Below are 144,179 nucleotides of genomic sequence, written 5' to 3'. Positions count from 1 at the left end.
AAAACAGGTTACAAAACACTATGGCAAAAACAATTCCTTAAATAGATAAATCTATGACTAAAAAGACATATAACAAAATGTTAATCATTGTATTCTCTGGATGATGAGATTATCAGTTATTTTGTTTCATTCTGATCTTTGTCTTCCAGATTTATTTTTTGCACTGAAAATGTTTTTAATTTAGAATTAGGCAAAAACACTAACAACAAACCCCACAGAGAAACAGCGTGGTCGCCTGTGACGATTAATTTTATGTGTGAACTTGACTGGCCACGGGGTGCCCAGATTAAATTACCTCTAGGCGTGTCTATGAGGGTGTTTCCAAAAGAGATTAGCCTTTGAATTGGTGGACTCAATAAAGCAGATTACCCTACCCAATGTGAGTGGGCATCAATCAACCAATGCCTTGAGGGCATGAATAGAAGAAAAAGCAGGAAAAAGAGGAATTTGTTCCTTTTCCTGACTGATTGATGTTGCTCGGACATCTCACTCATCTCTCTGGCTCTTGGACTGGGATTTACACCATTGACTCCCCTGGTTCTCACACCTTCAGACTTGGACTGAATTACACCATCAGACTAGCAGCTTTCCTAGGTCTCCAGTTTGCAGACAGAAGATTATAGGATTTCTCAACCTCCATGACTGTGTGAGCCAATTCCTCATAATAAATACATATGACTATGCTTATACTATATATATATATATATATATAGTATATATATAGTATATATATATATCGCTGAGATATGTCATATATACATGTGTGTGTATATCATTATTTACTGGCCTGTTTCTCTGGAGAACCTTGGTTAATACACCTATAAAGCTATAAAGCAATATAAACATCAGAAGAGCATGAATTCCTATGCTTTTAATTTAACAAAAAAGGTTAAAGTTTGGTTAGTAAGCTAAAACAAGTAATCCAGCTATTTAACATCACTCAAATAAATATCTAGATAGGTGGCTCCATTTTTCACTTGAAAATAGTTGGCCTGGTTTTGCATGAGCACAGGCTGATCCGTAGGTCCAGAATGTGTCTGAGTACCACTGACAGTGTGATTAGATCCATGCATGAAACGGAACATTCCGAACAGCTGAGGCTTTCCTCATCAGCCTGCTCTGCCTAAGAGATCACATAAATCATTTCACCAAAATGAAAGCAGCAGCCATTCTCAGCAGTCCTCTGCCACCCACCAGGGGAGCCAGGGAGGTGATAACTCAGTTACCAAGTGAGTAGTAACCAACCTGGAACTTGAAAAATCAAATCTCTGGGTCTGGAAAAGAATGAAACAGTAACACATAGCTTGGAATCAACAGGAAAGTTTGCATTTCATCAATCCTACAGCTGTGGGAGATACGCCTTTTGTGCTGCTCACAGTTTCTTCTGTATTAGGTGAAGTTTATAGTCAGAGAGATAAATTCTACAAATTGTACCTTCTACTTAACTTCGCTTCCCTTGTGCTAGTTCACAAACATTGTTTCTCACTTGCCTACTGCTATGACCTCCTCATATATCTCCTCCTATCATATCTCTAATCCAGAGGTGCCAAAGTGAGGCCCACATACCCCAGGGGCTGTGAAGCAGCCTGCTATACAGAAAGAGATACTAGGTCTTCTATTTATATTTACTTTTATCCCCAAATTTAATGAACATAAAATACGAAATAATGCACTTCTTCATACGTACTAGGAAGGTAAGACTAGCACCTTTCTTGTAGAGCAGCTGTGAGCATTAGTTAACCGAGAACAGGGCCTGGAAAGAAAGTGAGTCTGAATGAGGACTGGCTGTAATCATTCAAAGCTGAGTTAATGCCAGAGCCTCTGCTGCAGGAGCATTTCCAGTGACACGGTAATTATCCTGAGGGAAGAGGGCACTCCACCTGACAGAGTTGACAGCGAGCGGCCTTTCAACATTTTGCCTCACAAAGCTATGGAAATAAGTTCTGATGATATTATTCAGTTTTAATCAAACTGGCCATCAATGAATGGTGATAAAAGTATTTCTGCACCAAAAAAAGAAAAAGAGAGAGCAAGAAAGAAAACAGTAAATTGAGGATCACATTAGTCAAGCCCAGAGAAGAAAATTGCAGCACTGATGTACTTAACCAGCCCCTTTCTGAGGCAGAGACATGACGAACTAATCATATCTAATGTGCTTATGCAATGTTCCCCCAGTAGTAATATGGTGACTTAAAAAGTCTTACCCACACATTTAAAAACCTAAAAAATATATTTGCTCACTTATTAAGAATTTTTACAAATAGTATCAGTGTATATAGAGCTGTTATTAAAATTTTTAAATCCTACATCTTTTCATTAATGAGTAATGAGTGCCTGATATCAGGAAAACGAAAATTTCCTAGCCAAATTTTAATACAGATATTTTCATAATTGAAGGACAAGATTTAAAGTGAACAAATACCACTTTGTAAAGTATATGACTGTCTAAATTATGCTGTACATCTGAAACTAATATGAAATAATATTGAATGTAAATGAATTGAAAAAAAAGTAAATTTTAAAAGTGAATAAATTTCATGAAAAGTGAATGAAATCATGAAAATTGAATGACTAAATCACAGCATCAAACAAACCGAATTTAGACCAGCACTTCATAATGCTCTATTGCAAAATATAAACTACAGGTGTTTTGTTTGTTATGTTTTTAAATTTTATTGATTTTAGAGAGAGAGGAAGAAAAAAAGAGAGAGAAACATTGATTTGCTGTCCTCTTACTTATGCATTCATTAGTTGACTCCTATATATCCCCTGACCCGGGATCAAACTCACAACCTTGACATATGGGAATGACACTCTAACCAACTGAGCTACTCCGTCAGGGATCCAGGGTAGTTGTTTTTTAAAAGAAATATATTTAATCACATTGTTCTCAATATAAACATACATAAATTATACACAGGAGTAAAATTTTATCACTATCTTAATTTTATATTAGGAAGCAAAAGTATTTTACTGTTAATGGTAAAATAAATTTTTTAAAATTAATAGTGGAATCTATTTCATGCCTCTTTTTTGTATAATTTTATAATATACATAATTTTAGTGCAATAATGCTTTAAATATAATTTGTAAACAATAAATATGTAGTGGGTTCATGAGCAATCAAAAAAGCTGAGGAAATAAATACTGCTCTAGTCTTTAATTCTCACAGCTGCTAAAGTTATTCTCTTAATACACACTTGAATCCTGCCTTATGCTTCCTTAAAAATCTGTTAATGGCTCCCTATGGCCTAATGAACAAAATACAAACTCCTTAGCAAAATACATGAGTGACCGGGTCAAACATTTTCAGCCTAATATCTATCTGGCCTTTCCTCCTTTCTCAGACATGATTAATTCACCATATTTGCATAGCACTTGACCTGTAACTACAGGATAGCACTCATTTTACTCTGCAGTATTATAAGAAGTTTCTGTGGAACAGAACATAGAAACAGTGGACAGAGTCAGGAGGCCTCTGGTTGCACACAGCTCGACTGTTGCATAATCACAAGACTAACTTGATGCTTTATCTATCTGAGCTTCAATTCGTCATCTTTAGAATGGAGATAATAAAAGACTGTTGGAAAATGATATACATACATTTTCTAGTTAAGTTGTTGGTCTTCAGCAGTCATTCAATAAATACTAGTTGAATCAATACACCAATGACTAAATGACTTATTTTGAGAAATGGACTTTTATGTAGAATTTGACCCAAAGTGAATTACTTTACATCATTTATATAGATCTCTAAGGGACTCAGTAATTCTGATTAATGAAATACACAAATTAATATAGAGGCTATGTGTTACAAGGGAAAAAACTAATTTTCAAAAATGTAAATGTAACAAATTCGTAACATTTGTAAATTCATTTAATCACCTTTAATTATTTCCAAGACACATTCAATTTTTGTTGCCATTTAACATCTATAGCATTTGATTTGGTTTGGTTTCTGACTCCTTTATTTCATAGTTAAGAGAAATAGTCTCTGTTTGGTTTTCAAAAATATTTACCACTTCTCACCACTTACTCAAGAAAAGGGGTGTTTGGGTGTTAGGTGGCCTAGAAACTTCAATCTAGTATAGGACTTCTCTCTCAAACTCTTCAACATGTGGCAGAAGTCACTATTGGTAAAGTTAATCTTAGACCCTTCCTATGAAATTTAGTTAACCAAGCAGTTACGATAAAACCAAGCAATTACAATAAGCATAATTAAATATTTTTACAAAGTATGTGACCACATAGCCTGATGGATGGTGTAAAGCTCTGGGAATTGATCAGCTATTTCACTTGAGCGTCTTGGAACCAAAAAGAGCAATGAAAGGGAGTTGATTTTGATATAAATCAGTGTCATTTTTCTCTTCACTCTACACATTCAGAGCAGAAAGCAATTTTTAACCACACAACTCTTCCAAAATGCACACATATGTAGAAATAAGGAAAAACACCCAATGAGCATATAAGTAATTGAATCAAACTTGGCTGGGCTCAGTTGATGACTAAAAACAATATTTATGACATGCCAGGAAGGCATCTATTCATATATATTTACATATTAAATAAATGTAGTGTGATCCATATTTTGAGTAAAATAAAATATGAACATATGTCTGTAAATATTCCAGAGACATTTCTCTAGGTGTATTTCATGGATGTGTTTCTCAGAGTGTCAGAGAAATTCATGTGTGGTTGGGGTCAATGTGAAGGGAAAAGCAATAGCCCAGTCCCTAGAGAATACTGAATGGTTTTAATGCCTCTGCTTGAATCCAAGCCAGGAATATACTGAAATACTCTGGCTGAAAGCATTATTAATAAAATTATTTACTCTGAAATTCTTTCTTGTTTCTAAAAATGCTGTAAGACTCTGGGGAGTTCACTGCTGAATTTTACTAGCATGCTTCAGACCTGAGAGCATTCACATTTAGTTATCCACAAAGCAAAACGAAGACAAATCCAGAAACTCATGAATTCTGGAAACAGAGAAAAAAGATGTGGAGAAAGGAAAGAATACAATGAACCTCTAACATCATTTACAGACTTTAACTTTCACCTTTTATTTCAGTAGGTGGATAGAAGATCCCTTGACCACAGATTGAAGATGACCTGTAAGAACCTTAGCTCTTAAGGTAAATAAGACTTTTTTTTAAATCACAAAACAAATCTGAGGAAAACATTTTGACATGTTTCAAACGCACTTAACCTTTTCTAATTTTAAATTTCCAAATGACTTAGAGCCTGCTCGTACTGGAAACTAACTTTGGAAAAACCAAGTTATATTTCTAAGAGCTATATACTAAAATATTTATTGATGAAATGATATGTTGTCTGGGTTTTTGAAAAGACATGTAATGAAATTCCCTGCCTTGCCCACCACCCACAAAACTACCCTTAAATGAATGATTAACTTAATGAACAGTTAAAATTTTTCCTAAAATGTATATGGCTTTAAATATCAAGGTGAATATATCATGAAACTTATTTTAAACTATTAAACTCACTTTCTGTGAACCCAATTGTTAATCATTTGATAAGTCTATCAGAACAAGTTTGGTGTATTGGAATGCATCAGGTGAAGTGACAGTAAGGACATTATTTAGCATATCCCACATTGAAATAATTTATGAAACTGAAAATAGTATTTTTCCAAGAGTTCATTTTTACTTCTAAAATATATGCTAGGGACATACTTAAAACTGTACAAAGTCTATGGAACAAGATTTCTTATGCTTTAGAGTTATATACTAAAATATTTACTGATGAAACGATTTGTTGTCTGGGATTATCTTCAAAGTAATTCAGAGATGGCAGTTAAAATTGGATTAGGTTGTCCGGCCGGCGAGGCTCAGCAGTTGAGCATCGACCTAGGATCCAGGAGATCTCGGTTCGATTCCCGGTCAGGGCACATGCCTGCGTTGTGGGCTCGATCCCCAGCAGGGAGCGTGCAGGAGGCAGCCGATCAATGACTGTCATCACTGATGTTTCTATCTCTCTCTCTCTCTCCCTTACTCTCTCTAAAATCAATAAAGATTTTTTTAATTGGATTAGGTTATAGAAGAAACAAGATTGATTATGGGTTAATAAATATTGAACTGGGGTAATAGGTACATGTGGGTGCATTACACTATTGTCTCAATTTGAAATGTTATACAATAATTTTTAAAATATTATGCAGACATTAAATACTGTTTGTTGAAGAAAAAGAATGGAAATAAGATAAATATCCATCACTAGAAAAGAGAACTCATTATAAAAATATATTACAACCTTATATAGTATACAGCTCCTTTGAATAAGAGTATATCTGTTTGAGCTGATATGACAATATTATAAAATAAAATAGAAGGTGCCTTAGTGAATATAATATGTTCTTTTTTGTGGAAAAAGTAGAAATGGTGATATGTATCTGTATCAACAGATAGTTAAGTAGATTAGTTTTCTAATGCTGCTAAATTAAATTGCCCCAAACCTAGTAGCTTAAAACAACTTAAATTTATTCTTGATATCAGACATTCAAAATCAGTCATTCTGTGCTAAAATCAAGATATGCACATAACAGGGGCTACCTGGAAGACCTGATAAGCTCAATAACTGAAAGTAATCACACAAGATATTCTGATCATAAAAATTCCTAACTGAGAAGCTTATGATGGGAAGTCATGTCCTAAGACCTATGTGACAGAGTAATCTTTACTTTGAACAATGCCTACCCATGTTGTTGTGCATCTAGGATAATATACTTGATACAGCAGAATGATCCCTTCTCCAGATCTCCAAAGATAAACACCCTGGTGCTGGGGCAAGATGATGCCAACACTCCTCATTATCTTTTTCCCACATACCTCTGAAAGCCAAGTATGTTCATTGTTGACTATCCTGCACCCAGCAATGCAAAAGAAATATATATCTATCCAATTTTACTTTGGAATATTAGTTTTTATCTAATCCTAGGGATTTTCCCACCTTTCTTTCTCCTGCTTCCTTAATCTATCACCAATAAGTTTCATGTAACCTTCTTTACATCTCCTTCTATTCTAATGAATAAAATAAATTGTAAAACTGCTATTTCTTGGAGTATATGCTCAGTCTTTTGAGATATTGCTACTGGATCTGGCCTTCAGCATTTGGCTCAGATAAACTCTTTAAACTCTTTCCTTTAGGTTTAGAATGTTTCATCAACAAAGGTGTGGATGGGTTACATGTCTTTTGTATGTTCTAAGGAGAATCCATTCCCTTGTTTTTTCCTGCTTCCAAAGACCCCTTGCATTTCTTGGCTCCTGGCCCCCTCCACCCTCTATAAAGCTGGCAGCAAAGCACCTTCAAATGCTTCTCTAACTCTGACACACTTGCCTCCCTCTTATAACATAAGGACCCTTATGATTACATTAAGCACACCCAGATAATTGAGAATAATAGCCCTATCTCACAATGGTTAAATTAATCATATTAACCCACAAAGTCCCTTTTTCCATGTAAGGAAGCATATTCAAAGATTTCAGATATGAGGATGTGAATATCTTTGGGATACGGGCATTATTCTGCCTATCATATATACAGGGTGGGGCAAGAGTAGGTTTACAGTTGTTTGTATGGAAAATAATACAATAATTAATAAGTACTAATATAAGAATAAGCTCTGTGCTTCGCATACTCACAACTGTAAACCTACTTTTGCCCACCTTGTATAGATATATGGTGGTCTGAGATAGGAATGTGATTATTTACTGTATATTATTTTGCATTTTGAATCTTTCCTATGTGTGCATATTCTAAAGCATTATGTTTAAAAGGTCACCAAAAGAACTGATCATTTTAGACAACATTTTAGGAAAATATAATGGTACCTGTGAAAGAAAATCAAGAGTAAAAGGTTATAGCTTTTTTAAAAAATGACTTTGATACAAAGAAGACCCTTGTGAGGTTGAACATTAATTTTAAATATCCCTTTTGTTCTGACTTTTTGGTAGCCTTTGTCTCCATTTATTTTAAGAAGACTACCATCTGTTTAAGCCTGAATGTATATTTAGGAAATATAGCCATAAATTTAGAAATAATGACCAAGAGGTTAGGATATATTTGTTCACTAGATTATTAATTAAACTTTAATTCATTCAAATAAGCATATTATTCTTGGAAATATCCAAAAAGGAAAAGTTGGGTAACAATAGTAAGGAGTTTATTATGGCCTGTGCCAGATACCACCTTCACTCTCAGGTATCACAAAGTGGCAGGTACAGTAGTCTAGGAGAGAAGAAACGTGTTCTTATATGTGGTTAAGAGAACACAAGTTGCACAGTAGCTACTCTGTGTCATGAAGATGGGTAACATACGTGGAAGCTGTCAGGACAGTTGAGGAAAGAAGTTTAAAGGCTCAAAAGCATAGAGAGAAGGGTCAGAACCAAGCTTAAATGGGAATGAGCAGTAATGGATGGACAGACAGCAATGCTAATATGTGGCACAAGCACAAACTTGGTTTGCTAAGTCTTAACAGAAAATTAACCAGAAATCATAAACTTTATTTTCTTTCCTTTAGTTCTTAGTAACTTTGTTTTTTACAATAACCTAGAAATTGCAACAACCAAATCTTTTTCATTGTTTCACTCCCATTCCGCTAGATATTAAATGTTGCAATGAAAGCATCAGTTTTAAAGGTTGCTCTATTTCTGTTTTTGATCAGTAACATTCCGCACAGCAGGCCTCAGGAAACATAAAATGAGATGTTCAGATGTTCTAATTCTTATGAAGGAATTAATAAGAAGGCCATGAAAAGGTGGTAGCTTAGATACCAGATTCATGAATGGACAATGTAATGTCTATTTGCGAGACACATATCTCAGTTGCAATTCTTTCCACTAACTCCATTCTTAAATCTTACTAAAACATAGCCCAGGTTTTTAAAATTTATTAATGCATCACTATCAAGTTTGTACTTATGACAATTTTATAATTTATCCCATTTGTAGTAATAAATCATATTTACATTTTTTAAAAAATGATTTTATAATATAGCATATACATAAATCTAAGTATTCAATTGACAATATTTTTATATTAACTGTTTTATCCTATAAAATATATATGGGCAGATGGGGTGTTTCTTGGTGGCACATAGTTATTCTTAATTGCTACACTGTCTTCCCATGCCATAATAGAAAATTCAAACTATAAGGGATTTTATCCTAGAGAAGGAAATGGAAGACAAGATTTTGAGTCCTTGTTTGGCAAGAACATGCCAGCACTATATATATATTTTGTTTGTTTGTTTGTTTGTTTGTAATGTATCTTCATTGATTTCAGAAAGAAGAAGGGAGATGGATATAGAGAGATAGAAACATCAGTGATGAGAGTCATCATTGATCAGCTGCCTCCTGCACGCCCCCAAATGGGGATCGAGCCCGCAACCCAGGCATGTGCCCTGACCGGGAATCAAACCAAGATCTCCTGGATCCTAGGCCTATGCTCAACTGCTGAGCCACGCCTGGCAGGGCTATATATATATTTTTTATGTATGTCATTCAATCCTCATGAAAAACTTATGAGGCTGGTGTCATCCTCAATTTACAGATTAGCAATACAAAAGACAGGAATTAACTACTTTGTTTAAGGGCACTCAGCTGGCGATTTAAATTCACTCAACAGATTCCAAATCCACATACCCCATGCCCCCTGCATAGCATTAATCATTCCCATAGTACTTTCCTCTGGAACTAGAAATACCTCTGCTAGGAATTTAATTTTGATCATTTATTCAAGATTAAAGCACATGCACGAACCTATACAGGTAGGCTTCAATAACATTCTGGTCTATTAAAATTTAGAATCTTAGTCACCTTTAAAGTTTTTACTAATAAAAAGACTAGGAAGACAGTAACAGTTATTCAATCCTGGTATCACTTTGATACATTTCAACTATAAGCACGATTTAAATTACATCTAGAGTGAGAATGATATAGCATATGACAATCTAAACATAGACTAAAATTTGACAGCAGATGGCTAAGGTTGAAAAGTAAGTAGACTGATGTATTTGCTCAAGAATTTCATGGTTTAAGGGGCAGAAACTTCTGACTTCCACCAGATAAACATGCATTTGGTCAAGTCCCTCTTATCTCTACAGAGGCTATTTGAGCTTATTCCTCCTATTTGTGTGGGAGATTCTCAGCCAACCAAGAGCAACACACACCCCATTTCCCCTAAGGAGTATCATCTTAAGATGATTCACAGCGTACTAAACACTTGTTTCAATTAACACTTCATTGCTATTTTGTTTTAATGATTAGCTTTTACTGCTTCCTTTCCTATTGGTTTCTTATAGACTTCGAGACACCTTGCACTCAAAACCTGCTGAGACAGGCAGGCTGGGAAAACCACAGGCATTTCCCACAACCGCGACGCCCAGAGTGCAGCGCATTTTATAGCTGAGATCCGAGCTGGAGGGCCTAATGTGTCTGCTGGCAAACAGGACGCAGTAGTCGACCCGCTTTCATCCCTTCTCTCCTGGCCCCAGCCACGCTGCGGAATTCCAAAAGTGTCTCATAACACTATTCAATCCTAAATCAGTCTTCATAAATCTCTTTCATAGCTTCATCTACTTTCATCGGTAATTTGCGATTGCCCTTTCAAAACCTTTTGACAAATTTCTTTCCTCATAGCTGTCCTTGTACAGCAATTTTCACTGACGATGGGATGAAGTTATTGAACCTCTGAATGCCAGCCCTTCTACCACGTTGTGTCATTATAGTTATAAACTCATCTTCCCAGCACACATTCTCTTTAGGCAGGCATAAAAAATGAAGGTTTCCAAGTCGTATTTATAAGTTGTATGGGAAAGTGATATGGATGTCATTATTTGAGCTGTATTTTTGTCAGCTTTCCGCAAAAATTAGGGTCTGCTTTACATTTGGAAAAGGTAGTCAATTTATTAATTAATCATACTAGCCAATTTGTGAATAACAGTAGATAAAGTAGAGTAAGAACTGGGGAGAATTCACTTTCAAAGCATTACCTAATAATTAGGGAGGGGCTGTTTATCACTGATTGTCATCACCCAGGCAGCCAGAAAGGTTCTGAGCCATCCCTGCAGATGCTCTTGTTAAAGAGATATAGGAGAGGGGGAAATAAAGTGAGAAGAGGCTCCTCGTCTACCTCCCCATCAATCCAGCCCCAAGGCTTGGTTCTCCGCACCATCAGTGTGAATTCGTGCTAATCAGCTTTACTTCTCAAATTCTCACATTGAGAATAAAGCTCGATAATAGAGGATGACAGAGAGTTGACTTTTATTTTGTTTTAAATTCACTTTGGACTAACTCTCACTTTTCCTCTTCATCTTATGTTGATGCCACAAGTCATGATACTTTGGTCTTTTGGGTGATTATAATGATAACAAATGTTAATATTAAACTTTTCTATATAAATACTTTATTATTTATTTGAGCCTCACAGTAACCCAGTTGAAATTTTAATCATCACCCTTTTATAGATCTGATGAACCAAAGCTTATAGAAGGTAGGTGTCCAAAAGAAAGTTACTCAACTATTAAGTATATAGTCAACTCAAGTCCATTTTTTTATTGTTTCAAAGCTCTCTGCTGCTTCCATAATGTCATCCTAGCTTTCTTTGATGGGAAAGGGTGAGCCACTCAGGGAGGTCCTTCTTGACCACAGAACCAGTTTTGTTTCTGAATGTGAATCTCTATTTCAAGTATACCTACTTTATTATTATATTGATGTTATTTGACATCATACAAACGAGGACATACAGTTCTCTGTGCACCAGAATGTTAAATTCTGTTTTAACATTTATCTTTTCTAGAGAATACATACAAATAAAATAAAATCTTTTTAAAAATTACATGAAGATAGGAATATAAAAATTTCAGTTTTTGCTTTGTGACAGTACATGTTAGTGTATGTCAGATATCTTTCTGATCCAAAGACTAGTGCCCCATTCACTACAAACTGAGGAACTACCAACATAATTAGCAAATAAAATACACATCCAATAGGACTTCTAAAAAATATGCTATAATATAATGCAGCACTTTGAATTTTAACAGAGTAGCCAAAGATGAAAGCAAACAGAGCAAGGGAAACAAAGGAGAAAATAAACAACTGGGACTACATCAAAATAAAAAGCTTCTTCACAGCAAAAGAAACCATCAACGAAGTGCAAAGAGAGCCCACTGTATGGGAGAACATATTTGCCTATGACACATCCGATAAGGGGTTAATATCCAAAACATATAAGCAACTCATACAACTTAACAAAAGGAAGGCAAACAATTCAATTAAAAAATGGGCAAAGGACCTAAATAAACATTTCTCCAAAGAGGACGTACAGATGGCTCAAAGTCACTAATCATCAGAGAGATGCAAATTAAAACCACAATGAGGTATCACTTCACCGTCAGAATGGCTCCATCAACAAATCAACAAACAATAAGTGCTGGCGAGGGTGTGGAGAAAGGGGAACCCTGGTACACTGCTGGTGGGAATGCAGACTGGTGCAGCCACTGTGGAAAACAGTACGGAATTTCCCCCCAAAATTAAAAATGGAACTGCCATTTGACCCAGTGATCCCACTTCTAGGAATATATCCTAAGAAACCCAAAACACCAATCAGATAGGACAAATGCACCCCTATGTTCATAGCAGCACAGTTTACAATAGCTAAGGTCTGGAAACAGCCCAAGTGCCCATCAGTAGATGAGTGGATAAAAAGCTGGGGCACATTCACACCATGGAATACTATGCAGCTGTGAGAGAGAGGAATCTCTTGCCCTTTGGGACAGCATAGATAGACCGGGAGAGTATCATGCTAAGCAAAATAAGCCAGTCAGAGAAAGACAAGTGTCACATGATCTCACTTATATGTGTAATCTAATGAACAAAATAAACTGATGAACAAAACAGATCCAGAGACATTGAAACATGCTACAAACAGATGTATCTCAGAAGGAAGAAGGGAAGGGTGGGAAGAGATTAATCAAAGAACTCATAGACATATATGGACAAACGATAGTGTGGGGAATGCCTGAGGTGAGGGTGGGAGTGGAGTGAAGGGGGCCAATGGTGGGGGGGGAAAAGAGACATCTGTAATACTTTCAACAATAAAACTTAAACCTATTTTTTTTTAAAAGCAAATAGTATGTCAGTCTCATAATCGTCACCTACCTTTCCTTATACAAAGACCATTCTTATAAAGTGTTTGCTAAAAGTCATCTCACTTTCCTCAGATATGCCCACCAGATCTAATTAAACAGGAAATTTAATTTCAAATAAATAAATAAAATGTGCCTGGTTCAATAGATCTTAAATATGGTAATAATATTTTACTATATGCTAATGTCATTAACTAATGTTGATTTTTTGAAAATCTTTTCAAAATGTTTAAATAACCTGCCTATGGATCAGAGAGTTAAGTTTTCCTATGCCTGTAGTATCTACGACAAAGTCTGCTATATTTGTTTTGAAGACAACTAACTTCTGAGGAGAATAAATATAGCAGAAAAACAGCTTAATTTTCTCAAAGAACTTAGATACCACACTTGGACTTGTTCCCTGAGACATTAGGAAAACTTCACATAAAGGCCAAGAGAAGAATTTGGAACTTAATTGTGACACTTTCATAAAATTTTGCTGACTCAAAACCAACATAAAAATTTATACTTTAGAAGACACAGCAAGGACTATGGCACTGTGGCATTGTTAAGAAAATGGAACAAACATTTATTGAACACATAAACAGATGCTCAAAATTAGTACAAATATTCGCAACCGTAACAGATGGGGTTGTCCCAATGCCAAAGAAATTGAAGAGCTTTCCATTGGTCTTATAAATTGTTAATGGCGGAACGCTAATTAACACATAGGTCTAACAAATATAAAGTCTGTGCACTTTTTACTGAGTCCTTTTAGCCATCATCCTAACACTGTTTTCCTAAAATATTAAGTGTATTACACTCTGCAAGTAAAAACAAACCATTTCCACAAAGACAAGAGTTTTTTTAGCGGGCTCCTCTTTCCTCTTGCAGCCCTGTGGCTGCCACCACCTCCACACCCTACCCTTCCCTTCCTATTGCCCACTGACATCATGAGCATAGTGACTCTTTTAAATATGGTCTCAGTTTATTATTAGATTTCCAGATCCAATAAAATTTCCCCTCCGGCACCTTAGCCCATTAAAAATTTGCTCAAGCTAAGTGACAGTTGAATGGTGGACAATTTACGTACCCCAGCAGCCCAAATAGTTATAACCAGAAATTCTTTTGGAGAAAGGGCAGAGCTATTTCGGCCTCTCCTTCACAAACAAAGGTATCCTGAGTACAAAAGCTATGAGGCAGGATCTATGTTATTAGCTTTCCCAGTATACTATTTTCCAAAGGCATTACTGGATCATAGTCATGTTGGAGGGTAAGTGGTTTTTTTATTTTTCTGTTTCTCTCTAGAAAGGCAAGGTGGAGTCACACGTATCTGGGTATAAATCCCAACATCAGGTCTTATCAGCCAGGTGATGGTGACAGGTATTATCTCTGTCTCTGTCTCTCTCTCTCTCTCTCTCTGAATATTGTACTATTTTATTTTCATTTATGGAATGATGATAAGACCACCTACGTTGGGTTGAAGTTTAAGCAAGGTCATGTATGTAAATCTCTTAGTACAATACCTGGTCCATAGAAAATGTTCAGAAAATGTCCAGTCTTCATATCTGAGTTTGTAAGTAAATATTCTGCCATTCACAGACAAAATGTGGTGTATTTACCTATTTTCCTGATGCTTATCCTACACATTTCAGGGCATTCATGTTAAATGATTAGTTTAACTTTAGGAGTGAATAACAATGTTATTTCCCATAGACCAAGATAATTAAATTAAAGTGCAGTAGTGGAAAAATGAAAAGACAGAGGTCTGGGAAAGAAGACAATACAGAATTGTGCAGATGGAAGTGATGTGATTAATAGTATTGGCAATCAAAATGACCTGAGCAGTTACAGAACCAATAGAGTCTCCTGCCTGAGCAAATATCCTCTAACTGAAAGACTTGTGTATTTGCCGATGATGTTAAGCGACGATGGATTTCAAAATTGATTGAAGACCTTAAAAACAGAGTAATCAATCAATTGCAGTTATTTTACTGTGGGACTTTACATATGAACCATAACAAAAAAATCCATGTTTGGTTATAATATAATTAAAAATGCTAGGAGACATCCATGCCCTTTACCCAAGACACAGCAAGATTGCAAGAGTAACCATCAGCACACGTACATCAGCATGGATACAGTAAATGAAGCGTCGTATGCGATGAACTGTAAATGCCATCCCTCAGAATATGCTTTGCCATTTTTCTGGTCTCTAATAATGGAAATTAGTGAAGTAATTAAATCTGTAAGTTTTTCTCAGTGAGTTTTACAAATTCAGGAAGAGGGGAAAAATTATCCCTCCTGCATGATAACTAGAAAACAAATCTTCCTAGCGCCAATGGGTGCCAGTGGGCACCATGATGTTCTGGGTCACGGCAATGCCCACAGAGCACCCACAGGTGAAACATCATGAAGCCCCACCACATCTGCATGTGATGAATCCACACAGCCCTGGGTTTCACATTCTAGAAAGTGGTGATATTTCTGGTTGCCAACAACTTTCTTCTTCATGTTCAAAGATCAGATTAAGTGAACTAATCTGGGGCTTCTTTGGAAATACCTAGGCCAAGGGAAGAACAATTAAGCCTTTAGTCTGAAAACCAGGCATCTGCCATGGCTCTAATAACTGTGCTGTGATTACCTCTACAGCACAGAGTATGGTATTGCCAGAAACATGAGCCAAGGTAATGGTGCCAGAGCCTGGTTTAAGCTTCAGTTACCTCATTCATCCACCCTTCGCAAACCTTCCCCTTGGCAAATTCGGGTAAGTGGAATTGGCATCAAGCGTTACTTTAGGCAAATCTATGAAGCTTATATAGTTTGACTGCAAACACCCTCAACTCTCTTTCCATCATCATCTTTTACTCCTATTTTCCATACACCCCTGCAGAGCATTAACACCCCTTCTGATGCCTTTTCTATGTACCCCCCAAAAATCTAACTCTCCTGGGTTTCATTCTGTAAGCAATGGGGTAAATTGGTTTAATCAACACCTTGTTTCTAAGCACCATGTTCTGAGCCCCTGGAGGCACTAGGAACACCACACTGTTAAGACCTCACATCTACTCTAAATGGCTAACAGTTAGTTGGGAGGAAAAGGTAGACATAAAAACATTGACGAACCACAGGCGATATTAAAGTGTTAATGTGAGGTATGCCCCATGTATGAAAGGACTTAGAGAAGTAAGAGATCAGCATGAGAATGTGGCTACACTGATTTTTGGAGGAGGCGGGACTAGAATTGAACTTTGGAGCATGAAGAGAAAAATGTGATATGTGGAGAAAGCAATGCAGATGCTAAACAATTTAATCATGATAAAAACAAAATAGAAACCAGTGAACTTTTTAAAAGATTTTTTAAAATTGATTTTTAGAGAGAGAAGAAAAGAGAGGGAGAGAAAGAGAGGTATCAATGCGAGAGTGGAACATTCCTCCTGCATGCCCCATACTGGGGATTGAGCCCTCAACCCGGGCATGTGCCCTGATCAGGAATTGAACCAGCAGCCTTTAGGTTCATGGGATGACTCCCAACCAACTGAGCCACACTGGCCAGGGCAATGCTAGTGAATTTGATACCATCATGCTTAACAAAAATGTAACTTTTTATTGAAGTTTTTTTTTTTTTTTAATATATCTTTATTGATTTCAGAGAGAGGAAAGGAGAGGGAGGGAGAGAGGTAGAAACATCAATGATGAGAGAGTCATTGATCAAGCCCACAACCGCGCATGTACCCTGACCGGGAATCGAACCCTGATCTCCTGGATCCTAGGTCAACGCTCAACCACTGAGCCACACCCGGCTGGGCTGAAGTTTCACTTCTTCAGCTCACACAGACACTAAATGGCTAGTACAATATTTGGGGGGTAAAGGCCTTGGAAATCCTTGAATTCATACTTTGTTTAAGTTTGTCTGAACACCCCCACCCCTGCCAAGCACACATGGACAAGCCTTGGACAGCTCCTAAACCAGAACCAGCTTTGGAATTACTCACCTGGACCCCACAGAAGTCAGCAAGTCTCTTTAGGATCAGGTGTGGATCTAATCCTATCGCTTTTGTTAATTTACCAAAATAGAGTCTTTCTCTCTTAATCAACACACACACACACACATACACACACATGGTTTTGTTTTGTATGTTTTGTTAAAAATCATGTCCTAAGTTTTTGGACTGGGTCAAAAACAAAAACAAAGACCTTAGAACAAATGACATTTTTACCTGCAGAAATATTAATGCCTTGCTATGCACTAACCATGTTTCTATGACAGTAAAACAATGAGTTGAAAAGTGAAACTTTTAGTCAAAATATATTGTGGCAGTAGGCATAAAAAAAATTAAAAATCCAGTTGCTTTCCTGAATTCAGAGTCAGTTCAGAAGTTGGTTTATTTTGAAGCTGAATTTGATCAAATGGGTATGTGTGTGAAAATTCTTTTTATGTGAAACTACTTACAGGACTAAAGGGCAGATTCATAATGGGGAACTTGGTAAAAAGCAGATTCTGATTCAGTAGGTCTGGGTGGGGCCTGAGAGTCTTGGTCTCTAACAAGCCTCCAGGTGCTGTGTCCACTGCTGGTTCTTAAGCCACAGCCAGCACAGCAAGGCTATAGAATATGGGTCATAGTTTTAAATCTTTTATAGTGATGTTCACTTTGCATGCTGTTTTATATTTCAAAGTGGATAGGCTTTACAATTATAAAATTAAAACAAAACCAAATATTTTTGTCAAAGTACACCTCCCTCGAAACATTTCTACTGCAGTCAGTGTGTGCAGGAAGCAGAGAGATCCCCTAAATAACATAACAGCAGAATGGAGATGACCTGCAGGTGCCTTTAGGCTCAATACAGTTCAATTCCGTTCTCCTGCTGAACCCTTCAGAAAGTACTAAAGTAAATACTGTAAAAGATTTCATTGCTGTCTCCCACTAGAAAGTAAGTTCCATGAGGACAGAAATGTTCTTGTTTGTGACGTTTTCCCCAGCACAGGAAACACAGCTTGGTATATTGTAGGCATTGAATGTTTGTTGAATGGGTGATTGAATTAAGAAATGGAAGGCAAAATAATATAATGCTTTCGTTCCACTAAAACTTCTTCCATGCTAGTAATTTTTAGTCCAGCCTTTCTTTATAAGATTGTATTTAAATCCACTCTTTCCAATAATATCATCTTCAGTGGAGGCAGCTCAGGTTCCTTCAAGGACTGAAAAATCAGTGACTTGCTCTCCACAGAACCATAAGGCAAAGTGAAAATTAAAACATAGTCTGGAGTCTGTTTTTCCATGAATATGTCAGTATACTGTGTGTCCTGAGCCAGACACACAGCTCAATTTTCCTAACATTTCTTAATTCAATTATATTATAAAAGAGAAAAAGCAGGTAAAAGCAACTTTAATTTATCATGGAATTCAGGATTCAGGCACATCTAATATTGAATGCAACTGTTTTGCCTATGTTTCTCCTACTATCTACCATTTGTCATGGTTAGTGTTAACAGTGGGAGAATACAATAGTTTTACCACTTGAAAAAAAAAAAAAGCAGACTTTTAAATAACTCTTTCTATCAAATCATGTTTACAGAAAGAGTCTAAAATCAATGAAGTTAAAGTCAAATCTTAATCCATTCTTAATAGCCAACAAATTCTATTTACCAAGAATAGTACTTGCCAAAGAGAAATTAAGAGGACAGGGACAAGCTTAAATTTGTCTTTGTACTTTTTACAGTACCAGTTTCATCACAAGAAAAACTTCACCACATCTCAGTCTATTATTTCTCTGAAATTTTAGAAACAAAGTTTGGGTGCTTGTGGCTTTTCATGATTGCAAGCACGTTGCCTTTTCCCCGTCAGTTGGCTGCAACATGTCCCGCAGTGGTATGAAAAGGGACACTCTATCCTGGTACAAGACAATCCAGTGTGCACCCCGTCTGGCTTAGTTCAAGCTTCATTAAAGATCTTATCGCATTTGGCCCTATCATTCCTTCATTATATGAAAACACAAAGTGCTTTGTACTAAATTTCTTTTTTCTTTTTGCCACAACTCTAACCCAACAATAAACCCATTTTCCCACTTTGAAATATTTAGCCAACTTTAAAGAGTTGTTTTTCATTTCTCTTCATTCCATATTTCTGGTTAGCAGGAAGGAGCTTTGAAAACTCCTTCCAAAGGCCATATCTGACCTAGGAGGCAGCAGGAATGAAACATACAGAATGGTATCAATTCTTCTTCTATCTCCTCTGTGATTGGTACAGCTGATATTGGTCAAAGCGGCAAAGCACCTTGGTGAAGAGCGTGAGCTATGAGACAGATCTGAAGCTCTTCGGTTCAAGCCGCCAAGCAGTGTCTGCCTTTGGGTTACCTTGTCATCCTCTCCTCCCAACCTCGGCCTCCTCTCGCTTTAAGGGGAGAGAGGCAGGAAAATGAACATCAGGGGGCTGCTGCGAGATAAAATGTGAGGGCACCCACAGAGCACTCAGCTCCGTGCTGGCATGCGATGGGAATAAGCACCCGATAAATATTAGCTAATTTCAGCAGAATAGTAGGAACATGAGAATTCTATACAAATGAGTCAGACCAGCAAAGCCGCCATAAAATATTAAACAGCACATCAAGCCGGTAAGCGTTGATAAGTGAAAGGTTAGTGCTACTTGTTAGCATAAAGCTCTGCTGTGAAAACCATTATTGTCTTATTTAAAAGAAAGATGGCTTGCCTAAGAACACTGGCTTCCGTATGTGTTAAAATCACAATTCCCTTTTCAAGGGAGAAATGCATCTTGACGTAGGCACCTATAATCTATTTATAATGCTGACATCTAGCTGCCTGTGTTTCTTTTGTGCTCAAAATGTTGAGGAGTCTCGTTGGTTGGTTGGTTGTGAGCAGCCACCAGGCTCAGCGAGAGAGTCGCTCCAGGGCCTGCTTCCTAAGCAGACAGTGAATTGGATTTGGGTAGGTGCCATGGTTGACTATGATGAAAAAACTCCAAGACTACTGCACTACATATAATCTGCATGACTGCTCCCACAGAACCCTGGATAAACCAATAAGACCATATATCTGAGAAGCTTACCCTGCATCTTACCACTGACAGCCCATCTACCCGTTCCTCTGATTGTTCATACAGTAAATATACTCAGCACAATCATACTGATTATCTGATAATTAACTATTCACCTGGACAGACATTGATTTAAAGGTTCAGTGTGATAAGGCCAATCAGATGTTAGGAGAAACTCCTATTCAAAGTTCTTTGTCATAATGCGGAGGAAATAACCTGGTCACTTCATTCATTGACTAGGAAACTGAGAGCCAGAGGTGAGAAGTCACCAGTTCAAGGTCACGCAGCTAGTTAGTGGCATAGCTGGGATGATACCATGGTTTCCTGGTTTCTAGCCTCAGAGAACTATGCTCCCCACCTGACACCACATCCTCTATATATCAAGTAAAACATATCTATTTTTTCTTATTAAGTAAAATACATACTATTTTAGTGACTGCTTAGCCACTCATCAAGGCTTCACATCACTAGTCCAGGAACGGAAACTTGAAATTACCATTTGGTCCCATTAGCAGTCCAAGTACACACCGCCTTCCCAGAGGCTAATAAGAAAACTTTCTTTCTTCCATCTGCTGCTTGTAGACTAGTCAGTGCAGTGAAGCATTCCTAGGAAAGCCCTAGAGCCACAGACTTCTCCTCCCTTTCTTTTCCTTGCAGCATCAGCAATTAGGAAGGCACAAAACAGAAATAAACTAACAAAATCCCACCCAGCAAGCCTCCAATGGGCAGCATTTACTGTTTCCCTGCTCTTGGCTGCTTAGTGGTACTTGGCATTACCTGACTCTTAATGGCACCTTTCTTTATATTTTGTACAGAAAAACCAAGCTTGCTCTCAATTGTTTGTTTGGCTTTCTGTTCTGGATAAAACAATATATTTTAAAAGGGTCTGTGCTCTTAGCTTAACATTATTCTTTTAAGAGCATTTCAACCTGGATGCAGAGCCCAAATATGGGAAGGTATGTGCACAGATGATTTCCCGAGTACAGATCAGTACATCCTTTTAAGGGAACTCCTTCAGATCAGCAATTCTCCGAGCAATATGCAACTGCGGGGCTGTGACTTCTACCCAGGCTGCTAAGGAACAAGTGTCTTTGCAGTGATGCAGGAAGCTGAGGAGGAAGCTCCGGCTAAATGTGTTTGGTGACTCATACCCATTTGCTCCCCAGCTCACTTGCAGTTTGCTCATTAGCATCAGTGCTGGGTGCTAATGGATACTCAGTAGGAAGTAATTTTTCTTTGTAAATGTCTGGTGAAAAATGGAAATGAAAACCCTGTGAGGGCTCTCTTCCTGATAAAGCTTTCCAAGGCCCACAGAGATTGTTTCCGGAGGTCTGGTTACCAGGTTCAGTTGTAAATTTGGTGTTCTTAGGACTGGTTATCTTTCTCCTAAGATAGGCTTTCAGTCACAAAAACATAGTATGAAAAATAAGGATAGCTAAGTCAGAGGTTGTATTTATTCCTATTGTCTGTTTGTTTCTTGTAAATTATTAGAGGCAAATTTTTCACTACCACACATTCCTTATGTATCCAAGCACCCAGTGGTGTATTCGTCAATGTTTGACAACTCTCTCTGGGGAGAAAAAAACAAAAGCCCTATTTCCACTGTTTCCTGAGTTCCGTAGTGTAAATACTCTCGCTGTGGATAATTTCAAGCTATAACATGAGTCACCGAATGTGGGAGGAAGAAAAACCACAAACACGCAGCACTCTTGGGAGCTGATCAGCACCAGCGCCCGCACCACAGGCCCTCCAAACGCACATCGGGGCCCATCTCCATAAGGAACGAAAAATCATCATCCTTTCTCATAGCGGTCCCCCCAAAAAACGAAGTATGATTCTACTTGGCTAAAGGCCACATGTATATATATTTATATAATTTTTTCAAGTCTCTCTATTTTTACTCTCACTCCTGACTCATTCAGCTCTCTTGGGTCCCTCTGGTTGTCCTTGGAATAATAGGTAATAGGTAATAGAAATGGTCCTTTCACTGAAGATAAAAACTGGGGTGTCCTCTGATATTAGGAAGGTTTGTTAAAATTGTTTTTTACACAATAAGATTATAGCACCATGGCACAAAACTAATGACACACTAACCACACTAACCATATGGAGTAGCTTACTGCCTTCCATTACAAGCTCTTTTACATTTTTGGGGTTTTTTACCTAAATGTTTAATGCTTTTGGTGGTGATTATTTGTATGGAAGTTATAAAAGGAGATTAGATATAGATAGATGAGATAGAGATAGAGATAGATGATGATAAAGAGATGATAGAGATAGAGAGATATGTAGATGTAGACATATAAGCATAGACACAGATAATTGTTATATGTAAATAATACTGGGAATATGTAGAGACCCTATGTCTTTAACTTTGAAAAGTGAAGTGAAACTATTGCTACTTAAATGAATAAAATCTAATACCTGATCAATTTAATGTCACAGTGTAGATCTATTGTGAAAACCAGATGAGCTGAAGTTAAAATATTATCAAAATATTCTATGTGAAAACTCTAGAATGTATAGGATTTTTTTTTCAAGTGTACAATTCTATTACACATCGGACGTACACTGGTACCTCGGTTTTCAAAAGTTTCAGAACTCTGTATTCCGCAACGGATTACATTCGAAAACCGAGGTATCAGTGTATATTGTATTCTGTGTTCACCACCCCAAGTCAAGTCTTCTATCACCATTTATCTCCCCTTTACCTCTCCACACTCTCCTTTCCCTCTGGTAATCTCTGTACTATTGTTTTTGCCTAAGAGTTGTTATTGTTATTGTTTTCATTGTTTTGCTTAATCCCTTCACCTTTTTCACCAGCCCCAAAATCCCACTCATCTCTGACAGCTGTCAGTCTGTTCTCTGTCTCTATGAGTCTGTATCTATTTTGGTTGTTAGTTTATTTTGTTCGCTACATTTCACATATGAGTGAGATCATGTGGTACTTGTCTTTCTCTGACTGGCTTATTTCGCTTAATTTAACACTCTCCAGGTCCATCCATGGTGTTGCAAAGGATAAGATTTACCCCCCACTTTTTTTTTTTTTTTTTTTTTTTTTTTTTTTTTACAAACAAGTAGTATTCCATTGTGTAAATGTACCACAGCTTTTTTTACTCACCCATCTGCTGATGGGCACTTGGGCTGCTTCCATAGGATTTTTAAGACAAAAGGCAACCAAGAAAAAAGATTGTGAGTCAGTCTGGCAGTATGTTCCTCCAGGGCTAGAATAGTGGGCTAGAGCATGGGCCTTGGAGGCAGACTGCTGGGTCTGAAGGCTGACTCTCCCACTCCCTAGCTGCATGATCATGGGCAAGTTGTTCATCCTCTCGGTGCTATAGTTTCCTCCACTGATAAGTAGTAATAATAATAATACCAAACTAACTGGGTTTATAAGGATTAAATCTGTCAATACTCAAAATGTCTACAAAGGCATTTTATAAATAACACATAAGTGTTTGCTAAATAAATGTAGAAAGAATTATCAAAGACTAAAAAATAAAATGGATTTTGGATCTAATCTAAACCTTTCAAGGGTGCTGATTTATAGAAGAAAGTGTGATTTAGTCTAATAAATTACATGGCCACTCAATATCGATCCTGCTCCCCGTCCACGCAAATTAATGCTAATGCAGCACACAGGATTGGAAGTAAAACATTTAACAGTCTAGGTAGAAGCTACCTTTTCCCATTGCAATCAACCTAGAGAAATGTCTTAATTGTGAACATTCGGGTAGTGTAAAGCATACCGTTTTGATTATGACAAAGACGCTCAGGAAACATGAAACATCCCCACCTCTACAGTGTTTAACAGCAGAGGCAGGGGTGGAGGGAGAGCGTGGATTAAGCTCTAAGGAGTTCTGAGGTATTACTAGTCATTCCTGAAATGTCACTGTAAGCCTTTCATGGAGCTCTGATTCACAGCTCCTGTCAGATATCAGAGTCCTTGAGTTGGATTTAAGTCAAGCACTCTTTCTCCTCTGTGGTCCCGAGGCAATGATAATGAAGTGCTTAAGTGTTACTATTGCACAGTGATGTGATGAAAGAAGAGACAGGACTATGTCTTCCCTGCTGTTTGACCTTCCTAATCCTCACCTGCCCTCTTCTGGGCTTTTTCCTAATCTCCTCATACTGTAGACCTTCCCCCAAGTTTCAAGTCTGCCTTGACTCAATCAAATAATGGACCTTGTCTCTACCAAGTTCCACAGCAGCCTGTTCACGACAATCTAAAAATATATACATTGCTAATGCTTCAATCAGAATTTCCTTCCCAATCACACATTTTAGGAGGCCCCTTGTGGAAACATATTCTCGTAATGATTCTAACCATGGGCATTTCAAGCATGCAGCAGACTAACAAAAGGAATAGTGGGAATCATTTTGGGCAAGGAGGCAATTCCAAAGAAAATATGTTTTCCAATTTCCTCTTGAACCACACTACATAAGTGGTCACTTTCTCTAATTGGCAGAATTTTCTCCCATATTAAGAGTCCCAAAAGTATAAAACATTTCCTGAAGTTAATATGGTTTTACTGTTTATTTAGATTTTTCACATTTATAAGATTTAAATACATATTTTTTCAATTTATTTGCTTCTTATTTTTTAATATCTAATAGGTCAAATGAAAATGAGATAGCTGACTCTTAAGCCACATTGGATAACAAAACAGAACTTATGCAAAACAGCTAGGAAATAGATACTTCTTACATCCTTTAGAGAGATGTATTTTTAAATGTAATAATAATTATGTCATACAAGCACCATTTCTATGATCATGGCAAACTCACTTTAGCATGAAATAGTAATAACCACAAAATAGGAAGTAGTCATTATTTGAGCACCCTATATGCATCCTCAATCTCACATATGTCATCTCCCAACAACCAAAGGATGTTACACTTTCGCAGATAATATTGGTATTGTCTACCCATTATCTATTCCCAGCATTTTTCTTGATAGCAGAACTAGGATTTTATTCAACATGTTCAGTAAAAATAGAATGTGCAAACCGGATCCAGCAATACATTAAAAAGGATTATACCACATGATCAAGTGGGCTTTATTCCTGGGGTATAAGGGTGGCGCAGTATCCCCAAATCAATAAACGTGATACACCACAGAAAAAATGAAAGATAAAAATCTCATGATCATATAAATAGATGTAGAAAAAGCATTTGATAAAATCTAGCACCTTTATAATAAAAATTCTCAGTAGGAAAAAAGTGAACATACCTTAGTATAATAAAGGCCATATGTGACAAACTCAAAGCAAACATCATACTCAATGGGCAAAACCTGAAAGTGTTCTCCTTAAGACTGGGAACAAGACATGGATGTCCACACACAACACTCTCATTCAACACAGTACTGGAAGTCTTAGCCACAGCAATCAGACAAGAAGAAGAAATAAAAGGCATCCAAATTGGAAAGGAGGAAGTAAAACTGTCACTATTTGCAGAAGACATGATACTGCATATAGAGAACACTGAAGATTCTACCAAACAGCTACTAGTACTGATAAATGAATTCAGAAAAGTAGCAGGATACAAAATAAATATCCAGAAATCAGTTGCACTTTTATACACCAATAATGAACTATCAAAAAAGAAAACAATCCCATTTACAATTGCATAAAAAAAAACACCTACAAATAAATTTAACCAAGGATGTAAAAGATCTGTATTCAGAAAATTATAAGACACTGAAGAAATTGAGGAAGATACAAATGAATGGAAGCATCATTAAAATGTCCATACTACCCAAAGCAATCTATAGATTCAATGAGATTCCTATCAAGATACCAGTTATGTATTTCATAGCCATAACAATCTTGAAAAAGAAGAACAAAGTTGGAGGAACCAGGCTACCTAATATTAAATTACACTACAAGACCACAGTAATCAAACAGAATGGCACTGGCATAAAAACAGACATATAGGTCAATGGAACAGAATAGAGAGGCCAGAAATAAAACCCATGACTTTGTGGTCCATTAATATTTGACAAAGAAGGCAAGAATGTACAATGGTGTAAAGATAATCTATTCAATAAATGCTGTAGGGAAAATCAGATAGATATGGGCAAAACAGTGAAATTAAACCACCTTCTTACACCATACATAAGAATAAACTCAAAATGGATTAAAGACTTAATGTTAGATTCAAGACCATACAAATCCTAGAAGAAAACAGGCCGTAAAATCTCAGACATTTCTCATAACAATATTTTTTCTGATAACAAAAGCAAAAATAAAGAAATGAGACTTGATCAAATTAAAAAGTTTTTGCACAGAAAAGGAAACCGTCAATAAAATGAAAATACAACCCACTGAATGGGAGAACATACTCGCCAATGACACATCTGATAAGGGGTTAATATCCAAAATTTATTTAAAAACTTATAAAACTCAACACCAAAAAGATAAACAATACAATTTAAAAATGGGCAAAGGACCTGAATAAACACTTCTCCAAAAAGGAGATACAGATACCTAATAGACTATACAAAGATTCTCAACAGTCACTAATTATCAGAAAAATGCAAATTAAATTCACAATGAGAAATCACCTCACACCTGTCAGAATGGCTATCATCAATAAATCAACAAGAAATAAGTGTTGATGAGGCTGTGGGGAAAAGGAAACCTTCTTGCACTGTTGGTGGGAATGCAGACTGGTGCAGCCACTGTGGAAGACAGTATGGAGTTACCTCAAAACATTAAAAATGGAGCTGCCTTGTGACCCAGTGATTCCACTTCTGGGAATATATCTGAAGAAACTTAAAACACTAATTTGAAAGACTATATGCACCTGTATGTTCATTGGAGTGTTATTTACAATAGCCAAGATTTGGAAGCAACCCAAACGTCCATCATTAGATGAGTGGATAAAAAAGCTGTGGTACATTTACACGTTGGAATACTACTCAGCCATAAAAAAGAAGGAAATCTTACCCTTTGCAATAGCATGGATGGACCTGTAGAGTATTATGCTAAGTGAAATAAGCCAGTTAGAGAAAGACAAATACCATATGACTTCACTTATATGTGGAATCTAATGAACGAAATAAACTATAAAACAAAACAGAAAGAGACTCACAGATAAAGAGAACAGACTGACAGCTGTCAGAGGGGAGGGGAGTTTGGAGGGGTTGGTGCAAAAGGTGAAGGAATTAAGCACACACACAAAGAAACTCATAGACACAGACAACAGTAGGTAATTCCCAGAGGGAAAAGGGATTGAGGGAAGGTAAAATAGGGTAAAAAGGGAATAAATGGTGATGGAAGGAGACTTGACTTTGGTTGGAGAACTCACAATACAATACACAGATAATATATGATAGAATTGTATACCTGAAACCTACATAATTTTATTAACTAATGTTACCCCAATAAATTCAATTAAAAAAAGAAAACAGTAAGCAGAAAAGCCAAATTCACAGAGCTCCAAGATTTGCACTTAGCTTTCTTTGATGCAGAGTCGATGCTCTTTCCACTCTTCCATGCTGATTTTATAGACATAGACATTCCATGTTAGCTCTGGAAAGTACCTTATGGATGATACACCATAAATTCTCATTTTAATTATGAGTCACCTGAAGCCCATAACAGTTAGATGATCTGTCCTCCTAAAATATGATCAAGAATGAAATAGAACAATACAGTCTCTCTCCACTAAATATACTCAGAAATAATTGGTATAAAGCAGATGGAAAATTAACTTGAAGCCAAAATCATATGCCTTTGATTTAAGAAAAAGAAAGTGAGATTAAGAATCCTGAAGAACACAAGAAAAAAAATACAAGTTCATTACAACCGATTGTGTTGGCAATGATGAGGTGTGATGTTACATGAAGCCGACTTGGTATCACAGAGAGGATCTGAGGATTTCCAGGAAACAGAAAAGCTGTAACAGAGGCACAGCCTCTGAATGACCCAAGGATGGGTTTTGCCAGGAAGGCCCTGTGATGAGTTTCACTTGTATATTCTCACACCAGGCAAAGCCAAACACAAATTAGCTTCTAAAATGAAAAAAGTCAGAATTTACAACGTATCTTTTTAATGTCTGCAGTCCAAGGTCCCTTTCTTCCTTCACAACCATATCGCTATAAATATCCTGTGTGGAAAAAGCAAGTTGTTAGGTAATGTACAGAATAATATACATGCATATGCATGCATTCATGCACACATGCGCATGCATAGGGGCAGACACAGGGGAAAAAGTGAAAAGTGATACATCAAAATGTCAGGAGTGGTTACAGCTGGAAAGTAGGATTGTGACTGATTTTTTAATATGTCTCATTGCTTTATCTGTATTTTCTAAATTTCTACACTGAATATGTACAGCATTTATAATAGAAAAGTAAATGAAAACATTTAAAAATCTATTTGATGACTACATGGTACTATAGTTATAACACAAAAGGACAAATAGACCTTGGGAGTTTTAAATATATTTTCATGTTAAATATCAATCTAATTCTTTTTTTTTTTTTCTCTTCTGCTGCCACCTGGACAATCTATTGCAATGCCCATCTCCTTCCCTGTGCCATCCTGCAGCTAGCACCTAGTACCCACCCCTTTCCTGATCCCCAGGCCCAGTGCCTGTCTGGGCCAGCACCTCCAATTCTGATGCCTGCTCTTTGATGCCCAGGCCCCTGCCAGGGTCCTGCCCAGACACGCCTGACCTAGGACAGAGTCCATGGAGAAGAAAGCTGGAAATTTGAGACCTCAGACCAAGCTCTGCCCCTAACGTTGACCTCTGGGCATGCAACTTCACTCCTTTCCTAAGCCTCCCTTGAAAAATGGACACCCAACCCCTCTCCTGCCTTCAACATAAACATGTGGCCAGGTACACAGATACCCTCGTGTCCCATATGGGTCCTAGAGTCTGCCCTCTGGAGCCTCACTGCCTGGTTCTGAGTCCTCAGCGCTTCTAGCTGCATGACCATGGGCAAGTTCAACCTGCCTCTGTTTTTGCATCTGACAGTGGGGCAATTGTAGTACCTGTCTCAGATCTCATTGTATACATTAAACGGTATAGAGAGGATTCATATAACACATTTAGAATTGAGTCTGGTGAGTAATCAGCGCTAATCATCAGCTCCCAGAAGGCTGTAAGTTCAGACCCACTTGGGTCTGATTCCACTGTGCTGGATAGACCACCAAAGAGTGATGAGGGCTTGTCAGTAGCTCACATCTGGCCCAGGGAGAGAGACAAGGGCTCCGTCTGCTCTGTTCCAGTTGAGAGCCCAGGACTGTGAAATTTTTAAAGTAGTTAATGCATCGTGGACACTCACTCATCATCCTTAAAAATGTTCACAGATTCAGGGTAGAGCTTTTGTATTTTAAGTGCTAAGCGCATCTTCTCCTCCAGCCCCCAAGGTTGGCACCCAGTGGCTTTACTGCTCAATTGCACCTTGCCACCTGCTACCCTCACCATAAATAGTCAGGAGGAAGGTGGGAGGGGGAGAGAGAATGGAGTGAGAAGGGTAAGGCCTAAGGGGCAAGTTAGCTCCAGCCCAGATCTTGGAGTTGACAAGTTGGACTAGTGGCCTCCCTCCTTTCCTCCCTGCCTCCCTCCCTCCCTGCCTCCCTCCCTCCCTCCCTCCCTCCCTCCCTCTCAGGCATTCCTGTCACTGGGAGCAGCAGGGTGGGTCAATCTAATTCTTACAATAAACTAATACATAAGATGTTCCAATAAAATGATTCAAAATCAGTTATATTATATTTGTTCACTACTATTTTCGATAATATAAGAAGTAAAAAATGTATCAGATGTGGTAACAGATTCTTTCTTTAAAAATAAGATCATTATTATTTTGTTTAATTTTCCAAGACTGGAGTAAATTATAACCATATGTTATATTTGAACATGTAAATGTGCACCAAAAATTTTTAAATTTTTTAAGTTAAAAAAAATCCATTCTCACTTAAAAGCTGGTTTAGCTCATCAGAGTAATAATTGAGCATTAAAATTATTATTATTGTTGTTGTTAATCCTCAACTAAGGATATTTTTTCCATTGATTCTAAAAAGAGTGGAAGGGAAGGGGGAGGAGGAGAGAGAGAAAAACATCTGTGTGAGGGAGCCACATCAATCGTTTGCTCTCACTCTCGCCCTGATTGGAGCGGGGAACCTGCAACCCAGCTATGTGCCCTTGGCCAGAAATCAAACCTGTGACCTTCAGTGAGCAGGCAACGATCGAACCACTGAGTCACGCCAGCCAGGGCGAGCATTAAAATTATTTACTGACAGTTGTTTGTTTTAGAAAAATGCCTTTGAATTAATAATCTCTAATCTTATGTTGGGGACAAAGTAATGATGGCATATCCAAAAAAGAATTTTGTCTCAAAATATTAAAAGAAACATTTCATATAACTAGCTTTGAATGTTATTATTTAAATGAAAAAAAATCAAATTCGATTCATAGAATCGCAGATTCAGAAATATTTTATTTTCAACAAAGTGGCATAAAATATAAGGAAAAGACAATAACTTAAACTTTTAAAAACTTTTGACTAAAGGAAAAATATGCTATCATAGACATCTGTCGTTTTGTATTGTCCAGTTGTCCTCCTATTTGAGGGAATCCCAAACTAACTAAAGAATCCAAAAGCATAAGATATTCCCTTTCTCAACTCCTGGGCATGACAAGTCAGACACTCAAGCTTGGAACTTCGCTATAGGTGACTCATAGCCTTAACCCAGTCTGCATTATTTGTGGTGCTTAATGTTGAACTGAAATTCCTGTGCCATGACAATGAATTTCCCTGGGGAGCAGGTCACAGAGGGGACAGCAGTAAGTGGTCATTAGTGATGGCATCAGTATTGGCATCACAGACAAGCTACTCCTATGGCCACATTCTTGGCTAGTTCTGTGTCCATTGGTTCCTGCCCATTTTCCAAGTCTAATTCTTTAGGGTCCCCAGAGATTTTCTGTACTCAACAAATATTTTTCTCCTTTTAAGAAAATGCTCATGCGTTTCAACTGGCCTGCTCAAGACTGAACAGCTGACCATGAGATATATATGACCATATAACCCAAATTGGATTAGGTTTGGCAAAAGCCTTTGCATAGGGTAAAAGGGGATATAAGTAATAAACAAACAAACGAACAAAAAAAGTATATACTGATTGCGGCAGTGGAATTTGGTAACTATTTGTCATTTTTGAAAGCCCAGCAAGCAGTGCATTTTCCATCTGTTGTCAATCCTAAAACAAATGGCAATCGAGGCTTCAGTCACCAATCTGGAAGCTAAGGAGGCTTTTTTCAGATCTCAGACAACCAGCACATAGGCTCAGCCAATCAGGTGCTTCCAGCTAGGACTTGGAATATGGAGGTCATGACCTAAAGCCTCAGAAAAAGTTACAGATTACTCATAAGTTTGGCCCAATCGAAAGTATGTCCACAGGACAGCAAGTATCCAGGAACAGCCGAGTTGAGTCATGGCAGCCAGTCTTCAATGTAACAGCACAGTGGTGGTGTGCTGAGCATTTCTGTGGAATGATCTTGGGTGCTACTGGGCTCCCTTGGTGCCTGCCAGTTTTCTAAGCCTGGTGCCCCAGTGCCCCTTGCTTTCATGAGCTATCCCGTTTACTTCCAACATAATTCCTTTTCCATCTTAGATAGCTGTTTCAGTTGCAACCAAATACACTAATTGTTAAAGAGCCAAAGACCCCAAACTCCAAAACCCAGGGTGTATATTTTCCGTAAATGTTAACTTAATGGGTATTAGAGGCAACATAAAATATTGTTGAGTTATGGTTTTGCAGTCAGACAGCCCAGGGTTGGAATCTCTTCTTACCCTTGCTAGATGTACGCCCTTATGTGAGTTGCTTAATTTTGCTGTACCTTCCTTCCCTAATCTATAAAATGATAATACTGCCTCTGGTGTCTTAGATAAGAAACCACATGTCACATAGATATTGTAAGGCCCTGAATGTTACATATGTCTCCTCCATTTTCTCTCCTAATCAGTGACCTTTTTCTTAACTTATCCAATGCTTATTCTTTACTTTTTGTCAGATCACTTACTCTTTACCTTTAGTGTGTTTTCCCTCATTCTATTCCTTCTACCTGTGGTGCTCTTCCCTCCTCTCATCCCTTGGTTAACCCTTATTCAATCTCTCTCAGAGAAATGTTCCCTTCTTACTAACATTTCCTGATTTCCCCAGATCAGGTCAAATCTATCTACTTAATGATTAATCTATAGCACTGAATTCTTCTGATGCATAGAGCTTCATTATTTTTTCATTTGCCCAGCCGGGCATGGCTGAGCAGCTGAGTGTTGACCTAGGATCCAGGAGATCATGGTTTGATTCGCAGTCAGGGCACATGCCCGGGTTGTGGGCTCCATTCCCAGTTGGGGGCGTGCAGGAGGCAGCCGATCAATGACTCTCTCATCATTGATGTTTCTATCTCTCTCTCCCTCTCCCTTCCTCTCTAAAGTCAATGAAGATATATATTTTTAATTATTTTTTCACTTAATAGGACCTTAATATATGCCAAACACTGTTCTGGAAGTATAACAATCAACAAAGATCTTGGTTTCCACATATCACACATTTTAGAGGGTATTGGGCCATGAATAAGTAAGCTTCACCCAGAAATAAATAATATTAAAAAATTTAAAGTGAAATGAGATTTAGAGTAAACAAATCGTCAGTTGGACTAGTCAGCAAATGCTTATTTTAGAAGGGACCTTTGAGCTGAGACATGAATAACAGAGAAAGATAAAGGAAGTTGTAAAGGAAAAACATTTCAGGAAAAGAGAATTAAAAATTACAAAGACGCTAAGGCAGGAATGAGTATGGCAAGCTCAAGGATATCAAAGAAACCCAGTGTGACTGAAATGTAGTGAACAAGGAGAGTAGTCAGATAAAGAGAATTTAGAACACCACTGTCAAAGAGAAATATAACGTGAGCCAAAAATTTCAGCCATGCTTGTAATTTTAAATGTCCTAGAAGTCACAGCTTTAAAAAGTAAAAAGAAGCAGATGAAATTAATATTAATATTTTATTTCTATTATAATCCCAAGATATTATCCTTTCAGCCTATAACCAGTATTTCAAAAATTATTAATAGCATATTTTACATTTTTATTTTCTAAGATTTTAAATCTGTTGTAGATTTTATACATATAACACATTTCATTTTGGAATAGCCTTATTTCATGTGCTCAATAGCTACCTGCAGATAGTAGCTATCAGATTGGATGGCATAGTAGTAAATAGGGTTGGCCTTCTAAGTCATTGTAAGGTTTGAAGTTTAGTCTAAATTGAATGGGAACCCACTGAATGGTTTTCAATGAGAAGATAATAAAACGTGAATTATCTGCTGGTAATTTATAGTCAAACATGATAAAAATATGCTAGAAAATATTTTGGCATAATATACAAACCTAACATTTTTACCACAAAATATAAAAATCTATGATGCTATACCATTTGTTGGAAATAATAGAATATATAGGGAAACCAACCAATTCTTACCATCCCTACCACTACTGTCCTGGTCCAACCACCGTCACCTCTTTTCTGGATCAGAGATGTTCCTCCTTGCTCCAATCTAGCTCTTCTGCAGCCTATTATCAACCCAGACGCCAGAATAATCTTATTAAAACCTAAAGTAAATCATAAAAAACCTCAATGGCTCCCTATCTCCCTCCCTACATGTCCTAAAAGGCCCTACTTGCCTTGGCCTCTTATTAAGTCTGGTGCTTCATCTCATGCTAGTTGCTGCCTAGCTCACTTTCCTCAGCCTCTCTGGCCTTCTTGATGTTTTGATAACTCACCAGGCACCTTCTGCCTCAGGACATTGCCATTGTTTTCTCTTCCTCTATAGATAGGCCTCTTGCCCTCACCTCCCTCTTTGCTCATTTATGTGAGCTGTTTTTTTCTTTGGTTGAAAGAGAAGAGTCTGAAAAATACTAACCTGAGTTACCTTTGTTTTTCTTTAATTACAACAGCCCTCCATCAGGTATGTAAAAATGAACCTAACATCATAAATAACCATCATTCACCTCAGATGAAAAAAATTTAAGAAACAGAAAAAAATGAAGACCTCGAGTAAAAATGCTCAAGTCACTATCAACCATTCCTATCTAGATAACTGAATGAATATTTTTGGTAAAACTGAGGATGTCAGTATACAATTGACCCTCGAACAATACTGAGGTTAGGGACCCTTACCTCCAGAGTAGAAAATCTATTCATAACTTTGACTCCCCAAAATGTTACTGCTTATAGCCTACTATTGACCAGAAGCCCTACCACTAACATAAACAGTCGATTAACACATATTTTGTAAGTTACATATATTATGTATTGTACTCTTACAATAAAGTAAGCTAGAAAACGCCATTAAGAAAATCAAAAGGAAGATGCCTTGCCACCGTGGCTCAGTGGTTGAGCATCGACCTAGGATCCAGGATCAAGGTTCGATTCCGGGTCAGGGCACATGCCAGGGTTTCGGGCTCCATCCCCAGTGGGGGGCGTGCAAGAGGCAGACAATCAATGACTCTCATCACTGATGTTTCTATCTCTCTCCCTCTCCATTCCTCTCTCTGAAATCAATAAAGATATATTTAAAAAGAAAAAAAGAAAAAGAAAATCAAAAGGAACAGAATATATACTTACACAATTTATGTATTTATTGAAAAAAAAAAATCCACGTATTAGTGGACCTGCACAGTTCAAACCCAGGGGTCAAATGTAGTTTCTTTTCTATTTTCACCTAAATCTGTTAAAATGCAGTTGAAGCAATTTTTAAAGGGATTCAAATTTGTATACGATTCGTGGCATTTTGTCACATAATTAATTTTTCAGGAGAACTGAAAACAATCAAAGGTATAATAACACACCCTGCTCCCCTGCCAGTGTCAATAGGACATATGTGTTGGGTAATTTTTTCCAAGTGTGAGGGGGGATTTGCACTTTTTCAGTCACAGTGTACTTTGCTTTCAGCTAACAGTATATATTAGCAAGGGGGTGGGCTGAGGTTAACAGTTCAAGCATGACTAAATAAACCGGCCCACACAGGAACTGAATCCATAAATGTGACTTCATTTATACGGGGCTTTAATCAACTGAATTAAGCAACCACAGTTAATTAAATATCTAAACCTCTCTACCACTCACACACCTCTAACCTACAAGTCAATACATTTATTGTCTCTCTGCATCATTGAAACACTTCTGGTTTAGGAACAGGCTTAATTAGCAGTCAATACCATAAAACAACCATAAAAACCACATTACTTAGTTTTCCTTACTGTTCTACTCAGCAGAACAAGAGCATGCTAAGAAAATTGTTGCCTTTCCAAACTGACAATTTCATGAAGAATAGAAATATCAAAATTAATTGTAATACAATCTGATTGGCTTAAAGAAGCCATAATTTCCTTATCTAACAAAATGGAGTAATGATATTACTCTGAGAACTAATTGGCCTGGTGGCTGTTAAGCGCCTGGCATATAGTAACTAGTCAATGCATTTTATTATTATAGACACATTACTCTGGTAGCTGCTTCAAGGACAGATTAAATAAATCAAGAATGGAGGGAGAGAAGGTAGCAACAAGGTTGTTGCAATAATCCTGGTTTCAAAAAAAGATTTGAGGGACATTGAGGAAACACCATCAATAGCTGTCTTTCATGTGGTGGCAAGAAGTGGTAAAAGTAGTAAAATGCAAGGAAGGGGTGACTAAGAAAGAAGAGTCTAAAGTGGTTTTCAAGAGTATATTCTACGGAGTTCTGGAAGAGGGAAAGGTGGTAGAGCCAGCAAAAGTTGCGTAAATTATTGCCTTTATGCTAAAATTCACTGTTCCCAGATTCTGCACTCTAAATCCCTGGTAACTAAATTTATTGTAAGAGATATATAAATCTACATGAACTCTAAGATATCCTAGTAAATAAAAGAAATATTATTTTTCTCATATATTTTTAAACTATTTTTCTAATCCATGCCAATGCTGTAGTGATTAATAAATTACAATTTCTTACAAGGACATTTCAAAAAAGTAACTTTTGTTATTATTTACACATTTTATTGGTCAAATATCATACCATGTTTGGTAAGTGGGCCAGAATATAATTCTCTCTTTTTATTTTCTTTAAGAAAAGTCCTGAATCAGGGCATGGAGAAGAAACTGAAGGAATCAGGCTTTGGGTTCTATGACAAGAGTGATTATGATGATGATGATGATGATGATGATGATGATGATGATGATGATGACGACGGCGACTTGGCAACAACGATGATGGTGGTGATGAAGATAGCAGCTAACTTCTTAAAACAAATCTTACATGTGGGTGAAGACCAGACTGCAGGGAGACAACAGTGGAAAAAATGGAGCTGGTGTCTAAATGACAAGATGCTCAGAGATGCCTGAGAGATGAGCTGCTGCAACCTGTCTCAGCCTTGGTGGATGGGGGAGGGAAATGGCAAAGACCAAGAAAGAGAGGAGGGAAGAGAAATGAATGCCAGATGCAAAACTCTCAAGTGCCTGACAAATTAGGGCATGGGAATTTCTGTTCCCTTATGAAGACCTAGGAAGATGTGGGAAGAGAGGTGGTAGAGCCACTTCTAAGGACACCCAGAAACCAGGTCTCCTAATTCCTACTCTTGGCACACAGTAGTGCCTGACTTTGCTGGGGAAAAGAGGTGACTACCTGTATCAGGTTTGGATCTACAGACAGATGGTTCCAGTCTCCAGACCTCTGTCCTATTAAGCTCATCTAAAGTGTTTCAAATTTTCCATTAGGGGAGATGGAAATATTTGAAAGTTGAATTGTGATAATAGTTGCACAACTTCATACATTTGCTAAAAGTCATCAAATTTACTATAGGGTGAACATAATAATATGTAAATCTTATTTCAATAAGGTTGTTTTAAAAAGAAAAGTCCCTATTCTTGAAAATAATGCTAATTATGCATTATTGGTAGCCACCTTCCAATTTCAGAAATGTTTCTCATTATCTGAGATTTAAAACATGCAACCATAATGGAGAGGAACTGAACGGAAAACCATGGAATATTCTGCTGTATCCAAATATGTTATATTTGTTTGGAAATTGTTTTTCTTTGCATCAGTTATTTCAGTTGCTGTGGCTGTTCACATGAGTATTTGTACACAGCTAGACATAATTCTGCAGTGTTTATTGCCCTGTTGAAACCTCTCCTCAACCCAAAGGACTTCCAACAAATACTTGAATGGAGATTCCTCCAGGTAATTGCAATAAAATCTGTATTCCCTGAGAAAGGACTTAGCTTGATGGGGTAAGAAGAAACTAACATTAATCTAGAAACAGAGGGAAATGCTAAATAGAGAGATGAGTTGCAAACATTGCCTGCCTGCCATTTTGACACAGACAGGACATTAGTCATTGGATCTGATTTTCAGTTGGGTTGTACATAGCAAAGAAAAGTATTATCCAAGTCAGAAAGAATATGGGAAAATAATTGCTACCAGTCCATCTTTTTTCACCAACCCATTTCACAGCCCATTTAATAACTCTCCAAAACAGAAATTCGATTAAAAAAAATTTTACAATTATTTGAATAGAATGACAGTTTTACTTATTTTAGTTTTTCCTGGAAGCCCAGAACTAGAGTATTTCTGGCCTAGTTAAGTCAATTAGAGTGTACATTCCCCCTCCTTACCCAACCCATCCCACTACTACCATCCCCACTATCACCTTATACACACACACATATACACACGCACACTCCCCCATGAATTTTTGTTTATAAATATTTTTGTGGAGTTCAGTATTTGGAAGAAATTTTTACCACATGGTATGCATTTTCAGCTCTACAGCTGTGCATAAAACCAAAGACAATAGCTGTAGACGTTTGTTTTTGGTGAAAGTAGCAGAGGTGCATTTGAGACAAGATCCAACTACTGCACAGAGAATTAAGAGGCCCCAAATTTAGCAGAAAACTTAGAAGATGAAGAGACAGGAGGCCAAGATTAAATCTAGCTCAGCTACAACTGCTGCCTCCCCTGAGTCCAGTTACTTTGGTAACCCAGGCCTCTGATTCCTGGCACAAAATGAGAGGTTAACATTGAATGATATCTATAGTCTCTTGCAGCTATTAAATTCAGTGCTTCTCTGAGCTGCCTGTCTATCCATTGAAGGTCCTGCACATCTGTATTTTCTGAAGCAAAAGACAGCACCATTCTGGTCATAAGGAAGTGCCTAGGTCTCACCTAAGGGAATACAAGTTTAGGTCCTTCCTTCTTTTGTCTTACCCTGTGACGAAAACCTAATTCAAACACTTATTTTGCCAAAGAAGTTGTGTAGATATATATATATATATGAAAAAATGAGTAGAATGGTACCATATGTATGGCCATATCAAAACTCCTAGTTGAAACAATAAAATCAGTGAAATACCTAAAATATTTATTGAAGGGAAAATTGGCATAAATTTAGTAAAAAGTGATAGTTGAAGAGATTAAAACAAAGAAATAATTACTAAAATGTGTTCCACACTGTGTTAAATATGTTCCTGCTTAAAACAAAAGGGGAGAGGTTGTTATAGTTGTCAAATTAGTTTAAGACTAGATGGATTAAATGAGTTAAACAGTTTTTTGCAGGGTTTTTTCTTTGTCCCCCCCCCCCCCCCCCCCCAAGGAACCTCTTACAATAGTATGAAGCCTTGTCGAAACTCACTGACCGTGGAAGCCTTCTTTCCCAGAACATCTCATAGGGTCACTCTGAAGGAAAGACCTTTTAAGATATGTTAAGATAAATTAGGGGGAAAAATACACTGACAAAGCATGTCAATCTGCTTTCTAATGTTCTCTAATGAACTGACATCATCTTTAAAAGACACACCCAAATTTGATGTCTACTGGAGAGTTTATTCATCCAGGAATAGAAGTCATTTGTTTCAAACTGACATTTGTTAAACGGCTCAACGGTTCTAAAAATCTCTGCTATCATATTCCATACAAATATGTTATGTGTACCTTTCGAAAGTAGGCTTTGATATTTATGGACAGAAGAGCCGAATAGAAATGAGAGAAAAATGATTTTTAAAGTGATCTATGTTTGTCTTCCATGGAATTTTTTCCATCTTTTTAAAAAGAAGTTTCTTGGCCAATTCTGGCATCTCTCAGGAAACTAAAGCCAGGGTAAACCAGGAGCCTGCTATAACACTTCATTCCTATGCATCATTTAAAAGGCATGTATGCTTCGTGTGATTCCAATAACACTAGCATACTGAGAATGGGGGTTACGTTAGGACCCCATAAATAATGCGTCATCTCATCATTTAGGCTTGACGGACAAAGAAACCTTATGGAAGAGAGAAGGTACATTTTGGAATATGGTGTACTACCTTGTAATTATACTGAAGATGTCAAGCCTACAGCTACAAAGATGAGTAAGAGTCCATTAGGAAAAAAAAAACAAAAAACCTTACTTAAAAAATTGAGATCAATATTTTTGCAGAAATGGTGATTGAGAGGGCTGACCGTGACCCATAAGTGAATGATGTACACACAGCCTATTAAGTACTAACATAAAAGTCTTCTCTTTCTCTAAGAACCAAACCGGAGGAAAAGGCTTAAAGGGACTATAATAGATTTTATTGGGGTATTTTGTGTATAGTAAGTGTATCAATTTAAGCCTACACAATATTCACCTGTGTCTAGCAGGGCTCTAAGGTGGGCCTACGAGGGAGTATTACATAGGAGACTGAAACCCCTCCTGGGTAAAACTCACAGAAAAAAGGAGTGGAGGCATACATTTGGTTCAAGGCAACGTGGCAGAATCAAAGGGAAGCTACAACTATGAGGACGGCATTATGTTGGTCACTCCCATTCCCCACGAGCTTGCAGACTCATGGCCAAGCACCAGAACATGGAAGAATCCACTAAAGGACAAGTGAAAACAAGAACCGCTGGGACAGATATGGGGCACACCGGCACCTGCAGCGCTGGAGCCAGTCTCATCCCCCACAGCAAGAGATGCTGGTGGCTGATGCTATGACAGATTCATCCACACACACAGCAATAGACACACAGCCTGGACACAGACGCTATAACTTCTAGATCATTTCCAAACAAAGTTGATGTTTTTGATACTAGAAGACAGCAATACTATATGGAGTCAAGGTCAGAGAGAAAAAGTAGAACGTAGGATGCCACAGGGTAGTTAAAAGAAAGGATAAGTTTACTGATTGCAGATGACATACATCTTAAGAATGTTATAGCTATTTAGTGGACATGTAAGGGTGGTCTCACATGGTGGATAATTGCATGGTCAGAGAAATACAAATTTGCAGCAATCAAAATATTTTAATTTTTCCCCCTTGCTAGTGTGACCTAAGAATCAAGGATTACATAAGAAAGGATTGCATCATATTGAAACTACTTGTATTGGAATGGAGTCTTGGTTGGCTGTAGTAGTCTTTGTAAACTGTGGAAAATCTCATTTAATTGAATTGGCTTAACCGGTCCATTGTGAAAGGTTGTAAATTTGATAACCTATGAAGTTAATCTCCCTAATCACCACCGACGTCCTAACAAATACTGCATTTTATTCACCTTAGTCCCAAGGTCAAAGCACTTTGGCTTAGTCCTACTTAAGTTTTACTATTTTCAAACTATATAGAGCATAATAAAAATTCATTTAAAATAGCCATAATGGTCATCTACTTGAGTATTTTTAATATAAAAAATAATTTTTATAAAGATAGCTCATATTTTAATAGCATGCTAGGTATTTTCAAAGGTCTTTCATTTGATATTATTCTGTAAGAAGAAGTCAGATATTTGGCAGATAAGGAAACAAATTTGTTAAACTGGCCAAGTCAAGCAATCACTAAGTGATGAGGATGGGTCTAGAACTGACATCTCTGCTAATCCAAGCCAACTCACTGAACTGTACCTGCCCTACCCATCTCCAGCACCTTCTCCCAATCTTTGAGTCACTTCAACAAGCTCAAATGTTATCCATACCCACTCCACCAAAAAATCTAAAACAAAGGGCTTCTTTAAGCTACATTACTAAGAAGCCCCAGGCAGTAAAATCTCCCTGGGGGTTTAATTATTTTAAAGTAAAAGGTGATTTTTTATTTTGAGTTTTCAAACTTTTCTTTATTAGTGTCTTTAATTAAATGAATGCCAACATTGGTTTATTTATTTTCTTCTGGATGTTCTTACAAAACACTCAGCGAAGCGTTCTTCTCAAGGCATAATGCTGCTCTTTCCATGAGTTTCACAACCTAACTACCCAGCCAGAAAACAGAGAAGGTGTCCCCCGCGGGGGTCCATTTACTCTGCGATTTTATGCCTCCAGCACAAGGAATGACCACATTCTAATAACAACTAATTCATTGCAGGATAGAGACAACAGGGGGAAAAAGACTTTCACAAGAGTTAGAAAGTTTGTTTCTTCCTTGAGGAGACAAACATTAAAGTTATTTCTATTGTCAGTCAGTCAGTCATACAGACACAAACACATGCACACACAAACGTCTCCAATCGACTTCCCCATAAAAATAATCTCATTAAACCTCAGTCAGGGGTCTTCTCAGGACTTGTTTTTGGTAATCAACCCAAATAACTAAATCTAATATAATTCTACCTAAAGTAAAAAATTATAACGATGAAGGTGCCAACCATACCATAATACCCGGAAATCCCAAAGCGTGCGTTACATTCCGTTGGTGTGAGTTACCACATCCCCAACCCAGAAGAAACTGCCACACGTCATTATTTATAAGTATCTTCTCTTTAAACACAAAATGTGCTATGATGCTTCCTTCTCCCGATGGTCTTCAGCAGGTGAGTAAACGATTCATGTTCAATTCATGTTAGCTTTACATTGTCACAGAGTTTTCCTCTTTTTGCTTCCTCACTCCCCTTGTGGCTATGCATTAATACAACTTTATTAAAGTCAACAGTTTGGGAAGTAAAATATGATGCATTCAATGAGCCCTCCTACTGAACTCATCTAAAGGACGAAAGAAACAACATCCTTAACACTTTGCCGTGAGGTCTATAAGCACACACACGTCTTTGGCCATCGAATGATCATACCTGACAGAACTGTCAAAACGAAAATGCCCAGGAAAACTCCCATTATATGGGAATGTAGGCACACATCATATTTAGTAAATTTACTACATATGTTTATATGTATTGCTTTAAAGGATTCTTTTCAAAGGGATCTTTTCTTTGTTGTTTTTCTGAACATATATAGAAAATACAATTTTATTTTGAATGTAGTAAAACCTCCATTATAGGTATGTGAGAAAATTTCTTGGAAGTTTTTTGGTAACACAAAAAATAGCAAAAAATAGCAGAAATTCGTTAACATCATCTATTCCAAGTAATAGCTAAAAAGCTAAATATTTTATTCATTCAAAATTCCTGAGGGTTCGCCTAGTAGCTTTCAAAGTTTTCATGGGACTTGGGATTATAGGAAGAAATCCTGCAGATAGAATTTCTTAGCACTGACTTCACAGGTGGGTGGTAATTATACAGCAAAATTTCTGCCTGGGGATTAGGGGGAAAAGATATTAAAAATATAGCATAGGCTCTAGACAGTGACCATCGTGGAAGGTCCCTAAGCAGAAACAGGGACACTTATACATCTCTTTTGCTCCCTCTGCTGGTTGGTTTTATAAAATAAAGAAGGGGTGCTTTGATTTCTTTCCAAAAATGCTGAGACATTTAAATTTTTCCAGACTTTCAGAATTTGGGTGTCAAGACTTATCTATTTGGTTTGTTATAATTGAGTTGTTGAGTCTTTGCTCGTCTAAATTACAAATGAGTGTGAACTATTACTGTACATAGAGACACCCTGAAAATGGAAGTTCCATTAGATTAATAGTTCAGAAGTTATTGCACATGCACAAAAGAGAATATATGACATCCTCATCTTTAAATAATATAATATCAAGGAGAAAAAATGCACTTACTTTAAAGGCACTTAATGTAAACTTACTTAAGACTATGGCAGTATATAATTAAAGACTAAATTGCATGGCATTGACTACATGTTGTACACTACAGAGAGTGGAAAAATTAATAAACAAGAGACAGGAGTTATACGGAGATTCAAAAATGACTGGTAACAGGACACAAGCTAGAACATGATAGAAATGGTTGCTGAGAGAGCAAGATATACTATCATCAAAAATCCAATCTTTTGGCTTCTGCACCCAAATACAACCTTCTTCCTACACATATAATTGCAAACAACAGCAATAGCAACAACTGACATAAAGAAAATATTTATGTTCCAATGACAACATGCACATCCCTTACCCAAAAGTGAATACTCATAATTATTCGGTCACCACACCTGTCTCTGAGGATATTTACTCAGTCCTTTATCTTGTTCAGTCACGAGCTAGTTTTGATATCCTGCTACTTATGTATCAAATAATAAATTTAACTACTAATAATACACTCTATAAAATACTAGGCGATGACTAGAAGGAAGAAATACTTGAGACTGCTGGAGGGTCCTTTCTTAATAAGACAAGTCTTCCTTTATATAAGGAGCTCTGCGTCTATATCTGATTCAGGTTAAGCAAGTGTGGGACGGGCCAGGAAAGTCCATTGTGCTGGGTCATTAAGGTCATTGCCAAATGAAGGAATTTTTTAAGTAGGGGTTTAGAGGGATATCATCAATTTCAATTTTAGAATCCCCCAAATCAGCAACTTCCAAAGTTTTCTGCATGTCAAACTTTATTATTATCGCTCTCACACTGCTGATTATTATGGGATAATATCACCTTGCTGGGCTAATTAAGTGCTCCTGTTTGGACTCAGTCAATGTTGGATGCCAACATGTGTGGTGGTCTCATCCCCACCTAGAGGTGATAGCCACTGAAGTCGTCTTCAAGAATGCTGCAGTCTCCTTGCCAATGAATTTCTTAATGTCCAGTGAAGGAAGTGTTTTTTATATCTTCTTGAGGAATAAAATTGGGAGATGACAAATCTCCCTAAATTCTTCAGGTTTATCTTTCCACAAGATACCAACTTATTTCTAGCACTTTAACTTCACTTGGCACAATCCATTGATGAGTCCTAGTTTGAGGCAATCAGCCAAATAATCAGTTAGGACCATTTCTAGGTGTTCAAATTAGTATACTGATTCTACCTATTTATTTATTTCTGCATCTATTAATGTATTTTTCCATTTGTTCAATAAATATTTATTTTTTCACTAGGTATCTGACAATTTTCTACACACTGGAAATATAGCATCAGATAAAACAAACAAAACCCCCTGACTCCCCAGAGTCTATGTTTGATGGGGGAGAGTGAAAGACAATAGACAAGTAAATATTTAAAAGATAGAGTTTATTGAAATATGACTAGGTTATTGCTCTAGAAAGAAACAGAGCAGTTTAGGGAGACTGGGAAAGCTGGAGTGTGCAATTTTCAGAAGAGGAATCAGATAAGGCAACTCAGAAAATGACACTGAGCAAAAACTCAAAGAACGTGAACAAGTGGACAATGCGAGTATCCCATGGACAGGGACAGTGTGCCAGGCAGAGGCCACAGCAAGTGCCAACGCTCTGAGGCTTGTTTAAGAACAGACAGGAGGCCACTGGTACTAGAACGGAATAAGCAAGTGGAAGAGTAATTATTAGCACTCTGCTTGCGATAAACTGTTTTCAAAATAAAAGTGAATACAAGTGCCGTTTTCCACACTCTCCCAAGTCAGTTGCAGGTTTGTTTGTATAAGGTGCTGAAACTTACTATTTGTATTAGCAGATAATACATAGCAACCGGTTTATCACTGGGTCTCTAAAGCATACGGGGGAAATTAGCAAGAATCATTCAGAGCAGTTCTTTCCATCTTAGTCAACCCGGAGCAAATCTGTCGATTGTCTGTTAGGATTCCCCTAATCACCACAAGCTACAGGGGAACTATCACTGTGAACTGGGTGTACATTACAAAGCAGGAATATAATGCGCAAGCTTAAGCATCTTGATCCAGGGTAATTAAGATTTTTTTTCCAATAAAGGAGTAATACTTAAAGAGCATATGAAAACGCCTAGCAACACCTTCCCATTTGTCAATAAACATATAATTTTTGGTGTTTGGCTTCTCTATTTTTAACTGGTATGCTTTAAGGGAAACATCCAAGTTATAACTTTTGATTGGGAAATTATTGATTTGCCTCTAGGCAAAGAACTTCATTAAAACTACATGCTCAGCACCTTGTTAGTTTAACAAATTGAATATGTAAACTAATTTTGTGCTTTAAAATGTTCTGATTCACCTCAGTCATCAAAAGAGATAATATTTTGTGGAAACAATAAATAGTTTATAACATGGAATACGCATACGCTAATACTAACACCAATAACTTCTTTTTATATAGCAAAGCCTCACTGAAAATGCCAAAGCTGCAACCTCATGTTAATGGATGATGTTGCAGAGAAATTACTTTTTCAATAAAGTTTTTCCTAAGATAACCTGCTGATTTAGGACTAAACATTTAATAGAGAGATTTTTAAAGTAAATCAAGATGGAAATGATAGAACTTCTTATACTCCATTTCAGTCAAAAAGTTAATTTTCACTTTATTAGTCAAATCTAGTATGTGTTTGCTATGTACCTATCCTTACCATTGCATTAAATTATATACAAATATAATCTGTGCCTTCATCATAACAATCCTATTGGGCAAGTGTTACTATCCCCATTTTATAGATAAGGAAACTGAGGCTTCAAGGTAGATGGATCTTCCTGAGATCATACACTCAGTAAGTGACAGAACCCTCTGACCCTACATTACCACACCCCAAACTTCCCCTGTCATTCTCTCTTCCTGGCATCAGGAGCATTTTCTGCAGTGCCTTGATCAGGTTCCCTTATCACCTTTCCACATTCCCTACATTTCTTTCAGGTTACTGTTAAGAAATCACATCCACAGCAGAAAACTATTCTGTCACATTGCAAGCACGAAATTGGCCTATGCTATATTAAGGGATTTAAAAACAAGCAAGTAAACAGTCATACTCAATATTTAAACAGTAAAATTTTCTTCACAGTCATGTTTGTTTTTAATAGAACATGAAGCATACACAGACTCATAGAAGTATGTGGGAAGCAACCTTTCGTTTCAAATATTAAAGAAAACTTGTGTTCAAAATCTTATGACACATAATATTAATGTTTTGGGTACAACAAATACCTAAGAGATTCCATGTAATTTTCCAGTGTTTGTATGTCACTTTATTGTTAATTATATTTTAACTAGTGCTAGTCTTAAAAAGACTGTTTCTTAGTCTTCAAGTATCATTACTGTTATCAATATTATTAAAATTTAGACTTATGATTATATTAACTTTTACAGAATTAAATAACTTCCTAATAATATTCATATAGCTAATTATTTTTAAAAGGCCTGGCTTATTTAGGAAGTCTTTAATATATAATATGAATGAATTAAATAATTTCAAACTTCCTTAAATCTTAAAAGAGTAGTTTCACATAATCCTATAATTTTTCTTTTTTTTAAATATATCTTTATTGATTTCAGGAGAGGAAGGAAGAGAGAGAGAGAGAGTTGAAACATCAATGAGAGAGTCGTCACTGATCAGCTGCCTACAGCACACCCCCTACTGGGGATGGAGCCCGCAGCCCAGGCACGTGCCCTGACGGGAATTGAAACTCGATCTTCTAGATCCTAGGTCGATGCTCAACCGCTGAGTCACGCTCGACTGGGCCCTATAATTTTCTTATATGTCAAGGAAACCTGTTCTAGTGACCTCATCTCATTCCTTGGAAATTTTATTACACAAAAAAATACACTTCTATAAAAGACAAACCACCCAAAGAGTTTTCTGTTCCCTTTATACATGAAAAGCAGTTTCTCTCCAAAAACAAAACCAAATGGAAAACAATTCTTTAGGTGGAAAAAAAAAATACATTTTTAAAAGTTATTCAAAAATTTAAATCTTTCCATTAAACATGTTCCATTCTCACTTTATGAAATCTCAAACCAGGTCTCAGAATAAGAATTGCCTCCAGGTTTAATGATCCTATTTAGAATCTTCAAATTTCCCTCTTGGGAGAATATAAGAGGTGCAAAATTAAAGGTAGAGCCCTATGAGCTCCGCACAGAGGTTTATCATTCTCCAGCTATATCTGCAAATAACTCAGGATGAAAATAGACTAAACTAATGAATAAGGGAAAAAGCACCCGGGGGCCATCAGTTGCACATGAGTCCAAATTATGCAGTTGCTGAAAGGTAAGCTCACGATTGTGCTCACAGTGCCTCACATGTACCCAGCACTGCATGTATTTCCTCACTTAGGCTTCCTAAGAAGCCTGAAAATTAGGCAAGCAAGTGTTTTCATCTCCATTTCCCCATGAGGAAACTGAGGCTAGAGTGATTTGATGGTTTGATCCAAGTCTCCAGTTCCTGGTAGACTTTATGCCACTGCACTGGATGCCTTCCGTGAGGGAATAAATAAAAAGATAAACAGGTACGTCAAATACTCCTTTCTCTGTCTGGGAAATGGTGTTATTTCCACAGAGGCAGGAGCCCGTATGACAGTACAGATGAACCTCAACTCACGATGAGGTTATGTCCTGATATGGACTCACTATAAATTGAAAATATCATAAATCCAGAATCTACTTAATACACCTAACCTACCAAACATCACAACTTAGCCTAGCCTACCTTAAATGTTCTCAGAACACTTGCATTAGCCTACAGTTGGGCAAAATCATCTCACTGCTATTGTCCAGCATCATGAGACCACATATTGTGGCTTAGGAAAAGATAAAAATTCAAAATTTGAAGTATGGTTCTACTGAATAATTATCACTGTTGTTTTTGCACCATTATAAAGTCAAAAAACTGTAAGTCAGACCACCGTAAGTTAGGGCCACCTGTAATGGTTAAGTTAGCATTAAGATTACAGAACTACTAAAAGAAGGGGCCTCTGACGGGAGGAATAAAAAGGATTTATGTTCATTTTTGAAGGTTTGCTTTTAGGTGCATACTCAAGATACAATTGTTATTTCTTCCTGATGATGTTTTTTATGATTATGAAATGATCCATTTCATCTCTGATCTCTATCTTTATCCCTGTCTTTACCAGGTTTCTATGATCTATATTAGTATGGTATATTTTCTAGCTTTTTATTTTGAATTTAGTTTTGTCCTTATATTTAAAGTGTATCTCTTGTAAATATTATGTTATTTGGATCTTATGTTGATATACTACCTCTCTAATATGATTTTCTTCTACCTTTTAATTGGAGTATTTAGCCCATTTATATTTAATGTAATGACTAATATAATTGGGATTAAGTCTACCGTCTTTCTATTTGTTTTCCATTTGTCCTTTCAGGGTTTTTATTTCTCCTTCTTATCCTTTTCTGATATCGTTTGAGTTAATCAAATATTTTTGTTTTGTACTTCATATTCTCTATTAACTTTTTAGCTATATCTCTGTATATGATTCTTTAGGTGGTTTCTGTAGTGATTACAATATATACCTTTAATTTATCACAGAACACCTTGAATTAATGTTATGTCACTTCATAAATAATGTAACAATCTTACAACAGTATGATTCCGTTTATCTCATTCCTCCCTTTGTGATATTATCATATATTTTGCTTCTATATATATCATAAACCTTACAAAACTTTTTAATTATGGTGTTTTTAAGAAATATTTTAGATAGTCTTCTTTATTTACCACTTATTTATCTTTTCCAGTGTACTTTATTCCTTCTTATAGATCTGACAAACACCTGGGACCATTTTCTTTCAGCCTGAAGATCTTCCTTTAGATCACTTACAGAACGGACTGCAGCTGATGGGTTCTCTCAGTTTTTGAATGTCTAAAAAAAGTCTTAACCTTCATTTTTGAAGAATGTTTTTGCTGGGTTAGAATTCTAGGCTAACAGTGAGAGTTTCTTTTTTCCTTTTTTTACCCCTTTAAAGATGTCATTCGATTGTTTCCTAGCTTCCATTATTTCTGATTACAAGTTACCTTCATTCTTATTATTGTTCATTTGAATGTATGGTGTCTTTTTCCTCTGGTTGCTTTTTAATTTTTCTCTTTATCTTCGGATTTTAGCAGGGACACTATGATGTATCTCTGTGTGGATTTTTTGTATTTAGCCTTCCTGTGTTGCACTGAGCTTCTTGACTCTATGAAATGCTTTTAATCAATTTGAAAGTTCTTGGCCATTATTTCTCAAATAATTCTTGTGCCCCCACTTCTATCTGGAACTCAGATTTTATATATGACAGACCATTTGATCTTTTCTCACTGTACTTTAGTCTGAATAATTCTATTGACATGTTTTTTGGTTCACTAATTCTTGGTTCTGCTCTGTCCAGTCTGCTGTTAAACTCACTGAAATATTTTTTCAATTTCAGACATTGTGGTTTTGATCCTAAAATTTACATTTGGTTGGTTTAAGTTTCCTTTTTTCTGTTGACATCTTTTTATCCATTTGTCCACCTTTTCCTCTAAGTTTTTAACATATTGAAAATAGTTATTTTAATGTTCTTTTCTACTAATTTCAACATCTCTATAAGTTTGTGTTTTTATTTTTATTATGAACCTGTTTCTTTTCATGTCTCTTAGTTTTTATTGTATGCCAGTCAGTCAATGTGTATGAAACAATAGCCAAGACTGAGATAGGTGATATTTTCCATAGAAACACCTCCCCTTTTCCTCATCACACACCTAGAGCAAGGGGTTGACTTCTTCAGTCTAATAAGAAGTTGAACAGTGTTGGGGCTGGTTTTCTATTTCAGTTTGTTTTAGTTCACTTTTGGTTTCAGGTATCTTAAGGGTAGGTTCAAGAACATCCTCCCACAGGGGTTTGGGATCTAAGCACCTCATGAAGGCTCTTTTTCCCAGCCTAGCTCTAATTTCCCTTGCAGCAGCAGTTCTATAGAGTAGTGCTGGGAGGTGGGGCGGATATGCTCTGTGTTTGTATCTCCACTGGATGCCAATTTGCTATGACACCACACTCATGGCCATTAAAAGTTCAATTGGATTCATAACTCTTTGATAGCTTTAAAGAAAATACTTTTTTTTAAATTCAGTTTCGTTTCCTCCTATTGTTATATCAAGAGCAGTGATTGTTTGTGACCTCCCACATTCTAACTGGAAGCAGAACCAATGGTAAAAAAATGTAAAGGAATTTCAGGCAGGCCTGAGGCAATTGCAAATGACTTACCACTTAGTCAGGAAGCATTATATAGATAGCAGCATACACTTTTCTTATTAAATGAATTGATTGAACAAAGAGAAATCTAGACTACACGTAATATCTTATATAATATTACTAAAAGAGGTCATAGCTATTCTATTCTTTAAATTATGCAAAGAGAAAAAAATCCCTTTTGGTCTCAAGTCTTCCAGATATTTCACTGTTTTGAAACGATGGATGTTTCAAAATAGTGGATGTGATGGCCATTTAAGGTCTTTTTCAGTTCAAAAGTCCTAAAATTGATGAATCTTCTATTTCATCCAAAGCCCTGCTAAATCGTGTGTAAATGGGAAGAGAGAGGTGTCAAGAGAAGCAGAATAAAAGAGCAGGAGATAAAAATTACTAATTATTTTTAAATAACAGAGGAGAAAAGAAATAGGATGATAATAGTCATCATAATACACAATATTTGTTGAACAGTTACTGTACCCAGGGAACTCTGTGTGCTTTATAAACATTATATTTATTTTATGGAGTAGGTCATGGAGGTTCAAAGAAACTAAGTAATGTGCCCAAGTGTACAGATAGGGAGTGACTGAGCCAGAACTTGAACTGAAGCGTCCGAGGCCAAAGTACATACTTTTACTTATACTGCCTTCCTAAAACGTTAATGAACCTTATAGATATCATTAGCTCTAGCAGTTTCAATCAATGGTGTAGATTTAGAGGGTAACATTATTTATAACATCGTTTCAGTAAAAACAAAGGTCCCAACTGATGTCTGGCACATATGTTTACACTAGCTTTACAATATTAGATTACATTTTTATATTTTGTAAAAACTATTCTCCTATTTAAGACTTAGTAACAATTTGTGTCTTTATTTATTTTTGTTAATATTTAAACTTTTAAAAGAATGTCTTTTCCCAATGATTCAGAGCTTTATGAAGAAATCATAGCCTAGATTATATAAATTTCACATGTGCATGAAAGAGAAGTAAAGAGAACAGAAAAATATATATATTTTAGGATCTAAACACCAGGGGGGAACCCCTGAAGAAGTTAATTTTTGTTCATTCTCTCCCTCTACCCCTCTCTCTTCCCATGGTAACAATATTTCTTTTCTTAAGTCTGATTCCTTTGCTTCTTATCTATTCTTCATTCCAGGTTCATTATTCTGTGCATGACTTTACAGTTTCCCAAGCCTCCTCCAAGTCATCCTCACAAGTGTTAAGACCCTTGATCTCTGAGACATCCATCAATCCCTAACTGTTTGGTAATACACAGCATTTAAATCAAACATGACTTAGTAACAATACACACATTGAAACCTGTTCACAAGGTCAGATGAACTGGGAGAAAACAAAACAGATGTGCAGAAATCTGGGAGGAGGTACAACCCTTGAGAAAATAAAATTTTCATGTGCCAATCTGTTACTCATAGCAGCTTCTTTACACAACCTGGAAATTCACTGGCAAAGGATTTTACTTTATTTTCCTTGGAGATAAGTATTCTAAATTGTTCAGACATGATTTATTTAAACTACTCAACTTTTATCTACGTTCATTGAATGAAGAACTAATAAGTCAAATCATCATTATCATTTCTTTCCATAATCATCAAAGTAAAAGCTTGTAGTTTCCTGGACAATCGTCTGCAGAATAGAAACAAAATACCAGGCAGTATTGGCCTAACGACCGTGTAAGATAAAACAAAATATCTTTGATATAAATAATAATACTTAAATACAGCTTCCTTAAATCAGTTATTAGTACCTCTTTTCCCCTTCTCAGAACAAATGAATCTTCCCCAAACTGACTATATTGACATCATAGACTACCCACAGCAAAGAGGCAGTGGACCAAGACAGACTTCACAGCAAGGAACGTGGAAAGGCGTTGGCATTCTGTTTTAACATGGTAGTTATAAGTATAAAGATAAGAAAACACATTACTCTAAAGTAACGCCACAACCTAGGTGCACCTTGAAGGGGGGAGGGGCGGTTAAAAGGCGAGAAGAGCTCTTCTGTTAGATCTCACAGGTGTGCTGTTCATTTGAGAGTGAAACCCAGGATCTATCTCTAATTGCTTCTTTGAAAACAGGTAGTGTACGGCATAGAGAATACAGCCAATGATATTCTAATAATGATGCTGGATGGGTGCGGGATTTATTGGGGTGATCACTTATTAAGGTATGTAATGTCTGGTCATGGGGATGTACACCTGAAACTAATATAATGATGTATGGCAACTATAATTGAAAATAAAAAAAACAGGCAGCAACAGAGTACATTAACTGTCAACAAACATCTGCTAAAAGAGATGATTAACACTGTAAGGCTCATGGAACTCAAAATAGGCATAAGATCAGTCAGTACAGCAAATGCTTCACTGGAAGGTCAAACCATCTTAGCTTTGTCTAGAAGCTTCCCTCCTAGTTAAACTCTCCTGGTTTCTAATCTAAATTGTCTGCTTCATAAGTGTGAAGTGTAAAAAGTTCACACTATTGGATGTTTTTAAAAATTGATGTCACTGGAATATTTGCAATCAAATACCAAGTGTCACATGTCCAAAAATAAACAAGTAACAGAAACGAGTACTTAACAGCCAAAACAGCCTTGCAGAATCCATCTTCCCAACCCCTAACGTAATCTTATGAAGGAAACCACTTAGCATGTATTTGCTATTACTTTAAACACCTCTACAACAGATTTTTAGATCACAGCTTCAAGGTCCATATTTGAAAGTGGCAGTCACATTCAGAACAGAAAGAAAAGTTAGGTGACAGTCTACAGCCAGTCAAGAAGAGAAGAAAGACCATAAAAAGAACACAAAGAATATAAGCCAAGGAGTTGGAGTCCACTTAAGGGGCAAACTAAACGATTTCACTGACATTTTTTGTTCTTGTAATACATTAGATTACCTCCACATTAACATGTAGATAACAGCCATAAAATTCTTTCAAGAGACTAAATTTAGACAGGAGAAAACTAGAGAAACCAGGTACTCAGATGCCTGAGGATCTCATGAGAAGGAGAAATGGTTCTACAGAAGAGAAAAATGGTTCAGGATCAGGAGGTTAGAGTTATTGAAGGCAATCACCCATTTCACTTATTTGGACACTTTTTAAAAAAATATGTTTTTATTGATTTCAGGGAGAGGGAGAGAGAGAGAGAAACATCAATGATGAGAGTCAGTGACCGGCAGCCTCCTGCACGCCCCCCACTGAGGATCGAGCCCGCAACCCAAGCATGTGGCCTGACCAGAACAGAACCGTGACCTCCTGGTTCATAGGCCGACGCTCAACCACTGAGCAACGCCAGCCAGGCTGGACACTTATGTTTAGTATTTAAATGACTTCTAACCATTCCTGAAAGACCCATTTCTTCTCAGAAAGGGTTTAGGTCTATGTCACAGTCACCTGAGAATCCTAGGTCCCACTTCTATCTCCTGTGAGACTATTTTCCTAGGTATGTATGTATGTGTGTGTGTACATATATACATATGTATACATGTCTATACATGTGTGTATATATATGTATCAGAGGTCTATAGGAAATATGCACATGAATTTTACAGATTAGAAATTATAGCACACAGGCAAGAAGTTTGTATCATAATGTTAATTTGTACATACTGCTTGAGTTTTCTGTTCAATTGCATTTGTTGTTGAGCTGCTTTTAGCATAAAGGTGCACATTAAAAATTAGTATATACTTATCATCATTATTTATAAATAAAATGCAAATCAGAACAACAATGAGATACTGTCCAGGATGAGTATAATTTTTTTAAATGTAAAATAACAAGTGTTGGGGAGATTGTAGAGAAACTGGGACCCTCGTACATTGCTGGCAGGAATGTAAAATGGCGTGGCCACTGTGGAATTTGACAGTTCCTCAAAAAGTTAAGGACAGAGTTACCATATGACCTAGCAATTCTACAGCTAGGTATATATACCCAAGAGAACTGAAAATGTATTCAGTTCTGAAAAACTTGTAGCAATGTTATTATTTATGATTGCAAAAAGTGGAAACAACTTAAATGTCCATCAACTGATGAACAAGTAAAATGTAACACATACAATGGACTATTATTCAGCCCTAAAAAGTAATGAAGTACTGATACATGCTACATGCTACAACATGGATAAACTTTGAAAATATTATGCTAAGTTAAAGAAGTTGGACACAAAAGGCTACATACTGTATGATTTCATTTATATGAAATGTTCAGATTACATAAATCAATAGAGACAGAAAGTAAATTCGTGCTTGCTAGGAGATGGGGGAAGGGAGAATTGGGAATAGGGCTGTTGTTTTTTGGGGTGGTAAAAACATTCCAGAATTAGTGGTGATGGTTGCATAATATCACTAATATACTAAAATCCATAGTAGGGTACACTTTTAAATCGATGAAATGGTGAATTTTATCTCAACAAAAAAAAGAAATTAGTATATGCATATTTTGTTTCCATGCTATCATTTTCTAAGTTCACTGTGTTAAAATACCTCCACAGAAAATTAAATGAATTCAAAAAGTGAATAAAATGTTTAATTCTCTGATCTGACTAGCACGATTTCTTCTGAATACTTCATAATGTTTGAATTCCCAAATGAATACATATTACTTTATTCAACCTTATAAAATGTTTAAAGGAATGTAAAACTTTAATGTAGAACATTTTACTTACATGATATTATCAACCATGCCCCTTAGATTTCTTTTGGCAGAGGAAACACTTTCTCTAATGGCCCATATAATCTTAGAAAACAGAGGAAAAAGAGATAAAAATTACAGACTAATTTCATATAGGTCTAATAAATAGTTGGTTGATATTAATTGTCCCTTCTATACAATATATTTTAAAGGAGAGCAACTCAGAGTAGTTGAGTATTTTCTAAGCAGGAAACTCCAATTCTCTTTCTTTAAGCAGGTACTTTGTTTTCTTTACATTTTAAATTGCTTTTAAATTTTTTTCTAAGGATTCAGTCATTAAAGTTTTTACAATCTGACTAAGCCAAAGAACTAAACACTAAAACACATCATCTCAGGGTCAGTTGGGTACAGTATTTTGCCAAGACTTTAACTTTTAGGAAAACAGTAATGGTGATTTACTTAACAATTCATTAACAATGGCCAAAACACACCCCCATCACCCAAGCAATGTCCGTCATTTCAAATCAAAATTGCTCCCCCCTCGGAGTGAGCAGAAACACTGACCAGCGAGTACTTGCCTCTGGCTCTTCCAGGGCTGCTCTGAAGGGCCTGGACCTGGGAGAAGCGGGCGATGGGGGAGGGAGGGAGCACACAGGAGGCAGGAGTCCCCCAGGCCATCCCATCACTGTGCTTTAACTTTTAAAAGAAATAACCTGTGCTTGCCCAGCACACACTCCCGACCCAGCCTTTCACTCCAGCTTCTACCCTGATGTGGTTATATTGCTGAGGGAGGAAGGGGAGGTGACATCTTTCTCTGTATTGACTGAACCTGAGGAGTGGGGTGCGGAAGAGCTAAGAGAAAGAAAAGGAACTGAAGAGAAGAGAGGGCCACGTGCAGAGGGCAGTGGGTTTGGCAAACATTTTTCAGCGAGGGTTGCCCCCCTAACACCACTGGAAGGTGTCAGCAGGACAGAGTTCTGGATTTGAGCCCCCAGCACTCCACCCTCTCCTTTGGGCATCAACAAACAGTACCTCACCCCATCTTTTTTCCTGGGCAAGCTCATCTTCCCCCATGCCACATGGCTCTGCTAGGCTGGTCAATCATACTAAATCACCCTCCTCGGCCTCACAAAATACAAGGAAATGCTCTTTCTCTTACATACAACCCATGTAGAGGTGGGCACATGAACTGAGATCAGCTGATTAGGTACTTGTTCGGGATTTTAACTCTAAAGAGGAAACCCCTGGTGGCAGAAAGCAACACCCAAAGACTTGGGCCTCAAGTTTCTGAGGTTGGGGTGCCTGCGGCTTCCCAAGTTGCCTCTCCTAAGGCCCAGTTTTTCAAATCTTCCTTTAATTCTCTGATTAATCCACTATATTCCCAGTCCATACCTTTTCCTTGCTTAGCTTAGTCAGGGTCATTTTCCTTTGCTTACAGCAAAAAATCTTAATTGATGTGGCAGGGCTCATGTTCGGAGCATTTTGAGGCAAATGTAACTTTCCCTTGGAGTTGGGAAAGAAGGGAGAGTAGTGATAAAAACTCTCAGTCTTGGTTTAATCCTGAGGCCCATATTTCACAACTGCAAAATAAGGCGTTGAGCTTAGGGATGTTTTTCCCAGCTCACACATTCCGCAGTTTAATGAATGAAAGGAAAGTGAGTGAGAGGGTAGGAGTGCGGTGCTTCGCAATAGACTCACTTTGCCAATACAACTTCAGAGGATTTGGAGGAACTTTCTTAAAGGAACTGTGAGGCCCTTTACACTGTAGCCCCTGCCACTTCAAGGAATCAGCTATCAGCCATCAGTCCCTATAGAGCTTTTGCCAACAGGACCAGCTGCCACAGTCCAAGGCTACATCGATGCTGACTGAAGCTGCTGCCAGTAAGCGGCTGCTGCCTTGAACCCGTATGGGGTTCTGCCAATAGCTGCCATTTCTAGAAAAGTATCAGACTGTGGTGACCTTAAGGTTCTTAGGTATCCAGCCATTCCTGAGTTTGTATGAATCACTCTTAGAATCTGAGGGAGAAAAGAAATTGCCAGCATTTGCATATATTTCTTGGGGAGAATGAACAGATGTTTCCTACCAGTAAACCTTGTGGGTTTTGCTCCCCCAGAAGATGTGTGTAAAAGAAAGCAGATGGGTCTGTGAAAATGTCTAGGCTCTAGGATCCAATATGCTGTGCCCAGGCATCTTTCCTCAGGTGGCCCGCCGTGTGGACTATGGGACAGCTATGCCACAGAAGCACAGGAGAAAAACCAGGGGTGGTGGAAGCTATCACTCCCTAAAGAAGAGCCCGGGGAAATGAAAGTAGTTTTCCCAGCAATAATGACTCAACTTGCTCCAACAAATGGCATTAGTCCCAAGGAACACTTAACATTCTAGAAAATGTGTAATGGAAAAAAATGGAATGATGATTCAGGGCACCATCTTAAGTCCTGCTGCCCTTGTGGTGGCAGAAACTCTGCAGAGTAAAAGATGTTTTTGAAACTAAGACTTCCTAAGCTAACTGGGATGTCCAGAAAGTAAGAACCCAAAGAAAGAATGTCACTAATTTTTTTGAATTTCTCCTGTACATTTCTCTCTTCCATTGCTGAGTCATACCAAAACCCCAACTAGGTACCGCAAATGAACAGAAGGCTCATTAACAAGCCAAAGATATAATACTTTCTTCTCAAATTTAATTGTGACATTTCATATTGGACCAGAAAAATAGCTGTACTTAAGGCTTGTCAATGACTATAGGCTTGTCAGGTTGAAAAGACCTAAACTGCACACAGACAGGCAAGAAATGGTAAAACAGCAAACAATAAAGAAGAACATGAACAGATCATGATCTCCTCTTTACTCCCAGCTCCTGAATATGGGTAAGAAGGAATGAAAGACATGGATACTATTTGTAAGTATAACCCATGAATCAACACTAAAGGATTTCTGAATACCAGAGGGAAAGCTGCTAGATGTTACTCATCCTGAATGTTACATTTTACCCCTTAAATTCAAGTTACAGGAGTTCTTTCAAATGGAGGCAGCACAGGAGATAAAGTGTTTTGCTGTGATCAATAACCAGAGTGCGTTCTTGTTGAAGCATAATAGACCTCCTGTATGAAATGGAGCTAGGTAGTTGCTCACAGGAAGTGAAATAGCTAAAGTATTATTTCAAAAACTGTGCTCTGTTAATAGGTGTTTCACACACAGCCCTTCCATGATCAAATGACTTGGGGACATTCACTTCATGGAGATGTTCAGTGACCCTAGCATCTTAAATACTCTTGGAAGCCCTGTATTCTGCTTATCTTTATATAAGCTAGTTCTAAAAATTATTTGATCATGGAACCACTTTTTCATTTAAAAATTACTTAAATCTTTTGAGATAGTGTTGCGAAGAATGCAATTGGAAAGAAATATATACACACATAAATTAATAAAGAGAAGGCTATATTACCTAAAGGTAAGTTTTTAAAAACTGTAGACATCTTTTTCAGTTTGTACATGATGCCAAATACAAGAAAACTACAAGTTCAACCTGAGCTGTAGTGAATTAGTTGAGAATGTGGTATCTTTTGAAAAGCAAAGTTCTAATTCTGTTTCAGCTACTCATTGGCTTTGAAATTATACAACCTACCTTCAGTGAGTCTCTGTCTTTAAGACTGAGAAAATCATTAAGATATGTGTGTAAACCATTTAGCACTATGTCTAGCACATAATAACTATTCAAAAATGGTACCTATTGTAAGAAAATCAGTGGGTAACAACAAACTAGGTCCATAAATAAAGAAAAAGACCTAAATAGGATTTCCCTAAGAAATCTCATTGTCATTAGTGCCTTAACAAAGAAGAATCAGTGTTTAATGACAGGCCTATAGACATGCATAACTGTGTATTATTTCTATATGTTCATTCATTTACGTAACACTTTATTCAGCAATGTTTTAAGTAATTATGTTTTCCTCAAACAGACCAAGTGTTCCCATGAATTAAAGTCTTTGTGCTCATTTCCCTCTGTCTGGAATGTCTTCTCCCCTGTGTGCATAGGCTTGTTCCCTCAGCTCCGTAAGCTCCCGTATCCGTGAGGCACCTCGTCTATGCGGTCTTCATGATCACCTCATACGAAGCAGCAGCAGCTCCCACACACCCACCCAACACAGTAACCTCCGCTTTTTTTCTCCACTTAACTCCATCTGACAAACTACATATTTACTTATTTGTTTATGGTCTGATTCCCGTACAAGAATGCGAGGCTTATGACACCTTGTCTGATTTGCTCCTTCCTACATCTTCATCTCCTTGAATCGTCCCTGACCCATCGTGGGTATTCGTAAATATCCGACTAAGCAGTTTGAAGATAAGCATCTCCTGTTCTCATGAGTCTTCTAGGGGCAAAAGTAAACACTAGATGCCATTTTTAAAGTTACCTCTTTAAAAGTTATGTTGCCTCTTTTCTAAAAAAAATATTTTAAAGTGTCAAGATAAAAATTCAAAGCTTTATATTAAAATTCAAGCCTACAAAATTAATATAAGTATTTATCCCTTATAATTCACAATAAATGTGAATAATTCACAATAAATAAATATAATTCACAATAATTCACAATAAATATAAGTATCCCTTATAATTATCCCTTATAATTCCTTTATGCTCCCTCTCCATGCATTGCGCGAAGCATACATCATTAATTAACTCAAAAACAGTTTCCTGAATTACATATACTTACCCCCACAAACTCTCCTAAAGTCTTTAAATTTTAAACAGCATGGTCATGCGGAGCTAGTCTTTAAAACCATTAAGCTCTTCTTCATCCCATATAAACCCCCAACTGTGTGAGCTAGGCAAACAAATACCTATAAACAGACTACCCGAAGAATGTTTTATTGCACATTCCCCTTATCTGCAGAAGAGTTTGACCCCCACCCAGGTTAACGTCTCCTCTGGCCTTCATCCAACCTTTCTATCCAGGCATTCTTGGGCTGTGTCTCCCTTAGAACTTCCCTTTTATATTCTCACGTCCATTGCTCACAAAATCGCATGGTGTCCTAGGTTCCCCACTCACCTCTCTAAGACCACAGCACCACAGCCACCAGATACATGATGTGACCTAGACCTTCAAGGTTCTTTGCAAATATAATGGCAACCTTTTACACTATTCTAGTTTTAGAATGTATAGTTTCAAGGTGCCACAGTTTATCTGTCCATACTTTGGCATACAAGGCAATTCTATTTCAAATTTCTATAATCTAAGTCAGGATTTCCTCTAAAAAAGCTATTTCTGTGCAAGTGTGTGTGTGTAACAAAGGAACTCTTAAAACAGTTTCAGTCTTCTTGACATTTATAACATCCACTTATCTTCCAGTCCTGAGATTCACCCTCCGTGTTTCATATACCCATGTAATCAATGGCTTCAATTGCTCTTTTGATTAATAAATCATTTTTGTTTTCATATTAATCAAGTGTGGAATTTAATGTTTGCTTTAATTGTAGCAATGAATATTTAGTATTATTCAGAGAAATATAAGTGCTGGATCAGTTCCTGCTCTTAATTTTCTTTAATAAATATTTATTGAGCACATGTTATGCATATGTAGGACACAGCAAAATACTCACAGTAGATGAAACCTTATATGTTCATCCACATAACTCTGCTATTAAGGAATGTTTTTGATCTTTAGGACACATTAGTATTGAAGAAGAAAGGCGTGGTATATTTAGCTCTTGCGATATTAAGAGATATCAGAAATATCCCTCTGCCTGAAAGGTGAATGTTTATTTGTAACACAGGAAATTCAAACACCATGATTGTAATTGATATAAATCTTTAGTTACCCATTCAATAGCCAATCCCAGCTCCCAGGTCAGAGTCTAGAGATGATAGAAAGTCATCTTCCAGGCCTTCTTTGCAGCTCAAGATGGCCATGAGACATAATTCTGGAAAATACCAAAAAAAAAAATCTAAATTGCTTTTGGGAAATATTTAAGTAAAGAGACACATACATAGAGTGATATGTCTCTTTTGATATTTGTGCTCCATTCTGGCACTTTCTGCTCTAGATGCCCTCATATTAGGATTGATGTCTTGAGTTATAGCAGCCTTCTGTGACCATAAATGAGCCAAAGACAAGGTCAATATCCTGAGCAAAGACTGAAAATGCCTGGGTTCTTGCTGGGATCACTGAGCCAGTGAACCACACCCTTAGTGTCTACCTCTGGGCTTCTTCTTTATCCAGTTAAACCCCCTAATGCTTTAAAACACCCTTGGTTTCTATTACCTGTGGTCAAAATCAATCTTTCTGATTTATTATACATCCATTTTCAACTTGGATCTCAAACAGAAATCACTTTTCCCAGCAAAGAGGATGAATTATAAACCCTACCTTCACATAGTGAACCAGAGCTAGCAAACAACAAAATATATTGACATCGATATATAGACTGAATATTGTTTGGAGAGCCACCAGGTCAAGTAAATACACAAAAATGATTCAGCAGGTTAAGCAGTCACGATTTCTGCAGAGTATATAGGAGTGAAGCAAAGTGCCTACATAAACCTATTGATAAAGACTATAATTTGATCAAGTTTATAATTTTACAAAAGAACTTAGAATACCTGAAGCCTAAAAGGGACAATCCCAAGGTAGATTTCATGGGACTACCAGGAAAAGACCAGTAGAACTGAGGCAAAAGAAAGAAAACGAGAGCTCGAACTGATCAGAACAGTCTCCCTCTGGACCCCTCTAGCTGAAGATTATCTCCCACCCCGAGTGATATCATTGGTCCACGGAGAAGTATTTATAAGAAAAAACATTTTTATGTTTAAGTTCATTACAAAGCTAATATAGTTATTGTTCCATTTTAAGACTTAGGCATATTACACAAATCCATTAACTATTCCCAAGTTCAAGAACCACTGCTTATCATTTTACATTCGTGGATTGGATTCTGCCTAAGAGAGATTGCCCAAATTCTTCTTAATGCATCAAGTACCCTCCATCCCTCTATCCAAATTAATATATAAATATTAGGTACATATATTATAAATATGTTTAAAATATATAAATAAGGTTATTTTCTTGCATATGTCCGCTCAGAATAGCTCTACCTGGACTAAGAAGCAAGGGTGAGTGTCGGGCACTTCATGTAATAGCCCATAAAACTACAGCTCCAGTCCTTTACCACAGGACTCAGAAAAAGTGGATGACTCTCACTTGGGAAACATTCCATGTGAGAAATGAGAATTAATAAGTGATGACCTAGCCCACAGTGCATCTATTTCCTTGGTGTGCTGCAGCCTTAACAAAGATGGATTCTGGGCTTTGTAAAATGAAACGTTAGTTTTTCCATGGCATCACCCTTATGCCCCACGGTGTCCCCAACATCCTCCCACTCCCTCTCCCACTGCATCTCAGAGCTTGAATTTTCACACGGCAAAATCCAGTATGTGGAAACACTGGATGTGCCTTGGAGAATATCAGAGAGACCCAGAAAGGGTCTGACTTCTCAAATGTATTACTGACATTTTTCTAACTGAATAGAGACTATTCAATATCCTTCCTTGGGTATAATGGGCTAATTTATAACACATTCCAGCCTGGCCCAGTAATAGAAAAGAAAGAGCAATGACAGAATTTTGTTCTTTCAGAGGTCTGAGGATTTTTCCATGCCAAATACAAAATATCTCTTAAATTCAGGGCATTTTGCATGATGTTTCTATTTATATATGCTCACTTTCAATATGTAATTTAGAAATCTGAAAATAAAGCTAGGGCCTTTTGTTATGACTCTTTTGGGTCCGAAGTTATTTATGTTATTAAAGTCATATTTGAAATTACTTGGTGCATTTTCTATTGATAAAGATGGGTTATTTTCCTTTCTCTAGGATCTCCTGGACTACAATAAAATAAAATATCAGCATTTCTACTAGAAGATATGCTCAAATCTGTATTCCAAACATATAAATTTGAAAGTATTAGACTGAATGACAAACTATTGTACATGAATACTAAGCAGCTCAGTAGTAAGTAGCATGTATTATAAACTGCCCATATACCCGGCATTTGCCAGGCCACTTCACACAAGATAAACTCATACTTCATATAGGGCCTTTCTCTCCAGATGTTTTTACTAATGTTCACTCCATTTGTATTTCCATATGATTACTGTAAAGCAGGTATATTTCTCTTTTGCTTATATAAAGAAAAATTGTGACAAAGTTCACATTTTATTTATGCAAAAACTAAAGTAACAACTTAATGTTTCAAGGAAGTCAGGAGGCAGAATGAAGTCCAGTGTCTTTACATGCTTCTAATTTTCCCTCATATATTCCCATTAGGATACATTATATTTGCCGAGCATTGGAGTTCTTTTTTTTTTCTTCTTCTTTTTAAAATATATCTTTATTGATTTCAGAGAGAGGAAAGGAGAGGGAAAGAGAGAGATAGAAACATCAATGATGAGAGAGTCATTGATCAGCTAGCCTAGCCCGCAGCCCGGGCATGTGCCCTGACCGGGAATCGAACCCCGATCCACTGGATCCTAGGTCGACGCTCAACCGCTGAGCCACGCCCAGCCAGGCGGAGTTCTCAAGCCTTTTTACACAGCATCTCATATGAGTCTCACAATTGCTCTATAATGTGTGTACACGTATGATTTTCATGTGGAACAATAACATCTTCCAAAAGTAAATATAAATCCAAAAGTAAATATAAACCCATGTTTAAGATTTTTAAAAAGATACTAAAAGATGTTCAAGTGACTGCTCTAGTTCACATAGCCTCAACTCTGGCTTTCAAGAGTAGGTATCATAGTTTTTTCCTTTTTAGCACACAACAAAAAGTTGACTCTTCCTTTTTCTATAAAAGTTTAGATATATACTGTTCTCATATCTTACAATCACCAAGGGTTGTTCACTAGACACCAGTATCCCTCTACTCTGTCTTTATAAGCGAAACTATAAACACTCTGAGACTGGCTTTCTAGATAGCATATCGGAACTCATTCTAAAAATATCCTTCAAAGCAGTCATCTTGAGAATCTTAACCCTACCATAAGCATACCTCACTGATCAACACATGTTTAAAATTTTTACAAATTTACCTTTTATCAGGTCAGTAATGCTTTGCTTGGTTCGGTTATTAAAATTTTATATACTTTACTATTTTTCTAAGAAAAGGCAAATTAATGAAACATTTCTCCTAATTGGTAAATTAAGGCAGAATTTAAGAAATTTTTGCATCCGTATTTTAAGTTATATAGAGAATAAATAATGGACATCCATCTATTCAAAATACTATTAAATAAATGTTTTTTTATTAAATGAATATGTATTAGTAAATGAAATAATACATGTAAAATGCCTGAGTCTGTTTATCGTTTAGAAAGCAATCTATCAACATTGGCTTTCGTTTTTAATATTATGGTTTAGATTACTAATATATTTTTTTCAAGTCTTTACAGCCTGCCAGCATAGACAGTGTTTACAGTGCTTAAGCAAAAAGAACCTTGGCTAAGAGGTTTGTTGTTGCATGTTATCTGCCACTTGAGTGAAGCTGGGTATTATTCATACCTCAGAAGCTAGATGAAGCTACTGAAGGTGAATGCCCAGGGCTCTCGATTCTAACAGCCTCTGTCTGTCCCCAACCAGAATGTGCCCCACAAATCCATATATTGCAATCCTAACCCCCAATGTGATGGTACTAGAATGGGATTAGTGCCTTTATAAAAGAGCCTCCAGAGAACTCTCTTGCCCTCTTTCTGTCATGAGAGGGTGCACTGTGGAGACATCTGTCTGCAACTCAGAAAAAAGCCTCACCAGGACTTAACCAGGCGGGTACCCTGATCTTGGATTTCTAGCCTCCAGAGCTGTGAGAAATAAATTTCTGTTATTTGTAAGTCAAAAAACTTAGGAAATGAAATGAAATGCTTTGGGAATTACTTTGAAAACGAAGTTACAAGCCACAAAAGAATATCACTTTCTTTATTTAATAGTTACGCCTCTTCTTTTTTTTTTTTTTTTAATTAGTAACAGTTTAATCACTCACTTTCTTTGCCAGATGAGACTCTGATTTCTTTGGATCTTTCCCAAATATAACATTTTCACTCAAAGTATGAAAATTTTTTATTGTTAAGCAAAATTTTTCAAGTTTGCCATGGTCTTATGGGACAATCCCACATGAGAAATTCCAAGAATGACTTGTCTGAAGGCTGCATCCCTGAAATGAGTATGGAGCTGCCAAGGTGATGTCTTGGATGTGACTATTGCTTAGTGTCTAAGAAGGTGATTTTCTGACCTAGCAATAATCCAATTGCCAAATAACTTCTGTTTCTTACCATTTAGCAAGTTTTGATTCAATTTACCAATTTTCCCATTATGCCTTTTTTAAGGGAAGGGATCATTTTAACTCTAGTAGAGCATTTCCATAAATTGCCCACTATAGAAAAGCTAAGGATATATTGTAACACCTCTTTCCTTCCACAAAAATAATATCCTCCTGACATTTTGACAAGTTAATGAAGCATCTCTTTCCCATCTGAAACAGTCAATTGGCATTCCTTCATCAGGCTAGTAAGCTTCCAAGTGTTTCTTCATTTGACCCTCAGAACACCTTTTAACACTTTTCTTATGAGTGATGTCAACTGGTAGGCAAGCCATTTGGTACATTCCCAGACCCTTTAAAAATAATTCCATCATATTGGCTAACCCTAGGGGGGTCTCTCTAGAACTGAGTGCACTTGTATAACTATTCACAAAAAGGGTCTCTGATTTCTGTCTCTACTTCCTTTAACACCCTGGTTATATTTTACTTGGCCCTAGAAACACATCAAATCTCAAAGCTTAGAATATTGATCCATTTTTCAGCTGCTTCTAGGAGACTGTTCTCTGCAATCTCATCCTTCTTACTAATAAATTTGATTAAGGCAAATTCCCCTTTGTGAAACCAGAAACCAAATTTTTCTTCTATATTCTCAATGCTTGCATTTGGCTTCCATCTCCACTAATTAACCACTTGGATCTTTGAAAGTCTTCACCTCTTTTTCCTAACACACACACACATTCTTCAAAAGTCTGTCAGCAGTCAGTTGAAATGTTTAGTCTTGCTTGAAATTAATTTTCCATTTTTATTGTTCCAATTATTAGGCAGGTTTTATGGCTTTATAATAATTCCCCAGAACTCTTTGAACCTGCTATGATTTTTATGCTTGTGCTCGACATGTTTCTTTAGCAACACATTGATTCTGCCAGTTCTGTTCTATGAGATTTAGGGAGTGAACATGTCCAAGATATGAATATGAAGATGACTGTCATAGATTTGATATTTTGATGGTCCCCAAAATAGTTTTTAAATTATAGTTGCAATCAGAAGATATATCTTTTATTTCAACTTTTTTTTTTTAACTAGTGTTCTTCCTGTATTTCTTTGATTCATTTCTATTTCCTTTACTAAGACAAGTTTTTAAAATTTGGATAATCCATTCATGGAAACTATATTACGAGAGGAAGATTTTATCAAGTCAGAAAAGCCCACTACTTTAGTCAAGATTTTTAAACACATGTATTAATCACACTAAAACCTCCTATCATTTCACTGCAGAAATACTGTCCCATTCATTGTTCACTCAACAAATATTCATATAGTAGTGTTATATAGAGATTTTTTGAAATTACAAAGTATGCATTACTGAAAAATGTTAATGGTTTCTTGCAGGTCTTTGAATTTTAATTGTATTTGTGGCTTCTATAGAATGGGGTCTCCATAGAAAATGAACGCAGCCACTTTTAGTAGTAGTTCTCTAAGTAAAAGCAGTTAATCAACAAATGGCATTTTCTTCCTTTACAACCTCCTTGCTGATTCAGAGGATGACTATTACTTACACTGAGATCAAAACTAGAGTTAGTTTTGAAAAAAATTATTTCAAGCCTTCATGTGGTGGAAAGATCATGGGCTTAGTGGCAAACAGATCTGAGTTCCCCTCTTGACTGTGCTCCTTACTGCAGGACCTTGGCAGGTGTGTAATTTCATTGAGTCCCACTTTCCTTATGTGCAATATGGCTTATTAAGTAACATATATAAAATGGTTCATATGCAGTTGGTAATTTTTGAGGAAATATTTTAATTAATACTCTTTAATGTATTAAGATTGGCAATTAAAGTTTTGTCTTCACAAAAAAGGTACGTATGTTAATGGTTTAAATATTATACAGTAAATTCTTCTCATTTATGGGATTTAGATTCCTGAAAATTCCAGTAGTAAGAGAATTGCTGTTGAGGAACTTAAAAGCTTACAACAAAAAAGTACTCAGTTCTATCGGGTTTTGCTATATTTCAAAGCTGAGTTGTTAGTTGCATAAACGTTTAAGCATTGTTAGGTCCTTCTAAGCATTGTTTAGGTCCTTCTAAGCATTGGTAGGTCCCATTATTAATATATAATATCTCCCTTTATTCCTGGCAATATTTCTTGTTCCAAAGTCTACTTTGTCCAGTGTGGGGAAGGTTTGGGGAGGGGGTCGGAGCGGGGTGGAGGGGGTCATTGGGGGGGAGAAAAAAGGGGACATCTGTAATACTTTCAACAATAAAGATAAATTTAAGAAATATGTAGTCTACTTTGTCTGAAACAAAAATAAAGTCTCCTGGCTCCTTTTGATTAGTTTTGGAAGATATATATTTTCCCATCCTTTTACTTTAACACATCTGTGAATTTATATTCAAAGTGGAACTCTTATAAACAGGATATAGTTGGGTCTTGCTTTTCAGTCAATCTGACGATCTGCTTTTTACATGTGATATAATTACACATACATTTATATCAATGTAACTTGGTTAAAATCTACCATCTTTCTGATCATTTTTAAGTTCCATTTGTTCCTCTTTTCTTGACTAATTTTAGATAAAATGTTTTTTATATTTCATTTTACCTTTACTCGTGCCTTATTAGCTATACCTCTTTGTTTTATCTTTTCTGGCTGCTCAGAGGTTTACAACATACCTCTGGAACCGTGCACATGTTAGCCTCAGGCGATCCCTCACAATACGCACTGTAGAAAGCTACCCTCGCAATTGTCCTTCTCCCTCCTGTCTTTTATTCTGTTATTGTCATGCATTTTACTTCTACATGCATCATAAACCCCATAATTTGTATTATTTTGATATTGAACAATGAATTATTTTTAAAGGTTTTTAAATTTAAAAAATACCTTTTGTATTTACCACTTCCAGAATTCTTTATTCTTTTTGTAGGTCTAAATTTTATCTGATATCACTTCCTTGTGCCAGAAGAACTGCCCTCTTTTAGTGCAGGCCTAAGGATTTTCTTGGCTTTTGTTTTGGCTGAAATAAAAGTGGTTTCTTTCATTTTTGAAATATAATGTCACTGGATATACAAGTCTAGAGAATTAGACTCTAGTTACTAATTCTAGTTTATTTTAAATGTAGATTAAAATAATCTGCCTTATTGAAAAAAATTCTTTTAGTAACAAAAATTTCAAAATAAAATTTTCTGGATAATTTTCCAACTAAACATTGACTTCAAATTTCTCCTCTACGCCCCCAAATATTTTTTTGCTATTTAAACACTTTATGAATCCATGTGGATTTTGTTTTAAAAAATACATAGACAAAGTGAAGGCAGAATATTTTCCTAATAAAAACTTGTTTTTAACCTCAAGAATCTAAACATTACTTATGAACACAGGGTCCTAAGGAAACACGTTTTTCACTTCCAACAAGAGTGTTGTGGTAGGAAGAATAAAGAACTCCCAAATACATCCAAATCCTAATCTTCCAGAACGTGTGAATATGTTAGGTTACATAGCAAAGGGAAATTAACGTTGTAGGTAGAATTTAGGTTGCTCTAGAAGTGATTTTGAGATGAAAGATTGTCCTGTGTTATCCACATGTGCTCAATGTAATTATAAGGATCCTGACAAGTAAAAGAGGAAGACAGAAGAAAAAGAACCACAGACATGACAGCATGGGAAGAATTTGTCTCAATATTGCTAGCTTTGAAGATTAAGGAATGGGAAATCAATCCAAAGAATGCAGATGGCCTCTGGAAGTCGGAAAAAATAAAGAAACAGATTTTCCCGAAGAGCCTCCAGAAAGGAATGTGGCCCTATTGACACCCTGACTTTAGCCCAGGGAGCCCCATTCCAGACTTTCGATCTCCAGAACTGTAAGATAATAAATTCATATTGTTTTCCGCTGTAGTACCTTGTTACAGCAGCAAAGGGAGCTAATACAAATTGTGGAACTTGGGAGTAGGATGCTGCTACATCGAACATCTAAAAACATGGAAGTGGTTTTGGAATTGGGCAGGAGAAGGGCTGAAAGAATTTTGAGGTTCATAATATAAAATGCCTAGAGTGTCTTGAACAGAGTTTTAGTAGGGATATGGATGTTAATAACTGTAAGGAAGACTCAGAAGGAAATGTAATCATGTTATTGGAAAACGAAAGAATCACCTTTTTAAAATATACCATTCAAGAGTTTTTAGTATATCTATAGAATTGTGCAACCAATACCACAATATAGTTTTAGGACACTGTCATCATTCCAAAAGGAAACCTCTTACCCATTAGCAGTAATTCCCCATTTCTCCCCTTTCCAAGCCCTAGGTAACCAATAATTACTTTCTCTTTCTATGGATTTGCCAATTTTAGACATTTCTTATCAATGGAATTATGCAATGTATATCCCTTTGAGATGAGATTTTTTTCCCCTAATTCTGATATTATTAGCTCAAAGTTATTTCTTAAAATAGGAATTGACACTAACACTATATGATACAGAGATAAAGTTATAATATTTTAGACATTCTCCAAAATAAGATACACAAATGGACAGTACACACATGAAGAAAAAAAAAAGTGCCCAACATCATTCACCATTAAAAAAATGCAAATCAAAGCCACGATGAAATACAACCTTACACCCACTAGAATGGCTATAATAAAAACACAGAACAACAAGTGTTGGAGAGAAAAGGGATATTGGAACCCTCATACATTGCTAGTAGAAATCCAAAATGTCACAGCCACTTTGAAAAGCAATTTGACAATTCCTCAAATGGTTAAACATACACATGATCCAGGAACTCCATTCCTACGTATATTAAACAAAAACATACACAAAAACTTGTACATGAATATATGCAGAAACATGATTCATAATAGCCCCAAAGTGTTAACTCAAATGGTCATCAACTGATAAATGGATAAATAAAATGTAGTGTATCCATGCAATGGAATATTATTTGGCAATATATGATGTGCGAATATATGCAACAATATAGAAGAAACTTGGAAACATTAGGCTAAGGGATAAAAGTCAGTCATAAAGGACCACACATTGTGTGATTTTATTTACAAGAAATACTCAGAAAAGACAAGTTTTCGGAGTCAGAAAATAGATTAGTGGTTGCTAAGGGCCAGGGATATGCAGGGTTCAAGGGATGACAGCGAAGAGGTATGAGGTATGGGTTTCCTTTAGGGATAATGAAAATGTTCTAAAATCATGATTATGGACAACTCTATGTATATACTAAAAGCCATTAAATTGTACACTGCAAATGAGTGATTTGTATAGTATATGAATATCTCAATAAAGCTATTTTTAAGAAGAAATTAAAAAGCTCAACAACAAAAAATGTCTCTTTTCTCGCAATTTGCCCTTTTTGAAATAAATATACAATCCTGATGAACCAAAATAAAAATCATAACATTTATATTCAGACTCAGAATAGGTCTAAATTTCACTGAACAATCATATGTCCAAAATATAATAAGCTATATTGACAGTTCTTTCAATTTTTCAGGATATTCCCAACCTTTAAAATAAAATCAGACTGACACAAGGAATCTGCTCACTTCAGGTCTAAATTAGTTCAAAACAAGCAAATATATATTAGGGAATATTTGGTTAAATCTAGCATTACAGGATCACTGGTCTATTTTAACTTTAAAAGAGCAGTTGAAAGCAGGTCCCTTTTATCTCCAAGGAAATCCAATTATTCTGTCACTGTCCACTGATTGGGACAGCAATATATCCTAGCGTTCCTGTCCCTAAACTCACAGCCTGTTGATTGATGAATTTTTTTTACTATTATCCTCATAGAAGGATATGGGTGAATCTGATTTCCTATGTCCATCTCCTTTTCTAGAGTTTAAGTTAAAAATAGAAAAATTCTTTTTTGTTCTGTGGTTAGCCAAACTATAAAACGGGAATAAAACTTTCTGGGAAATGATATCCTGACTTGCCAAATAAATTCACAAAATTAACATCGGTTGATATTTGATCAGAGATAATGTATAATATACATTTTCCATTAAAGTCTAAATATTATTTAAAGAATTCAATGCCAACATTAATTTTGCTCTCCACAGAACTTATTGGGTGTTTGAAAACATCAGATAATCATAATAACTATGTATGAGGCAAGGTGGGTACTTGAAATATCAGGGGGAACACTGTAAAGTACATGACTGTCTAACCACTATGCTGTACATCTGAAACTAATACAGAAAAATACTAAATGTAAACTGTAATTGAAAAATTAAAAAATAAAATATATAGAGGACTATTACAACTCAATAATAAAAAGCCAAGTAACCCAAATAAAAAAGTGGGAAAAGATCTGAATAGACATTTTTCCCCAAAAGATATGCAAATGACCCATGAATACATGAAAAGATGCTCATAACCATTAGTTATCAGTAAAATAAAAATCGAAACTTCAATGAGATAGCATTCATACCTACCTGGATGGCTATCATCAAAATAAGAGACAACAGCCCTGGCCGGTGTGGCTTGTTGGTTGGAGTGTCATCCCATGCACTGAATGGTCATGGTTTGATTCCCAGTAGGGGCACATACCCAGGTTGTGGGTTCAGTCCCCAGTCGGGGCGCATATGGGAGGCAACTGATCAATGTTTCTTTCTGTCTCTCTTTACCTCTCTCGCTAAAATGAGTGAAAATGTGTCCTCAGGCGAGGATTTTAAAAATTAAATAAAAATAACAGACAGTAACAATTGTTGGCATGGATGTGGAGAAATTAGAACTCTCAGACATTGCTGGTGGGAATGTCAATGGTGCAATCTTCTTCAAAAACAGTATGGCAGTTTCTTAAAGTTTAAACTTAAAGTTACCATATGACTCAGCAATTGCACTCCTAAATATATAGTAGGTCCTCTTAAAAGGTTGTTTCATTCAGTGTCATTTTGTTATAACATTGATGAGATAGCATATGAACTTAACTCTTGTTTATCAATTAGCCTATGGTAAAACTGGTGTAGCTTTATGTCATTTCACTTAAAGTTGCAGAAGCTATTAATGATGTTAAGTGAGGACTTACTATATACTGAAAATAAATGAAAACATATGTCCAAACAAAACTTGTATACAAATGTTTATAGCAGTATTAGTCATAATAACCAAGAATTGGAAACAATACAAATGTCTATCAACTGACGAATGGATAAATAAAATGTGGTATACCCATTCTACAGAATATTATTGAGCAATGAAAGGGGGAAAAAACAGTATGAACCAAGCACAGCTCTAAGTTTTTACAAATGTTAACCCTCACAATCTCCCTTTGAGGAAAGAAATATTATCTTCACTTAACGTATGGAGAACCTAGTATACAAACAGGTTAAAGGACACACAGCTTCCAAGTGGTGAAGCTGGGATTTGAAACCAAGCACTCTTGAGTCTAGAATCTGTGCACTTCAATGCTTAACTTACCTGATATCATACTACATAAAAACCGGGCACTGATTAAATTAAATTAAATTAAACTTTCCTTTTTGTAATGACAAAAACTATGTCTATGTCATACTATTTGTAAAAACAGTTCCTTTATTATAATTAGAACATTATAATGTTTTAACTAAAATACTTATAACAATGATCTACTGTAGGTAATTTATCTTTACCTTATTTTATTATAACTACAGCAAATAAAGTTATTATTCCTTGGCCCAGAGACACTATCGTATATATAAAGTTCCCTAAGTCTGAAGTTCATGGTCAGAAATTAAATGCATAAATTCATAAACTAATTCAGTCATTAAACATTCCATCTATTAGTGATATAATAAAGTATTCAATTTTTTTAAAAGAAAGGGAAAAAACAATAGAGTTTGCTAAATAATCAATGAAATAATAATGGCAATTATATCTTGGTGAATAATGATAATATTATAGTAGAAAAGAAGTTGAAGATTGGGAGTAAGAGCATCATTTGCTGAGGACAGAAACAGAGTCCACTATTTCTAGTGCCTAATTCTAATGCAAAGATCAGGACATATGGTGAAGCTCATGTTTTTAAGTCAACAGTTATTTACTCACAGCCCACAATGTTCTGGGTGCTGACATATACCAGTGAACAAGGCAGACAAAATTCCTGCCCATAAAATGTTAATTCTAATTTTTATAAAACACAAACATAAATACTTCTCTCTTTACTGTCTCACAATGCACACTGGAATGCAACCAGGTAACCATGTCCCAGTCTGAAATTTCATCTGGTGCCACTCAGAAATCTTGACATTGTGAATAGTGATAAATCCCTTTAGATTGGTACTTAGATACATAGACAAACTAGATGCACTCAACATGGGAACCACCTTTTTAACTGTACATAAGTCATAGGCCTGATTAAAGTATTTCTTCCACTTCACAGTGAGGGGAAATAATGAGAAGGCTGTTTCCATTACTGAAGCTCAGCCATATGGACTGGTTTTAAAACCAATGGGAGTGTGTAAGTGTGTATGGGTGTATTGCCAGGTTGGTGTACACACAGGTGAGCATGCAACATTTTGATGTGGTAAGTGGAAATCTCACAATACTGGGAAGCAGAACACCTGCCATATCTTGGAAAAGTCTCAGATCTTTTGACTTGTGTTAATTCTTTCCTTTAAAAAAGATCCATACCACAGTCATACTTGGCTCTAAAATTATGAATCCACAATTTTCTATGCAAAACCTAAAGCCATAACTCATAAACTTTATCTACAGTAATCCAGAAAATCACTTTTACAATACAAGATGAAGTAAAAAATGAGGTAAAAAGACCAACAGTCTCAGACCTACCTTTTTTTTCCACCCCTCAATTCTTTCCCTTAGTCTAGCAATTTTCAACCTGTTTCGTCTCACAGCACACATAAGCTAATTACCAAAATTCTGTAGCACACCAAAAAATCTATTTTTTGCCCATCTGACAAAAAAAATAGGTATAATTTTTACTCATTCACACTGGACAGTTATTGTTGTGTTGGCTGTTGTCAGCTTTTATAGATTTTTTTAAAATATGTTTTTACTGATTTGAAAGAGAGAAGGGGAGAAGGAGAGAGAGGGAGAGAGAAACATCGATTCGAGAGGAACACGGATCAGCTGCTTCCTGCATGACCCTTCTGGGGATTGAGCCAGAAACCCAGGAATGTGCCCTGACAGGGAATCCAACCAGTAACCTCTTGGTGGATGGGTCAACGTTCAATCCACTGAGCAACACCAGCCGGGCATGTTGTCATTTTTTTTTTTTTTTTCTTTTACAGTCTAAGGGAAACAATGTCAGTGCCCTGACTAGTCAGGTCTTGCAGCACACCTGACTGCCTTAGTTGAAAATTGCTGCCGTAGTCTGAAGACTAAGGGATTTAATAATAAAGAGGAGGGGGTGTCAGGGAAGTCTTAGAACTTTTCTGAGATAAGAGAAAGACTACAGGCTCCAAAGGGGGAGGCAGGGTGAAGGGGCTGGGCAATGAAACTATAATAAATACCAAAAAAAGCAATGATATGAAATCACAAATGACTAATGGCAGCTTCCTCGCCCCATTCCTTCCTTATACTTCATAACAGGCTTCTGAATAAGGATCTACAGCACCTTCTTGCCACTTTTTCTGACTCCACAGGACTTTCTCCCAGCGGCTCTTCCCTGCTCTCCTTGCTGTTACCCGGGTGCCACTAATACTAATATAGGCCCTTGTTTAATATGCTTAACCGAGGAAGAATCTAATTCTCACTAGATATTAATAGCTAATTATATTATCAATCCTAAGAGGCTGTGCATTTTAACAGGCATTACCTTCACCCATGGAGTTGTTAGAGATGGAAAGAACCTTAAAAGTACAAAGAATTGAAGCCAATCCTCCTGCCTCTACAGCTCACTGGAATGTCCGCCCAGCCACGCCGGTGCCCATCTGTCTGCGCTATCCTTGACCTACATTGCCCCCGTGGAGGGGTTCCCAGCACCAGGAAAGGCATGGTAGGGATATTTTTGAAGTAAGCGAGCCTGTGCAGCACCTTTAAAAATTCCTGTAGGCTACCATCTTCTTGACTCATACGTTAGGCTTCCCTAAGAGAGTAAACAGCACCGTTACCTTGGATATAAAAACATCTGTAAAACTAAGCAAGTCTGGCAGACTTGGTTAATCTTTTATCCAAAAATTTTAAAAATTATATAAATTAAGAATATATATATAATTTTTTTTAATTTTTGTATAAAAGATTTGGTTAAATAATCTAGTCTTATATTGTTTACTATAGTCCATGTTTTCAAAGTGCTTCCCAGTCACCAAACCTCTTTGCCTCTAAAGACCATCATGCAAGGTAGTTGGAGAGCTAAGGACATCAGGTTTGTCACTTTTACATATAAAGAGTAGTATTTAAAACAGAGTATTTAGACTAAATTGCCTGGGATTTAATTGCATAGCTACCTCTAGTAGTATGTGACCTCAAACAAGTTACTAAGCTCTCTGTTCTTCAGTCCATTTGTCTGTAAAAATGGGAGTAAAAATAATATTTACCTGTTAGGGTTTTTGAGGATCAAATGAATTAATGAAATAACAGAGCTTAGAACAATTCCTGGCACCTGGTAGACACTCAATGAATGGTAGCTGTTGTTAATATAATCACCATGACCACCATTATCAGCATCATCATCTGGGGTGGTCATTTACTGTGAGAAAATTAATCATGCACTTAACAGATCCTCCCTTCACTTTGTGCCCACATAGTTATGGTCATTCCATTGCTGCTCTGCTAATGTTGTCCCTTTGTCTTTGAAAATTATTTTCTACTTTTGCCACAATTGATTTCAAAGAGTATTGGGCTGTTTTATGAAATGAAATAAATTATTCAATGAGTCATCTTTGTCTCCATTAAAAAGAAGAAAGTAATATTGCAAGTGGTGGTATGCTGAATAGATGGATGGAATGTAATATTAAAATATTTCCAGACTATGATTTAGTGTTATAGAACATACAAAAGTTTCGAAATATTCTAATAACTAGGCTTCCATTTTTAGCTACAATGTCCTTTATATATACGCTTATAGTATTTCATAGTATAATGTATAATATATTCATTTTAGGGCTTTAAGCAATTGGGCCCAGAACAATAGAAAAATTTGCTGCTTATGACCTTTCAACAGTAAACTAGTATCAATAACTCACAATTAGCTCCATAATTATAATGGCACCAATAAAAACTATCTTCAGTTAGCAAAGCTAGGGTTCCAAAAATAAAGCTATCTCAACCAATGTTTTGCATCAGGGCTAAAAGATTTTATAGAAATTGTTTGTTTGTTTGTCTCATTTTTAACACTTACAAAAGATACATGTACCAAAATACATATCTCTCATAAAAGTCTAGAGCGCATATCTGGTAATGTGACTTAGGAAAATTTAGCAACTCAGTCAAGCTACAGGTAGTGGCCCAATCATCTAAATGCCTACTATTTTCATCAAAATTTCTCATATTAGCCTCTTTTCTATTCTCAACTACCTTTATAAATTAAGTAGTGATTATAATCTCAAGGCCATATACATTTTGTCTGTATCTAGCAATATTCTTTTAAAAATTGCCTTCTTACTTTAGGTGGGCAAACTCATGTCTTAGCTGAAGAAAACTGATCCTGAGAACTTTCCTCAATCCAATGCCTTTTTCTGTTTTACCATATCCTTACTTCTTTCTGGGTGTCCCACAATAATCAGAGTGTTTTGGTGAAAGTTGTGTGTGAGGGGTGTGTGTGTGTGTGTGTGTGTAGAGTTAACATTGTACTTTTGAGATTGCTATCTTTAGAAGGGTCTGTTTGCAGGGCTGGCCCTTGGATGGCATTTGGGGACTTGACTTTGTCATGTTCCCTACGTTAATAAGGCTCTTTTGTCTACCCAGGATACTGTACCCTGCAGTACCAGCTTGCCTAGGCTGATTATACAAAAAATGTGATTAATAGTGAATATCTAATTTTTTTCTGGAATTTTGGAACTTATGGCTGGCCATGTCAGCAGAGAGTACCTACAAGACTGGCCCCAAATAGAAACTCTGGACTCTGAGTCTCAAGCAAGCTTCTCTGAGCCAAAACGTTACACATACATTGCTGGTTTTCACTACTAGGGGAAGGAGTGTGTTAATCCCTCCTACGAGGGAAAATGTTGGAAGTCTGCACTGGGATTCCTCCAAACTGCCTGATGAATCTTTTTCCATTGCTGATAACTATAATAAAATACAGTCATGAGTATTGCTGACTCTGAGTGCTATGTTTCTAGTCAATCACCAAACATGTGGATGTGAAAATTTTAAAACAGGCAAAAAAGTTTAAAAAACATTTCAAGAAAGAATATATATACATATATATGGCAAATAAGCTCAGGAAAACATGTTAAATATTATCAGTCATTAAGAAAGTACAAATTAAAACCACAATGACATACTACTACACAGCTATCAGACTGGCTGAAATTAAAAAGACTGACCATACCAAGTGTTGTCAAGTACCAGCAAGGAACAAGTGGAATTTGAAATTAAAAACACAATGTCGTTAACATTAGCACACAAAAAAATGAAATACAGTAGTGCCTCAGTTTTCCAGTGTAACCCTTTCCGGAACTGTTCAAGTTCTGAAATGCTCGAAAACCGAGAGATCCACAGCCGACAGCTGGGCCTCAGGATCTTGCCCTCAGCGGAAATCATGGGGCATGTTCGACTCCCGAGGCAGGTTCGAAAACCGAAGCATTTCCTGTCTTCAGTTCGTAAACTGAAATGTTCGTCAATGAAGAGGTCGAAAACCCAGGTACCACTGTACTTAGGTATAAATCTAACAAAATATGTATCAGATTTATATGAAAAAAATATAAAACTCTGATGAAAGAAATCAAAGAACTAAATAAATGGAGAAAGATTCCATGTTCACGGATAGAAAGATTCAATATTATCAAGATGTCACTTCTTCCTAACTTGATCTTTAGATTCAGTGCAATCCCTGGAGATAAGAGAAAGAACAGGAAAAGGGCAGAAGGATATATTACCAGGAGGCACAGGGCACTTTGGCATAATGAATATGTTCACTATCTTCATTGTAGTGATGGTTTTACAGGTGTGTATATGTCACAAATCATACCAAATTTTACACTTTAAATACACATAGTGCATTGTATGTCAAAGGTATATAAACAGAGCTTTTTAAAAACATTTACATAGCTAATCCTTTCAAGTTATAGTTACAGGCTATTAGCAACAGCACCCATCTGAGGTTCCCTATGATAATATAAGCAATTTTATTAATAAAAATTTTAAAACAATAGAAAGTAACTTTGGGGAATTTCATCAATAGACACAATATGATGCATACCAAGAAAGAGTATATCTGAAAATTGACTCAAATGAGAAAGAAACAAAGGTTAAAAAGATGATGACTGGACACAATTACAAATTTCTAGTCAAAATTCTGCAACATATGCAGCCCACACCGCCACCCACCACCCCCTGCCTCATGCCAAGTACGAGTTCTCTGTATAGGAGTTCAATTTGAGATCAAACTTGCCCAGCAAGAAGGTTTACATTGATTCTGAGCATTAGTTACTATAGGTTACATAAATTCAAAACAGTACTCTAAATAACTGGGGCCTCTGAGCAAAAATAAGGAAATATTTCACTTAAAAACATACTTTTTATTTCCTTCAATGGTCTTATACCTAAGAGAAAATTCAGATATCACAGAACCAACTACAAAAACTGTAAACATATCTACAGAACACAATCTGTTCTCATAAGTGGCATTTCTAGAAACTGATAACAAAGTCCTAAATATTTTTGTGATTGATATTTTGTTAATCTTGCAAATTTCTTATTCAAAACATTAATCACTGTAAATATTTCCAATCAACTGATAGATCATATAAACATTTCTGAGCATATCAACATCTGGTAATTAATTTCTCTTCATTTAATCCGTTAAGGGGACCTTATAAAACAGTTTACATTGCTATCTATGAAGCTGATCCTAGAATCAAGCATTCCAAAATCATTTTTTTTTCATAAAACACACAAGAAATAAAGCACATTCATTGAAATCATAGCAGTCTTTGTAAGCACAATATTTTTAATTGACAAAATTCAGATGTGTAAAAAAACACGTATCTCTCTGTAACGGGGCTGAAGTTGCCAAATAACGGAAACTTGACTAAGTCAATTCCAAGTTTTTTCCTCAGCCACTCAAGAGTTTTTCTTAGTCAAGTGAGGCATAAACTTAGTCAATTCAAAATCGTTTTCCCCCCTTCCCTGCGGTGCATCCAGTCATGGGAAGGGGGCGAAGGCATCTGGGTGAAATTGGCGGTTGGCCTCCTGCATGCCCACCCTCCACGCCAGTGTCCTCTGAGGTGTCTGCTCTGCCCACCTGCGCTGCAACCTCCTAGTCCAACCCACTTCCTCCCGGGCATCCTCTCATCACAATCAAGAAAACTCTTTAGGGACCAAAGGCTTCTAAGGAAATCTTGCCCTCTTTCAAGGGCCAGATATTCTGGTATCTTGATTATATTGGTGCCTGACAATGTCGTCAGACACAGTGCTCGTGGTCATTTTCCCAGGCCCCAAGAAAGAAGCCAGTGAAGTCCTCCAGGCGCTTGTGTTCCCAAACATCTCTTTATCTGGTGGGAGTGGTTCCGGGGGTGGGGGAAAGAGGGGCTGGCAGATGGATTTTATTGTCCCTCTGAGATTCCTAGCCTCCAAGAACTTCCAAGACTTACTCTCTTGTTTCCTTTAAAATTTCTACTCCCACCACCTTCCCCTGGCACTGAGAATTCCCATCTAATCCATACAGTGTGATTTATTTAAAAAGTTATTTTCCTGATGTCATCTGTAAGCAAGGGATTCAGCAAACAATACTTGCAAACAAAATGAACACAGTCTGAGTGATTTATACCTTAATCAAAATGCAGTCAGAGCAAGTGCATGATGCATTTTGCTATTAATCTTGAAAAACACTACCAAAAAAAAAAAAAAAAGTTAATTGCCTTTATATTTTCCTGAAAGGAAAAGTCATCGCCTCTCAGTAAATTCCATCAAAATGTAACTTTCCTTGATAAATATGTAAACACTATTTTTCTCTCTTTGCACACATAGTGTCTCATACATGGTAACTCCTTCATAAATGATTCTTAGAGAAATAGCTTTCTTTTGAAGAAATTCTTTCCAAATAATGTATCATGATGTTCTATTTAGAAGCTAAACAAATGATACATTAATTTCTGATAGTATTATAGTTTAGGGTTATATTAGATCCAAAACAGCCCAATCCTCCAGGTAAACAATGTCATCAGCGAGTAGGTGTGCCAATGTTTTGTTTAGGCCTGGAGTCAAAATGAAAGACTGAGGAATTCCAAAAAAGCCCTAGTATTTCCAAAAGAGAGAAAATGGAGAAGGAAAGATTCAGGTGTGATCCTAAAAGTGTAAGTCCTTTAAGAGGCACTTATTTTTTTCCATTTTACTGCAATACAAGCTATTTTGCCACATTACTCACATAGCCAGAAATTATAGGCATCATGAATTGGAATCAACTGGGTGCCAAATGAGATACTTATGCCCACTTTCCTAGTCACGGTGGCCTTAGGAACTACAGTCCTTTCATTAAGTGTTTAATTGTCTTGGGAACATCCCGAGTCAATATTTTTATTTCCTATTTTCACCTGCCAGTGGTGAACATTTCTTCTCCATTTTCTAAACATGTAACTAAATTTAACATGGTAGTTATGACAAGACATGCAGGAAGCTGCCCAGTCCAAATAAACTGGAAAACTCGAACAATTTAAAACATGCTTTTCTATTCTGAAGAAAGTCTTGAAGTCCTGAAGCTCCTTCCTGACCAGGCCCTAATTTCATTGTGATGCTTCCATTTATTTGAAGAAAATTCCAAACTTCTCTACAAAATCAAAAGCGAAATTATTCTAATTCTATATTGTAAGAATAAGGTAAAACATTGTATGCATTTTTTATATACTAATTGTAAAACATCTGTGGTATTGATCGCATTTTACTTTGGTTTATTGAAAACAACAAATGCCAGCTAAACTTTAAATGAAATCCTTTTGAGTTATACAATCCTAAAATTTATTTTCATGCAAAGAATCTCTGAAACTTTTACAGTTTGTTTTAACATCTCTTTATAACCTAAAACCCAATTAGACCCAGGGAAAGATATTAAGCCATCACACATATAATATCTCTTCATAAATTATTTTTATCAATTCAACAACATGTGGCTTTTTTAATCCTAAAATGAAACTCTGCTAACATAGCAAAGATATGAAATATACTGGTTTTTATGTTTTGCCTTTCTTCTCTCTTCTTTTCAAACAGATTTCATAAAATACATGCACAAAAGTGTGCAATCTGCTCCTTTTGTATGATCTATCATAGTATCAACCAAAAAGTGTGCTTGCTGTGGATTGGAATCCTAAATCTGTCAGAACTGAGTTGTAGTGTCAGAGTAAATAGGTCTTCCTTTTAATGCTTTTTAAACTATGAATGATATAAATGAGATTGATTCCCCAGCCAGAGTAGTAGAAAATAATTAGAAATGAACAGCGGGGTCACGGGGAGATGGAGGTTTGGGGGAGATGAAGCATGGGGATTCCTCCCGGAGGAGACAAGCACAGTGGCAGTGAAGGAGGAAAATACAAGTGTAACTTGCCAAGAGCAGATGATTTAAAGTTATTGTAGCAAACAGACCTTCAATTCCCAGGGATATGGAGAGCCAAGGGTTTCTAACACTCTTGAGTTGTGATAGGTTCTTTTCAATTGCTTCATTTCATTAGACACAATTCCTGTCTACACTTGTCAGAAGGCGTGTGCATGGGTGTGTGTGTGTGTGTGTGTGTGTGTGTGTGTGTATACATTTTTCTTAAACTTTACTCAGTTTGAAGAGCAATACCAGACATCTTGGTCTAGTTTGACAGGTGGTCATTTAAGCATCTGAAAAAACTTTTCAAGGCAGTGGAAAAATGAGCAGTTACCCAAACAATACAATATTTTAGGGCTTTCAAAACAGTTTCTACATAGTACCTTTATAAGTGCTACACATGTATGTAATGAACACAATTCCTAAAAGAATTTATTTGCTACTGAGAAAAATATTTTCACCCTCACAATAATAATTTAGCTTATGATTATTAAGTACTATAAGATGCCTGACATTATTCTAAGTGTTCCACTCATGCAGTCTCTCAATCTTGACAATAACCCTCTACATTGATCCTATTATTATCTCTGGAGCACAGAAAGGTGAAGCATTGTGTTCAAGGTCAGCTAGCTAGTAAGTGGTAGAGCCAGCATTCAATCCCAACTAGTCTGGCATTGGAGTGCACACTCTTACCACAGCACATACATCTCATTTGCTCTAGTTATAGAGGCACTATCATATCAATTTTTAGATGAGAACATTGAGAGTTAGTGAGGTTTAATAACTTTTAAGTTTCTTCTGCTAATGTGATAGATGCCATGCGTCAAGCCTAATTTTCCCTGATTCCAAAGTCCAAGCTCATAACCACTTACAAGCTCCTAAAACCACTGCAGCCTCCTAAATATAGGATCATGGTGTAAAATGTAAAAGAGACCGTGACCATCAAATACAACAGAAGCAAAAATGAACATGTTTTAATAATGGCCTGATCCATGTCATCTTGCTGAGGTGGTTCACCCATAGATAGGACCAGTATGTCCATAACACTAATCACAGCACAAAGGTCCCAGGCTAAACCTCCCATCTAGACCAGAATTACTACTGTCAATACTAGAAATGGCCTTTGTTTTCCTAATCTTTTCAAATCTGAATAGCAGTTTCTCGACCTCCAGGAGTGGCCACGAGGCTAGCCAGAAGGAAATTCAACCCAGAGACCTAAAACTGGATTCAAAACAGGAATTACCCACAAGCCTGAGTCAGAGAATTGTGTCCTCACAGAGCTCTTTGATCCTGAGAGAGGGGGCTAAGTGGCACAAAGGAAGAGCCAGATCATAGATGAGAAGGACTTTATCACTAGAAGGTCTTTTCCTTCTAGATGAGCCTTCTGGATTTCAGAGCAGCTGGTTCCTGCTGAGCTTAGATGGGCCTGGCCTCGGCCCCTACACAAATGAGGAGAAGAATTTTGAACTAAAACATAAAAGCACAGCAGCAGGCCACAGAATCCACAGCTCAGGCCTGCTGGGAGCCCCAGCCGGTTCACACACCATATGTGCCCTGCGTATCCATCTGGTTTAATGAAAGGAGCCAAACAAAACAGTAAAAACAAATGGCAGAGTAGAGTCTTTTGCCCTGGCCTTGAAGTGCACACTGACCTCACCTTGCAGAGTTTTTCTATAAATCATTTGGGTTATAAGTAGTTTTATATAAAGTATAAAAGCCCAAGCTATGCAAAGCTTTAAAAAGGGAGGAATAGTTCCAAAGTTACAATTAATTGCCTTATATCAATCCTTCCATTTACCAATATTACTCCATAAAGCAAAACCTGAAATCCAATGAAACCATGGAAACATGTAATTTAACCACATGTGAATCCAAACCAAAAACAATCACAATTTATATGACCACCACAAAGCCTTTGCATTATTAAATTATTTCATAGACGGAGGATTGGGTTCAGTTATTTAAGCAAAAATCAAAACAGTACATTTCCATGTAATAAGGACATATATATATATAAAAGTTAATTTCAATAGACCAAACCTTAGCCTTGGTCTATGTCCAGTTTCTCAGCCTCAGCACTATTGACATCTTGGACCAGATGAGTCTTTATTGGGCATTGTTGACACTTAACCATACCTCTGGCCTCTACCCTCCAGATACCAGTAGCACTACCATTTGTGAAAACCTAAGATGTCTCCAGACATTGTTAGATGCCCCTGAGGGGCAAGTCAAAATCATGCCTGGTTGAAAGCCACTGATCTATATGATACTGAGACTCCTGAATGTTGATCAATCCCTTCCTATTTATATACAACCATTCAGTATCTGCTATTACTCATATTAATGGTTCAAGACAATGATTAGGCCTGTTACTGAATTTTCTGAGACTAGTTCATCATTTGTCTTCTAAGATCATGAAAATGATGTTATCATAGTTTTGCCTTTCTAAATATTATAAAAATTCAATCATACACAAACATCTATGTATTATATAATGAAATGAATATACAATATGCATGCATGTACTTTGAAACTAGATATTGAAATTCTTAAAAATCTGAATTTTCTAAATTGTTCCTAAGTCTATTGATGAGGCTTCAGAGTTCACTCAAAAAGAATACAGCTTTTTCCTTCAAATCCAAAAAAGTCTACAAAAGCTCAAAATGTGTGTAAGTTAATATAATTTTAAAAGTACAAGTAATGTCAAAAAATTAAGTTAATAAATTAGATCTTTAAAGAATGTTATTTTGGTCTCTCCCCATATGTTGGGCTTGATGTGAGATATTAAGATGAATTAGATCAACATAAGCTTTTTCTTGCAAAGGTATTTCAATAATAGAGGTGTACAAAAAAAAGAAAAAATAATTACTGCCAACATTTGGTATTAAGTAATGATTTCTACATAAAAGGTAGATATGAACGAGAAAATTTTAAGAAAAACATCAAACCAGTAAAGTATAGGGTACGTTAAGGCAAAGAAGAATATTTAATTAATCTGGTGAATGAAACTGTAGGCTCTATGCAAAGCAAGTAGGTACAGGAGTTTGGGGAAAAAAGATAATAAGGAGAAGTGAGAAGCAAGAATAAAAATGGTTGAAACCAGATTATAGAAGGCCTTGTCAGATTAATGAGACTGGCTCGTTCTGCAATCAAGAGGGGCCATTGAAGAAAATGGATCAGAATGATAAGAGTAAGATGTTAAGAAGATGTATTTTTTCTGTATCTCAAATATTGTATCCCTCGTCCCCCTACATCTAAACCATTGGACCATCATCATTATAGATGGAACCTGGTCCCTTAAGGAACTCTGGTCGGATTCTGAGACCTGGGATCAAGTCACTTTTGTGACTTACCTGCCTCTGTTTGTGCCTAGGTGCAAATAATTGGTCATCTTATTTTTATTTATTATCTTTTAAATTGAATTTATTGGGGTGACATTGGTTAATAAAATTATACAGATTTCAGGTATACAATTCTACAATACATCATCTATATACTTTATTGTATATTTACCACCCCAAGTCAAGTCTCCTTCCATCACCATTTTTCCCTCCCTTCCCTTCTTCTGCCTCCCCCCACTCTCCTTCCCTCTGGCAATCACCATAATGTTGTCTGTGTCCACGGATCTTTCTTCTTTTTTCTTTGCTTAATCCCTTCATCCTTCTCACCCAGCCCCCAACTCCCTTCCCCCTGACAGCTGTCAATCTGTTCTCTGTATACATGAGTCTGTATCCACTTTGTTAATTTTGTTCATTAGATTCCACATATAAGTGAGATCATATGGTATTTGTCTTTCTTTGACTGGCTTATTTCACTTAGCATAATACTCTTCAGGTCCATCCATGCTGTCACAAAAGATAAGATTTCATGCAGCATTTGTGGAAAGCAGTATGGAGTTGCCTCAAAAATTAAAAATGGAACTGCCTTATGACCCATTGATTCCACTTCTGGGAATATATCCAAAGAAACCCAAAACACTAATTCAGAAGAATATACACACCCCCATGTTCATTGCAGCTTTATTTACAATAGCCAAGATTTGGAAGGAGCCCAAGTGTGCATCGGTAAATGGGTGGATAAAAAAGCTGTGGTACATTTACACAATGGAATACTTCTCAGCTGTAAAAAAGAAGGTTGTCTTATTTTTTTAAACCACGCCCACCTTATTCTCAATTCCAGTAATCAGGTCCTGGTTTATTCCCTTCCTTTATAGCCCCACTGAAACCTCAAGACATATTGGAGTAGGGACATCCCTGAAATAAACCTCATCCATCACAGGAAGTAAAATCTAACTTGCAATAGCTAAGGCCTGCTGTGGCAAACATGACTTCTCTCCTACTGCTTGGGTGCACCCTCCAGTATTGCTTGATGTGATTCCACATGATCTTGCTCCATCTTCTTAGACATCTGTGTTATTCTGGATTGCCTCTCTTTGATATACAACAAGGGCTGCCATCAAATGGCTCCTTGTTGCCTTGCTCTATAGACACTGATTTTTGCAAGATTCTTCCCTTACTCCCTGTACTACCCAAGTGGGCAGGTTTATTCCAGGCCCAGTGCCCAACCTGCCTTACCTCATTGAGGTTAATCCTCCATGCATAACCGGGGTACATGATGATGCATAGCTGTCAGGCAGGAAAGATGGATGGGAGAAAAGAGAAAAGCAGCAAGAAGACTACTAAGAAAGCTATGAGCAGTACTGAGGGTGCCCTGAACCATATTAATAATGTTCCTTAAGAAAGCTAGAAAAAAAATATGTTTTAATGCAAAAGCAAACTACTTTTATATAACATTTTGTATGAAAAGACTTTTCACAATTTAATATGATACATAAAAATCCCCCTTTTACTTTTCAAAACTCACTATTTTAACCCAGGACCATTTTTACAAACCTTTTATAATATTGCTTTACTTAAATCATTAGAGTCTCTTTTTTTCCAGATGTTACATTTCTTTTAAATAACTGCAAAGATGTCAAATCAAATTATTCCTTTCATTTCAAAAGTGAAAAGCTCCAGTGAGCAAAGACAAACTTTTATGGCAAATTGGTTAATAAAGTGCTGTTTCATGGGAACTGCATAGAACAATGACTCTTAATGTTTAAATAGAACAATGACTCTTAATGTTTAACATTTCCTCAGCAATCTGAATCCTTCCTGCAGTCACTGAAAGTCTTTCCTGGTCTAACGCTAACTCATCACACCATATATACTGACTGGGATTGCTTCCTTATTAGCCTACTTACTCAAAAACAAAAACAAACAAACAATGTGCTCTGCTAAAAGAATCTAGCTTAGTTCTGTCATTATGTATCATTATTTTATTTCAATCTCAATGATTAGATTTTCTTACCATTTAGCCAGACTGTAGTGGTGCTCAATGTTGGCTTTCCAAAAAAAAAAAAAAAATGCTTATAAATTAATGTAAATAAAGTGCTTAAGACAGTTCCTGAAATAGTGTCTTATATAGTAAGAGCTATGTAAGTGCTTACTATTACTACCAAACCCTGAACTCCACTTTAAACTAAGTCCAAATCTATGGAAATTAGGTGCAGCTATCAATGTCCCTAGTTCAGGCATTGGTACTTTTTCAAAGCTTTCCATGTGATTCCAGTGAGCAACCAAGGTTGAGAAACACTGAAATTTAACCAAGCACCAATGAAACATGTTTCATGGCTTAAGTCTCAGAAAAATTGACCAGTTTTATGCCCCATTGACAAAACAATCTACAATTTGCCAGACACTGTGCATGTTGAAGAAGACAAAAATGAGTAAGGCAGACAACCTCTACACTCAAGAAACTTGCTATCATTAAGGTGAAATAAGCCATAGCCAAATAAAAACAGAGCAATTCTTTAAGGGTAAGAATCATGATATTAATTAAAAATGTGAGTCCGACAAAGAAAGGATTAGCCAATTCCACTTATTTAAAGCAAGGAAGACTTCCAGAGAAAGAGAAATTTGAACTGACCCTTAAGGTATAGTGGGATTGTTGGGTGGAAAAGGGACAAGCATAGATAGAAAGTTATATCTAAAGTGTACAGAGAGGGGAAGAGCATAAAGTGCCCGAGGACCTATGAAGAAATAAAAGAGTTATAGTAGAGTGCTGAGGGTGAAGCTGACAAATTGTAAGGGTCTGTAAAACCAGGACAAAAATTTGTCTTTTCTCTGTAGGCCAAAGGAATCTAAGGAGCCACTTTTTTAAAAAAGGGTAACATGATTATATCTACAACTTAGGTCTCTCTGTCTTCATCTATCAAGAGCTGCAGTAAACCTGCACATGAGACTTAGGCTCTCACATGGTCATGTTGCCATGTTCAGTTGAAACCGGCTTCTCTATTGTGCCTTCACTCAGTTCTCTTGAGGAATAAAGACAAGATATTTTGGAACTTGAAATTTTAATCATAAGCCAAACTAAGCTAAGAAAGTTATTCTCCTTTTCCCCATTTCTTTCCATGGAACCAAATAAAGGAAATATTTTTTAATGTAAGCTTCTCCATTAGATCCATCCAAGATTTTATATAAAATTGTACTGCAAAAAATTGACAAATGAGGCATGCTGGCAAACCCTTTCTGTTTTTGCAAAAAAAATAAGAAGACAAAGTATGACCATCACAAATGAAAGGAAATGACTCCAAAAGAAACTATATTTGAGAAGGGATATCTTGAAATTGTACGTTTCTTAGCAGGAACTTTAACAATTTTCTTTTAAAATAAGACTATACATAAGAATTATTTAAGGTAGAGAGTGAAAGTATCACATAAATGATAAAAACAGCAAATATTTATTGAGGACTTAGTATGTGATTAGTACTGGGCTCACTGTCTTCACTACAAGTGTGTCAGTACTATTTTTAGCTTTATATTTTGAAATTTATTTTTATTGTTGAAAGTACTATAGATGTCACCCTTTTTTACCCCATTGATCCCCTCCACCCCACTCCTGCCACCTCCCCAGGCCTTCACATTATTGTCTGCGTCCATGGGTTATGCATATATGCATATAAATTCTTTGGTTAATCTATTCTCAACCCCAACCCTCCTTCCCTTTGAAATATGTCAGTCTGTTGCATGCTTCAATGTCTCTGCGTCTATTTTGTTCATCAGTTTATTTTGTTCGCTAGCTTCTTCTTAAAAAAGACCCTTCAACATTTCATATATTGGTTTGGCAGTGATGAACTCCTTTAGCTTTTTCTTGTCTGGGAAGTTCTTTATTTGACCTTCAATTCTAAATGATAGCTTTTCTGGGTAGAGTGATCTTGGTTATAGGTCTTTGCTTTTCATACTTTGAATATTTCTTGCCAATCCCTTCTAGCCTGCAAAGTTTCTGTTGAGAAATCAGCTGACAGTTGTATGGGAGCTCCTTTGTAGGTAACTAACTGCTTTTCTCTTGCTGCTTTTAAGATTCTCTCTTTGTCTTTAACCTTTGGCATTTTAATTATTATGTGTCTTGGTGTGGGCCTCTTTGGGTTCCTTTTGTCTAGGACTCTCTGGTCTTTCTAGACTTGTAAGTCTATTTCTTTCAGCAGGTAGGGGAAGTTTTCTGTCATTATTTTTTCAAATAGGTTTTCAATTTCTTGCTCCCCTTTTTCTCCTTCTGTTACCCCCATGACTTGAATATTGGTATGCCTGAAGTTGTCCCAAAGGCTCCTTACACTAGCTTCATAATTTTTTATTCTTTTTTATTCTTCTTTATTTTTTCTTTTTGCTCTTCTGATTGGGTGTTTTTGCTCCCTCATATTCCAAATTGTTGATTATATTCTTGGCCTCCTCTACTCTACTGTTGATTCCCTATAAATTATTCTTCATTTCAGTTAGTGTAGCCTTCATTTCTGTTAGCACTATTTTTAAAGTCTACTTTACAGATGAGAAAACTGAGGATAAATACTGTCAAATAAGTGTCAAAAACTTCCAAAGGTCTGATATTGTATCATACTTGAAAGTTAGTAAGTTGCCTGGCTGGGCATGGCTCAGTGGTTGAGCATTGACCTAGGATCCAGGCAATCAGGGTTCGATTCCCGGTAAGGGCACATGCCCGGGTTGTGGGCTAGCCTATCAATGACTCTCTCATCATTGATGTTTCTATCTCTCTCCCTTTCCTTTCCTCTCTCTGAAATCAATAAAGATATATTTTAAAAAAATAAAGAAAGAAAGAAATTTAGCCTGTCACAGCTTCAGCCATGCTTGCAGAAGGCACAAGACTCCTGGGTCAGAGACAAAAGACTATTACTCATAGCAGTGGCAGTAACCAGAGTATCAGCTTTTCTTTTGCCAATTTCCTGAATCCCCATCCCTATTTGCAACAATGGAGAGAGTCAGGTAATACCCATATATGCAACAGGTTGTGTTAGAGGAGCTTTACAATGTGTTACAGTAATTTTTATAACAGACACTAAGCATACCTGCCCTTTGCTCTGAAAGGAGATACTGTCTTTTTCTTTGTAGGATATTTACTACACAAACATGCTTGAAACAAAGTCTAAAACAAAGGCAGTCAGTGCATCTACTTAAAAGATGTGAAGACACACAGGAGAATCATGGAGAACTGTCTTCCAACAATAAGTTGCCCATGTTTACACAATTAGAACATGATAGTATCAGGTTTGAACCTAAGTCCATGTCATTTGAGCACCAGAGCTCTATACTAAAATATCAGGAAACAAAGCATGAAGGACAACTTAAGTTTTGTGGATCTGAGAATCCAGCTCTCCCAGTCGTTTTAGAAAAGGGTGAACCAAAACGACTTCCAACGAGCTTCCACTGTCAACATTGGTTAAGAATTTCTCCTTTCTAAAAGTAGGAAAATGAAAAAACATATCCTCTGGAGGATCAGAGGATAGCAGCGATGAAAGTTTTAAAAACAAAGTGAGCGTAATAGTACCAGAAAAAGAAATAACCTAGGATATTCTTGAATGTTTTCTCCAGATGTTGCATTTTAATTCTAGCCTGACTTAACAGTAGATGAAAGATGTTTACTATGTCAATAATGTAGCTGAAAATGCCATTTTCTCACCATAAGCTATTTTGGATCATTAGTTTCTCTCTTCAGGAGATATTACAGTATGGAAAACATGATCATAATTTATGCCTTCCTTCAGTCTAAGGACTCAGAGAATTTCTTGTCTTGCTATTCAGAGCAGAACAAAACTATCGTTTGAAATACAACAAAAGCCCACATCTGCTCTTGTGCAAGCTCCAGGCTTTTCAAGGGATGATTGTGAATGTGCGTGCAAAGCCACACCCTTTCCTAGTTCAAACACATCTGGCGTTGCTGTCAGTCTTATCCTTGTCGTCAGTGGCTGCTCAGGAGCTCACTGTAGCGGAGACTATATTGCTGCAGTTTAGGATTTAAGTCAACGAAAATACCCTGCCTCTGCCTATGTGTATAGAGACCCAGAGTGTTAGATAATGATAAATGGGTCTCCACCTGTTAGGTACCCTTACCTAATTTTTTGATCATTGCAATGTCCACTGCTAAAGGTCAATACTATTTATTGACCTCTTAAATGACAGAGCTGATTTGGAAAAGGGAAATAGTTTAATCTGATCATGTAAACACTCAGGGTAAGCCTCAGCAGGAATGCTGGCTTTCAGAGTCTTAGATGAGACTACACTAAGGCCAAAGACTCATTTCTGCACACTGCAAAGTGCAGTTTCCTGTTTCATGCTCTTTAAACAGCCACCATTGACAAATAAGACCTGCTGGAGATTCCTCTCTGTTTCCACAAAACAAAGTGTTAAATCCGACATGGGTCAGTGAAATCATGTTTTGCTTTAGAATATGCCCAAGAAAGAGGAGGTGATTAAGACTTTCTTCCAGGATTTAAATCTGTCCTGAATCCATAGCCCATGCTGGTATGCTGCTTGGTATTTGGGGATTTCTTGGTTATGAATATAATATGGCCAAAGACTTGCTTGGCTGCAGAGAGAAACCAGAGAAAAATAAAGATGTGCTTTCGTTAGTAACATATTGTGGGGTCAGGATGTTGTTCTAGTGACTCACTTGAAAAAAAAAATGTGGTAGGAAAACTAAATTCAACCCCATGACAAAGTGCTATGGCTTTTGTTTAACAATAATTCCAGCCAACTCACTGGCCAGGATTCTTTTTATATAGGCTGGGTCTGCAAGATTAAAAATATCCAGTACCTTTAATTCTAAAATTTGCCTCAGTAACCTGGCTATTTTGCTTGTGAAATGTTAAACCTTAACTGAACTACTTTGGAAAAATACTGTCTGGAGCATTTATAATTACTGACTGATTATTCGATTAATTAATAGTGGCTTGAAATTTTTAGACGCTTTTTTGTTTTATGGACAGATTTATATAACGCACTGCTGCTGGTACTCACTACCCTATTCTCTCTGCTTTTTGGCTTCTAGGTTAGACAATATATTTTTCAACTAAAATAGCCCAATTGTTATTGGGGTGGAGGAGATGGGTGGGAGGGTGTAACTGGCCATCTCTATTCCATGATTTCCATCTCTGAGGCATTCTGCCAAACACTTCATTTTGGTTTTTCTTTTTAACCCCTTTATTAGTCTTTGTTGTAGTCTGATTTTCTTTATATAATTCATTGTTCCATAACCATTATTCATGACATATGCATTTCTGTCTGAAGTCAAGTTTCCCACCTCTATTACCTTCACAGGGAATGGCATTTCCTTCCATCCTCACCTTTCAAATATTATTTATACAATAAGGTCCAGCTCAAAGCTATCTCTTCTATAAAAACAAATATGAATTCTCTCTTGTCCTATGCAATGATGCCACTAAACTGTGTTTGCAGTTTTATCATGGCATGTTCTGCCTTGCATTATAATTCTTTGTGTCCATGTCTATGTCACCAATAAATTGTTAGCCTTGAGCTTTGGGCTTCTGTTCATCCACAGGAGCCCATTCCCTTCCATTTCACATCTCCATACCAACCTATATTTACCCACATAGCAGTTAAGTCAAAAATACATGTTTAATTTAATGATGCTCACATAACCCAAATAAATATACCAGATGTCAAAGTAGTATAAGATTGGGGAGGGGAGGGCAGAAGAGGGGAAGGAGGGAGAAGAAAGGGAGAGACAATGTCAAATTGAAAATTGAACTTGATTTAACATCTAACAATTAATTACTCATGCTGGCAAATATCATAAGGAAAAAAAATAAACACAAATGCTCTTGATTTTAAAATGCCTTATTTTTTCCCTTAGTATATTTATTCAAACACAAACAATATTTACTTTTCTCCTGATTAAAACATGAATGTTTCTACTTGGCTCCCTTTTGGACAAACTGCTTCAGAACAAACGGATTCTGATAATAAAGTAAATCTCTCACTACCCCAGACCAACAACCTCATCCTTTGTTTTAAAACAAAAATTTGATGACTAAATACTGCCTTTCCCTCAAGGCAATGAAGGGAGAAGACATAAGCCAGTGAATGCTAATATAAAACAGCATCACTAGTTTAAAATAAAATTCACATCAGTATGGAAATGGTTCTGAATAGGTGGTTATTGCTACAAAAAAAAAAAAAAAAGGCCTACAGAAATGAGCTCCCTATAACATAGGAGTGAAATTTTTTCACAATAAGTTTAAAGAGGTAGTACTATCTTAAGTGCATTTTTAAATATTCAGTATTCTCAGAGAATTCAGGAAGCAGGTTTTTTTCAATCAGGAATTAACCCACTGGGAATTTTATTTTCAGTTTTCAGGATGTTCACTATTGATGCTTTGTCATCTATACTGATAGTTACATTCTTTCAAATTAATGACCCTGGAGGTTTGATGGTCCTGTATTTTTAAATAGAGATTTCACTGGCTCCACCATTTCGATTTGGTTTATTAAAAACAGAGTTGAGGGACTTGACGCTATGCATCACAAATTGTGAAACTTTCCCCTCTGCCAACACTGGACTTGAGATTTCTAACACTTAGCAATTTTCTAACATTGTGGTTGAGGTCATGTTAGAAAGACCTACATTTATATTTCCCCTTTGTAATGCAAAGCCAATACGTTCCTGGCTGAGATAAACGGAGGCACTCCATTCATGTCAGACTGCTGACTGAAAATGCAAAGGAGTAGGTAGCAACTCTGCATGTTATGGAAACACAGAAGCTAAAAAGTGCTGCTGATTACTGATTCTCCGCTTAGAAATACTAAATTTGTCTAGGTTTCAGTTTTTTAAAATCTCATCTTTCTGCACGCCTTTCTATGAGGAGTTTTATAAACAGCATGATAATTACCATCTGACATTCCACATGTTTTTCACAAAGTCACTTTTTTTTCTTTATTTTTGGGGGGGAGACAATTATAAGACAACCAAATAACATCATGTTGCAATGAAAAATCAATTAACTTAAACAATATGACAAAGAGGGCTAAAAATAAAGTCTCTAGACTTTAGGATTCTCCTGAAAAGTTGCCCACAGGTCAAAACATTAAACTTTGGTGTAAGTGTAGAAAAAAATAACTGCAATTTATACAGCACAGCTTGAAGATTTAATCATGTGCTTGAGTGTATACGTTTTTTATAAAGGACAGCTGCACTCTTACCCACCAGGGACCCTCCTCTTAGTGCCTGCCATAGGACACTGCATTCTTAAAGTACTTCCTTTCCCAGCAGTGTTTCTCAGACTTGAGCTAGCACCCAAATCCCCTGAGGGTTTGTTAAAAAGTAGACTGCTGGGTTCCACCCATTGCTTTCTGATTCACTAGGTCTGGGATGGGCCTGAGAATTTGCATTCCTAGCAATTCTCTAGGGGCTGCTGCGGGTGCTGGTCTAATGACCACACTTTGGACACCTCTGGTTTGAGAGGGAGCACCTTGGAGCAGCTTGGAGGCCAGCGTGGGGTGAGTGAGCAGAGGAGCCAGGAAAGAAAGCTATGGAAAGGAGTTGAGCCTGTGAGGCCTGAGAAACAAGGGGCTACTCTCAAATTTAACCAAGAATATGAGAATGAAGAAGACAGTAGAAAAATGAAAGAACTACAAGGAAAACAAGGCAAAGAGAGGTCACAGACCAAGCCCTTGATGCAATAACAGCAACTAAAACAGATTATAAGGAAAAATTGTCCTGTACCATAAAATAGTATCTTCCTCCAGGCCTCCCTTCCTCTACTCTACTCCAGCTTCCTTCTATAAGTGAGCAAAACAGGTGTGAATCTCAGTCCACTAACTGAAGCGTACGAAAAAACATCTATTTCCCGATAATCTGTAATCAACTTTATTGCCAAATCCAAGTGCTACACTAGCTGGGAAAATGCAACCTCATTTATTTGTGAAGCGCACCCCCTGACCCCAGAGTTTTGATATGGTAGTTCAGGGGGCATAGACTAGATCCAGGCATGGAGTTCAGTGCTTTGTGGTCTTCAAATACCAGTCATCAATCCATATAAGTCATAGGAAGTCATGGGCCTTGTTCCACAGCCCTTATCTGCTGCTTCCTAGAAATGCTATTACTGTGGGAATCTCCTGTGACCCTCGGACAGGCAGTCTGACTAAAGGCCCCACAAAGCCACTGTCCTCTGTGCTCTTGCTACCCCTCCCAGGAAGCAAAGTTGCCACTGCTCTGAGGCCCACAAAGTGTTCACTCCTCTTTCTCCCTTAGGCTACAGGGGAGTCTTGTTCCAGTTTGTGGTTAAGAAACAAATCCCTGAACTTCCGAGCTTCTGTACCTACACTTCTCTGGAGCCCAAAACCTATTTTCTCATTTTTACTCCCTTCACAACTTTCTAAGTTTTCGGGATTTAAGTCCAAATGTCTAAGGAGTCCCGATGCCTACAGGAGCCACAATGGTAGAATAAATAAGAGAAGCAGGTTGGGTACACACAATCAAGAGTGACGGAGAGTTTTGGGCAATGGAAAGGGAGCGAACCTTGAGAAGAACAAATATTTTAAAAAATTTTTAACAAGAGGAAGTCAAGCAACACACCTTTGGTCCAATGGTAAAGCAAGTTTCTCATTTGTGAGTATGGCTGAAGTTTACGGAAAACAAAGATGTGACGCCTGCTCTTTCAATGTGGTGCAGGCGCTATTCTGTTGAGGGCAGCGATTGCTGCCCTTGCTGCTGTGTCCCCAGCGAGTGGCACAGCGCCTGGCAGGCTGTCAGTGCCCTCCGTAAATACCTTTTGAGATATCTGATTGAATGAATGAACGCATGAATGCGTAACAAAAGCAAGTTATCTGTAATCTTTAGTCCGCACAAATCACACTGATGATTAAACACATTTTACAGAAGAGCGAACGGCACAAGGGTCAAATATGAGGGACCCCTACAGGTCTGTATGTTTCCAGGGGGGCCAAGACCTCTTCTTTGAACCACTCGCCATCCCGCTGCCTGGACGCGAAAGTAAAATCGTAGGTTCCTGATGAAACGTTGAGTGTAAATGAGGCAAATATGTCTACGTGTGACTGTGGCCTGTGTGGTGGCGAAAGTAAAACAGAAACTCGAATATGGAGTTTTATGGTAGATTTCAGCGACTTCAAAGAAAATCAAGAAATAATTTCAGGAGCCAAAGCTTAGAAGCTGAAAACTTGGTCTGAACTAATGAGTGCTGTGCTCCTCACATTCACTAAAAAGCTGCCTAACTGGACTCTCCCTTGGGAAAAGTTATTACGTTGCTACTAGCTGTTTTCCTTTCTGTTTCAGCCAGCCTCCAGAGCTCAGGGTTTTCTGCCTGCAGCTTCCTCTTTTATCTGAGGCCCTTCTGTGAGGCCCTGATCCACTGGAGAGGAAGTTAATTGTCTGATCTGCATGGTTGCTTCTACTCATGGACTGCTTCCCCTAGCGAAGCGTTTAGCACTAAGCCAGGAGCACGCGAGCTCTGATAAAACACTCCAGAGGAAAACCGGATTTGCTGTTGCAGCTGTTCATTATGTGTGAACCTCCACAATGTTTGTCCTGTCCACACTGCCCAATTGAGGAATACTTTAGTAAAAGAATATTCTGGAGTCCCCATGTCCTTCAATATGGATATCTGAGAGCCACTGTTTGTTCCTACTTTAAAGCATGGACCCGCTCTACCTATTTAGGCCCCACGATCTCTATTTCAATTAAGTGCATATTATAGGCCACCTTCTCATGCACCCACTAATCCAGGACTTTTCATCACTTGAACTGCTGCTACTGGAGGCAATATATTAGAGCTGCAACTTATAGCACAGGGTGGTAGAAAGAACATGGGTTAGGAGATCTGGGCTGGAGGAACAGCTCCCCCATTTATCCATATGGATTTGTTTAATCACTACCCTCTAAAACATACGCCTTAGTGAAAATTTAAGAAAAAAGGGGGCAAGGTGATTGTGAGGTACGAATGAAATAAAAGCATAAGGAAGCACTTTGTTAGACCACTAATAATGTTAGTCACTGCTATTGAAGGAGTAATACTTCAAGCAGCAGGAATAGAGTGGAAGCAAGAAGGAAGGTGTGAATGGGAAACTAATTACGTGTGGTGGTTGCAAGACAGACAAAGTGGGAGTCCCAGGACTCTGTCATTAATTGCAGTTGGGAGGAGGGGGAAGGATGTGAGATCAGGGAGCAGGGCTGACTAATCAGTCTGAGTAATCTGGTAGTCACTGCCCTGAAAAGAAGGAGATCAACCTGGACTGCAAAAGGAAGGGGGAGAAAGCTCGGGCACACACTGTGGGACCTTAGCAGTTTGTGTCACCTTTCAAATATAGCAGGCTACATGGAATCACTGGAGGCGGAAGAAGAGATAAGTTTGAGCAAATTGTGGGGTATGTAAGGAAGCCTGAAAAGAAAGAATAAATGCTACCTTTTGACCATGCTGGTCCTTCTTGTAATTTATGATTGACAACAAGAAATGCTGTTTAATCCCCTCTGCAGTCAGCTCAAACTCAGACGTAGGCTGTGACAATGACTGCCAGTTGCCTACAAAAACATGTGTCCCCTTCTTCTCCCCCCACCTATCCTCAGCATCTTCATTTTTCTGTTGGGTATCTTATAACTCAAGACAAGAGACTACATTCCCAGCTATCTTGACACCTGGGTGTGGGGATGAGGCTCACTTTTTGTCCATGACATACAGTGAAAATGTTTGTGCTCTGAAAAAAAAAAGTCTTTTAAAAAAAGAGACAATAAGAGATTATGCAGCCAAAAATAATAAAGGGGGGAAATTGTAGAAACGTCAATTTATTAATACAAATGTTGTGTTATTTTCCTGAATTTTATGTTTGTGATAATGACCAGCTTTTTAAATGTTCTTTCTTTTCTTCTGCTAAACAAATAGTCACCTATGTTCCTAATCTTTTTCTTTTTCTTAAAGAGGGCTCCAAAATTTGTTAGTGGGTTCCACAAAACTCTGATTTGTCTTTGGCCAGGAGAGGGAATTTTAAACAAAACTGACTTTATAGAAACAATGAATGATAATACCAAGGACCGCTTATCCAATCACCATGGTAGGTCTCCAAGAACCCTGGAAAGAGTTTAAAAGGAAAGAACCTAAGCAACCTAGGATTACCTGAGCCCCAGTTGTGCAGGAGCTTGCATCTGCACAGTCTAGAGGAAGACTGATTGCCAGGTTTGGCATTTCCCCCCAAATAGTTCATTCACTCTTCTTCAAGCAAAGCCCACCAAAAGTCAGACCATCATCCTATGAACTAACTTTCTTTACAGGGTTTGTGCAGGTTTATCTTAAGCACAGCACCACAGGGCACATCATGACACAACATAGCTTGTGTATTGAGTCCCATGCATAATATATGAGGTGTTCTTAATCACCCTGTCCCTCTTTCCCCAAAACACAGCAGAGCAACGTCGTTACCTATGCTACACCTGTGACTGCCTCTTAATCCCTGCTCTCCGGCTTCACAAACCTTAACAGTGGCATTTGAGAAAAACCCGGAATGTCTAGGGAGGCTTTCTATGACAAGAGTTGTATTTAGAGGAAGAGACAGGGCAAGCAACATAAGCCATAAACATTTGCTAGTGTGCCCTCCAGTCTGGAGCAAATGTGAATGGATTCCTAGCTTTCAAGCTTATTCCGGAATCTCAAAGGCAGATCTGGCACTTGTTCCTAGTTTAGAAGACAATAAGCTCAATTTTGGATACCCATTCCGTAACTCTGCCTCCTGCGATGACCATCCAAGGGGAGGAAAATGATGATAGTGAACACCAGCACTATGAATCATAAATGCAGATTTTCATAGACATTTTGTTCTCAATTGTATTTCTAACCATTAAGCCTTTCAGGCAAGGATTTCGCCACATTCATGAATTAAGGAGCAAAAATTTAAACAAAGTAATGCAATTAAACAGCAATAGAATAATAAAAAATCTGTCACCTGTGGTTTTTGTTTTTGCTTTTATAATCCAACCAACAACCAAGACAAGAAGAATGTGACAAAGGATTCAGCATGTTCAAGAAACCCAAGCCTGGTAACTTCCTCAGTGTATGTGCCATTATCTACACAAACATTGAAAAATTCAGGGGATTTAAGAGTTGAACTTCTAATAGAGACAACCAGGGATAAATAAGCTTATTATATTAAAAATAATTGTAGCATTATTGATGGGTCTTTGTCTTTAAAACATAACAAGAAGTCACTCAAAAACTTTCTAATATAGCACTATTATAAAGCTGAACTAAATATCAGATGTAAGAATGCTGCTTTGAATTTTCACTGATAATGAAAGCTGGTTGCAATTACTTTAATGTTTTGCAGGATTTAAAAATCATCAGTGGGGGGAAAAAGGTTGATGTTTTTTAAAATATCAACATTTCATATTTTCTAATTCTTCAAGATATTTCTCACAAAATATTTTTAAGATTATGTAATACCAGGATATGAATGGCTTGGCTACTTTTTAGTATATTTTTAAACCTATCTTCTATTATTCAATTAACAGACATGTCACTATCTAAAAAGCATATGTGGATGTCTTAAATCATTGTTTTTAGAACTTCAAAGGATGCTTATTAGTGAGGAAGTCATTCAGTTTTGTAGGTTCCAGGACATGAATTTTCCAGCTGGGGTTGTCAAGTCCATCACTCTGCTTCAAAGAGCATAGAAGCTCGATATCTAGTCCAGACCAGAGGGTGATGAATGGCAATATTTGGCTAGATGCCACATCAGTAAACTAGTGCAGTTTTGAAATTAAATATATCCTTCAAATGACTTTCACTAAATATTAATTAAGCATCCACTATACCCCTAAACACTGCTTGAAGCTGAAACTAAAGATATATAACGGGAATGTAGATGTGCAGATAGTTGGACCTGGCTCTGCCACCTGCAACCTCAGTGGCATGGGACAATTTGCTCAACCACCTCAGGTCCTGATTTATACTTCATAAAAAACTGTTAATAATATCTACTGGAGAATGTGGTTGTGACAATGAATGATTGATACAGGCATTAGCAAACTAAAACTTTACAAATCGTTTCATTCTTTAAAAATTTTGCTCAGCTATGACCTTAATAAGAATCAGACTCAGCATTACTTGAGGGTGCCCACCAAGAATTCTTCAGAACAGCACACTGAGTGAGACCCTCACCAAAATAGTCTTCAGAATTTGAGATGAGAAAGTGACCACAGAGAAATGAAGAGAAAAGTAAAGGTGGGTGGGGGAGAGAAGCCAAACATTTTGTTTTGTTCTGTCCCATGTTATTTCAGAGCAGAATGTACCTCTAGATAAAGAAGATCTGAAAAATCTGAAAGGATTTTTGAAGCCACCCTTCGATATCCGTACACATGCTATGGTAAAATGTTACTATCTATGTGAAAATTACTGTACGTTTTAAAATGTGCTCAGATTTCTCCTTGGAATAAATGCTTATTAATACATAAAAACCTGTTGAAAGCTCATAATTATCCACATATATTGCATAGACTTTGTAGACCATCCACAGCCTGTTTTAAATTCAAGCTGGCAACTTACCACAAATATGGCTAAGCAACAACTGGTGTGTTCTCAGAAAGCACAGATTTCAACATTAGCACAAGGCAAAAGAAGTATTACAAGATCAAATAGAAATTATTTGAGCATTACCCACAAATCTTGTTTTATCTATGCCATTATGCTCTTTCCTTATTTGGATAAAAAGAGTTGTCACTATCTACCCTAGTTCTCCCTAATGCAGCAGTGAAACTTAGAGATGGCCTACTGAGCCTCAAAAAAACCCTCCAAAGAAAGAAATTATTTTGCCTTTGAGATTGTATGTGAATGAATGTGTACACAAACGCCTATTATTGTGTGAGACTGTAAAGGGGTTTTCAAAGCTTTTCTCTCTATGGCCTATGATTCAAAAAAGTGTTAAAAAGTGTGCCTTGTTATTGATCATGAGGTTTCTTTTCTTTCTTTTTTGGTCCTTAGTTACCATGATCAACTTAATGAAGCTTTTTAATGTTATTTTATTATATGTCCTCTAAGCCTATTGTATTTTCAGAACTAATTTTGAGAAATCTATAACAAGAACAAAAATTATCGCTTAATTCAGACTCACACAGAAAGGGTTTATTGCCTACAAAGGAAAAAAATTTTTCCTGGAAGAACTTGAGAAGTCATTTGAGTTTGTAGCATGCAAATTTTAGTTCACCCACCTTATTTTTTTAATTTTTAAATTGCAGTTGATGTACAATATTATATTAGTTTCAGGTGTATAGTCCCATGATTAGACATTTATATAACTTACAAAATGATCTGCTCTATAAATCTAATACCCATCTAACACCATATATAATTATTACAGTATTATTGACTAGATTCCTTGTGCTGTGCTCTGCATCCCCATGACTATTCTGCAACTACCAATTTGTACTTCTAAATTCCTTCACCTTTTTCACCTATCACCCAACCCCTCTTCCATCTGAAAACCATCAAAATGTTTTCTGTATCTGTGAGTCTGTTTCTGTTCCGCTTGTTTGTCTATTTTCTTTTTTTAGATTCGATAAATAAATTAAATCATCTGGTATTTGTCTTTTTCTGTCTGACAGTATTTCACTAATACTGTCTAGGTCCATACATGTTGTTGCCAATGGCAATATTGCATTCTTTTTTATAGCTGAATCATATCCTATTGTATATATATGCACCACTTCTTTATGCATTCATCTGTTGATGAACACTTGGGTTGCTTCCACATCTTTGCTATTGTAAATAGTGCAGCAATAAATATATGAATGTATATGCTTTTTCAATTTAGTGTTGTGAGTTTCTTTGGATAAATACCCAGAAGTGCAGTTGCTGGGTTCTTTCTTTGTCTCTTGTTATAGCCTTTGTTTTAAAGTCTATTTTGTCCAGCCCTGGTCAGGTGTCTCAGTTGGTTGAAGGATCATCCCATACACCAAAAGGATGCAGGTTCAATTCCCAGTCAGAACACATACCTAGGTTGCAGGTTCGATCCCCGGTTAAGGCGCCTATGGAAGGAAACCAATAGATGTTTCTCTCTCACATCAATGTATCTCTTTCTTTCTTTCTCCCTCCCTACCTCTCTCTAAAATCAATAAAAACATCCTCTGGTGAAGATTAAAAAATAATAAATAATAATTATAATGATAAAGCATGTTTTACCTGGTATAGGTATTGCTACCTAAGCTTTTTTGTTTTGTTTTGTTTCCATTTTCATGATATATCTTTTTCCACTCCTTTACTTTCAGCCTGTGTGTGTGTCTTTCGATCTGAAGTGAGGCTCTTGTAGGCAGCATAGATAAGGGTCTTGATTTTTAATCCATTCAGCCATCCTATGTCTTTTGATTGGAGCACTTAATCTATTCACATTTAAAGTAATTGCTGATAAATATGTAGTTATTGCCATCCTATTGTTCATATGTTTGATCTTTTTCTTCTTCATAAAGAAATTTAACATTTCATATAATTCTGGTTTGGTGGTGATGAACTCTGTTAGTTTTTTCTTGTCTGCAAAGCTCTTTATCTCTCCTTCAATGCTAAATGATAGCTTTGCTGGGTAGAGTAATCTTGGTTGTAGGTCCTTGCTTTTCATCATGTTGAGTATTTTGTGTCAATCCCTTCTGGCCTGCAAAGTTTCTGTTGAGAAACCAGCGGACCGTCTATGGGAGATCCCTTGTAGGTAACTAACCGTATTTCTCTTGCTGCTCTTAAGATTCTTTCTCTGTCTTTAACCTTTTACATTTTAATTATGATGTGTCTTGGTGTGGGCCTCTTTGGGTTAATCTTGCTCGGGACTCTGTGCTTCCTGGACTTATATGTCTATTTCCTTTACTAGATTAAGAAAGTTTTTCATCATTATTTTTTCAAGTATGTTTTCAATTTCTTGCTCTCTCTCTTTTCCTTCTGGTACCTCCATGATGCAAATGTTGGTATGCGTGAGGTTGTCCCAGAGGCTCCTTAAACTATTTTCATTTTTGGGCTTTGGCATTTTTTTCTGTTCTAATTAAATGTTTTCTGCTTCCTTATATTCCAAAGCACTGATTTTATTCTCTACTTCACCCACTCTACTGTTGATTTCCTGTAATTTATTCTTTATTTCAGTTAGTGTGTCCTTCATTTCTGAGTGTTTAATGGTTTTCATGCCCTTTTTCATGCTGTTGAAGTTCTCACTAAGTTCTTGAACATCCTTACATTCGTTCACCCAACTTGTTCATAGCACCGGCAGTCTTGAAACTTTTGTTTAAGGAATAAAAGTTTACTTGTGTGACAGCACAGATTTCTAATAACTACAAAGCATCCAGAAATGTGGTACCATTTCTAACCAAATCTTATTGAGAAGCAAAGTACAGGCCTGATACGATGCTCAAAATATCTCCACTTTGCTTGGAATGAATCTTTAAGCTGAAAGGTTAGAAAGTATTTAATTAAACATTACAATTTTCACCTTTGGTAAGCTGAGGCCCCTAAAATTTAAACAAATTTTTCCAAAATTACATTACTTGTCAGTGACTGAATCAGAACTATAACTCAATTTGCTTTCTTCTAGCCCAGTATTTGTAATTTAAAATATTAAACTGAAATATAGTCAAATATAATGTGTCATTATTAAAGACAAAGATTAATAATTGTTAAATTTACTTCTAATCAAGTTCAACAAAATCTTTTTTCTGAATTTATACTCATAAGTATATATTCTATTCCAAACCACTCAACTTCTGAGAAAATGTAATATGTGAACACTCATCTTAAGTTTTTCTAAACCAAGAAACTTAAGCTTACCAGCTACTGATTCTATTCTTGTGACCTACTGCATGGATTTTCTTTGGCAGCTCAATAAAAACCTCACATGTTGAAATAATTTATTTCTGAACCTAATATCTCTCTGCAAATTCTTCCATTTGATTAACTTATTTTCTCTTTATCATCTCATAGACATTCTAACAGAATAAGAAAATTTCTCATTTCTCCAATTATAAGAATAAATTAAATGAAGAAACTTGAAAAGAGGTTACAGTGAGAAATGGAGAAATAACTTTTATAAATTTCTTATACATTATATCTAGGTCAAGTAATTTAACAATACTCAAGAATTTTACTTGTTATATAGTTTACTTGTAATCTATTTAAGAATAGGTTCCAAAAGCTATTTCTCAATCTGTGTACTTGAACTTCTAAAGTAACCCTCTACAAGAAGCCCCTGAAGCCATAGGGTGGTGGGCACTAACAGAGTTAAGGTCCTTTTTGCTTGTCTCTAGCATTTTTCATTCCTATAAAGTTTGTAGGTTAAACATTTTTACAAGAGCTTTTTTCTGAGTGCAAACAAGGGACAGAGTACAGAGACTGCTCAGGTTGAAATTAAGGGAAGTTTAACAAGGAGCAGATGTAAAGCATCAGATCTCCCTCTGTCCCTGACTTTTGGAAGCACTTTTCCACCACAGGAGAAACTGGCAATGCCCTGAACAGGAGTTGCTGTTTTATCTTTTCCTCATTGTAGCCGTTCTAGAACAAGAAAGAAAAGAAAATCCCCTGCAAATTCCATCTCCAGTTTCTCTCTCTCAACACCACTGATACTCAGGACTAGCAAGAGAGGCATTGCTGAGATCACGATCAGAACCTTCTGTGTCTCTTGGAGCACTAACCAAAGAACCAAATGATTATGTATGGAATGGAGTAAATTGACAGTTCTCAATAAGGAGAAAGAGGTTTATGAACATGTGATAAAGTTAATGGGAAATTCACTAAAGAGAAGCAAACAATATCCCAGTATGCACTGGTAGACACAATGTGCCTCCTGAGGCATTTTCCACTTAGCTTTGTTTTTTTGTACCTTGGGTGCTAGGCATCAATTAACTCCCCCCTTTTTTTTTATCTGATTGACTATGGTAGGAGGTCTGTTTCACTGTTTCCATCCCTATTACCCACAAGCTTGCCAGTACCTTTTGTGAGAAACCAAGATCATAAATCTTCTATCTTTCCGACCCAGGATGCATCTACGGAGATTTAAAAATCTTTATTTACACATGAAGGTACATACTCTGTGTAGAGGACATCACCTTAGCAACTATCGTGTAATCTGATCCTGGAAGAGAACAAATGATGACTATTTACTCTCCCTCTTCCCACTCGCATTTTTGAAAGTCAAAATAGAAACCACTTACAAAACCAACCTGGAGGCACCCAGTAAGTAGCCTAGTGGTAGCGATGAGTTATTCAACTCTTGCTCAAATTTAAGGAAGACCTAAAAGTGTTTTAAAACATTTCTTCTACAGAAGAGAACTTTAACTTTTATAAAGCCCGCAACAATTATTTTATCTAATTTATCTGTTCAACTGTATGCATAAGAAATATTGTGTCAATATGGGGTTTAGTGGTTGTGTCAAATCTAAAAATCAAGGATCTATTCACATAGCATACTCAAAGGTCAAAACCAGAAGAATGCACTACATGGGAGGCCTGCTCAGACATCCAAGTTCTGGATAATATTGACAAGGCTCATAAATTTGAAAGGGAAATTCAGAATATTCCCTGAAAACTAAGCAAATTATTTCCAAGGTTCTCTTTGGAGATCATTGGAAACAATATTAATTCAAACTATAATCTAATATCAAGAATCAATCAACAAAAGGAATAAGACGTTCAGCCAGAGTAAGCAAATTAATATGATTTGAAATTCAGACAACCCCATTTGAGAAGGAAAATAAAGAAAACACTTTAATTCAGGTCCAATCTCCCTGTCCAATTTCCACTTTAGATTTGGGCATCAAGAGGTCTTCAGCTGGAAAAGAACAAGGGCTCGGCAAAAAGATGAAATTCCCACAAGTGTTGGGAGGAACAGTCAGCTGGGGTCTTCTGAACCAGCTGTGGACAATTTGGAGTCCTCGAGAACCCAAAACCATACAAGTTCTGACCAGAGCTCAGCCTAGAAATCCTTTCGGCGCCTTGCTGACACTTGTTGAGGAACAAATCCAAGTGTGTTGCATGGGGATTTGCCCCATGAACAACAGCTTCCACATTAAGATCACATTTGCTGTGCAGAAGTTGCCGAGTTTCCTGCAGTTTTTATTTAGTATTTCAAATAGCCCGAAAAGAACTTTCAGTTGCCACAGTCTCTAGTAGCAGTGTGCTCTTTCTAAGCTACAAGAAGGGAAAAAGCTAAAGGGCATCTGGACTTCTCTGGAGAAAGTGCTAAGGGTAGAAACAAAAGCAATCCAGGTTCAAGGTGAAAATAAAAGTGTCTACATGGAAAATACAGGTAGTGCCAGTATTAAGTTTATTTTGAGTGATTTCAGAGCAAACAATTCATTGCTGAAATAATTACAATAATCATCTTCTTTTTCCCATGAAGAGATATGAAAGCCATGAAAACATGGACAAATGCCCTTTTCCTTAGGACATGGTCATCCATGCTTCTAACATGGAGGTGAGCAGCCATCCTCCAAAAGCTCCCCTGGCCTGGCTCCCAGCACAGCACAAGTTATGCTGTGGGATCTCCAGGGTGGGGGAAAGAAAACGACACTTGGTGAAGAGCCTCATGTGCCTGTGAACAGTTTTAGAAGAGCTTTCCTCACCTTTCAATTCTAGTAAAAATTGACAGTAAGAATGTTCAAATATGTGAACATTAACTATTAGAAAAGCTGTCATATCTGCTGCCCCCTTGCTCCATATCACTCTTTAGCCCCTTATTCTGCTTTATATTTCGATAGGACTTTTCATTACTTAATATATGAGATGCTTTACATCTGCTTATTGTCACAGCAAAGACCTTGCTTCATTCACATTGAATAATATAGCTCTAGAACTTATACAAGATACATATTAGGTGATCAGTATACTGCCTATGAATAAATGAATATATTAAATTTATATTTTCATCCCTATGTCATAAGGAGAAGGTAAAAATTAAACTTGAGGCTCAGAGAGGTTACATAACCTACTCAAGGGCATACAGTGAAGTGACAGAGCCACTTGCTTTTCCCCAACTGTGACAGCTTTAGCTACTGATAGAAAAAAACCCTTTCAGCATAACTAATGCTATATTCGAGAAAACGCATAGTTTAGATCTCTTCTATTCATACATTTTTTTGTCCATTGAGCATTTCCAAGCGTATATAACCTGTGCTCTAAGAGGGATGGTTCAACACAGATGATTTGCAGAAAAATTCTAGAATTGATTTTTAAACCCTATTTTGTGCGTGGTGAAATTTGGGTGTCACCACAGATTAAATATCAACAAGTCATGATGGGCTCACGACTTGTTGGGGAGGAAAGCTCCATGGAGATGACAATGACAATAGTAACTGTGAACACTTGGACATCACTGACTATGGACTCAGCGCCGTTCTAGGGATACACCCCTGTCCCTGACTCATGTTATCAGCACAGAAACCCTACAAGGTGTACACTATTATTATCTCCACTTTGCTGATAAACTAATGCACAAAGAAGTTAAGTAACTTGCTCAAGGACATACAGCCAATAGTACGCTGTTGCGCCAAGAGTCAAACCCAGGCCAGCTAGCTTGAAAGTCTGTGCTTAAGCACTGTACACTCCTGCCTCCTTAAAAACGGCAGTGTCTTTATTCAGAAAATCACTTGGCAAGTCTTGGTCCTATACACAACACATGTGTGAGTTGATTAAAGCAATTAGCAGGACTGATATTTTGTTTAATAACTACGTCAAGGAATTCTGATTCATGAAACAGTGCCACCCCAGAGGAAGATTCCTACATACAGGCCAATAAGTTCCTTTCTGTTCAGTATTTACATCACTCGAATGAATGCGCAGGAGGCATGCTTATCCCGCTTGCTAATGACACCAAGTTGAGGGACTCTGCAAAGGTGTGCGATGACACAACTTTAAAGAAATTTGAGCATCACACCCACTGGAAGGAGAGTGGCAGAGCATTCAGAGAATAACACGACCATTCTCGAATTCTCCACCAGTATCATGGCTCTTCTTTTGCTCTTTCCTTGAGCCCTGTTTCCTTTCCTTGATTTTAGGCTACAGCCTGTGTCATGGCCTATTGCCAATTTGACACTTGCAGTGGGTTGCCGTAATTCATGATTGCTGATGGTGGCCTTTGTGGTCCCTGTTCCCTCTGAATGCCGAGCAATCCCCGTTACCCAGGTGGAGAAAAATGAAATAGCTGAGGCAAAATATCTTCCTAATTCCCCACTTCCTCCTGAGACTTTTGAAATCACTCTATTACAGGTTTTAGGTAGGGAGCATTATGTTCCCACTTCATCCTCTGAACACATTAATATTTAATGTTTGGTCGATTTAAATGCATAGAGTTGCAATGTGTACCTATGAATTCTTGGTAGTTCCCATTTAAAAATAAAAGATGACTCACCAGGCTTTTTTTTTTTTTTTTCCCTCTGTAAACATCGCTTAGCGCAAAGCGCTTGAGCCCGGTGTGTTTTCAGTGTCCCTGGCTTCCAAATGGTCCTGCCTAATAGGGGAGGTTTATCAGCTAAAGCCATGCAGCACCCAGCTGAGAACAGGCCTTGCGACGGAAAGCGGAGGCGTGCCCGTCCTGGGACAGGTGGCAGCCGCCTCGCTGCTGGCTGGGGCGCCCTCTGCTGGCGTTATGCCCACTCCGCCCGCCGTCCGGCCTTCAGCGTCCGCAGCTGGAGTTGGAGGCCGCGCAAATGGAAAATAAATGAATGAGAGCAGCTTCTAAGGAGCTCCGGAAATACTGCTATTTCCCTAGGAGAGGGAAGCACAGGTAACAGTGCCCTTCCTCCCCACCACGTCTGCCCTGCCCTCCTGACCCGGGTCCTGCGCCATCAGGAGAATCACTCCCACCAAGCCCCCATGTGGCCTGCAGAGAAATGCGCTGGGATTGGTTTTTCACTGGGATTGACTTGAGGCGGCAGGCATCTGAGTTACCTTTGAACAAACAGCGTCATTTAATAATGCTGCTCGGTACCTAAAGCAGTTCCTTTGTAACCACACCTGGGAACAAGGTAGTTGAGCTCATTCCTAAAGAAAAAGGAAGGAGGCAGGCCACTGGGAAATGTTTCCTCTCCAACAGACATGCTGATGAAAAGTGGCCTGGCACACGCCCAGATTTCTCTCTCTTGCTGAATTTTTAATCTTGTTTCTCTTGGATGAGCCTCCATTTCTCTGGGTTTGACCACTGACACATGCCCACGATTCGGTCTACTCTGAAACTGTAGGTTTGTTTGCAAGGGGCAGGCACTACACCTGGAAAAACTGGCTAGGGAAACAGTAGTATTGTTTTATTAACTCCCTAAGCACAGTTTCTATCCTTTACAGCTTTCTTGAGAAATTGTGCTAATAATAAAACACGTTTTCAGGGAGCAATTATAGTTCGCAGACATTTCCTTGCTTTGCTGAAATGGCATTACCTTCCAATGGATGTGAAATAGCAATGCTGTGCATTCAAATAGGTAAGGGAGTTATGTGTTTTATAACTACCTAAATCAAAGAGGGAGTAAATGTCCTCATGTAAAATTCAAAAGAAATACTGGGACAACATCTCCCATAGCAACAGCTGTTTTAGAGGTTTCAGCATGATTAACGAGTATCTCTTTCATCTTTTCCTTTGTTTAAAATCAGGCCATAGCCTGCTCAATCTGCAGGTCAAAATAGTACAAAGACTTTCACAAAGGAAAAATGTGATTACTATGGATTTTGTTTTATTTTTTATGATGAGTTCAATTATTTTGCCATATTGTCCATCTGCTTTTAATTACTAGTTAACCAAGATTAAGAGAAGAAACTGATTGTTTCAAAGAATTGGAAAATATTAGTAAATCGACATGCTGTATCTTCACTAATATTTACATCAATTAATTGGCCAGACTATATATTTTTTCCCCATTGCTTTTCAGAGAGAGTAGAAGGGAGAGAGAGAAAGAACCCTTCCACATGATTGGAGCTGGGGATGGAGCCTGCAACCAAGGTACCTGCCCTGGACTGGAATCAAACAGGGGACCCTTCAGTCTTTGGGCCAAAGCTCTAACCACTGAGCCAAACCGGCTAGGCCAACCAAACTATATTTCAATGTAGTAATAGCTGCTAGAATTTACTGTCAATTTGCAATGCTACTAAAACATTTGACTTCTGAGTCAGTGAGCACATTTCACATCTTGGGTTCCCCAGGCAGCACCCTCTGAGATGGAGTGTTTATTTGGGAGTGTCCTTGGAATCAACCCCTGAGGAAGGGAAGAGTAGATAGCACAGAAACTGAGCTGCACTACTGACCCCACTGAAACTCTGGAGCCAGAAAGCCCTTCAGAAACCAACTGGACCTTCATACCCAACGGTGATCATCCGTTGGTTGTGGACTGCTCAAGGCAGGGATTTGACATAATCCCCAAGGGGAATAATAGCTGATAACCTTCTTTAAGCCACCCTCCCAGCAGCTAAGAGAATAATTTCTGTCCAGAAGGGGGACCTGAGTAGTGCATCACTTCTACCATAATATACATGGATAAAATATAGCATATTGTTTTTTTAGTAAGTAACACAGAAACTACAGACTATAACATCCAAACTAGGCCCAGTCAATCAATATTATACCAAAACGATTAAATATTTTGGGGCTGAGAATAAAGCATGAGCTCGAGTTATAGTATCTACTAGTTCCTTAAGATATCCAGAAAAAGAACAAATTTAAATGTATTGAATTCTCATAAAAAAAAAAAAAGAAATAACAATTTCTGAGAAGAAAAAGATATTAAAATACAATTATTCAAAGTATGTGGAAATTAAAGTATTTCCCTGTGTCAGTTTCTAAAATAAATTCACATGCAGAGATATTTTAATTAACCAGCATCCACATGTACTATAAATGTGCTTAACTTGATAAATATACCTTCTATAAATGTCTGTTAGTGCAAATGCCAGACATATAAATTATCATTTTAGAGTCTGCTTTTTATTAAAATGTATGTACTTAAAGTACAATTTAGATTAAATAAAACATTTTATCTCATTTATGAATATTTATAGACAGCATTATTTAACAATTATTTGTACCTTTATTTAATAGCAATAAAATGTAAACATTAAAGAACATGGGGAGTAAATATACAGACTTTTTCCCTAAAAGGAAGCATTTTATAAAAACTAAATATAAAACAGTGTGATTAAAAAGTGGGCAGAGGATCTGAATAGACATCTTTCCAATAACACATACAAATAGCCCACAGGTACATGGAAAGATGCTCAATATCACTAACCATCAAGGAAATGCAAATCAAAACCATAATGAGACACTACCTCACACCTGTTAGAATGGTTATTATCAAAAAGACAAGGAATAACCAGGGAACCCCTGGGAGCATTATTGATGGGATTGTAAATTGGTGCAGCCACTATGGAAAACAATGTGGAGATTCCTCAAAAATGTTAAAACAGAACTACCATAGGACCCAGAATTCCACTTCTGGGTGTATATCTGAAGAAAAAAACTAATTTAAAAAGATATATACATCCCTATCCTATGTTCCTACAGCACTGTTTACAATAGCCAAGATATGTAAATGACCTAAGTATCCACTGATAGATAAATGAATAAAGAACATTTGGTATATTTATACAATGGAATATTATTCAACCATACAAAAGAGGTAACTCTTGCCATTTGCAACAACATGGGTGGATCTTGAGGGCATTACTCTAAGTGAAATAAGTTGGACAGATAAAGACAAATACTGTGTGATTTCACTTATATGTGGAACTAAAAAAAAATGACTCATATGCCCTGGCCAGGTGGCTCAGTTAGGCATCATCCCCTGTACCAAAAGGCTCCTGATTCAATTAGTGGTCAGGGCACATGCCCAGGTTTTGGGCTTGATCCTGGTAGGGGGCATTCAAGATGCAGCCAATTGATGTTTCTCTCTCTCTTTCTCCCTTCCTCTCTCTCTAAAAATTAATAAAAAATAGTTTTTTAAAAGTCTATATTTCTTCCCTATTTGGTTTTTTAAAAAAGCTAAGCATAATATTTTAAGTCACTACATACTTGAACCAGTCATCATTTATGTGACATACTTAAGAACATATGTATACAGATATTATATTGAAAAGTCAGTTATATGTAATTAATGTATAACTTGCATTGTAAAATTTTTTAAAAAAAGACATGAAGAAAATGTGTGACTCTGTTTTGTAAGATCCAGGAAGCCAGGACAGCGGCACATCTGTTCTCCTCACCACTGAATCCCGGGGTCTTAACAAAGATCTGGCACATAGCAGGCCCCCAGTAAAGATTTGGTGAATGTTGAAAAGATTCTAAATCTCAGTTTTGTTTTGTTTTTTAAAGTAAATTCGTTTCCCTTTCCAAACATGAAGGAACCTGGGTATTGGTCATCTTCAAGTTTAGATAAGAAGTTGAAAATAAACTATTTTAAATGGTAAATTTGAACTTACATATTCAGGTTGATGTAGTCTTTTTTCTATGAATTATTTCACAGACTGGGACAGATTCTCCTTTGCCTTAAAAATAAAATATTTGTTTCCATTGCAAGAACATCAAAATGAAGTCCAGTTCTAATTTTAATACCAAGTGATCTAGTGAACATACTAGGCAGCAAGTGATTTGAAAAATAGGTATTAAATTTTTGTCAGCAAGCTTAGCAAAAACAATATCTAAAAATCTTATATATTTGCTCTACACCTGTTAACGCCCAAATTTCCTAGGATGTTCTTTGAACCCAAATGAATCTTTCCAAAAATAAATTGTAAAATCTTAAAAATTTAGAATATATATGCAGACACCATTGCCAAAAGCCAGCCATGTTATTACAAAGCACCAAGATAAACACAGAACAAATGTGACCCTAAAAAGTTGCAAATAAGTATGTTTTGCAGATTTGGAAATACCCAAATCCAACCACCCCAGGTCTTCAGTGCTATAGTTACTAAACTTTTCTCTAGAAATAGAAACATAGACACTCTATATTTATGTTCTATTAGTGGCTGACTTTTGGAAGTCATGCCAAGAGGATTCCAGAAATGAAAAAAAAAAAAAATTTGTATGAATCATCTGTTATGATCTTCCATAAATCTACATCACTACCAAAATATGACCAAAATTGCTATATAAATACCTAAGAATTGGAACAGAGGAGAAGAAGAGGGTATTATGTCAGAATTCAATTAGTTCTAACATGGCAGGAAAGCCATATTCATCAGGGAGTCTATGAAAGTCTTTTGTTGTTATTTTTGTTTTTCCCTCATTTTTTGTTTGTTTGTTTTTGCTTTTTCAATGATATGCTGACGAGCATAAGGCTGATTCAGGAAAAGATACATGGCACAGGTTTGCACTCCATATGTGACCACATCAGTGTGTGGCAGTGTGCTCCTTCCTTCCCCCAACCTGGACATTTCAAGGCTTAATTTTAAACGGTCATTACTCTTATTTATTTTCCAAATTTTTAAAAAATCTTTTTTTAATATATTTTTATTGATTTCAGAGAGAGAGGAAGGAAGAGAGGGATAGAAACATCAATAATCAGTCATTGATCGGCTGCATCTTGCACGCCCCCTACTGGGGACAGAACCCAAGCATGTGCCCTGACGGAATCATACCACCACCTCCTGGATCATAGGTTGATGCTCAATCACTGAACCATGCCGTCTGGGCTATTTTTCAAAACTTTTTAAATTTTATTGATATTTTTTACAGAGAAAGAGGAAGAGGAAGAGAGAGAGAGAAATATCAATTCGTTGTTCCACTTATTTATGCATTCATTGGTTGACTGATTCTTGTATGTGCCCTGACCAGGGAGTGAACCCATAGCCTTGGTTGTATCAGGACGATGCTCTAACCAACTGAGCTGCCCAGCCAGGGCTAAAATGGTCAATACTTTTAGAATATACATAAGCAAGAATATTATTAATTTCAATCATAGTCCTTGAAAGAATAACTTTCCATTAATTTTTAATACATGCTGGCCTAATTTTCCTCTGGGAATTTTTCAGCCAAATTACATACTCATTACTAAAGTTTTGAATACAAATAAATACTATCTCATTTCCTTGAGTTTAAAAGCGGCTAAAAGTCACTTGGAAAAAGACGTAGTTTAACATTTTTCTAATATTTTATGTCTAATTTTATTATTTTTAAAATTTTACTAGAAAAAAACAACTTCTGAGAAAGAACTATAAATATTCGGATAGTGATATTTTATATCATTCCCATTAAATGTTACCCAGCACTTAGGTCATCTACTGAAAACTTAATACTGCATACACACACACACACACACACACACACACACACACACACCCCTATCACAGCACTGACACTTATTAGGAGCCTATTATATGCTACATCAGATGTAGTGACAATTCCTTCCAGTAGCATGGATTAAAACCCACAGGTAGGGGACAATATGGGAAAGAGAGTTATTTCTTTAACTGTTGATCTAAAAGGTGTCACTCTGAAACAATTTTCTGAGGGAAAAGTATTTAAACACAATTTCTTAGCTCAGTTCTAAGATCAGAACAATATTAGTGAAAATATGACAGAACCACATACAAAGGATGGTTTTGCAATAGAGGATTGAAAATTCTAGTCAAGATGAAAAGTGATGAGCACTTCACAAGCCTGTCTAAATTCTGCCATGATCTCCATTTTAGAGACAGTAAGATCAAAGCTTAAAAGAGTTAAGTAAACTGCCTTTGAGGCCGCTGAGTATAAATGGCAGCCTCAATCCAAATTGAGGCTGCTGACTCCAGAGCCCACATTCCTGTATGGTGATCACGTAACAGAGAGACCAACACACACACATGCATGCTATCAACCATTACTATCAATGGTATTTCCATTATTCTGGAATTTGAAAAAATAGGAAACTCTTTTCATTGGAACATGCAATTTTTTAGAAAGAAATCACTACAAATATGTGAAATACTTAAATAGTATGAAGCATGTATCATTAATGTCTATGCTAAGTATTCTAAACTGAAAACTAAACAGAGTTCAGTAAACAGGGGAGTAATATGAACTAGGTTCATTATGAAAAGGCTTCATAGAGACAGTGGAATTGAACTGATCCTGAAATTGAGTGAGAATTGGACAGTCACATATGAGAAGGGAGCATATTCATACCTGGAAGAAAACTACTCAAGTAGCTTTCCATACAATAAATAAAATTACGTGAATCACCTTAGTTGCATAAAACAAAAAGGGCACATAAAGTTGTATAACACCATACTGAGGCAATTAATACCAATTATAGTTAAGGTTATCAATTTTGAATAACACTATTAGCTAAGTTAAATAATGATATTTTGAATAACGTATGATTCCATGTTTGTGAAGTTCAAAACCAGGCAAATCTAACCTACTGAAATAAATGTCAGGCTAGATGACTACCTTAAGACAAGAGGATGTTGACTAGGGAAGAGCTCAAGGGAGCCTTCTGAGATGCTAGAAATATTCTATGCTTTGATTTGGGTGGTGATTACAGATGCACATAAAAATTCACTGAGCTCTACAGCTAAGATTTGTGTACATACAAACTTACTATGTGTCAGTTACAACTCATCAAACAAATGAATAAGGGTTACTGTCTGTAGGATACAGGGTTATTTAGTATAATGTAAATTTAGTATTTGAAAAACCTTGCAAGATTACCAGTGTCGACTCTGTTCTTCACAGATAAGGAATTGACATCAGATAGAGAGACTTGCTCTGATCATAGGGACATTCAGAGGCTGAGATGTGCAACTGTAGTTAAAAGCTTTTTCATTCTTTGGTCATGCCTCCAAAACATACTTCATGTACTACATTTTTCTAAAAAGAAGATCCAGATGTACCATTTAATTCTTAGTAATATTTATTTATCAGCTTCTGTGTTATTTCTCATATTGGTCACATTTATTTTTCTCATTAGTCTTGGCATCTCTAAACTGATTTCAATCTTCCCTTTATTCTTCTATTTTCATTCATATCTATCATCAATCTAATATATTCTCCCTAAAGGTGCTTTTATATGCACTAATTTAATCTTACTCATTTCATAGAAATTTAGTTAACTATACATGTTCTCAGATGCCAAACAAATTTCCTCCATTCCCAAGAAAACCCTTTGCCTGAGTCATTTTATATTTATTATATCACCATTTGTAATATTTATAATCTTTGCTCTTTTGCTCTATAGATGAAGGAGATAACACAGATTTCAATATGGACAGTTTTCCTTTAAGTAGACATATCCTGCCTGATCCTAATTTACCTGCCACTGGTCTTCTGAAAAGCTGTTCTCATTGTTATTCCTCATCTTATCCCCAACAAACACCATCGCCCTGTTCTCAACTACTTCTGAGACCTTGACAATAAAAACTGCCCATGAGAAAACTGCTAAGTGTTTTATCTTCAAATGTTTTCACATTCTGATAGCTCTTGATTCAAAACTGCATTCTCTAAATTCTATACGCGGTGCAGAAGTGTTTGTGGTGGTGGTGTTTTTTACAGGGGTCCTGATTCTACCTAGATATATTAAAGTTTATTGAAAAACTTTAAAGTCCACATGCCATGATACAAGTGAATTACCTGAAGAACAATCCTTTGTCATATTCACAAACAACTGTGAAATGACCCAAGTGCAAACATTTCTGAGATAACTAGACGGAAGGCAAGGGGATACTTGCAATCATATTCATGGATGACTACAGTGCAGGTTTCTCCTTTTTATTTTTTTTACAAAGTCTATTGTTGTACCTATAATTGGAGACATTGTAATCTGGCAAAAGCCATTCCACTCATCTTTAGAAGAATATTGCTATCCACTGCAAACATTCCTGAGTCAATTTGGTTCACATTTCTCTATGTTGACATAGATATGACAATTCTGATGAAGGCAAATTCAAACACCTCTCGATGGGTTCCAACCATCCCTTCAGATCCACGATCCACCCTGATCCACCCTGCTCTGTGTCTCTGGTGGCTGATTTGAATGGGCCTTATCAAAGGACTCCCCTGCTCTCTGCCTTCCTATTGTGCTGTTCAGTGGGAACACCAGTAAGATATTGGAGAATGAATTCTGGGCACATTTCCCCTAGGTCCTTCAAGAGGAGGATCACCCCAGTTTGCTGAATCCCTTGAACGAAGGTCATGTGCTTTTTAGTTTCCCTTTCCACACAGTCTTCTGTGTCTCTAGCCTCCCCTCACCCCTTCAGGCACAAGAGTAGTTAGAGAGTCTCCACTAGCTCTGTTTCTTAGATTACCCTTATGGTTTCCTTGTACACTACCCCCATCTTTTTCAATGACACCTTTATTACACTCTCTTGAAATTATCCAGTCTGAGTGTGTCATCTGTTTTGTGCAGGAACCTTGACTGAGTTCCATTGAACAAGTAATAATCACTTTGGAAATCTGCTGCATCTTAGGAGGAGAAACATTTGGTTTGCTCCCTCCCCATCCTCCCCAAGCTCCAGTAGGTGTTAAGTGAGTACTAGGCTGTTGCATCAACCAGATTGTCAATCCCAACACTCTGCCCAAAATCTCTTGATGGGAACCACCTAATACAAACTGGGGTGTTTTATCTGCACCCAATAAAATGGTTGTGATATATTACAAGCTTGTCTATAACACTGTTTTAGAGGAAATTACTATAACCCACAAACACCTAAAATTAATAATATGTTACTTGATCAGTCTTCTCTATGTGGTAGGTTATGGACTAACTCACCAAGGTGATGATTGGTGAAAAAGTGAATAATAATTAAGCCATGATATTTCTAATAGAATATCAACAGTGTTTTCAACTAGATGTGGACAAGGTCAATAGAAAACAATATTTCTAAAATGACATCTCCAGCCTGGCTGGGCTTGGCTCAGCGGTTAAGTGTCAACCTGGGATCCAGTCGATCAGGGTTCAATTCCCAGTCAGGGGACATGCCCGGGTTGCGGGCTCAATCAATGACTCTCTCATCATTGATGTTTCTATCTCTCTTTCTCTCCTCCTTTCCTCTCTCTGAAATCAATAAAGATATATTTTTAAATAAATAAATAATAAAATAAAATAAAATAAAAAATAAAATAAAATAAAATAAAATGACATCTCCAAAGCCATGCTGTAGCTGCGAAATGACTAGCACCTTCTTCTGGGACAACTGCTCCTTCCCCTATGACAGCCGCAGCCCCACTTCACTCCTCTTGCCTCCTGCACAAAATCTCTGAGATGCCCATTGCTGAACTGTCCAGTCCCTTGACAGCTGATGTCCACTGCCCTGATGCCTCCTGAGAATCATTCAGCACAAGCCCTCCCCATTCTCTCTTACTGAAATGTCCCAAAGTCCCTCTAAAATGTGTTCCCTTTGCTGCAGCAAGCTGAAAAACAAAACAAATAAAAACCCCACCCTTTCTGGATGTGCTGGTATCATGGGACCACCCAGAATGGAATCCAGAAACACATGCTCCACTGTCTTCTAGATCCCTTTACTGACTTTGTGCCCACTCTTGGAGTGTGCTTTCACTCCCAGCAGCCAGCCACACCTGGTTGTTTGCACAAAGAACTTAAAATGCCTGAGAATTTACATTCTCCTCTAGGAAAACCCTGAATAATAGTGGAAAGATGCAGAACTGTAACCACTTCTCCCTCACACCAATCAAAACAACTCTGAGGCATGATGCCCTTTTCAGAGCTCCCCTGTGAGATGGAGCCAAAGTTATCCTTGGTAAGACTTCACCTGTCTGATTCTTTTCCCTTACAGGTCCCACTTCCCCACTCCCCAGACAGTGTTTCCTGGGAAGGCTCTTTAACCCTTTCATATGACTATTTCTCTCTGGGTCTGACTCTAGATAACCCAAATTAAGACAAATGGCAATCTAGCCCAAATGGGAAATCAATTCAATGAAGTCCTCGGAGGAGAAATGGCCATTTCACCTGAGACTTAGAGATTGTGTGAGAATTAAGCAGGTAGAAAGATAAGAGACAGCATAAAAGGCCAAGGATGCAACTAAAAAAAAAAAAGAAAACCACGGAGACAGAGGCAGTCTGTTGTATGCAGAGATCCACTAGCCTCTCCATATTGCTGGACCATCAAGTATGGACAGTGAGTGCCTAGTCAGTGCCAAGTCATGAAAGCCTTTTTGTGTCACCTTAAGGGTCTGGACTTTATCCCATGGGTGGAAGAACAATCGGTTTTATATCTCAGATCCATCACTCAGGTGGCTGTGTGGAGGCTAGATCTGCAAAAATTGAAAATAAATGAGTAAATAAACAAAGCACTGCAATAGGACACAGATTGAAAGAATAGAGTGAAGAAATGAACAAGAAATAAAATTGTCAAGTCCTAGTGGATGTGGGTGCTGAAAGGAAGGAAGGACCCACAGGTGACTCCCAGGTCTTTAAGTTGGGTAATAGGTAGACAGTGATAAGACAGAGTATCTGCCAATGGCAGCGAGAAGAGCTGGTAGAGTTGGTTCCACGAAGGTTTTACTGTCACATGCACTGAAATTGGGAAGTCCACGTAACTCAATGAAGAATATATTCAACCAGCAGTCAGAACCAAGAATCTGAGTGTCAGGGGAAACATCTGACAGGGACATATAGTGAGAATCGAGATCCCAAGAGTAGATGAGAGCATTCCAGAGTGTGTGAAGTGAGAAGAGCACTCCTGTGGAGAAGGAACCCAGGAAACCTCAGGTTTAATATGCAAGAGGGATAGATCTATAAAGGAGGAGCCCTAAGAGTCAGGGAGAACCAGAAAAACACCTCTCCACTTTCCTAATCACTAGTCTGCCCCTCCCCCACACACACACACATTGTCCAGATATTTATAGAACATTGGCTCAGGAAAGTGGCAAAGTTCCCTTAATATTTTTGTGCCCTGAAATGTTTTCACGGCCTGCAAACTAAGTGCCCCCTAAAGAGGAAAGAATGCAGTCCTCTGCTCAAAGAACAGCTAGATCAACAACTTGGGAGGACTGCTCAGTGGTTTCTATATAGATGGCTCCTAAGCAGCGAGAGAAGCAGAAGTGTCATTTACATAATATGCGTGCACTAAACCTAACCCATCTCCTAAAATTTTTATAGTTGGTGGTCAAACCCAGCTTTCCCTACAGCATTCCTTCAGAACAAAGTAGGGACAAGTTCTGCAGAGGACCCAAGTACCCGGGAAGACTTAGAAACTGCCTTCCTCCCTCCCCAGCCATCATCAAGTTAGTTACTTGTCAAATTGAGTCATGGAAGAAATACTTCAGAAGCTTGGAGAAATAAACACACCAAGGCAGAAGTAGGATGGTGTTAGAACGATTCTGACCACAACAGATGTTAATAATATATGTTAAAACAACACTGCCGCTGAACCAGGTAACCTATTCACAACAGAGGGCCACTCTACATTGAGAGCTTGCTCTATGCCAGTTATTTTACCTGATGTTTCATCCATATTTTCCTGTTTAATATTCAAAAGGATACTTTGAGTGGGAAAATATATAATCTCATTTTTAAAAATAAGGCAACTGAGGGTAAATAACAATAATATATAATCTCATTTTAAAAAATAAGGCAACTGAGGGTAAATAACAATTTAAGGGTCACATAACTAAGGAGCTAAAGAATAATGGATTTCAGCCAATATTCTGCTGGGCACTATAACCCATGCCTTTAACCACCAAGCTACACTGCTCTTCCCACTTCTCTAACCCCAGGGGCCTCAATGTTGAGAAGTTTGGAGATTGGTGCAAAGAGTACAGGTCCCAAGGCCAGAGAACCCAAAATGGACCTTTGATTTACCCTTGCACAGTCTGGGTAATAATTATGAAGCACCAGAAAAATACATACAGAAGCCTCAAGTCCAGTTTTGTTTTTTATGTTGCTAGAACAAATATACTCACCTCTGCATCTCCACCATAGTTTTGTGATAAAACATTAAAATGCAGACTTCTTTAAAAAAAATGTATGGATTGATTTCAGAGAGAGGAAGGGAAAGGGAGATAGAGGTTTGAAACATCAATGATGAGAATCATTAATCGGCTGCCTCCTGCACACCCCCAGCTGAGGATCAAGCCTGCAACCCAGGCATGTGCCCTGACAGGGAATTGAACCGTGATCTCCTGGATCCTAGGTCGACGCTCAACCGCTGAGCCATGCCTGGCTGGGCTGCAGATTTTTTTTTTACATGAATCAGTAACTTTCAATATATGATGAATTGCCAAGTCAAAACATCAAGTGAGTATTACATCAAGAAGCCAATATGAGTTTATTTTAAAGTTAATGGAGGCAATGAAATTTCAACTGTAAGTTTCATTATCATGCTGTTGTTATGAAAATGAAAAAAAACAGACTGATGATTCTCAGAGGGAAACAGAGGTGGGGGGTGGAAAGAGATTAACCAAAGAACTTATATGCTTATATCCATAACCCATGGACACAGGCAATAGTGCAGTGAGGGCCTGAAGGGGGATGGTGAGTGCAGGGTGGAAGGGGTCAATGGGGGGAAAAGGGGACATCTGTAATACTTCCAACAATAAATATAAATTTTTAAAAATGTTAATAGTGTGAACTGTATACAAAGGAGGTGTTTAATAAAGGGTTATCAGAAAAATAAAGAGGAAAAATAGGCAAAGGCATTTAAAAGGTGATTGATTATTTTTTTAAGCAATTAGTCATGAACTCTGGACAAACCAATAATGAAAGAAAGAGGCCAACACACTTGCTTTGCTCCCTTGCCAGACCAAACAGAGGGCAAATTAAGCTATTTGGAGACTAAAGTTCCAGCTTTAATGGTGAACCTTATGTTTTCAGTGTCTGTATGCAAACTATAAGCCTTTGCTAGGCAAGCGGAGACCTTGCATATAAAGAGCAATCATACATTTATACTTCAGAAAGATCCTTCCTGTGAGAACATAATCTATACCCTTACTGCTCTGGAGACATTTTTGTTCCCATAAAATTTGAGGGTGCACTTTTATAGCCTAAAATCCAAGCCCTCGTGTGAAGAGAGGTGCTTTTTAAGGAACACATCAGCAGTCTGTTGTTTGCCTCTCACATGCCGACCCTTCATGGGTTTAGGATGACCATTTTCCGAGAATAGAAAATTTGGTCTAAATGAGAGATACCCTTCAAAATTGCTTTATTGCTATGTTGGTTTTTCTTTGTAATTATGGTTGAGTTAGTCCATAAAATTTACTGCTCTGACAGTCTCATAATGGCAATACCGCCCAACCAATTTGTTAGTCACTGAAGAAGCTCGTGAATGGCCCATTGAACCTAAAGCTTCTTTTGCTGATGACACTGGTTAGGTTTTCCAGAAGTTTTCAGTTGGGTTTTCCATAGGCACTGGCCTAGAGGCAAAGCTCAGTCTGAGGTGTTCTGGAAATAACATGAGAACATGTCTTTCTAGCCTTATTTCCATCTTAAATAATGAGCAGAACTCTGTGTTGAAAGGGAACCGTTTGTGTTGGACTTGAGCAGTGAAGGAAAGGAAAAGGGGGGAAAAATGGAAACACCAGAACAAAGTAGGCAGAGTGCCTGGAAATACATACATACATATTTTTATATATACATAAAATTTTAAACCTTTAAAACTATAGGCTTGAAAAATATAAAGCCCCAAACTTTGAAAACAGGAGTCACCTGGCATAATTTTACCTTGCAAGTTGGTATTGCAGAAAGCATGGATCCTTTGCTACTTAATTTGAATCCAAATTATAAAATATTAACATCTTTAAGAATCCTAAAATTCTCCTTAGTTTGTTAGGAAGTTTATTCTTCATATAGAATACTTTAATTTTGCCTGCTTATCCATATCCTGGATAAGTTAGTTATCCAGGATATCTGGATATCCCAACTTCCCTTGGTCCTACTTATTGAAAGCAAGTGAAATAATGGGATTTAAAAAGTGTTCAGCTTAAATTATTTAATTAACATTAAGTAAAAGTTAATTTACTTCCACCCTCCAGATTTCTTTTATTTCAACCTCTGAAATTCAGGTCCAAAGCTGGTAATAAAGAGAGTGCAGTAATAACTGAACATGGGACAGCAGGCCACATACCACTAAAATAAGTCATAAAAATGTCATCTACACCCTCTCTGAAGCTAGGATTCTGCCTATTATGCATTTAAGACTTTTATTCAATTCACAGATGGTGTCTCATTCATGAAGAAAAAATGAAAATACTTAGGTCAGACATAAATAAAGCACCTGCTGTAAGTAATGGAAGAAATATGTAGCCCAAGCCTCCTTCTTCAGAAATAAAGCACTATCAAATATAGTATTAGGAGAATATCAGATACTAAAGAAGGGTACCAGAACAGAATTCACTTCTGTCCTTCCTTCTCACATCATTTGGGTGAGTTTGGGTAAACTATTTAATCCTCTGAGCCTCAGCGTACACTTGTATAAAATGAGAATAACAATACCTATTAGTCAGGATTGTGGTCAAGAGTAAATAACATCATGGATGGGGAACCTCTAAATTTACAGATCAGTAGTTCTCAAAGTGAAGTCCTGCACCAGCAGTTTCAGCAACAGCTTATTAAAAATGCAAGTTCTCAGGCCCCACCCCAGACTTATTCAATCAGTAACTCTAGGGATGGAACTCCAGGGGTGAGAATCACTGCTTTTTAATAAATATGTTCCTTGTTATTTTCATCACCATGAATTCCTATGTGGAACATATTCACATATGTACCCATATAACCTAGTTATAAAAATATTCAATATGTGTAGATTTATATCATTTTATAAATGTGAGAACTAAAATGTTCAAGTGATTAGCCCAAGTTTATACAACTTTTTAAAATAAATCATATTATAAAATTATGCTTACACATACAAACGCATTTACGTAATTTTCTTATTGATTTGCTTTGTAAATTTGGAGATTCGGAACTATAAGAAATGAAAGTTCCTCAAGGTACTGGGTTGAAAAACTTTTGGCCAGTCTCATAGTTTGCTGGGCACAATAATCCCTCAACTCTCAGGGAGCATGTGGAAAATGTAGACATATGAAGCTGACATTTTGTTTTGCTGGAGTTTCCAGATTCTAGATCCTCTCCTCTTTTAACAGTACCACTTTCCTTCAATTGATATGATTTTTTTCTTGTTCTCAGTAACCTCTGTGTTTCACTTTTAACCCCTATTTGACTGACATACAAAAAGAGACTGGAGAACCATACAAATGGTATCACCTTTTAATTCAGTCTGGATATGACTGAAAATAAAGCTTCTGGTAAAATAACACCCTCACTTCTCAATGCTGTAAGTTTATCAAGCTAAGTCCTCATGCAGCAAAGATTTATTGACTGAATGCAGAATAGCTAAGCATTTCCATGTAATGACCTTTTCCATCCACTTTTTCTCACTTTTTTCAACTAGTATGTAAACAAATTAAAGGGCCCTTTTTAATATAATTTAGCAATTATAACATAGGCTTGAAAAATAGTAATCTAAGTTCTAAATACAGGAATCGAAATTACATGGAGTTGAATTCTATCTTCGAAATCAGTCAAGGAGCAGGGAGGACATGAACAGCAAGGGAAAATTCAGAATCCAGAGTCATTTTTCAAGTTTATGCTTTATTCTTTAATGTCATAACAAATCTCTACATATGCAAGTTAAGAAGATGGTGAGAAAATAGAAGGTGAATTCTGAATCACTATATCATATCAGGGTTTCTCAGCCTCACCACTATTGACATTTTGAGCCAGATAATTATTTGTTGCAGGCATTATTCTAAACATTGTAGGATGTTTAGAAGCATCCTTGGTCCCTACAGACTAGATGCCACTAGCATCTCCCTCAGTCTCCAAACATTGCCAAATGTCCCGTTGGGGAACCAAATTGCCCCCAATTGTGAACACATTCTGTATTCTGATGCTTTGATATATGGGGCCTTGCTGACCCTAGAGGGACAGTCCTTCCCAGCGTAGCCCATCCTTAGTGATAGTAAACAACCTGCCTGCGAGTGTGCTTTTCAAATACAGACCAATACAGAGCTTACACCTAAACCATCTCCTTTATTGGGACTTCACACTCTGGACCACTGTTCATCTTCTGTAATAACCACGGCTGGGTACCAGGCAATGGGGACAGCCCCTATACTCCAGAGCCTATTGAAATTACTCAAATTAGCCAATCCTAATCCTGTTTACCCTGCCTTGCTCATTTTTCTCATAGAAACCACAATAAAAGTTCTTGCCCAAAGTTCCTCCCTCTCCTTCTGCCTTGTAACCAACTCCAGTCCTGCCCTGTGTGGCCCCCACTGGAACGGCCTGCCTCCTTCTCTTGGTAGGGTACAGCATAATCAACCATATTTTCAATAGGAATCATCTCCCGATCTGTTGGTTTTACTATACCTCACACTTTCTATTAATATAGCTTATTTTGAAACAGGAAGCATAAATCACAAAATGGTATCAATCACTGGTTCTGACCTATTTCTGACAGAGTGTACCATATGCCACAGTTATAGTTACTGCATGAGTTGTAATTCAGCAACACACACCTTGAGGACAGGAAGTAGTGTTTACAACTCATTTCCTAAACAGTGTTTTAAAAAATAATGGTTGCATTAACAAAGACGGGACCACTTATGGAGGAATTTTCAGTTCTATTTTCCTTAACATCCATCGCCATCCCTTTCCAAATTTTTCTCTTTCTCTCTCTTTTTTTCTCACATTGCTAGATCTTGCAGGTAAAAATATTCTCTCTCCTTAAATAGATTAAATAATTCTCATATCTTAACTTTAAAAAAGATTTTCGTGACAAAACACAAATGTGATAAGAGTATACAGATACTTCCAATTAAGGTGCAGGGTAATCAAAACAAGAAAAATAAGCTTAAATAGTATAAAAATTATGAAATAGATACATGTTCAAAGCAGACGATTTAATTTTTAATACCATTCTTATGAAAGGAAAAAGAGTAATCTACTATGTCAGCTATTCTATACTTTATACATAGGATGAGAAGCGTTCTAGGAAAACCCTAATTTTAAAAATAGTAACTTAAATGTTAATGACATTGAACACATACAACTTACCATGTGCCAGGAACTCTTCTAAGTGCTTTTCATTAATTAACCATGAAATGCATGCTATTATTATCTTCAATTTTAACTGAAGAAACAACCACAGAGTAGTAAATAACTGGCTCAAGTTCACACAGCTAGAAAGTGGCAGAGAAAAGTTTGATTCAAACCCAGGCAATCTGTCTCCTGTGTCCATGAATTTAGCCCCTGTGCTGTATTACCTCTTAAAAGAAAATTACCTCACTATCCATTTCAAGTCTCAGGTTTATACAAATCACAGGACTTCTACAACTGGTAATAATATTTAGATTTTTTTGGTCTGAAAAACCGCCAAAAACAACTGGTATCAATTTATTACTTTCATGGACAATAAAGCAAGCACTTAAAAATAAGTGCTTCTGGTCCCTCAAAAAAGACCTTCATATGTTACTTCAGTTTTGTGTTTTGTTTTTGTCTTGATATGGCATCTGTGCAAACAAATTGCAGAGGGCCATAAATGAATTGCCTTGAGACTGCGTCAAGGTGGTGCTTTGTTAAATCATCAGTAACCTATTTTAGTGTTTCTATTAGCTGCTCGGTGTTGGGATCACTGGGGTGGGGAGGGAAGGAAAGATGTGCGGTCAAGAGAACAACAGAGGAGAAATTTCACATTTACCAGTGAAGTTTAAAACCAGACACTTCCTTCAATGCACGTAAGAAAGAGAAAAAGCTATGCATGGCAAAGATACTATGAGGAAAGAAATATAGTGAAGAAAGTTCAGAGAAATAATAGAAACTCGAGCTATTATTTTAAAGTATGTAGAAAGTAGTTTGCTTTTTATTACAGAATTTGCTGTGTTTAATCATATATAGGTTTAAAGGCACTATAAATCTATGAAATGTCACTAAATGTCAATGAAATATTTGTTTTTTTCTGCTGCTGACCTCCGCCCAGTCATTATGTTTTACGGTCTTTTGGTATATAAAGTGGGATTGGAATGACAGCGCATCGTTGTAACAAACCCTTTTCAGCATTCTTGGGAAAAGCCGATATGCTGGCATACTTTGTTAAAATGATAAATTTTTTGAATAAGTATTTTAGGAACAGGAATAAAAAATTGTCCATTTGAAAAATATTTCTGCATAGGACGGCAGATTTTTATGTTGTGTAAATACAACTTAAAGGAGAGATTTCTGGGGAAAGTGAAGCAATTCCGATAACTTTGGAGAAATAACCTTTGAGAAAGTTACTAGGAAGTTAACTATTGGGAATCTCCCTACTATTTGAGAGGTTAGCATCCAAATGTTTTGAAGAATTTGCAAGGTTGAAGGAAACTGTAGTGAAAGTTCCAATTCTGTTAGAAGTAGAAGGGAAAAAAATAAAGCATGAAAGAAGGAAAATAGCAAATATTTCAAAAGAAGAACATTTTCTTCCAAGCTTATGGCCAAAGTCACTTGGCTCCAAAGATCACTCAGGCACGTGACCTGTGGCCTGTGCCTGTGGTTTACCTACACTACTTATACTTTTCCAAGGTGACCAGAAAGGCTCTATGCTGTGTCTGGCTACAAAGTCTGGACAAGCTACACATTCTGGTTTCCTAAGATTAACCCCAAACTGGATTTTGAAGGTATAAATCCCTACTCTTTTATTTTTTTTATTGTTGTAAAAAGTCTTATATGTTTATCACAAAATGTTTATAAAGAATGGAGAAAATATGAAAAAATCAGACAAACATTATCCATAATCCTTCCTCTCTAGACATAGCTAAAATGAACTACTTCCCTCCAATAACTGTCAATGCATCGGTTCTTCCATAACTGAGATCATACAAAATGAAAACTGTGAGATGGTTTTTCTGCATCATTTAAATCTTTTTTTGTTGATAATTTTTAATGACTAAATGACATTTCATAGTCTTCTAATGGAAACCTTTGGTTGTTTTCAATTTTTTATTAAAACATATAAATCTTAGGGAACATATTTTCAAACATACTATTTTCTACATTGTTATTTATTTTCTTTGAGTAGATTTCTAGAAGGGAGAAAAAAAATGCCTATACATTCACGCCATGACTTTATCAGTCTTAAAATCTTACATTGATGAGTTAATGTAATTCTGAGTACATATAATTTTGTAGGTTTTCAAGCAACTTTTCAAGAGGATCTTTTCATTATGTCTTTTCAGCCTATCAGTATCTAACAATGTTTTTCTGTTTCCTTCACACATGAATGACTCTGTAGAGATTGTTCCATGATTTTCTGATGTTTATTGTTGCAGTGATGAATTTTGATGTCAGCCTGAGTTTTATACCAAGATGCTTACAGAAGCCCTGGCCAGTGTGACTCTGTGGTTAGAGCATCGTCCCATGCACCAAAGGGTCACAGGTTTGATTCCCAGTCAAGATACATACGCAGGTTATGGGTTCGGTCCTCTGTAGAGATGCATAAGAGAGTCAACCGATTGTTGTTTCTCCCTGCCTCTCCCTCTCCCTTCCTCTATCTCTAAAATCAATGAACAACATACCGTTGGGTGAAGATTGGGGGGAAAAAAAGATGCTTACAGGAGCTGTGTGTGTGTGTGTGCGCGCGCGCGCGCACGCTAATCTTTGTCAATTCACAATGTTACAAGGGTGGAATAAGGTCTATTTTTTTTTCTCCCTGGAAATCAGCAAGCCCTTTTAATTTGCATCTCTAGATTTTTCTACACTTAAAAAAAGTCTGCCTCAGATATATCTTTCATTATGTTCTGTCTCAATCATGATTTCTTCTTTAGAAGTGCATATAATTCTCAGGCTGGATCTCCACTATGTGTCCTCTGCATCTGACATTATGTCTCAGTATTTTATCCTTGTGTTTTGTGGTAATAGCTTCAAGGAGTCCTCCACATTACTGGATCAAATTTTTAATATTATCAATTCTATTTGTCTCCAATGCAAGTTTTAATTCATATAATCTCGCTATACTACAGTGGGCATGCATAAAGGTTCTAGAATCATACTGCATGTATCTTAATCCCAGTTCTACCACTTCCTGGCTATATAACATGAGAAAAGTGTTTTATATTTCAAAACCTCATTGAAAAGAGGACAATGTAGACATCTCTAGGGTTATCCTTTCTTCCTCTTTCCCTACTATAACTGATTCTCTGTTATAATCAGGCTTATGGTAGCAGGAGTCCCAACTCATATAAATCCCTTAAAAAAATAAAAATAAAAGAGGATATTCATGGTACAAACTTGTTGTGAGATTAAATTAAATAATCTATGGAAAGTGTTTAATCTAGTGCCTGGAACGTAATCAGCATTTAGCAAGCACTGGTTCCCATGTTTACCATCATCATCTCACGGTGCCTTTATATTTCTTTGTTTTCTCCTGTTTCTGCTCAAGAACACACATCACAACACAGGGATCTACAATGTTTTCATTCTTGTTCTTATTCTTATTTCAAGTCTATCTTAGTTGCAAAACCCCAAAAGATTGCTTAAACCTGAGTGTCTCCAACTCTCCATTTCAGTTCATGAGGTTTTAAGTAAAATGAGAGTCCACCTGATTTGTTCCATATCTCAGTTTATTCTGCAGGAAACATGTCCCTGGGGCTCTGTGAGCACAAAGTTTTGAATAAATAATAATCACACCCTTCTACTAAAATATGGTCAATAGAATCACAAGCAATATAAATAAATTTTAAAAGTCTGTCCTGACACTTTTTATCAGAGAGTAAATTTATATATATATAAAACACTATATATATGTATATATAGTGTTATTTATTTCATCCAGTACTTATTGAGTACTCACTACGTGCCAACCTGTGCTCACTACTATGAGCTCTCTACTTTCACCTGCTTTCATTAATGTTTTATGGGACATCTCTCCTTGTTTTCAACCCTTTCTGGATTATCAATTTCCTGAGTGGCTTTAAAGTATGTGGCTGGCAGCCTCAATACTAACCGAGTCAGTTATGTTCCCCTAAACTTTGCTTCTCCTGATTCAATCAGTGGTATGTAGTCCTTTTTAGAGAGAAAAGAATTTCACCATTCAATTGATTTATTAATGATAACAATTCAAAAAAAAAAAAAAAGCAATAACCAGAAACTAATAAAGCAAACTACACTTCCAAAGCTAAGCAAGTAAAACTGATGAGGGAAAAGAGAAATAGGCAAAGCAGAAAGATTAGTCTTCTAATGGGACTTAAGGAGTTGGCAAAGCAATGACTTCATCAACAATGATAAAAACCAAAATAAACTAGAATATAATACTTCCTTTCAAGATCTCAAAAGCCTAACTGGCAAAGTGATGACTACATCAACAATGAAAAAATAAAAATAAACCAGAAGATAATACTTCTTTTCAAGACCTCAAAAGCTTAAAATCTCTCTAAATTTAATGAATGTCTAGAATCCAAAAATAGATTAGGTTTGCATTAATTCCACTTTAAATCTCATGGGGAATAAGACAGAAAATCTCATAAGCACCTTATGAAATAAATATTCTAAGGTCATCTCTTACAGAAGCCTTTTTTCCCTCAGTTCAGAGTCAAATTTGTAAATAAGTTTTCTCAATGAGAGAAGCCCTGTGAGTAAAGCACATGAGGAATAATCATTACCAACAAGAGCAAAGGAAATTCTTTATGGAAAACCCTCTGACCTAGGCAACATGTTCATTAAAATGCTCCACATAGAAATCAAAACAAATATATAATCATGGAATGCGAGAACCAAAGATGTCTTTTAAAAAGCCATCTGGTCTGATCTTTTTACTTTGTGAATGGAGATTCTGAAGTAGCAGGTAGAAGCAAGTGCTTTGCTGAAGGTTCCTGCCATGCTGAGTGGACCAGAGCATTACACAGTGTTTCCAAGGCTGTAAAATGTAGACTACACCTCAAGCCACAACACAGTCATACAGCTGACAGCTGAGGGCACACTTACCCTAATATATCTAAATGGCCTGTGATCAAAGCCCTGGGCTAAATCACTGGAACCGGTTCTAGAACAAATAGATGCTGGCAGAGATAGTGCTTCAGAATAAACTAAAAACTTTTTACTTTTGGTCTAGAGTTTGGTATCTCCTGTAAATAAATATGAAACTCTTAAAAACAGTTTAAGATACCCTAAAAAGTTTCTCTAAACACATTTATGTAAGCTTTCTTCAGCTCAGATGGTTCCTTTTAAGTCAGATTTCCAAATGCTCGTTCCTCCTCAACAACTTCACTTTAATATGTCTTCCCTTCCTTCAGTTGTTAGCTCAGTTGGCACCTTCTCAGGCCTTCCCTGACCACCCTTTTAAAAATTGCAACATACTCCTTCACTCTCCATCTTCCTCCTCAAATTTATTTCCCTCCAAATTACTCATCACTATCTAACATGCTACATATGTTACCTACTTATTTGTATATTATCTTTCGTCCAATCTATATTCCTGTACCTAGTATAGGTTCTATTTTCAGCAGGACATATTTTTGAATAAACACATGACTAAGATTTTTGAATAAACGTGAATGAACGAATGAATGAGTGGATTTCTGGGAGTCTTATACATTTACAAGTAAAGAGTCTTTATTCCACTATCTTTTAAAAGATTCTTTATGAGTATTAGTTGATCTGATACTTTAAAGTATGATCAAAACATTTTTTCTTAATTAACCTCATTTCATAAAGTGATATCACTATGTAAACTGAGCTACAGGAGATAACTATACTATGTAATCACAGCATTAACTGAGCCCTTAAGGAAAGGAGAAAAGTCTTCTCCTGATATAGAGAACATAACTAAAAGGACAATTCTAGTTTTCCTAGTTGATGTCTAGAGTTAAACAATCTGTCTTTGAATTAAGACACTATTGCCCAACCCAGGATTTCATTTTTTATTCATATACTACGCCTAGGATTATCCTCAGAGTATCAAAACATATTAAAAGAGGTGGTACATGTATGCTTATATCCCATGACAACATAGCTATTTTTGTCATTGCTCTCCTTCCAGGAGACAACTGGAAGAAAGAAAAAAAAGCCACTTTCTAAAAATAGCATCATTCAGTACAAATGTCCATTCATTCTGTTAATTCAGTAGAATTTATTTCAAAGCACTCTTTAATTCTGATTCACAGGAACTTTAATATGTTGAGACTCGGAAGATTAAATGTAACATTTCTCATAGTACTCCACCCCTTATTTCAAGGTTTTGGCTCAACTGGCTAAGCTAAACTACTGGTTAAACTCCTGACATAAAGTGAGATTGTCACTTTCAGGTTTATCCTAAGTGAGCAGCACCACAATGCAAACCACTGGAGCCGTCATGACTTTTTTTTTTTAATTCTGAAAAACAGTTTTGTGCAAGGTTTTTCTGACTAATGAAAACTAACCAAGAAGGCACTAACTATTAATGAAATTTTTTCCTATAACACAACTCACTGTTTCTAGATCTTTACTATGCAAAGAATGCTTTTTTCTTATTTGAAGGGGAAAATTTAATGTTCCATTGCATGAAATATGGTTTGAAACTGAGAAACTCTCAGATATATGCAGTTTTTAAAAATATGAGAAATCCTTAAGGGATTCATAGCTAGGATCATATGGAAAGACCTGGATGAGATTGGAGTGAGGAGAACTGGAATCAGTTGTACGTAGGTATATATGATGTGAACATGCAGATACCATATGTGGGTTGTATATATATATATATGTGTGTGTGTGTGTGTGTGTGTGTGTGTGTGTGTGTGTGTGTGTGTGTGCGCGCACACTCTTAAACAAATATCCAAGACTGTCACAGAGATGAGGTATTTGAAAATCGAATCCAGAAAGATAACACTTATTGAACACTTATTCTGGATCAGGCACGGCAAAATATTTTATTATACATGATCTCATTCAATCCCCACCTTATATCTTTGTTTTATCCATTTTACAGGTAAGGTTTGCATTAGTTTCCTAGGGCTGCTATAACAAAATACCATAAACTTGGTGGCTTAAAGTAACAAAAATTCAATCTTTTATAGTTTTCAAGGCTAGAAGTTGGAATCAAGGTGGCAGAAGAGTCGGGTTTCTCTGAAGGTTCTTTTCCATGACTCTCTCCTAGCTTCTTGTGGTTGCTAGAAATCCTTGGCATTCCTTGACTTGTAGATGCATCACTCTAAACTCTGCCTCTGTCTTCACATGGCATTTTCCACATGTGTCTGTGTTCATCTTTTCTCTTTGCATGTGTTTCTGTTTCTTCTTTTCTTATAAAGACACCAATTACATTGTATTTAGATCCCAACCTACTCCACTTCGACCTCATCTTAAATAATTACATCTGCAAAGACCTTATTCCCCAATAATCACTTTCTGAGGTTCTAGGAAAGAACATATGATTTGGGGGAGGGGGGTCACAATTTAACTTAATACAAGGTTGCTGAGACCCAGAAAGACCTCAGGTACTAGAATTATCAATTTAAACATATAACATAAATATGTGTAATATGTTTAAAGAAATAAAATGTGGAATTTAATATATGACTAGAGCACAAGAGATTATTAAAAATGGAGGAGCCTATCTTGAGAAATAAAAACATAAAACTTGTTTGGAAATAAAAACCACTTTCACATAGTCATACAACACATTAGACACAGCCATAAATGAAATTAATTAACCAGACTATGTGAAATTTTCTATAGACAAATGGAAAATGTGATAAAGTGGCTAAGAGACAAGGAGAATAAGGTAGGAAGGTCCAACATCCATTTAAATGTCAATGAAAAAAGAGATAGAAAATTAGAAGAAACATTTGAAGGAATAATGGGTATGAAATTTACACAACTAATAGCTAGTTAGTAGCTACCAGAATGGGTATGAAATTTACACAACTAATAATTATTTAATAGCTACCAAAAGGCTAATGAATCTCAAGATAAGTAAAACGAAGACCACATCTAGGCACACCATGGCAATACTGTGTACCAAAAACAAAAGTTTTAAAATCAGCCAGTGGAGAAATACAGATGATCCTTAAATGAATGACAATTATATTGACAACTGATTTCTCAAAAGCAAAAGTGAAAATTGAAAGAGAATAAAATAATAACGTCATTGGGCTGACAGAAAATAAATGTCAACTTAGAATCATTGTTGTATACATGTTATATTACTTTTATCCCTTCACCTTCTACCTTTCTGTTTTCATATTTAAGGCATAATTTTTTAAAACAGCAAAGAGTTGAGTTTTGTTTTTATACTCTCCTGAATGCTATTATTTATCCATTAATTGGAATACTTAATATAAATGCTGCTATGTTTTATTTTAAACCCAACATGCTATTTTTTTTTCATCCTGTTTTGTGTTCCTCTTTTATTTCTTTCTCCTCTTTGGATTAATAAAATACAGTTCATTTCCCTTCCTCTGTTAGCATCTTTGTAACACATTTATTTACTATTCTTTTTTTAAAAATATGTCTTTATTGATTTCAGAGAGAGGAAAGGAGAGGGAGAGATAGAAACATCAATGATGAGAGAGTTATTGATTGGCTGCCTCCTGCACGCCCTACTAGGGATCAAGCCCCCAACCCGGGCATGTGCCCTGATTGGGAATCGAACCACGATCTCCTGGATCATAGAGCGATGCTCAACCACTGAGCCACGCCATCCAGGCTATTTACTATTATTTTAATAAATACCTTAAGGTATGCAATTTTTGTATCCCACTAGATAAACAAAATCTATGATCAACCTCTCAGCCTGGCAGCATTAAGAATGAGCAAATGCGTTGGGAAGAAAAGAAGTGAGTAACGTCTGGCTCACCTGTTTTTCAATTCCATTCTCTTCAGGATCCTGACCACACTCATTATGGCTGCTCCAGACTTTGCCAAAGCCTTCAAACAGGTGTTTCACATTTACTCAGCTTTTTTAGTTATTCTCAGAGAAAAGATTGGTTGGTTACAATCTAATCCATAATTCTTAGAAACAAAGCTTCAATCTTGAATTGTATACCCAATAAAAGTATACTTTTAAAACAATTTTTTAAAAATTCTAAAAAGCAAATCTGAGAGCATTTATTCTAAAAGACCTTCCTTAAAGAAAATTCTGAAGGATGTACTATAGGCAAAAGAAAAGTGATGTTCTTTAGAAATTAAAAGAAGTTGGCTGAGAAGAAACATTTAGTCTATTTTTAAAGACATTAAAGAATTTATTAAAATTTTAGAAAAAGGAAAAAAATAAAATAAAAACTCAAAAAAAGGGAAATACATTAAAAGAAAAATTAAGGTACTGTAAATAAATACAAATTAATATTAAACCATAGTAAACAAGTGTGTTTATTAAATGTACCATTTAGATAAAAATAGTTTACTAGATTTTTTAAATGCATCTGTATGCTGAAGAGACACATCTAAAAGATATAGACATAGAATAAATAAAAGTTACAGCACAGAAAAAGATATCATAGCCAAATACTAAATAAAGTGGGAATAAATATATTTAAATAAAAAATTATAGACTCTAAGTCTAAGGCAAGAGCATTATTGGAAATAAAAAGTCACTCTACAATAAAAGATTAAATTTAGCAGGAAAATTATTCTAAACTTGTATGTACCTAATAATATAAAAAGACAACAGAAATATAAAAAGAAAAACAGAAACACAGGCAGAAATTCACAAAATCCACTATCAGATTGGAATATTTTAACATATTTTTTTCAGTAATTGCTGGATTAAACAGACAAAATGTCATTGCAGACACAGAAGACTTCAACAGCACTGTCCTGACCAGGCTACACTTCGTTACAGTGCCCAAACAGGTCTATCTTGAAGCCTCCGTGACAACACAATACAAGTTTGTTTCTCCTTCCATCACAGTCACCAAGGATTCGGGGGTCATGACGCAATCTGTTTTGCGGCATTGAATCTAGAGTCAATTAGAATCCTATTGAGCCTACGGGATCCTCTGCATTTAATGGCAGAGTTGAGAGAAAAGGCAGGACTTTTCTTGACATTGTAAGGGCCAAGACAAAAGTGCCTTCTATTAGTTAGCCATTTTCCTCATGCTTAATCAGCTAAGCATTCACCTTAAGGTGTTAGGATAAAAAAACAGAACCCCTTTCCCAACAAAATAATGAAGGAAAAAATAAAGGTATGTGTAGAAATGAATGGATTATTAAATATACATACAATGTAAAAATTCAACCAAGTCAGAAGACAGTTCTTCAAAAAACAGTAATAAAACCAATTAAGTTTCGGGCAAGGCTGACGAAAAAAGGAAAGACACACACCCCTAGAGAGGAGTCCATGCAACATTGCCCTGGGTTTCTGTCATAATTTAAGGGAAGTTCACAACGTCCAAAGCACTTGACATCTTAATTGAAGAAGAGTGAGCTCACAATCCTTGCACCAGGAAACCACTTAGGTGGCACCAACCTCGGCGTTCAAATGGAACAGTACATCCTCCAAAGGAAAAGAGGTGGCATTGACATCGGAGTTCAGAAGAGGACCTGGGAAGGGCTCATGCTGGCTGTCCCTGGCATTGCTGCTGTTGAGACATTGTTGCTCGTGAAAGTCAAGATTTTAATCTAGAACACTTAGAAAGCATGTCTCCACCTCCACAGTGTTTGAAACCATATACAACTTGAAAATACACTTTCAAGGCCTAAATGTATGTCTAAAAATTATAAATCAAAGCCTGTGAATGATTTAAAGATGATTTCAGCTAGTCTGACTATTGGGAACTAGGGTGGAGAATCCAGTTGCGGAAGACTAGAGGTGGTTTCTAAGGTATCAGACATGTTCTAGGTCTGAAGCTGGCTGGTTGGGTCTGCAGGTTTCATAGCATTGTACCCTGTATATATATTTTAAAAATATATGTTTCTATGTAATTAAATCTATTCAATATTCAATGTTTATATTTTTTTAAATAGTAAACTTTTTTTAATACATACAGATGCAACTGCATAAAAAATGCCAAAGCAGTGAATTCAAGACATAGATGCTGATTAACTCTGAGAACAGTGAGAATTAGTGAGTGAAGCAAGCCATATGTATTAATTTGTATATTGCAAGCATATTTTACAATGATAATGTATTCATATTGAGGGTTAAAAAGTATGATACTGTGGGGTAGAGGGAGTCAACGGGGGGGTGGGGTGGGAAGGGGACATCTGTAATACTTTCAACAATAAAGATTAAAAAAGTATAATATAGTCATATAATAGAATACACATAGTTATTAAAGTTGTGCTGTAGAAGAATATTTAATAACATGGAAAAATGATCAAGATATATTTTAAGAGACTATAAAGTTTACAATTGTATTACAATGTGGTATAATTTAAATTTCTTTATAAGAAACAGTAAAACAATAAGCCTCCAAAATTCAACAAGATGGTGATAATTTCGATGGAGGCCAAGAATAAAAAGGGAAAAGTTATCCATTCATTGCAGGATTAATGTATCCTTGACTTCTATAAAGTCTCAAGTAAACAAATTCATCCTGATCCTCAAAGGAGACATTGGGCAAGACTGAGCAGGGTTTGTAAATTCCCCTTGGCAGATGCCTGTAGGCCTAACAGGCAAAGAAGAAAAAAAAATACAAACCACCTCTTTTACCTGAACCACGAGGAAACATTTACTCCCTGAACCTACTCTCTGAAATTCAAGTTCTTAGAGAAAGAAACTTCAGATCTGTGCTACCTCTGTTCAATTTAACCAACATTTGTGCTCTCCCTACTTACACAGAACTGTGAGATTCTATTTTTTTTTTTTTTTAAATATATCTTTATTGATTCTAGAGAGAGGAAAGGAGAGGGAGAGAGAGATAGAAACATCAATGATGAGAGAGTCACCAATCGGCCACCTAGCCCGAAACCCGGGCATGTGCCCCAATCGGGAATCAAACCCCTATCTCTTGGATCCTAGGTCTACGCTCAACCACTGAGCTATGGCTGGCCAGGTGAGATTCTATTTTTTTTTTAAAAAGATAACATCATATTGGTCTCAAGGAGGTGACAATCTAGTTAGAAAGGCAATGCTGATGCAAATTTAAATCTGCTCAAAGTGATGCATTTAAATTAGGGCAATCGCAGATTACTTTGTATCCTAGTTGGTTAAAGTACCTAGATAGTAAATTAGGGCAACAGAAGTAAACAGAATTGAAGGAACATTGAAAATGTAAGCAAAAGTATTGTCAGCTGCTGAACAAGGAGTCACCTTTCAGAACTTTCTGATAATGGAGACTACCTGCTTCCTAAACAATGTGTGCAGTAAAAGGTACCTTTTATTTTATCCAGTTATCTGTAAAAGTCTCTGAACCTAGATTCTAAGTCCAAAAATATTTAGCTAGTGAGTCTGAGGAAGCTTTGTTGAGAAAACCTGGCTTAACATGACACACCCATAAAAGCACCTTAGACTCTCCTTGGGGTTGATCTTTTCTAAGATTTCTTACATCACTGTGAACTTGAAATCACATAACTAAAGAACATTAGTTTGAGGGACCCTCAGTTATGACATTCTCTTTATTGAGAACAGTCTTCCTCAGTATCTAGACATTTCCAATCTTGCCCATCCTTCAAGGCCCAGAGCAAATGCTGCCCCCTTCATGAATCCTAATTTCCATCCACATGCTTGTAGCTACCATATCCTGTGAATACCCACAATGCATTACTGCACCTCATTCACAGCCTATTACTTTATATCAGGCCTTGTATTCAACACTTGCAAGGATTTGTGCCATGTACCATTGTATCTCCAGAGCCTACCTCAGTAGATGAAACATGCTCAGAAAGTGTTTGTTGAATGGACAAACTATGGACATGTTTTAGCATCCTTCAGAGCAAATGGCACAGCTATCTTTGTAACTCTAGAGTTCATGTACTTGACTCAAGTGTTGAATAAATGAATTGAGCCCAACTACGCTGATTTTGATTCTGAAAAAACAACTTGGCTTCCTCTAAAATCTCAGCATCAGATGCTGGGCTCAGTTCTAATGCTCATTACTGCCATACATTTTCTCCCCCCTACTCTCCCTAATTTCACTAACAAGGCCTCTATAAGTAACCAGTTAGGCATCTCACTACAGAAGAAAAAATTAAGGCATCAAGTCTGCTTGATGACAGGTGTGCTGGGAACATACATTTGGATGAGGTAATACTCATGCGAAGTACAATTTCCATGAGGGACCAGAAGCCTAACACCTTCTTGGTAGAGAAAATTGGATTTTAATGAGAAATGAGTATGTTACATAGAAAAAGTATGGAGCAAACCTGACCCTAAAATGCCCTGATCTTTAACATCTGAGCGAGATAGATTTAAACACAGCCAAAAATAATAATTTCTTGGTTTATTAGTTGATAAGTCTATTTGAAGCACATTTCTGAAGCTGACCCAAGCTAGGAAATGAGAATTTCCATAGTTACAGTGAGTTCGTTAGGCAGATGAAAAGGCCATTGAGGATGTTGCTGGCAGAATATCGCTTCTGGAGTCTAATTTTCTTTTTCACTGAAGGCAGTCATTCTATAGAGGGGAGATTCCATAACAGTATGATGGGGTGCTGACTCCTTCAGACCCAGCCCCTGATCACCAGGTTTGACAGCTGGAACACAGAGCCCTTTTTATTGTGTTCAAGGGTGACAGATTTGCCTCACCATTTTTGACAACATGTCTAAAACTTTCGAACTCCCAAATCTGACGTGCACTTTCTCATAAAATTCCAAATAGCTACATGTCTTATTTCCACAATATTCTGGAATTCTGTCGTTAATAATATATGTAAGGAGAAGAAACAGAAGGTGAGCCTTGTAAGAGACATACTTGACTTCCTCCTAGAACTTGTCTCCTGCTTTATCCAAGAAGCATAAATTACCTAGCAAGCACTTAAGAAATTTTTCAGGAACTTGGCACTTGACAGAAGGTCCAGCAACTTAACTACCTCTGAGATTCTTCCATCAAAAGCAGGTAATTATGACAAATTAATACATCTACTATTCTTTTTTAAAAACCCTCCTGGTTCATTTCCTTATATGCTGGTATTTCCAACACAGTGGCTGGTCATGGCACAGTGGCAGCAGGAAGCAATGGAGACCTGATGCACCTCAGCTCCTCAGTCTCCCAGCAAAAGCTTCTGTGTTGGATGTGACTGGTTTGCTGCAAAACTCTACCTGGTTTATCGATTCCTCTATTTCCTCTCCTCCTTCTCCATCAACAAACAGCATTTTCTGCACAAATACAAACTAAAAAGCCAAGACATCCATTCATTTTATTTATACACTTGCAGAATGTGTAATTTGTGCCTGGGAGTGTCCTTGTTACTGCTGGGGAATTGCTGATATGTTTATTTACATTATGGGCCCTAACTATACGAGAATGAAACCAGAGTTAACTGAAGTTTCGAACTTTGTGACAATAAGTGTCAGTGAAGAGAAATGATGAAAATCAAGAAAGGGAAATGTTTTGATAGCACAATATTACTGAATTTCATTTTAGACCTCTGCTGTGCTTGAGTTGCCAGTGTATTGTCCAGATATAAGACATTTGGACATTTGGACCACCTCTACCATAGTTTCAGAAAGCAGTGGGATTCATGACAGAAAGCAGTGTAAAGGGAGAAATGAATTGAATGTACAAGGTGGAAATGCACCTGTGTGAGACCTATGTGCCTCTTCTGAGTCTCTCAGCCTTACCAGTTCTGGGATCTTCAGCTGTTTACTCAACTTCCATTGCGAATACATCCTATGCACTGCAAAGCATGCAAGCCACATCATCCATCTTTTAAAAGCAACTACTTCATGCCTGCAGTTCCTGGCTCCTCCCATCTCTTCTAGACTTAGGGAAATGCTGCCACAGGGACTATATCTGTTCCCAAGGGGCTACCAAAGGGGCTGGATGACCCATCTTGTCATGCAAGGTACTTAACTCTTCATAGTGCCACACTGGCCAAAAGGAGGCAGGAAAAATAACTGATCAATTTCTTCTCTTACTCCCTCCAATCATCCTGCCTGAAGATGTTGGGTGTGACCAAGTGTAGGCACCTGGCAAACAGCAGTGTTTCTTTGTAGCTCACTGTGAAGAAGTAACCGGAGGAGTCAGCTGTACCTTCCTGACTTCCCATTCGTCCCTGCATTGCTTCCCTTTCCCCTCATGCTCACTGTCCTGAGATTTAACTCCCAAATCAGGTGCTAGCACTAAATCCCCATCTGAAGCTTTCTAGTCTCTGTCCTAGAACATGGAACCCAGACATAATGCAAAGACAAGGAGCAGTGTGGTAAACAGTGTAGCCTTTCTTCTGAAGTGAAATCTAGTGATTATTTTGGATGAGCAGTATGAAAGCAGTGTGGGAAACAAAGAGCAAGAGGTCTCCTTTCTCTCCTGCAATAAATGGTCTCCATTGGACAGGGCTGGGAGAGGAATTTTATGTTAGATATTGAGGGGTGGGGTTTTTTTGTTGTTTTTGTCTTTAAGATAAGGCTATGGTGTGATTATTTGTAGAAATCCTAAGGGAGCTATGTATGTATGTATGTGTGTATGTATTTTTAGATACCACATTATAAATTGTTTTAGGGTTAAATGAATCACTGAAGATATACAGATGACATAGTTCCATCTGTGAACTGGAGTTCACATCCAGATGATGAGACTGACTAAAAAGAGACTCAGTACCCTCCTAATAAATGCTTGAGGAGGCAGGTTCACAGCCTGGAAGAACCCAAGAGGGCACTTGTCTAAGGCTGAGGTGGTGGGTAGTGAACCAGAAAAGGTTCCTGAAAGAGCTGAGCTTTAAAAGACATAAGAATTGCCCAGATAAAGTAGAGAAGGTGGGACATTTCTAGGGGAAGCAATGAGACCAAGGAGTACTGAACGGAGTGTTTTAGGTACTGAAAAAAAAAACAGTTGGAAAGGGCTTGAGATTTACTAATTGCATGTGCTTGAGCACATCACTTCACCTGTCTGAGCCTCATTGTTCCCATCTGTAAAGTGGGGAAAATAGTACTGTTGTGTAGGGAAGATGTGAACATCAATGTGACACTGTGTGTCCAATGTTATGGCATATGACAGATGCTCATAGGTAGTAGCTGTTTTTCTTTTAAGCCTTGAAAATAGCCAAACTGCTGTCTTTCTACTATTTATGAAGAACTTGAAACAAACAGCAAGAGTGGAGAAAACCCAGTAAATTTCAGAATTTAAAAAAATACTGAAAATCAAAAGACAAGAAGTTTAAAATCTTAAAGATTTTGATTAAACACAATTCTTCTCTGTCTTTTAAATCACCATTTGTTTCATTTTGAGGCAAACTTTGCTCTCGTCTATTGGTTTCCTCCACATCTACATCGCAAGGATTTACAGTTTGTGTGTGAGCCTGTTTGAGGTCTACCAAGTCATAAGAATCAAACATCCTTCTCATTGCCAAAGAAAAATATGTTGCCAAACCCAAACACAGCTTGAATTCAGATGGAGTATCCTTTAAATTCAGAGCAATTTTTCAATTTGGCTAAAAAGACTAGTATTCCCTCAAAATTCAATACTTACCAAAGAGAAAAATCCAGCAAAGCAAGCCTCTTTTTGCTTCACACATAAGGACAAAGCAAAATGGCTTTTTAATAAAAAAACAACAACACATAATTCATACCAGATCATTCAAAATATGTTTGCACATATTTAAATCTTACAGATAAATCTAATTTAGAAAAATATGTGATTCTCAGTTCCTCACTTACTCAACCTTCTTTTTAGTCTTAATTGTGGGTGTGTGTCATTCTGAGTCCTCCAAACAGTCCTGTAGAATTCAGAAAGTTTGGCTCCACGACGTGTTTGATAAGTTCCATTTCTCATGCAATGGCAGGAAGAGGGAGACCTGAGAACATGTTCATGGTGACTGTTCCCAACGAATCACAGTCTGGAGAGGCCTCTGGCAGAACTATAGACAAATAATCTCAGGGTTCATTTGGAAGAAGAAAACTTTATGGAAATATCAAGCCCTCTTGGCTGTAGTCACTGACAATCTTGATTTGATTCCCACAGACTCATGGAGCATCAGGTCCAAAGTTCTGGATTCCACATGAGTTCCCAAAAAACATGAATGTAGAGTTGACTATTTCTCTGGCCTCGAAAACCGTGGGGCACATAATGCCGTTAAGAACAGTGAAAGGTCTCTCTTTTGCTTCTTTCAAAGGGCATAGAGAAGACTCCTGGAATTCTACTTATGAACTTGGAGTGCATCTGCAGGCTACTGGAGCTTTAATTCGGTTGTTAATTATCCCGTTAGTGCTTTTGTGTCTAGACTGTGAATGGAGGGTACATCATCTATGGAGAGCTGCCCAGAGGGCCCTATCTGACGCTCAGTCGCTGCACAATAAGGCAGCCTTTGAAGTCACTTTCTTCTCCTTGAGTTGCAATTCAACAATTAAGTAGTTAGTTCTAATACATATCGATTGAGTGCCTAGTATAAACCAAGTACTGGCAAGGCATTAGGGATACAATGTTGAAAAGATATAGCTCCTGACCTCAAAAAGCTCATGGAGGAAAGAGATAAGTAAATAGGCATTGACAATATTTTATTTTATTTTATATTTTATTTTATTTTTTGGTAAGTGCCATGAAATGTGAATGTATTAGGTATTGTAGAGGAGGGGCCTCTAACTCAGATCTGGAATTGCAAAGAGGATCAGGGAAGGTTTTCCAGATGAAATGCCCTCTCGACTGAAAAGGTGGGTGGGTGTGAGCCAAATAAGGAAAAATTGTTCCAGGCAGACCGGAAAACATATGCAAAAACCCAGAGGAAAGCCCAGCTGACGTGGCTCAGCAGTTGAGTGTCTACCTATGATTCAGGAGATTGTGGTTCAATTCCCAGTCAGGGCACATGCCTGGGTTGCAGGTTTGATTCCCAGCTAGGGGCTTGCAGGAGGCAGCCAATCAATGACTCTCTCATCACTGATGTTTCTATCTCTCTC

Source organism: Miniopterus natalensis, chromosome 5 (genome assembly GCF_054644295.1).
Source record: "Miniopterus natalensis isolate mMinNat1 chromosome 5, mMinNat1.hap1, whole genome shotgun sequence".
NCBI lineage: Eukaryota > Metazoa > Chordata > Mammalia > Chiroptera > Miniopteridae > Miniopterus > Miniopterus natalensis.
This window is presented reverse-complemented; position numbering follows the sequence as displayed.